At 41.1% G+C, this 144,179-nt stretch overlaps 2 protein-coding genes across 3 annotated transcripts; one reads left to right on the plus strand and one right to left on the minus strand.

The window, feature by feature from the left end:
• Window positions 1–15,474: 15,474 nt before the first annotated feature.
• LOC139578607 (BMP/retinoic acid-inducible neural-specific protein 3-like) lies at window positions 15,475–111,789 on the minus strand. Of its 2 annotated transcripts, none has more exons than XM_071406449.1 (8): window positions 111,162–111,789; window positions 110,402–110,733; window positions 63,854–64,044; window positions 63,470–63,654; window positions 51,774–51,879; window positions 51,196–51,432; window positions 44,590–44,812; window positions 15,475–17,350 (listed from the first exon to the last, which is right to left on the minus strand). In XM_071406449.1, exons 2-8 carry the CDS (start codon window positions 110,677–110,679, stop codon window positions 16,222–16,224), a joined length of 2,349 nt encoding a protein of 782 aa, XP_071262550.1. In that variant the 5' UTR covers window positions 110,680–110,733; window positions 111,162–111,789; the 3' UTR covers window positions 15,475–16,221. The 2 variants fall into 2 exon arrangements, with proteins under 2 accessions (XP_071262550.1, XP_071262551.1); XM_071406450.1 differs by having other exon boundaries at window positions 15,475–17,338; window positions 111,162–111,788.
• An 11,260-nt stretch (window positions 111,790–123,049) lies between these two features.
• Window positions 123,050–123,665, plus strand: LOC139579683 (ras-related protein Rab-34-like). The gene is made up of 2 exons (XM_071408525.1): window positions 123,050–123,225; window positions 123,410–123,665. Exons 1-2 carry the CDS (start codon window positions 123,050–123,052, stop codon window positions 123,663–123,665), a joined length of 432 nt encoding a protein of 143 aa, XP_071264626.1.
• The last annotated feature ends 20,514 nt before the right edge of the window (window positions 123,666–144,179 follow it).

Here is a 144,179-nt window from a genome sequence, read left to right on the forward strand (position 1 = left end):
GCGGGAGACCGGGGTTTAATTCCACGACGGGGAGGAAGGAGTAGGCTGTCCTTGTAAATAAGAATTTGTTCTTAACTGATTCCATATGTGTTACTTCATAGTTGTGATGTCTTCACTATCATTCTACAATGTAGAAAATCAAAAGTAATAGTCAGTATCTGGTGTGGCCACCAGCTGCACTAAGTACTGCAGTGCATCTCCTCCTCATGGACTGCACCAGATTTGCCCGTTCTTGCTGTGAGATGTTACCTCCCTCTTCCACCAAGGCACCTGCAAGTTCCCGGACATTTCTGTGGGGAATGGCCCTAGCCCTCAGCCTCCGATCCAACAGGTCCCAGACATGCTCAATGGGATTGAGATAAGGGCTCTTCGCTGGCCATGGCAGAACACTGACATTCCTGTCTTGCAGGAAATCACGCTCAAAACGAGCAGTATGGCTGCTGGCATTGTCATGCTGGAGGGTCATATCAGGATGAGCCTGCAGGAAGGGTACCACATGAGGGAGGAGGATGTCTTCCCTGTAATGCACAGCATTGAGATTGCCTGCAATGACAACAAGCTCAGTCCGATGATGCTGTGATACAACACCCCAGACCATGAAGGACCCTCCACCTCCAAATCGATCCCACTCCAGAGTACAGGCCTCGGTGTAACGCTCATTTCTTCGACGATAAACGCGAATCCGACCATCACCCCTGGTGAGACAAAACCGCGGCACTTCAGTGAATAGCACTTTTTGCCAGTCCTGTCTGGTCCAGCGACGGTGGGTTTCTGCCCATAGGCGACGTTGTTGCCGGTGATGTCTGCTGATGAACAGTCTTACAACAGGCCTACAAGTTCTCAGTCCAGCCTCTCTCAGCCTATTGCGGACAGTCTGAGTACTGATTGCGGGATTGTGCGTTCCTGGTGTAACTCAGGCAGTTGTTGTTGCCATCCTGTACCTGTCCCGCAGGTGTGATGTTCAGATGTACCGATCCTGTGCAGGTGTTGTTACACGTGGTCTGCCATTGCGAGGACAATCAGCTGTCCGTCCTGTCTCCCTGTAGCGCTGTCTTAGGCGTCTCACAGTACGGACATTGCCCTGGCCACATCTGCAGCCCTCATGCCTCCTTGCAGCATGCATAAGGCACGTTCATGCATATGAGCAGGGACCCTTGGGCATCTTTCTTTTGGTGTTTTTCAGAGTCAGTAGAAAGGCCTCTTTAGTGTCCTAAGTTTTCATAACTGTGACCTTAATTGATTACTGTCTGTAAGCTGCACCGTTCCACAGGTGCTTGTTCATTAATTGTTTATGGTTCATTGAACAAGCATGGGAAACAGTGTTTAAACCCTTTACAATGAAGATCTGTGAAGTTATTTGTATTTTTACAAATTCTCTTTGAAAGACAGGGTATTGAAAAAGAGACGTTTTTTTGCTGAGTTTATTATGGTGTTTCTATTCTAAAAAAAAACTAAAAACCGTCTGGGTAAATTCAGACTTCTTTGCTCTCGGAGCACACACTGGACATTCAGAGAAGTAGGGTTGATTTGAGCGTTCTGGCCTTACAACGGCAGTCAAGCACCCAAGCTAATGTTGGCTAGCTTGCTAGATACTTCCAGACACAAATGAGACCACTCTGACCATTTTACTTGCCCTAGCAAAGATGGTTAACCATAGCATTGGTGACTGTAACTGTGCTGCTGGAAACAATTAAATTACGCTTTTTTGCCTACGTTTACTGACACCGGCCATATTCAACGAGTGTTGAGCGCTTGTAAATTCATTATCCTGTGCTCTGGTTCACTCAGATGAGTGCTCTGAAATCGGAGTAGATAGCAAATTTACGAAAGCACCCAAATGTCCATTGAGAATGCACAACGACTATACCATTTGGCTAAGCTAAGAATGATGGGAATAATCAAGTCAATAAACGTTTGGTAGTTGGATAGCCTATAGTTAATATACTGGCAAGTTTGATGTATAACTATTAACGTTAGGTAGATAGCTAACATACCGGTACATACTGCTGTAATGATATGCTATGTAGTTTGTAAGGACAGCGTAGCTAACAAATTGTCAGCCAACATAACGTGTAAGGTAACTTATTTGAAAAGTCATTACTTTATTACATTGAGTAGCAAGCTACCGCGAGGACGTACTCTATCGACTCTGCGGCTTGAGCATGCTTTTGGTGCACAGTCGATAGCGCGCTGGACATCGGGCAAGCAGGTTAAGGGTTCGAAGCCTGCTCCCTGCTTGTTTCATTTGAAGTTGTGCACAATTATCAGTTTATTATTTGGTTTATATTGCCCTTTCATTGTCAGTTAGAGACACAGTAGTGCATTGGAACCCAAAAGCATAATCAGTGCTCTAACTCCCCCTTGGTCGTAAGGGCAAATCTGGTCTGTGATAGGACTGGGGTTTTTCTCACCTAGCTCGGCTATTAGACTATTCTTTAGTAAAGGTTGAATAGTCTATTGTTCAGCTATTAGCCCCTCTCCCAAACTTGCAACAAATGTATGTATTTTTGTCGAGAGCAAAACTTTTTTTTATTTTCAATCAAAATGAGGCTTCAAAGTAAAAAATAAAATAAAAAATGCAATCAAATATTTTGTAATAGAGTGCAAAACGTTATGCATTTTATTGCCAAAAAATATTTATGGAACAAGAAATCTATTTGAATACAAAACTCCAATTTGATTTCGCTATCAACCACTCTCCATTTTGGTCATTTTTTGAGTGTCAGTTTGGCAACAACCAATACTGTTCAGCCTTTCTTTCCGACACAAAGGAAGTCATAGCGGACACCTACGAATGAGTGTGATGATGGCATCTCAGGTAAGCAGCATTGGGTGTTCTTCCGTCCAACTTCAACATAGCTAGTAGTTAGCTCCTACGATTCAGTGTCGGTTCATAACATTCTACTATATTACACAGGTACATACAGTTGAAGTCAGCCAAATACATTTAAACTCAGTTTCACAATTCCTGACATTTAATCCTAATAAAAATTCTCTGTCTTAGGATCAACACTTTAAGAATGTGAAATGTCAGAATAATAGTAGAGAGAATAATTTATTTCAGCTTTTATTTCAGCTTTTATTTCTTTCATCACATTCCCAGTGGGTCAGAAATTTACACACACTCAATTAGTATTGGTAGCATTGCCTTTAAATTGTCAAATCAAAAATCAAACGTTTCGGGTAGCCTTCCACAAGCTTCCCACAATAAGTTGGGTGAATTATGGCTCATTCCTTCTGACAGAGCTGGTGTAACTGTGTCAGGTTTTGTAGGCCTCCTTGCTCGCACACACTTTTTCAGTTCTGCCCACACATTTTCTATAGGATTGAGGTCAGGGCTTTGTGATGACCAGTCCAATACCTTGACTTTGTTGTCCTTAAGCCATTTTGCCACAACTTTGGAAGTATGCTAGGGGTCATTGTCCATTTGGAAGACCCATTTGCGACCAAGCTTTAACTTCCTGACTTCAATATATCCACAATTTTCCTCTCTCATGATGCCATCTATTTTGTGAAGTGCACCAGTCCCTCCTGCAGCAAAGTACCTCCACAACATGATGCCACCACCCCCGTGCCTCACGGTTGGGATGGTGTTCTCCGGCGTGCAAGCATCCCCCTTTTTCCTCCAAACATAACAATGGTCATTATGGCCAAACAGTTCTATTTTTGTTCCATCAGACCAGAGGACATTTCTCCAAAAAGTATGATCTTTGTACCCATGTGCAGTTGCAAACTGTAGTCTGGCTATTTTATGGCGGTTTTGGAGCAGTGGCTTCTTCCTTGCTGAGCGGCCATTCAGGTTATGTCGGTTTTACTTGTCTGGAAAAATTACTTGTGTCATGCACAAAGTAGATGTCCTAACTGACTTGCCAAAACTATAGTTTGTTAACAAGAAATCTGTGGAGTGGTTTACAAACGAGTTTTAATGACTCCAACCTAAGTGTATGTAAACTTCCGACTTCAACTGTACATACCGTAGGATGATAAATCATGCAATTATTATTCTCAAGCTAACCAAGAACATTTAGTTACGAACGCCTTTTCTCGCCATTTTCAGTTGAATTCATCCAACTTTATTTCATGGCTACTCATAAGCAGGCCATGTCCTATTTGTTTCATAGTCGATATATAATCATATTTCATGACAGTGTAACGGTTTGCTTTTTTTTACGGAAGGATGAAAGAGCACAATATGTCTGTCAAGGAATGCTATGTTGATATGTCAGATGAAGAGTTAGATCAGAAAATCAGGGCCATTAAGGCAAGGATGCCCCATGCTGGCTTTGGAATGGTCAAAGGAAGTCTCAGAGCAATGGGCCATTGTGTACAATGGTGAAGAGTTAGAGTCTTTGCAGCGTGTAGATGGTGCAGGTATCATTGCCAGAATGATCCAGCTTCGTTGCATTGCTCGGCAAAAATAATCTCCATGCTCCCCTGTCTCTCGTCCACATTGATACAAATCATAAATTGACAAGGTACTAAGATGTATAATGTCTCCATCAAATCTAAGAAGTTATTTTAACTTTTTTAATCTTACTTATTTGTAGACAAATGTTCAATGATGTATGACATTGGAGTTGTTCTTCATCCACTGGTAATACATAAATAATGAAGCAGGTTAACAAACGTAAATCAATTGTAAATGTTTTGCTTGACTCGTTATGACGTTAGAACTACTATCATTTGCTTCCACCGTAATGTTTTGTCAGCCATCTCTGCTAACTTTTTTGGGATAGGGGGCAGCATTTTCACTTTTGGATGAATAGCGTGCCCAGAGTGAACTGCCTCCTACTCTGTCCCAGATGCTAATATATGCATATTTTTATTACTATGGGATAGAAAACACTCTGAAATTTCTAAAACTCTTTGAATGATGTCTGTGAGTATAACAGAACTCATATGGCAGGCAAAAACCTGAGAAAAATCCAACCAGGAAGTAGGATATCTGAGGTTTGTAGTTTTTCAAAGCTTGGCCTACCGAATACACAGTGTCTATGGAGTCAAGTTGCACTTCCTACGGCTTCCACTAGATGTCAACTGTCTTTAGAAACTGGTTTGAGGAATCTGATATAAAGGAGGGGCTCATGAGACCTGTTTGAGTCAGTGGTCTGGCAGAGTGTCTCAGGCTTGTGACGCTCCCGACAGAGTCAGCTCTCATTCCAGTGCTTTTCTTCAGACATAGGAATTCTCCAGTTGGAAGCTTATTGATGTTTTATGTTAAAAACATCCTAAAGATTGATTCCATACATCGTTTGACTTGTTTCTACGACCTGTAACGGAACTTTGAGTTTTTGTCTGGACGAAGTGCTCGCGCCTCATGAAGATGGATTACTGGGCTGAACACGCTAACAAGTGGCTATTTGGACATAAATGATGGACTTTATGGAACAAATCAGTCATTTATTGTCGAACTGGGATTCCTGGGAGTGCCTTCTGATAAAGATCATCAAAGGTAAGTGAATATTTATTGTGTTATTTCTAACTTCTGTTGACTCCAAAATGGCGGATATTTCTCTGGCTGGATTGGGCTCTGAGCGCCGTTCTCAGATTATGCTTTTTCCGTAAAGTTTTTAAAAAATCTGACACAGCGGTTGCGTTAAGGAGAAGTCTATCTTTAATTCTGTTAATAACACTTGTATCTTTTATCGATGTTTATTATGAGTATTTCTGCAAGATCACCGGATGTTTTGGAATCAAAACGTAACGCGCCAATGTAAACTGAGATTTTTGGATATAAATATGCACATTATCGAACAAAACATATATGTATTGTGTAACATGATGTCCTATGAGTGTCATCTGACGAAGATCATCAAAGGTTAGTGATTAATTTTATCTATATTTCTGCTTTTTGTGACTCCTATCTTTGGCAGGAAAAATGGCTGTGTTTTTTTTTACTTGGCGGTGATCTAACATAATCATATGTTGTTCTTTCGCTGTAAAGCATTTTTGAAATCGGACACGATGGGTAGATTAACAAGATGTTTATCTTTCATTTGCTGTATTGGACTTGTTAATGTGTGAAAGTTACATATTTAAAAAAAAAAATTATAATAATTTCCCGCGCCGCCTTTTCAGCGGAATGTTGTCGAAGGGATCCGCTAGCGGAACGCCTATCCTAGAAAGGCTAAAGAAAGTAACCAGGGACGCGTGGCTCGCATCAAATTTTTAATTGGAACCCCTCAATATGATTGGTCATATAAAAACCTTTGGACCCAAATGCATAATGAGTGCTCTAACTCCCCCTTGCGGTGGTCTGGAGCAATGAAGCCATGGAACCACATTATACAAGTCGCTCATTGTGTAAATTGTTCCAATAAAAGTTTTCTAGTTGAGAATGTCTTTAAGCAACTATTTACTTACATCTCTAAGTTGTTTGTGTTTGCTCTGCTCATTATATACATGCTAGAACTAAATCGATTGATTTGGTACATATTCCCATGAATGCGAATTGTATCAATACCCCATAATGACAAAGCAAAAAATATTGCAAATGTATTAAAAAAAACAAGACCTGAAATATCACATTTACATAAGTATTCAGACACTTTGGCATCGATAAGAGCCTCAAGTCTTTTTGGGTGTGACGCTACAACCTTGGCACACCCCTATTTGGGGAGTTTCTCCCATTCTTCTCTTCATATCCTCTCAAGCTCTGTCAGGTTGGATGGGAAGCGTTGCTGCACAGCTATTTTCAGGTCTCTCCAGAGATATTTGATCGAGGTCAACTCTGGGCTCTGGCTGGGCCACTCAAGGACATTCTGCGACTTTGCCCGAAGCCACTCCTGCGTTGTCTTGGCTGTGTGCTTCGGGTTGTTGTCCTTTTGGAAAGTGAACCTTCGCCCCAGTCTGAGGTTCTGGGGCACATTTTCATCAAGAATCTCTATGTACTTTCCTCTGTTCATCTTTCCCTCGATCCTGACTAGTTGCCCAGTCCCTGCCGCTGAAACCCATCCCCACAGCATGATGCTGCCACCACCATTCTTCACTGTAGGGGTGGTGCCAGGTTTCCTCCAGACGTGATACTTGGCATTCAGGCAATATAGTTCAATCTTGGTTTCATCAGACTAGATATTATTGTTTCTCATGGTCTGTGAGTCCTTTAGGTGTCTTTTGGCAAACTCCCAGCAGGCTGTCATGTGTCCACTCTACCATAAAGGCCTGATTGGTGAAGTGCTGCAGAGATGGTTGTCTTTCTGGAAGGTTTTCCCATCTCCACAGAGGAACTATGGATCTCTGTCAGAGTGACCATGGGGTTCTTGGTCAGCTTCCTGACAAAGGGCCTTCACCCTCAATTGCTCAATTTAGCCGGGCGGCCAGCTCTAGGAAGAATCATGGAGGTTCCAAACTTCTTCCATTTAAGAATAATGGAGGCCACTGTGTTCTTGGGGACCTTCAATTCTGCAGAAATGTTTTGGTACCCTTCTCCAGATCTGTGCCTCGACACAATCCTGTCTCGGTGCTCTACAGACAATTATTTTGATGTTTCTATTCCCCCCAAAAATGAAAAACCTGGGTTTCCGTTAGGATGGAACAGAAAATATGGCACTGTACAATGTGACGGTCTGGAGTACAGTACTAGGCTATTTAGCTACCTTAGCTACACCTACAGTAGACCTACCTATATCAAAAAATATGACGTGACTCTCCGCCAATAATTACATTTTGAGGATCGGAGGATTCTACATTAAAACCAAAAGCCACCTCATGGGTCTCCCGGTGGAGATAGAAATACAAAACTAGAGTACCCACCCGTGTCACACCCTGACCTAACCAAAATAGAGAATAAAAAGGCTCTCTAAGGTCAGGGCGTGACAGCAATGCAGTATCTTAGACCGTCCCCTGACCGGTCGGGAGTGGTCTACAGTAAGAGTAAAATAATCCTAACAAAATAAAATAAAAACCTTAGTGTAACAACCGTTTTAGTCAGTAATACTGAAGTCGTGCACAATTATCAGTTTCTATTTAGGTTTATGTCATCCATTCATTGTCAGTTAGAGACACAGTAGGACCCAAAAGCATTATCAGTGCTCTAACTCCCCCTTGCGCTGGACTGGAGCAAAGAAGTGGTAACGCAGGGTACCGTACTAAACCACAAATGACCTCTATGTCCCGCAGCATAATCACAAAACTTTTAGTGGAGCAACCACTGTAGCTAGCTAGCTAACGTTTGCTGGCTGGCTCGCTAGCTAACGTTACGTGTATGCTTTTACTATTCACAAGCTAGCCAATGTTAGCCAGTTAGTTTGGGTGATTGACTGCCGTTATGAGGTCGGAACGTTCGGATCAACCCTACTCATCTGCCAGTGTCCAGTGTGCGCTCTGAATGCTCTGAGAGCAAAATGCTCCGAATTTCCGAACGGACAATCTGACAGCACAGTTGCAGTCACCAACACTCTGGATAACATAACTCAAAAGTAAGTTTATCCACATTTAAAGCAGGATTAGTTCCTCAACTGTAGTGTATGATATACCATTTTGTAGCTCTGAGTCTCTACTTTGATCCAATGTAAAAAACACAATATCAAATTTTGCTATGTAAGACCGATTTGAGCTGGTCGGTCACAATTCGCAAGAGGCTGAATGTACGTATCTCACAGGAGAAAGTATCCGAGCGAGCAAAACCGTGCCTGTCTCTACATGTCTCTCTAGATGCAGCTCCTGCTTTCTTTGCAACTTGCGGTAAATCTTTGTGTTTCTAAATCAATAGTTGTTTAGTGGTCAGAAAATGTTGAAAACATTAACTTGCTTGACCATGCTGTAGGTCATGTAACAGTCTGTTACATGTAATATGCTTTGTGCACTAAACTGGACAGAGGTTGCTATCCGGTTTTAAAATAAAACAAAGATGTGGTTGAATTTATTCTGCCACTGTGTCTTATTGTCTAAGGCATATGAATTAACAGGTCACAAGGCATATGAATTAACAGGTTATAGAGCAATCTATGCAATTATCACAACACATAGGTTGTAATATGGCTCTTGGAGGGGGAGGGGGCTTGGCTTCCCAAGTGATTTTACCCACGTATCGCTACGGTCCTCCCTGTAAACCTGTGCTTCTTCTCATCCCCTTCTACCAACTCCTTCTCTCTAACTACCCCCTTACACTCCTTCTCCACTTCTTCACCTCTAACTACTTTCCTATTTCCTCCATCCTTCCCTTTAGCCCCCTTTTCTTATTACCTCCTCCACCCCTCTCTCCCTCTTCCAGCCTTGTTAAACAGAGAACCACATTAGTCTAACTGGGGCCCCCTCTGGGGATAGCAGTCCTGTCAGCCCCAAGGTTTAGTTAATCACTCAGCCAACCTCCACATCCTACGTACAGCTCGGCTCGCTGCTATGTCCCCCGTCGCTAATAGAGAGACAACAGTAGGGGAGGAGAGGGGGAGTCTTTGTTAGGAATGCAGGTATTTAATTAAATGGTCAATTTCAAATCAAAGGATAATTTGTCTCCGTCTTGAGGGCTGGGGTTCTGAGAGGATGGATAGGCCTAGGTTATTGGACTGCAGATGTGCAGTGGCTCAGCAATGCTAAAGGGTGGAATGTTGACTTTTAATTTGTGATGTGATAAATACTGTGTTTAGACAGCATATTTAGACACCAAAATAGGTTTGGGTTTAGTCATTTTGAAACGGATTTCGCTGACTCAATTACAGCTCAAATTTGATCTCCATTTGATGTCTGCTTCAAATCAGAGAGGGTTTGTTGTTTATGCTGTTAAGTTCCAGAGTTGATCAACACTTTTCAACATTGACCCCAAAAGCAACAAAACAACCTCCTTCCCTCAGTAAGAGCATTGAAGATGGGTCGTGGCTGGGTCTTCCAGCATGACAACGACCCGAAACACACAGCCAGGGCAACTAAGGAGTGGCTCCGTAAGAAGCATCTCAAGGTCCTGGACTGGCCTAGCCAGTCTCCAGACCTGAACCCAATAGAAAATCTTTGGAGGGAGCTGAAAGTCCGTATTGCCCAGCGACAGCCCCGAAACCTGAAGGATCTGGAGAAGGTCTGTATGGAGGAGTGGGCCAAAATCCCTGCTGCAGTGTGTGCAAACCTGGTCAAGAACTACAGGAAACGTATAATCTCTGTAATTGCAAACAAATGTTTCTGTACCAAATATTAAGTTCTGCTTTTCTGATGTATCAAATACTTATGTCATGCAATAAAATGCAAATGAATTACTTAAAAATCATACAATGTGATTTTCTGGATTTTTGTTTTAGATTCCGTCTCTCACAGTTGAAGTGTACCTATGATAAAAATTACAGACCTCTACATGCTTTGTAAGTAGGAAAACCTGCAAAATCGGCAGTGTGTCAAATACTTGTTCTCCCAACTGTATATATTTTTATGACTATACAGGTTTCCTAACTTGACATATTTTATTCTTCAGTACCTCTAATTAAGGCTCTACAGTACAAATGTGTTCTTTATCAATTAATAAAAACATGGGACAGGATCAACTCTACATAATGCCGTCTTTGTTGCCGTTCCCTCTGGCAGAAACCTCCATAGGTGTCTCCAGTTCTGACCGAGCCAACCTGTCCCCAGTGTTTATCCCACTGTATCATTAGGCAGCGACTCAGCTCCCTGTTCTAAAATGTCATATATCCACAGTAATGAACAGCTCGGGAGACTAGAGTACACACTATTCCCAAATTTCACTGCTGTACTACTCCCATTAATCTAAACGCTCAAACTTTGCTGCTCCAGTCCCTCTCCTCATTAGCCGTGGCAGGTATCAGGATGCACATAATGAGGATGTGCCCTAAATCAGGTGGTTGAGGGAGAGAAAGAAAGAAGGAAAGAGATCCATGAGTGAAAACTTATCCTAAATGAGGAAACACCCTGGAGAAAGAGGGCTAGGGGTCAGATACTACAGGGGTGCAAGTGACAAGCATCAAGATTTTTATTCTGTTTGGCAAACCGTAGCAACCCCTTCCAGCGCACCGTGCCAATCACACAGAAATACAGGAGTCTCTGAAAAAAATGACAATTTTGAGTGGGGACAAATGAGAGGGTGTTTGTGAATGCCAATAACTCTCAGAAGCTCTGCGAGGCACCCGCTGTACCCACTTCTCGAATGTTTACCTCGCTGAGAAGCATTGTTATACAAAATAAACAATTACTTTTCCTGTATGTTGAGCTTCCTTTCCAGTGCCTCAGTGAGGGAGAGTGAGGCTCTACTCTCAAACTATTATTCCACTGCTGCTCATTGCCTTGGATTAGAGTATGTCCTGTGGTTAATATTACAGAACTATAACAGAACACCTCTCCTCCCGGTCTTTGTCACGATTAAGACAATCTCATCCCAGCTCCTCATGTGTCTGAGCACTTCATACACTTCACAGCAAGGGATTTCTTGAGAGCCCGGCTTGCAGAAATGCTTTCACAAATAGATGCACAAACAAGTCATAACACTTATGGTAGCTCAGTCTCTACATGTTGCCACTGCATTAGTTTTCCATGTTAAGTTGAACTGGGGGGTCCGCCTTAATTGCATCTTGCCCTGAAGTGGCGTTGGAGACACCCGGTGTGGAGCGGTGAAGGGCGAGCAGTTATGGCTGGGAGAGAGGACTTTAATTGCCTGGGCAACATGGCCAAGCCCCCAGTGTTTGTGTGCTGCGACTCTGGAGAAGACGGTCAAAATGAGCCATCATAGATTGAGGTTGGCAACCTCGGAGCATGACTGGGCCTTTTTTTATGAGCTTTTATGGTCCCAGAAGCAAGACTGTGTTTTCCCTATCATGAGCAATTGGAATAGATACACTCGCGAATATACTTTTTCCAGCAGGCGTAAGTAGGTTAGGCAAGAGGGTCAACTGTGATGTTGAGAAAAAGGTGGACAAGGGAGAGGGAAAGAAAAGGAAGCACATGTCTGGAGAAATAACAGAGATAATGTTTTTGTCTCGCCCGTAGTTTTTCCTGGAGTAATGTAATGTTTTTTTTTCACCTTTATTTAACCAGGTAGGCAAGTTGAGAACAAGTTCTCATTTACAATTGCGACCTGGCCAAGATAAAGCAAAGCAGTTCGACACATACAACAACACAGAGTTACACATGGAGTAAAACAAACATCCAGTCAATAATACAGTAGAAAAATAAGTCTATATACAATGTGAGCAAGTGAGGTGAGATAAGGGAGGTGAAGGCAAAAAAAAGGCCACGTGGCGAAGTAAATACAATATAGCAAGTAAAAACACTGGAATGGTAGATTTGTAGTGGAAGAATGTGCAAAGTAGATATAGAAATAATGGGGTGCAAAGGAGCAAAATAAATAAATACAGTAGGGAAAGAGGTAGTTGTTTGGGCTAAATTATAGATGGGCTATGTACAGGTGCAGTAATCTGTGAGCTGCTCTGACAGCTGGTGCTTAAAGCTAGTGAGGGAGATAAGTGTTTCCAGTTTCAGAGATTTTTGTAGTTAGTTCCAGTCATTGGCAGCAGAGAACTGGAAGGAGAGGCGGCCAAAGGAAGAATTGGTTTTGGGGGTGACCAGAGAGATATACCTGCTGGAGCGCGTGCTACAGGTGGGTGCTGCTATGGTCACCAGCGAGCTGAGATAAGGGGGGACTTTACCTAGCAGGGTCTTGTAGATGACCTGGAGCCAGTGGGTTTGGCGACGAGTATGAAGCGATGGCCAGCCAACGAGAGCGTATAGGTCGCAGTGAACGTCAACAGTGAAGAGGTGACTCTGGGATGCTGGCCTTCTAGGCAGAGTTTCTCTGTCCAGTATCGGTGTTCTTTTGCCCATCTTAATATTTTATTTTTATTGGCCAGTCTGAGATATGACTTTCTCTGCCAGGAAGGCCAGAAACCCGGAGTCCCCACTTCACTGTTGACGTTGAGACTGGTGTTTTGCGGGTACTATGAACCCAGATGGAGAATAAGTAACATCTGGATATGGTAACGTAGCTAGCTAGCCAGCTAATTTAGCTAATGTAGCTAACGAGTGAAACAGTGTCCGACTAAACTAGCTAAGTTAACTAGCTACCGTTAGACACTGACATAGTTAACTAGCCAAATATCAACAAAAAACACACATTTAGTTAGTTATATTATATTACAACACTTCAGTAAGCTAGCGTCACGAGCATGGTCATGTATTTACTTACCTTCTCAATCTTGAAGACGATATACTCATTTATCACTCAGTGTTATGAGTGAGTGCACCACAAACATATTTCCTGGGTGTTGATGCATCATCCTCCCAATACAGCCTCTTCCAACATCACGGGTAGGGGAAGGGTAACGTTATCCACCTGCAAAAGGAAAGTTTTGCTCTGATGTCAAATCAACTCATATTGTTGCTAGCTACCTGCACCAACCTACCTTAGCTGTTGTGCTAACTAACATGCTACTGAACCGTGACGCTAGCATATTGGCATGAATATTGGTATTAAAAGACAGCAACATATTCACATAAAAAGTGTGTTTAGGCAAATCATTAGTTAGATAGCATAAATATGATAGCTAATGTTAGCTAACTAAGCACTAGCCAGTCAGTCAGTGGAGCTGACAGATTGAAACTGGTATCAACAAAATGTGTTTCACTCTATCCCATAAAACATTGCATTGCTAACTAGGCATCATTTAGCTAATACAATTTAAACGTTTATTTGGAAGTTTAATTCATAAATTAGACACTCACCGGACAACTTTGGTAGGTAGCTAGGTTTCCATTTCTGAACAGATGTTTCTAATCCCCTTGATTGATCATCAACGGTTACTGGTCTTAACTTGTTGCCACAGGTTTGCCACAAATTTAAATTGAATCATGGGAGAATTGTCTGCAAGAAAAAAACCTCTGGCAAACTGTTTTCCCACTAGTGTCAATACATATTATTGTTGCCAAATGTTTGCTGCAGATTCAACACTAGTGGCAAACTTTTGGTAATATTTTGTGGCAGCAACAAATTCATTTTTGTAAGGGGAGTCAGATTTGTTAAAGCAACACAGTAGCTCTTCGGCAGGAGGTTTGGCCACCCCTGTTTTCTATTTATTATTGTCCTCCTTCTTCCTTGCCTGTGTCTGAGCAAATGCTGTAGAATGTTTGTCTCATTGCCTACAGTTGTCATTCTGAGTGATGGAGCTAGAGCTCAGCTAGGGTTGGTAGATCTAAACCAGGATGTAAACACTTGACTCCCATCAGGCCCGCTGTTGGGACAACCAAAAGCTTTCTCTCGCTGAGGCCTCTCAGCTGAATACCTTTATTCCAGGACCCAGAGTAAAACATACAAGTCTACAGATTACAAGAGACTACCAGCTAGTGAGAAAAACACCGGAGATAATGAGCTTTGATACGCTGCCTGTCTCTCTTCCGCCAGCCGCCATCCATCAATGGAAATGGAAGAGACAGAGAGGGCCAAAGCTGGGTTATTCTCGGTTTGTCACTGGAAACTAGATTTCACAGACCTGGCTGACCTTTGGTGAAGCAATTTTCTGCGCAGTATAGCCTGCTGCTGCCCTGACAACTATGCAAACCACTAGAATGAGTGATGGGATTTAATTAGGGATGGCCATGTCTCACTAATAGCCAAACATAACATATACCTGGACCCACCCATGTAATTGAAACAAATACAAATAATAGTCCTACAACTCACATTTCAAGTGTATCCATGCCACTTTTGTTTCACTGTTATCTCATCAGACATTCCAATTAAGCTCAGTATTTTCTTTTTCTGAACTGGATTTGCACCTAATATTCCTTAGATTCATACCAAATGCTCCCCATCATTCTGAAAAGGTACTAAATAATGACAGCCAGAATGAAGAGAATAAAGTATATCAATAACTAATAAATGCCCCCACTCTGGCTATCATAAATTATAGAAAACTTACCAAGCTGCCTCTCTTAGTATTTTACACTTTTTTCCCACGTAATGCATTGGCTGGATTGTTTTCAAGGATATCCAAGGGATAAAGTCATTAGTCTAAGAACAAGTCACCTGGCATTTAATGGCAAACACTGGAGCAAGTGATGCTCTAGGGTTTGTTGTGACTTTAATGTATTATACTGTTGTCTGGCAATGTAGCTTTGTCTAAATCTTTTACAGATTAATTGCAAAGATTCACATAAGGCAACATTTCATGGAATATCTGTCTGTCCTGGTCCTAAAATATGGGATAAGAAATCCTCTCGATGCGCTAAATGAATGAATGAATGGAACATCTTAATTATATTTTATGTGGTTTGCGTGAAGCTTGTCGTCCTTAGAGAAGAGATTAAGATTTAACTATAATCTTAACTGACACACTTCCATTTAACACTGTCATTTAGTGATTTGGTACTAATTGACAGGATCTGGGAACAACTAACAGTACTAGTATGTCTAATTTTGTTCGATTTGCATCAAATATGATACCATCTAGATTAATGAACTAAAGATAAAATATACATTTGAGATGGATTTAAGTAATAGATTATTTCTGATAAAAATAGACACTAGATGGGATATCTACACTATTTACAGACAGGACATAAAAATGACTTTTATTTAGTGAATTAACAAATTCAGAATGTTATACAACATATCGACATTGCTTAGTGACTGTTCACAAACAACTGCATTATAAAAAATGTAATTACATGTAACATAACATACTAGCCATTGCATTTATGGTGTTTTATTTCTGTACGTCTGAAGTACTGTTGTAACTCCAATTTGTGGGAATTTAAATATATGAAAAAAATGTAAAACAAGGAACAGTTGATTTCCATAGTGACTCATGTAGCTCTGAACATGGGGTGGGGTAGGATTAAACTGAAGAGTGTGAGTATAAAAGCATGGTGTATGTTTAATAACAAAGTGAAGGACTTAAAGCCATGCTGGTGTCAAACCAAACACACTGTCGAGATAACACTTCATTATCAGCAAAAGCATCACATTGTAAGTGATTATTGAGATCTGTGCAATTTACGGATTTCAGCATATGGGCAACATATCAGTGATGATAAACCTTTTGATATTGATAATGGTCAGAAAGTCTCAGTTTTATTGTTATTATGTAAAAAGGCAAAGTGAACATGGTGAAGCCCCCTTATGTGTCTATGACACTACACATTTCCAGAAACTTATAATTTTACATTAACCCAAATGCATATCTCTTGAGATCATAACCAAAATGTCCATCAGTGCCTTCCAAAATTGCTCTTAACTGTAATCAGGTCAGTGTGATAGCAGCACAAGCATCTTTGTATCTGGACACTGGCACCTTATTAGCTACATAATTTGGTTGTTTCGTATTCCATGGAGTTCGGCTGTTTGGCAGAGAAAGCCTGCAACGCTGCCTGTATTCGGACAACATCTGTGGTGGATAATTTGAGGCGGTGGCGCAGGAGACAGGAGAACAGGTCCAGGAGCTGAGGTCCGGGAGGGGACAGTCTGTTGACCCGGTCCCTGATCTCCAGCAGCTGCAGCAGGGCTGAGTCCTGCGATCCCTGAGTGTACGGGTAGTCCAGCTGCAGAATCAGGTCCTGGATTGCTTCCGGGTCAAAATGCATACTATAGCCGAACACCTGGATGCTATTTATTTTCATGTAGCCCAGGTTCTTACCGGGCTCCAGGAACTCGAAAGGTTCGTAGTACACCGAGCCGTTCCCTTGGGGCAACGGAGCCCTGATCCTGCTCCGTAGGTAGAAGTGGACAGTCTCAAAAAAGGTTTTCCACTTGTTACCCAAAGTCAATGTCCAGTTGTAACAGTCCAGGGGAATGTTTAGTTTAGTCCTCTCCCAATCAGGATAGCTGTTCTGGTCTATGGGCATGCTCCAGCTCTCAGAGTGACTTCCCCCGAAGGGGTTGATGTAGACAGACAGCACTGGTTCCAGGGAACTGTTCCTAGTTAGGCAGATCTGCAGGGTCATCCCCAGTAGCATGTGGACGTGATTGGACTTGTACTTGTTGCTCTTCAGTGTCAACAGCATCCTCTTCCGCCACGACGGGTCAAACCAGTTGTTGAGTCGGACGTCGTTGCTGACGAAGATCCCATGAATGCTAATACGGCTGTCTTTCTTCTGCAGCAGGTATCTCAGCTCCAGGTCCTGCAGGTCCGTCTCGAAGCCGATGTAGTGGTCCGTGGAGTCTGGGACCTCATTGCGGCAGACCCCCTGGCTGAGCATGTACCCGGGGTTGCAGCTGGCACAGCGGGAGCGGTTGTCATAGGAGCAGGAGGCGCAGAAAGAGCCATCGCCCACAGTGCAGGGGATGACACCCTGGCAGGATGGATGGTCGTAGGGGCAAGAGCAGCTCCTTGTCTCCTCCAGGTAGGAACCTATGTAGTTGTTCTCACTGCAGTACATGATGGACAGGATGTAGTTCAGCCAGTAGCTGAAGGACCTGCAAAACACACTCAAGCACAAATACAGATCACCTTCCAGACAGTATATTATTATTTTATTTTTTGGGAAATGTACTTAGTATGGCCATACACTGAACACTTTGCAGTTCTGGGAATACTATCTGCACTATGATATCAGGTTCACTAGAATACCCACATATTCCCCAATAAATAGTTTCATCTCCCATAGGTTCATGTCATCCTATAGCTGTATTTTCCTGAAGAAATAACAATATATAAATTATCCCCCTGCAGTATTTATGTCTGGCCATGTCAGTGGGTTGTCAAAGAGTGTTAACTTCATATGTACGCAAGCAGGGTGTCACAGTATTTTCCCAACCCCACATGAGACATAAAACAATGATAAATGCAGTATATACGTAGGTACAGTACCAGTCAAAAGTTTGGACACACATACTCATTCAATGGTTTTTCTCTATTTTTACTATTTTCTACATTGTATACTGAGGAACTTTACTGAGTTTACTGAGGAACTTAGTAAAATCATAAGGAAATGAAATGCAATGTGGGCTAAAGCAAGAGGGTTTGGTTCAGCAGATGATTGGATGGCTTTTCAACGTCTTCGAAATATGGGTGTGGCTATGATCTGAAAATTGAAAGCAGACCTGAAATCTACTTTGGATAATTTCAATAATCCATCCACATTTTGGCAAGTAGTGAAAGGTTTGTAGTGCAAAAAGATACAAAGCTTCCCAAACAATTGTTGGTAGACACAGAGATTGTAACTGAGAGAACCTCCATTCTGAAAACCTTAAATCAGCATTTTCTAGATGCAGGCAGTTTATTTGAAAAGGTCAAAGGTATAACTGAGCCCCGTATGAATTTACCTGACACCCCTGTGCACTCCTTTGCTAAGGTTCTCCTTTTCATCCTTCTCTGTTTCAGAAGTGCGTAAAGGCCTGAAAGAAATTGATAGAAAAAAAATCCCCTGGCCCTGATGATCTAGACCCCCGTTTCCTACACCTAGCTGCAGACATCATTGCTCCCCCTTAATATGTATTTTTAACCTTACACATGATGTTAAGGAAATCCCCAAGTTTTGGCATCTGCTTTTGTACTGCCTCTCCTGAAAGGTGGAGATCCTTCGTAATTGACCCTTATCAAAATTGTTAGTACTGTCAAAGGTACTGGAGTCCTTAGTTAGTAGGCAGCTGAAAACAACATCTTAAATTGAATGCAATCAGGCTTTAGGTCTGTCCACAGCACTGTTTCAGCAACATTGAATGTTTTAAATGACATCCCCTGTGCTCTTGACAAGAAGTTACATTGTGTGTCTGTCTTTATTGATTGTCAAAGGCATTTGACACCGTGGACCATGCTGTGTTAGTGCAAATTATAAAATATTGTGGAATTACTGGTCATGTTCTAGATTGGTTTATAAATTACCTAACAAATCGTACACAATGTGTAATGGTGGATGGTTGTAAATCTGAGTACATAGAGGTGTGCTCAGGTGTTCCGCAAAGTTCTATTTTGGGCCCACTGTTATTAATTTTGTATATCAACAACATTGGAGATCATATTGAAACAGGGGATGTTCATTTTTATGCAGATTATATTGTTCTCTATTCAAGTGTTAGTAGTTTATCTTTAGCTTTTGAAAATGCCCAAAGAGCATTTAACATCATACAACAGAATCTGTATGATTTGAAGCTGGTTCTGAATTTGGGTAAAACAAAATGCATGGTATTTTCAAAAACCAGGCATGTTACTAATGTCATTGCTACATTGGCTGGACATATTTTAGAGCAAGTCAAAGTGTAAAAATAATTGGGTGTGTGGGTTGATGACAAGCTGAGCTTCATTGTTTATGTGGAGAACTTGATAAGGAAGCTCAAGCTGAGAATAAGTTTTTATTACCGGCATGAGGCTTGTTTTTCTTTGGAGGCCAGGAAGGAGCTGGTACGATGTACATTACTGGCGGTATCAGATTTTAGTGATGTTATATATACAGTTCAAGTCGGAAGTTTACATACACCTTAGCCAAATACATTTAAACTCAGTTTTCACAATTCCTGACATTTAATCCTAGTTAAAATTCCCTGTTTTAGGTCAGTTAGGATCACCACTTTATTTTAAGAATGTGAAATGTCAGAATAATAGTAGAGAGAATTCTTTATTTCAGTTTTTATTCCTTTCATCACATTCCCAGTGGGTCAAAAGTTTACATACACTCAATTAGTATTTGGTAGCATTGCCTTTAAATTGTTTAACTTGGGTCAAACGTTTCAGGTAGCCTTCCACAAGCTTCCCACAATAAGTTAGGAGGAATGGGTCAAAATTCACCTGACAGAGCTGGTGTAACTGAGTCAGGTTTGTAGGCCTCCTTGCTCGCACACGCTTTTTCAGTTCCGCCCACAAATTGTCTATAGGATTGAGGTCAGGGCTTTGTGATGGCCACTCCAATACCTTGACTTTGTTGTCCTAAAGCCATTTTGCCACAACTTTGGAAGTATGCTTTGGGTCATTGTCCATTTGGAAGACCCATTTGCGACCAAGCTTTAACTTCCTGACTGATGTCTTGAGATGTTGCTTCAATATATCCACATAATTTTCCTTTTCTCATGATGCCATCTATTTTGTGAAGTGCACCAGTCCCTCCCGCAGCAAAGCACCCCACAACATGATGCTGGCACCCCCTTTTTCACAGTTGGGATGGTGTTCTCCGGCTTGCAAGCCTCCCCCTTTTTCCTCCTAACATAACGATGTTCATTATGGCCAAACAGTTCTATTTTTGTTTCATCAGACCAGAGGACATTTCTCCAAAAAGTACGATCTTTGTCCCCATGTGCAGTTGCAAACCGTAGTCTGGCTTTTTTATGGTGGTTTTGGAGCAGTGGCTTCTTCCTTGCTGAGTGGCCTTTCAGCTTATGTCGATATAGGACTTGTTTTACTGTGGATATAGATACTTTTGTACCTGTTTCCTCCAGTATCTTCAGAAGGTCATTTGCTGTTGTTCTGGGATTAATTTGCACTTTTCGCACCAAAGTACGTTCATCTCTAGGAGACAGAACGCATCTCCTTCCTGAGCGGTTTGACAGCTGCGTGGTCCCATGGTGTTTATACTTGCGTACTATTGTTTGTACAGATGAACGTGGTACCTCCAGGCATTTGGAAATTGCTCCCAAGAATTAACCAGACTTGTGGAGGTCTACCATTTTCTTTCTGATATTGGCTGATATCTTTAGATTTTCTTATGATGTCAAGCAAAGAGGCACTGAGTTTGAAGGTAGGCCTTGAAATACATCCACAGGTACACCTCCAATTGACTCAAATTATGTCAAATAGCCTATCAGAAGCTCCTAAAGCCATGACATAATCTTCTGGAATTTTCCAAGCTGTTTAAAGGCACAGTCAACTTAGTGCATGTAAACTTCTGACCCACTGGAATTGTGATACAGTGAAATAATCGGTCTGTAAACAATTGTTGGAAATACTACTTGTGTCATGCACAAAGTAGATGTCCTAACCGACTTTTCAAAACTATAGTTTGTCAACAAGAAATTTGTGGAGTGGTTGAAAAATGAGTTTTAATGACTCCAACCTAAGTGTATGTAATCTTCTGACTTCAACTGTAATTGTTGTACTGTATTTGTCTGTAGTTTTGTTTAATGTTGTGTTAGTGTATGTAAGTTGTTTTGTCTGAAACGTTGTTCCCCCTGCTGCTACTGGACCAGGTCTCTCTTGAAAAATAGATATTCTCAATGACAAAAACCTGTATTAATAAAGGTTAAATAAACATATTTTAAAAATTGTGAAGAAATCTAAATGATGAAATAGCACATATGTACAGTGGCTTGTGAAAGTATTCACCTCCCTTGGCATTCTTTTCTAATTTGTTGTCATACAACCTGGAATTAAAATAGATTTTTGGGGCCACCTTTTGCAGCAATTACAGCTACAAGTCTCTTGGGGTATGTCTCTATAAGCTTGACACATCTAGCCACTGGGATTTTTGCCCATTCTTTAGGGCAAAACTGCTCCTGTTCCTTCAAGTTGGATGGGTTCCGCTGGTGTACAGCAATCTAAGTCATTCCACAGATTTTTAATTGGAATGAGGTATGGGCTTTGACTAGGCCATTCAATACATTTAAATGTTTTCCCTTAAACCACTTGAGTATGGCTTTAGCAGTATGCTTAGGGTCAGTGTCCTGCTGGAAGGTGAACCTTCGTCCCAGTCTCAAATCTCTGGAAGACTGAAACAGGTGTCCCTCAATAATTTTCCTGTATTTAGCACCATCCATCATTCCTTCAATTCTGACCATGAAAAACATCCCCATATCATGATGCTGCCACCACCATGCTTCACTGTGGGGATGGTGTTCATGGTGATGGGTTTGCGCCAGACATAGCATTTTCCTTGATGGCCAAAAAGCTCAATTTTAGTCTCATCTGACCAGAGTACCTTCTTCCATATGTTTGGGGAGTCTCCCAAATGCCTTTTTGCGAACACCAAACGTGTTTGCTTATTTTCTTCTTTAAGCAATGGCTTTTTTCTGGTCACTCTTCTGTAAAGCCCAGCTCTGTGGAGTGTACAGCTTAAAGTGGTCCTATGGACAGAGCTCCGCTGTGGAGCTTTGCAGCTCCATTAGGGTTATCTTTGTTGCCGCTCTGATAAATGACGTCCTTGCCTGGTCCATGAGTTTTGGTGGACGGCCCTCTCTTGGCAGGTTTGTTGTGGTGCCATATTCTTTCAAATTTTTAATATTGGATTTAATGGTGCTCCGTGGGATGTTCAAAGTTTTGGATATTTTTTTATAACCCAATCCTGATCTGTACTTCTACACAACTTTGTCTCTGAACTGTTTGGAGAGCTCCTTGGTCTTCATGGTGCCACTTGCTTGGTGATGCCCCTTGTTTAGTGGTGTTGCAGACTCTGGGGCCTTTCAGAACAGATATATATATACTGAGATCATGTGACAGATCATGTGACTTCTGAAGGTAATTGGTTGCACCAGATCTTATTTAGGGGCTTCATAGCAAAGGGGGTGAATACATATGCACACACCACTTTTCAGTTGTACTTTTTTTAGAATTTTTTGGAACAAGGTATTTTTTTTTATTTCACTTCACCAATTTTGACTTTTTTCGGTATGTCCATTACATTAAATAAAAATACATTTAAATCACAGGTTGTAATGCAACAAAATAGGAAAATGCCAAGGGGGATGAATACTTTTGCAAGGCACTGTAAATATGTAGTAACCAAAAAAGTGTTAAACAAATCAAAATATATTTTATATTTGAGATTCTTCAAAGTAGCCACCCTTCACCTTGATCACAGCTTTGCACACTTGGCATTCTTTCAACCAGCTTCATGAGGTAGTCTCCTGGAATGCATTTCAATTAACAGGTGTACCTTTGTTAAAAGTTAATTTGTGGAATTTCTGTGTTGTGACAAAGTAGGGGTGGTATACAGAAGCTAGCCCTATTTGGTAAAATACCAAGTCCATATTATGGCAAGAACAGCTCAAATAAGCAAAGAGAAACGACCGTCCGTCATTACTTTGAAACTTTGAAAGTTTTGATGTCTTCACTATTATTCGACAATGTAGAAAATAGTAAAAATAAAGAAAAACCTTTGAATGAGTAGGTGTGTCCAAACTTTTGACTGGTACTGCATATGTGCACACAGCAACAGAGTATGATGAATTGAGGACAACTCATGAAAATATATGAAAGTGGAAAAGTAGAAAATAAAAAAAATATTTTAAAGGTCAGTTTCATATATCCCCATTGAGACCGTGTTTGTGCCTCAACCTAGGTTGGGCAAAACTAAACATGGCGTTTTTCGCCTTAGCAATCTCACTAGAATAAAGACCTCCTCCACTCCTGCCATTATTGAAAGAGATCGTGATACCTCACATCTCAAAGTAGTGCTACTTAATGTTAGATCCCTCACTTCCAAGGCAGTTATAGTCAATGAACTAATCACTGATCATAATCTTGATGTGTTTGGCCTGACTGAAACATGGCTTAAGCCTGATGAATTTACTGTGTTAAATGAGGCCTCCCCTCCTGGTTACACTAATGACCATATCCCCCGCGCATCCCGCAAAGGTGGAGGTGTTGCTAACATTTACGATAACAAATTTCAATTTACAAAAAAAAAACGACGTTTTCGTCTTTTGAGGTTCTAGTCATGAAATCTATGCAGCCTACTCAATCACTTTTTATAGTTACTGTTTCCAGGCCTCCTGGGCCATATACAGCGTTCCTCACTGAGTTCCCTGAATTCCTATCGGACCTTGTAGTCATAGCAGATAATATTCACATTTTTGGTGACTTTAATTTTCACATGGAAAAGTCCACAGACCCACTCCAAAAGGCTTTCGGAGCCATCATCGACTCAGTGGGTTTTGTCCAACATGTCTCCGGACCTACTCACTGCCACAGTCATACTCTGGACCTAGTTTTGTCCCATGAAATAAATGTTGTGGATCTTAACTTCTCTAGGATAGGGGGCAGCATTTTCACATTTGGATGAAAAGCATACCCAAATTCAACTGCCAGCTACTCATCCCCAGAAGATAAGATATGCATAATGTTAGTAGATTTGGATAGAAAACACTCAGAAGTTTCTAAAACTGTTTGAATCATGTCTGTGAGTAGAACAGAACTTATTTAGCAGGCGAAACCCCGAGGACAAACCATTCAGATTTCTTTTTTTTGAGGTCACTCTCTTTTCAATGGATTTTCATTGGGAATACATATTTCTAATTGACCTTCTTGCAGTTCCTACCGCTTCCACTGGATGTCAACAGTCTTCAGAAATTAGTTGAGGGTTTTTCCTTTGTGTAATGAAGAAGTACGGCCATTTTGAATCAAAGTCACTTGAAGTGTCCTGTTAGATAGAGATGCATGACCAGAAAGCATGCTACAGATTGTTTTAATCCTGTATTGAACACAGATCATCCCGTCCTCAATTTTATCGATTATTAACATTAACAAATACCTAAAGTTGTATTACAAAAGTAGTTTGACATTTTTTGGCAAAGTTTACAGGTAACCTTTGAGATATTTTGTAGTCACGTTTGAGCAAGTTGGAACCGGTGTTTTTCTGGATCAAACGTGCCAAATAAATGGACATTTTGGATATATATTGACAGAATTAATCGAACAAAAGGACAATTTCTGATGTTTATGGGACATATTGGAGTGCCAACAACAGAAGCTCATCAAAGGTAAGGCATGAATTATATTTTTATTTCTGTGTTTTGTGTCGCGCCTGCAGGGTTGAAATATGCTTATCTCTCTTTGTTTACAATGGTGCTAACTCAGATAATAGCATTGTTTTAAAAGCCTATTTGAATTCTGACATGTTGGCTGGATTCACAACCAGTGTAGCTTTAATTTGGTATCTTTCATGTGTGATTTAATGAAAGTTTGATTTTTATAGTAATTCATTTGAATTTGGCGCCCTGCATTTTCTCTGGCTTTTTGCCAAGTGAGACAGTAGCGTACCGCCTAAACTCAGATTTTTGGATATAAATATGAACTTTACCGAACAAAACATACATGTATTGTGTAACATGAAGTCCTATGAGTGTCTTCTGATGAAGATCATCAAAGGATAGTGATTAATTTTATCTCTATTTCTGCTTTTTGTTACTCCTCTCTTTGGCTGGAAAAATGGCTGTGTTTTTCTGTGGTTATGCACTGACCTAACATAATCGTTTGGTGTGCTTTCGCCGTAAATCCTTTTTGAAATCAGACATGTTGGCTGGATTGTCGGACCATAATCCTGGACTGTCGGACCACCATTTTATTACGTTTGCAATCGCAACAAATAATCTGCTCAGACCCCAACCAAGGAGCATCAAAAGTTGCGCTATAAATTCTCAGACAACCCAATGATTCCGCAATGCCCTTCCAGACTCCCTCTGCCTACCCAAGGACGTCAGAGCACAAAAATCAGTTAACCACCTAACTGAGGAACTCAATTTAACCTTGCGCAATATCCTAGATGCAGTTGCACCCCAAAAACTAAAAACAGTTGTCATAAGAAACTAGCTCCCTGGTATACAGAAAATACCCGAGCTCTGAAGCAAGCTTCCAGAAAATTGGAACGGAAATAGCGCCACACCAAACTGGAAGTCTTCCGACTAGCTTGGAAAGACAGTACCGTGCAGTATCGAAGAGCCCTCACTGCTGCTCGATCATCCTATTTTTCCAACTTAATTGAGGAAAATAAGAACAATCCGACATTTATTTTTTATACTGTCGCAAAGCTAACTAAAAAGCAGCATTCCCCAAGAGAGGATGGCTTTCACTTCAGCAGTAATAAGTTCACGAACTTCTTTGAATAAAATATCATGATCATTAGAAAGCAATTTACGGACTCCTCTTTAAATCTGCATATTCCTGTAAAGCTCAGTTGTCCTGAGTCTGCACAACTCTGCCAGGACCTAGGATCAAGGGAGACACTCAAGTGTTTTAGTACTATATCTCTTGACACAATGATGAAAATAATCATGGCCTCTAAACCTTCAAGCTGAATACTGGACCCTATTCCAACTAAACTGCTGAAAGAGCTGCTTCCTGTGCTTGGCCCTCCTATGTTGAACATAATAAACAGATGTGTACCAAACTCATTAAAAGTGGCAGTAATAAAGCCTCTCTTGAAAAAGCCAAACCTTGACTCAGAAAATATAAAAAAACTATCGGCCTATATCGAATCTCCCATTCCTCTCAAAAAATGTTGACAAAGCTGTTGCGCAGCAACTCACTTCCTTCCTGAAGACAAACAATGTATACAAAAAACTTCAGTCTGCTTTTAGACCCCATCATAGCACTGAGACTGTACTTGTAAAGGTGGTAAATTACCTATTAATTGCGTCAAATCGAGGCTCTGCATCTGTCCTCGTGCTCCTAGACCTTAGTGCTGCTTTTGATACCATCGATCATCACATTCTTTTGGAGAGATTGGAAACCCAAATTGGTCTACACGGACAAGTTCTGGCCTGGTTTGATCTTATCTGTCGGAAAGATATCAGTTTGTCTCTGCGAATGGTTTGTCCTCTGACAAATCAACTGTAAATTTTTGTGTTCCTCAAGGTTCCGTTTTAGGACCACTATTGTTTTCACTATATATATTTTACCTCTTGTGGATATCATTCGAAAACATAATGTTAACTTTCACTGCTATGCAGATGACACACAGCTGTACATTTCAATGAAACATGGTTAAGCCCCAAAATTGCCCTCGCTGGAAGCCTGTGTTTCAGACATAACGAAGTGGATGGCTGCAAACGTTCTACTTTTAAACTCGGACAAAACAGAGATGCTTGTTCTAGGTCCCAAGAAACAAAGAGATCTTCTGTTGAATCTGACAATTAATCTTGATGGTTGTACAGTCGTCTCAAATAAAACTGAAGGACCTCGGCATTACTCTGGACCCTGATCTCTCTTTTGACAAACATATCAAGACTGTTTCAAGGACAGATTTTTTTCATTTACGTAACATTGCAAAAATCAAAAATCTTCTGTCCAAAAATGATGTAGAAAAAATGTATCCATGCTTTTGTTACTTCTTGGTTAGACTACTGCAATGCTCTACTTTCCGGCTACCCGGGTAAAGCACTAAATACATTTCAGTTAGTGCTAAATATGGCTGCTAGAATCCTGACTAGAACCAAACAATTTGATCATATTACTCCAGTGCTAGCCTCCCTACACTGGCATCCTGTTAAGGCAAGGGCTGATTTCAAGGTTTTACTGCTAACCTACAAAGCATTACATGGGATTGCTCCTACCTATCTTTCCGATTTGGTCCTGCCGTACATACCTACACGTACGCTACAGTCGCAGGCCTCCTAATTGTCCCTAGAATTTCTAAGCAAACAGCTGGAGGCAGGGCTTTCTCCTATAGAGCTCCATTTTTATGGAATGGTCTGCCTACCCATGTGAGAGACGCAGACTCGGTCTCAACCTTTAAGTCTTTATTGAAGACTCATCTCATCAGTAGGTCCTATGATTGAGTGTAGTCAGGCCCAGGAGTGTGAAGGTCAACAGAAAGGCACTGGAGCAACGAACCGCCCTTGCTGTCTCTGCCTGGCCGGTTCTCCTCTCTCCACTGGAATTCTCTGCCTCTAACCCTATTACAGGTGCTGAGTCACTGGCTTACTGGTGCTCTTCAATGCCGTCCCTAGGAGGGGTGCGTCACTTGAGTGGGTTGAGTCACTGACAAGGTCTTCCTGTCTGGGTTGGCGCCCCCCCCTTGGATTGTGCCGTGGCGGAGATCTTTGTGGGCTATACTCGGCCTTGTCTCAGGATGGTAAGTTGGTGGTTGGAGATATCCCTCTAGTGGTGTGGGGGCTGTGCTTTGTCAAAGTGGGTGGGGTTATATCCTGCCTGTTTGGCCCTGTCCGGGGGTATCATCGGATGGGGCCACAGTGTCTCCTGACCTCCTGTATCAGCCTCCGGTATTTATGCTGCAGTAGTTTATGTGTCGGGGGCAAGGGTCAGTCTGTTATATCGGGAGTATTTCTCCTGTATTATCCGGTGTCCTGTGTGAACTAAAGTATGCTCTCTCTAATTCTCTTTCTTTCTTTCTCTCGGAGGACCTGAGGCCTAGGACCATGCCTCATGACTACCTGGCATGATGACTCCTTGTTGTTCCCAGTCCACCTGGCCGTGCTGCTGCTCCATGTTCAACTGTTTTGCCTGCGGCTATAGAACCCTGACCTGTTCACTGTGATGACTATTATTTGACCATGCTGGACATTTATGAACATTTGAACAGCTTGGCCATGTTCTGTTATAATCTCCACCCGGCACAGCCAGAAGAGGACTGGCCACCCCTCATAGCCTGGTTCCTCTCTAGGTTTCTTCCTAGGTTTTGGCCTTTCTAGGGAGTTTTTCCTAGCCACCGTGCTTCTACACCTGCATTGCTTGCTGTTTGAGGTTTTAGGCTGGGTTTCTGTACAGCACTTTGATATATCAGCTGATGTAAGAAGGGCTATATAAATCAATTTGATTTGATATGAATACCCTATTATAGATGCCATAAGACATTTTGCCGTGTACGCTAATCAAATGAAATTATAGCTGCAGAAACATTTCTATCGAAGAAAAATGTTTTATTTTTATTCGATTCGGGGTTTTTTCTACTGGGCCTGGTGTTGTCACCCACATGGGTAGTGTTGCCAAGAGAGATGAGGTGAGAGAGGAGGTGGGTGGCAACTGAAGAGGTGTTACATGTAGCTGTCGGTCTGTTAGCGCTTTACACAAACACCTAATGCCCGAGACCGGGGATGTTACTTTGTCTCTGCTCTGTCACACAATTCTCTGTGACTAACTGGATTTACTTTAGAAATTGCCTCCATGAAACAATAGGGGGGAAACAACAATAGGTTGAGAAGAAAACCTAGAATGGAAATGGAAGGGGCAGGAAGCAGCTTGAATTGTTATACTGAAACCCATTCAGACAAATCTGTCAGACTTGAACAAGATCACTTCTGTGTTACAGCCCCAATAGCTGTAGTACTAGGAGACCTAGTTTTCTGTGGCAGTATTTGCACAGCTTATGAGAATCAAATGGCCATGCCACGACCCTTTTATTTATTTATAGAGTATCAATCTAACTACCGTTTTCTCTTCATGTATGAAGAAAATACATTCTCCATAAACTAGGACAAGTAAACAGGACACACCATTAAAATAAAGGCTTTCACAGTATATCTAATGTATGAAATAGTTTCCTATTTATTAATCAGTTCTCTATGATTGTTAACGAAGAAATACGTGCTGATTTTGCCAAGTGAAACCATTTCTAAAACACATTTAGAAGAAAATGAAGAGAAAAAAACACAAGCACAGCAGTTTTACCCGACAAAGCGGGTTGGTGAAATTGGAGCAGCTATCCAATGTTCTGATTGATTGCCTTTGAACTATTTTGAACATAAGAAACAGAAAACACCAGTGCAGAACTGTCAAAGCAATATGCAGAGTACTGTACATAATTTATCTCCCCTCACCTATTAACAGTGTGTACGTCTGAACATGAACATGGGGACATGAGGCAGCAATTTTCCGACTGGGACATTCACAATACACCAGAGTGTATTCAGGCACAAATGGGATACTCAAGTGGATTTCTTAGATAGCCTGGATGTTTTACTTTCACGTCACTTAGCATACAATCTTATCCAGACTTTCAGGAGCAATTAGACTTAAGTGCCTTGCTCAAGGGCACATCGACAGATTTTTCACGTATTGAACAATTGTCCTTTATTTTTTTGAATTACAAATAATACACACCTCTCCTACTCTGGAGGGTGGGATGACCTTAAATTAATCTTGGTCCTTTGTGATTTCATAATTTCCCCCCAGTTAAAATCCTTGTGTCATTGCACTTATTGTAAATATAGAAAATAATAAATTAATAAAAAACAGATACTAATACTAATAGTTAGTTTAGACTGATGGATTTAGAACCATAAAAGACCCCACTACAGGCAATACATAATATACAACTAGTCATACATATTATACATGATACAGTATATACACAATCATACTTTTTTGTTCACATCCTCAAGCTCACAAATAACTGTGTAGAGAGTTTATTTATGTTATTCACTCATAGTTTGTGTGTAGTCCTACACCTGTAGGTGCCTGACCGTGAATATCTACAGTCACTCAATAGCCAGAGATGTGGATCTCATTACTTGTGATGTGAAAGGCTGCCACACCTTTTACTTTTTTCAGTAGTGCCTTGGGTGGTGAACCTAATTTTCTCTAATTTAAGGAGAGATAAAACGTCTCTCACCTATCGTGAATGGGAGGTTGGGGAAGCAGATTTCTATTAAAAAAGGATGAGTCAGCGGGCTAACAGAGATGTGAATGTGAATACTATCGTGTCTGATAGATTATTTGTGACATTGTTCCCTGGGGTTATTCCAAATATGACGGTGTATGGGTTGTAGTCAATTGGTCGAACGCAGACGCTGCATAAAGTGTTGAAAATGGGGAACAAAAAAGGGGATAAAGATGGACAATCCCAAAACATATGATGTCATAGCGGGAGCCCAATAGCACCTAATAGATATAGGGTCCAATTCTGGGTTCATTTTTTACATCCTAAATCTTGAAATATTGCCACATGTCTTCTGGTATCTCTGCCCCAATACATTTTTTCCAGGATGTCTAAACATCTCAAATTTGGACTCATCAGACCAAAGGACAGATTTCCACCAGTCTAATGTCCATTGCTTGTGTTTCTTGGCCTAAACAAGTCTCTTCTTATTATTGGTGGTTTCTTTGCAGCAATTCGACTATGAAGGCCTGATTCACACAGTCTCCTCTGAACAGTTGATGTTAAGTGTATCTGTTACTTGAACTCTGTGAAGCATATATTTGGGCTGCAATTTCTGAGGCTGGTAACTTATCCTCTGCAGCAGTGCGCATCATTTTTCCAAATGCGCACCAATGAGTTGGTGTTGACAACTTCCCATAAGAACGTTGCTGGACATATGGGTGTGAGGAAAACCTACAATCGCATATTAAGACATTTCTTTTGGCCTAGGTTAAAGAGGGATGTTTCTGAGTTCATTAAAACTTGTCACACCTGTCAATTAACTGGTAAACCTAATCAAGCTATTAAGCCGGTACCACTGTTTCCTATTCCTGTACTCAGCCAACCTTTTGAGTATCTGATTATTGACTGTGTTGGTCCTCTGCCTCGTTCTAAAAAGGGTATTAGTTACCTGTTCACTGATGTCAGACCACTAGGTTTCTTGCTGCCTATCCTCTCCGGTCTATCACCACTAAGTCTGTGCTAAAAGCTTTGACTCAGTTGATCTCACTGTTTGGAGTCCCTAAGGTCATTCAGAGTGATCAAGGATCTAATTTCACCTCTAATCTGTTTGGTCAGGTTCTCCAACAGCTCCATATTAAACACAATTTGTCTAGCGATAAGGATTGGGAGGAGGGGTTGCCTTGGTTACTGTTAGCCGCTAGGGAGGTTTCACAGGAGAGCACGGGTTTCAGTCCAAATTACCTTGTGTTTGGACATAGGGTGTGTGGACTTCTATCTGTTCTCCAGGATGACTGGAAGTCTCCCGAGCCCCCTCAGTCCCTGTTATCTGATGTGTGTGATTTCTGGTGATGCCTGTACGCCACTGGGGAAATGGCTAAAGAGAAGCTATCTTCACAGGAAAGGATGAAGGGCATATTTGATCGGCGAACTGAGCCTCGTCACTTTAGTCCAGGTGACCAGGTTCTTGCTCTGCTGCCAATTGTTGGTTCTCCTTTTCAAGCCAAGTTTCAAGGTCCATATACGGTTGTGTGCCAGTGCACTAAGCAAAACTATCTAGTTGCCACTCCAGAACGGCAAAAAGCACACCAACTGTGCCATGTAAATCTGTTAAAACCCTATTATGCACGTTCCTCTGAGGTCGAACAAGGGGAGTCTACAGAGGACGGTAAACCTGTTCTTTTGGCCGATACCGTTATTTCGCAGGGACCTTGTCATGCTAGGTCCGTGCATGGAGAGGAATATGTTCCTGGTCCCGACGATTGCATACTGCAGGGTAGATTGAAAAATTCAGAGACACTGGATATTTCAGACAGCCTTCTCGCTCATCTACCTTTTGAGGGTCAGCCTGATTCTGAGATTTCCAAATGTGTTTGCCAATACACCTACATGTACAAACGTAATAGAACACGATATTGACGTTGGAGATGCTGACCCCATTCGTCAGCGGTTCTATATAGTTTCTTCAGAGAAACTGCGTTGTCTGTATGTTGAGGTCAGGTACATGCTGAAGAGTGATAGAGCAGAGCCTCCTTTCTCCAGTTGGGCTTCTCCATGTATCTTGGTCAGTAAACCGGATGGGACTAATAATGTTGTTGCTGACGCGCTCTCGTGCACCCTGTTCCTGAATGTTCACGTGACTGACCAGTTATTTTGTTTGGTATTGTCCTGTTCTATCGCTCCTGTCTTTTCCCTTCTGGTCTCGTTTTCTTCTTTCCTCTTAAAGGTTGCTTCCTGTGTGCAAAGGTTGCTGAGGTCTGGGGAGGATGAGGTTGGCTGGGGCAACTGGAAGTGTGAACACGTACCCCCCCTCATGGATTTGGGATGCAGGCTGGGTCATTTGAGATGCAGGGGGGGGGTCTTCTATTCGGATCCAGGGTAGTATTTTGTTTGTGTGACTGGTATGGTGTTCTGGGGTCCTTGTTGGTCCCCGGTTTTATGAGGGCGGGGTGGGGGTGACGACCCTCCCACTCTGTCTGCCAATTTTCTCTTTGCACTTGTTTTCCTTAATAGGATGTTGGTGGACGGAGCTGGGAGGGTCGTCGGCGAATTGGGACACACCTGGAGTCGGGTGTGTCCCGGGATAAATACACCTTTTCCCCATTCGGGAGACTCTCTCCATAAAGACACTGATAGATTTTGGTTGTGGCATTTTTGTGGCCGTTTTGGTTGTTTACTTTGGCACCTTTCAACACCCCTCATTATCACATTTATGCACGCAAACACTCACTTACACTACTAATTACTGACTACACACATCATTGTTAATTGTATTTTGTTTACTTAAGGAATAAAATATATTTTATTAACCTCTTGACGCTAGGGGTCAGGTTATATAAATATTTTTTTAAATAACGTTCCCAAGGTAAACAGATTATTTCTCAGGTCCAGATCGTAGAATATGCATATAATTTACAGATTAGGATAGAAAACACTCCAAAGTTTCCAGAACTGTCAAAATATTGTCTGTGTGTATAACAAAACTGATTCTGCAGGTGAAAACCTGAGAAAATCTAACCCGGAAGTGATATATATTTTTTAAAATCTGTGTTTCCTGGCCAGTCTTTCTTCCATTTAAAGGGGTATCAACCAGATTCATTTTCCAATGGCTTCCTCAGGCTGTGACCAGGCTTTAGACATAGTTTCAGGCTTTTATTTTTGAAAAATGAGCGAGATTTTTCAAAAGTAGTCAGGTGTCCTCTGAATAGTTCCTGCGTGCGAGAGGGGAGCTCTCCATTTTCTTTTTCTCTCTTATTGAATAGGTTACGGTCCGGTTGAAATATTATCGATAAAGTTTGTTAAAAACAACCTGAAGATTGATTATAAAAAAACATTTGACATGTTTCTACGACCATTACAGATACTTTTTGAAATTTTCGTCGAACGGAACGAGGCTTTGGTTTTCTGAACATAACGCGCAACCCAAATGGCGTTTTTTTTGTTATAAAAGTAATATTTAATGAACAAAAATAACATTTATTGTGTAACTGGGAGTCTCGTGAGTGCAAACATCCGAAGATTATCAAAGGTAAGCGATACATTTTTTTGCTTTTCTGACTTTCGTGACCATGCTAATTTGGGGCTAGCTGTTCTAGCATTGATTGATACACTCACAAAAGCTTGGATTTCTTTCTCTGTAAAGCATATTTTCAAAATCTGACACGATAGGTGGATTAACAACAAGCTAAGCTGTGTTTTGGTATATTTCACTTGTGATTGCATGATTATAAATATTTTTTGTAATATTTTGCGCCATGCAATTCAGCGGTTGTTTAGGAAAATGATCCCGTAAAAGGGATCCGTAGCGCAGAGAAGTTAACTAATCTCCACGTTGTCTCCCTTTTTGTTTACGAACTTCGAGCCGGTTCGTGACAAGAGTTAGTCACCAACAATAACATGAAAACAGCCTAACCAGTTCTGCTAGCACAAGTACAATGGTCAGAGTGGGGTGTTCTCTCATTATGTGTCTGGAAGTAGCTAGCCAACGTTAGCCAGTTAGCTTGGGTGCTTGACTGCCGTTGTGAGGTCAGAGAGTTCGGCTCAACCCTACTCATCTGCCAGAGCTTCCGGTGTGCGCTCTGAACACGAAATGCTCTGAATTTACGAACTGACAATCTGACAGCACAGTTGCAGTCACCAACGCTCTGGAAAACATAACAGCCTAACCAGCTCTGCTAGGGCGAGTAATGTTCATTAAGCTGTTCTCGCTCACTTGGATGTCTGGAAGTAGCTGGCAAGCTAGCTTGGGTGCTTGACTGCTATTGTTAGTACATTCAAAAGTGAGTTTATCAACTTTTAAAGCAAAATGTATGTCCCATTGTTTCATAAATTGCAGTGTATGATATACCATTGTGTAGCTCTGAGTCTCTACTTTTATCCAATGTAAAAAACAAAATTTCTAATTTTGCTACATAAGACCGATTTGAGCAGGTCGGTCAGATATGTATTATTTTGATGTCTTCACTATTATTCTACAATGTAGAAAATAGTAAAACAAAGAAAAACCCTTGAATTAGTTCATTGGTTCTTTATTTAAAACTTACGAGCTTATGCCGCGACCGTTAGTGGTAGATGGTGGCATTCTGTCTTTGCACCACACTACTCAAAGGGGGAGTTAGAACGCTGTTCTATCGGTATTCTAAACTGTGGCAATTAATGGAGACATTTTCAGTCCGTCTCTCCTCTGGCACTAGAGTCCTGCATCAGGCAACAACAAAAACTGTCGATGGTCATGGAGTTGAGAGAACTTGGGTAAATACAATGGGGGAATGTCACTTGACATGTGGACTGAATATTTTTGAAAAATAGGCACGGTGGGCTTTTGGCTTCTCCCTCTAAAAACAGAAATAAATAATTCTAAATAACAAAGTGCCTTTATTTAAAATGATTAAGAATGCCTCATCCCATGTTCAAGAATAGCCTTTTTCCCTTTATTCATATCATCTCCAGTATTGTTATTTTTTAAACAAGCCATAGAAAGTTGGTTTCAGTAAAAAATAATAATAATAATAATAAAAATAAGGAACTTGTCTGTCGGCCCTGCATTAAATACCAAAAGTTGTTAAGGAAAATTGTGATAAATAAAAATATATAGCAGTTTCATTTAAGAACCAAAACATTGACATCTGTGCCATATAGATTGCAAAATAGTTAAGAGATTTTCGATGTACCGATTCCATGGCACAGGCTTTATGAATTGACACGCAATTTTCCACTTATTATAACCTACTGCAGACTTAAAACCTATGGGTTTAACCCTTCTGTTGTGTTCGTTTCATGTTAATTCTGTGTTCCCAGTCCTAAATGTCCTAAATGACCGCTCCATTATAGCTGATTATAAATCCATAATAATACATATCACCTAATGTTTTAGATATTATCAACTTAAGTTCTTGTGAACATTACAAGTTTTGAACTTCTATTTGCTATTTATGGGCTGTAGGCCTCATTGACCTGAGCTCATACAACTCGTTTTGAGTAACAAAAGCACAATGTATGGACTATAACAAATACTCAGATGAAACATATTGTGCTATTTATCACAGACTACTTTGTGTCAAAGTTTAACAATGACTTTAAAAAATATATATTGACAAGATTTTGTGTCATCAACCCGGGATATGGTGTATCTCGTTGGCCCTGGGGTCACCCTGATCACATTTTCAGCCGACATCCGACCTCTTTTCTCAGGTGGGGATGAAGACCAGGACAAATTACCATTCTTTGACCGGAATGTAACAACAACCTCAGCAGGGCCCTCTTCCTCATCACTGGATTGTTCCACATCGGTTGTCTCTTGGTCTGGATCATATTCTGTGTTGTCTTCAACTTCTGACACTTCCTCCTCTAACGCATCTTCACTGTCAGGTTCCTGGCCTCTCTCACCACCAATGTCATGATCAAAGATATGATCAAGAGCCTCACATACAGTATATTGTTTGGTTATTGTGCTGCCATAGAATTAATTGTGAACAAGGCCTCAAAAAAGCTTTATATTCCAGAGCTGCGACAAAAGTTCTATATATTATTGAAACAATGTTACGATTGTTTGTGAGAATGCCAACAAGTGTGGTTCCCATGGGGGAAAGATTATATTGGGGAAAGGTTCCTGTGGGAGTTGCCATGGAAGCCAAGAAGGGGAGTGAGGTGTGTGTGTTTGTGCTCAAACACGCATGCATGTGAGGGTCTGGGAGGGGATGCCAACAGGTGTGGTTCCCGTGGGGAAGGATTATATTGGGGAAAGGTTCCCGTGGGGGAAGGATTCTATTGGGGAAAGGTTCCCGTGGGGGTTGCCATGAAGCCAAAAAGGGGAGTGAGTGTGCTCAAACATGCATGTGGGGGTCTGGGAGATCAAGTGTGTCCATCCGATGACTGGGCATGTAGCTGAACTCAATTTTATACACTAATTGTAGTCTCACCCATTAATTTCTAATGACAGGTCATTTTTGACTGGGAACACCACAAAAGTTAAATAAAACACCCACAATTTTATGAAAATCATCAAAATGTATTTTGTGTGTTCAGATGCCCTATGTGGACAAAGTCATGGAACATTATGACAATCCGATTAAATTAACTAAATTTTTCAGAGAGAACTTCTAAATCGGCCAATTCGACCAGAACACAGCAGGAGGGTTAACCTTCTGAATGAATTATTATATTGAAGATAGAAGCCGCCTCTTAATGAGTTCCGAGAGCCGATCTGTTATCCAACGATTATTATTATAATTAACCCTGCATTATTATATAAAAGCCCCTTAGATATTCTCACATACCAGATTTGCAGTAACGAAAAATGATCTGCTCATGTTGTGTGTTCAGTTATTTGCGACAATGAAGAAAGTAAACAAGCATTATGTGCATTTTTGTTTTAGATGCTGTGTTTTTATTTACAGTACTGATGGACAGCTGGAGGCATTTTGAAAACATGTTCACAAACACTTTTTTTTCACAAGTGTACTGTAGCAGGTGTAGCCCATCATGCAAACAATGTTTACAGGATGGGCTATTAGCAGGACAATAGACTCTTCATACATTGATTTATTTTCTAAATTATAATTCAATAGCCCGGCTACTGTAGGTGTGAAAATCCCCCAAACTTGCAATGTATTGTGTTTATTTCAACTACATTTTAGTTGCACTTCCCCCCAGCTCAATGACCACGGGTAAAACCTTGCGGAGATAATCAATATATTTGCATTATTGTATCGTCAATTTCTCAAGTAAAAACATCTTGATGGCCTTCACCAGTTCATCTTTGCTTGTAGGCTTGGCAGAGTTACAGATTAATGTTTTCAGTTGATGCCAAATAAGTTTGATCGGGTTTAAAATCAGGAGACCTATATGTAGAGATTAAAAAATAATTTTAGATATACTGTAGGTCTACCGTAGGCAACAAGAGTCTTACTAGTGTTGAGACTAGTCAGTTCACCCTAACATTTCCATTGCTCTTCTGACAACAGAACTTAATGAACTGCTCACCAGGCACAGCAAATGCTGTCTAGACCGTTAATGCTGTTCCAAGGATGTGTAAACAAAGAGAGATACAACGAGTGGACACTGAGGCAAATGTGGCTTACCAGTGAACCTCCGGGTGTTCATCATTAAAACTGTGTCTCAGAAGTTTCTGTCCATGACTGATGCAACCCGAAAAAGCATTAAAGACCGAGTTATTGAGGTCACCGAGAAAGTCTGGACATGGCCTGCTCTCCCTTAGGTAAAGAATTAGGCACTTTCCCATGTTCACTACAGTATGTACTGTAGGCTATGTGTACTTGTCAGACTGCACAGTAGCCTAATAAACATATACATTTTGATTATAATTTTTTTAACCATGGTACAGTGTTTTTGGTTGATGGCCAATATTAAAAACTGTCAAATGCTTTTGTGAATTCAATCGCTTTATTGTTTAATTATTTAAGGCTCCTTTCTCTTCTCTGTGCGGGAGTTCTTTTAAGAATAAAGTAGGCTAATGAAAGCAAAAAAGTGTTGCTTACTGGAACACCCAAAGTCATCCAATTGTTATAATAGGATTTGAAGCAATAGCCTACCCACGTGTGGTCAACTATTTCAGCACAGTTTCATGCTGCTTGTCAAGACTAAGGGGACTGGTCTTGATAAATCAATGTTAGGATTATTTTGCTCTTCACTCGCAGTCACTTAGTAGCCTACTCCCGACCGGTCACGTTGTACAGCACCAACTTTTGAAAGCCAGTCACCACTTCCCCCCACGTTAACAAAACTTGTCTCTTTCTTACGTCAACAGTGAAGAGGCGAATCCGGGATGCTGGCCTTCTAGGCAGAGTTACAAAGAAAAAGCCATCTCAGACTGGCCAATAAAAAGAAAAGATTTAGATGGGCCAAAGAACACAGACACTGGACAGAGGAACTCTGCTTAGAAGGCCGATATCCCGGAGTTGCCTCTTCACTGTTGACATTGAGACTGGTGTTTTGCGGAAACAATTTAATGAAGCTTCCAGATGAGGACTTGTGAGGCGTCTGTTTCTCAAACTAGACACAAATATACTTGTTTTCTTGATCAGTTGTGCACTGGGGCCTCCCACTCCTCTTTCTATTCTGGTTAGAGACAGTTTTGCACTGTTCTGTGAAGGGAGTAGTACACAGCGTTGTACGAGATCTTCAGTTTCTTGGCAATTTCTCGCATGGAATAGCCTTCATTTCTCAGAACAAGAATAGACTGACGAGTTTCAGAAGAAAGTTATGTTTCTGGCCATTTTGAGCCTGTAATCGAACACACAAATGCTGATGCACCAGATACTCAACTAGTCTAAAGGCCAGTTTTATTGCTTCTTTAAAATCAGGACAACAGTTTTCAGCTGTGCTAACATAAATTGCTAAAGTTTTTTTTAATGATCAATTAGCCTTTTAAAATGATAAACTTGGATTAGCTAACACAACGTGCCATTGTAACACAGGAGTGATGGTTGCTGAAAATGGGCCTCTGTATGCCTATGTAGATATTTCATTACAAATCTTACGTTTCCAGCTCCAATAGTCATTTACAACATTAACAATGTCTACACTGTATTTCTCATCAATTTGATGTTATTTTAATGGACCAAAAATGTGCTTTTCTTTCAAAAACAAGGACATTTCTAAGTGACCCCAAACTTTTGAATGGTAGTGTATACCAAATATTTATTTGAAAATACTGCCTTTAAAATATTTCCAACGATATGTATTTGAAGTAATTGTAAATACATGCCAATACTTTACAAATAGTTTTCTTTCAAATAAAGCTCATCTTAATACTTGTTTTCAAATGTATTGAAAAGTAATTGAAATACCTGAAATAGTATTTGAACCCAGGTCGTTGTGTGTGTATATGTATCTGTCAGCCACCTCACTGAGTGCTGGGGAAATGTGAAATCAGAGAGGAGGAACCAGCTACAGGGATCCTAGGACACTAACTCTCTCTCTCACACACACACACACACACACACACACACACACACACACACACACACACACACACACACACACACACACACACACACACAGTATAGCTTATACTGTACAATCTGTGCTCTTTTACAAGTTGAATATATTATTTTACAACTACTGTGCTCTGTGTTTAATCTAATTTGACACTGATCCTTTTGAATGTTGAACATGAACAATGTGGAATCAGCAACAGAAGAATAGTTTTCGATTTTCAGATCAGGAAGCAAGATCCTTTTGCTTGCAAAGACTTCAAAGGTTTGGACAAATACTCATTCAAGGGTTTTTCTTTACTTTACTATTTTCTACATTGTAGAATAATAGTGAAGACATCAAAACTATGAAATAACACATGGAATCATGTAGTAACCAAAAGTGTTTTTTCCTTGATGACAGCTTTGCACACTTGTTATTCTCTTAACCAGCTTCATCTGGAATGCTTTTCCAACAGTCTTGAAGGAGTTCTCACATGCTGGGCACTTGTTGGCTGCTTTTCCTTCACTCCGCAATCCAAGTCATCCCAAACCATCTCAATTGGGATGAGGTCGGGTGATTGTGGAGGCCAGGCCATCTGATGCAGCACTCCATTACTCTCCTTCTTGGTCAAATAGCCCTTACACAGCCTGGGGGGGTGTTGGGTCATTGTCCTGTTGAAAAACAAATGATAGTCCCACTAAGCTCAAACCAGATGGGATGGCGTATCGCTGCAGAATGCTGTGGTAGCCATTCTGGTTAACTGTAACTTGAATTCTAAATAAATCACCAACAGTGTCACCAGCAAAGCACCACCATATCATCACACCTCATCCTCCATGCATCACGGTGGGAACCACACATGCAGAAATAATTCGTTCAACTGCTCTGCGTCTCACAAAGACACGGCGGTTGGAACCAAAAATCTCACATTTGGACAGACCACAGGACAGATTTCAGTCTAAATCAAATCAAAAGTATCAAGAGCAGTGCGCGGTTCACTTTTTCCTTCATATTGTTCAACTGTTCCCATGCACCTGCAAAAAGGATTGCTCAGATGTGCGAGTGCCTTTTGAATTTTGAAGTCTAAATCAAATTGTATTAGTCACATGCGCCGAATACAACTGGTGTAGACCTTACAGTGAAATGCTTACTTACGAGCCCCTAACCAACAATGCAGTTTAAAAACCCCCAGCTAAGAATAAGAAATAAAAGTAACAAGTAATTAAAGAGCAGCATTAAAATAACAATAGCGAGACTATATACAGGGGGTACCGGTACAGAGTCAATGTGCGGGAGCACTGGCTAGTTAGGTAATATGTACATGTAGGTAAAGTTAAAGTGACTATGCATAGATGGTAACAGAGTAGCAGCGGCGTAAAAGAGGGGGGGGGGGGGGCAATGCAAATAGTCTGGGTAGCCATTTGATTAGATGTTCAGGAGTCTTTTGGCTTGGAGGTAGAAGCTGTTTAGAAGCCTCTTGGACCTAGATTTGGTGTTCCGGTACCGCTTGCAATTCGGTAGCAGAGACAACAGGGTGGCTGGAGTCTTTGACAACTTTTAGGGCCTTCCTCTGACACCCTGCCTGGTATAGAGGTCATGGATGGCAGGAAGCTTGGCCCCAATGATGTACTGGGCCTTTCGCACTAACCTCTGTAGTGTCTTGTGGTCGGAGGCCGAGCAGTTGCCATACCAGGCAGTAATGCAACCAGTCACGATGCTCTCAATGGTGCAGCTGGAGAAGCATTTGAGGATCTGAGGACCCATGCCAAAGCTCTTCAGTCTCCTGAGGGGCAATATGTTTTGTCGTGCCCTCTTCACAACTGTCTTGGTGTGCTTGGACCATGTTAGTTTGTTGGTGATGTTGACACCAAGAAACTTGAAGCTCTCAACCTGCTCCAATGCAGCCCCGTCGATGAGAATGGGGGTGTGCTCGGTTCTTTTTTTCCTGTACTCCACAATCATCTCCTTTGTCTTGATCACGTTGAGGGAGAGGTTGTTGTCCTGGCACCACACGGCCAGGTCTCTGACCTCCCTATAGGCTGTCTCGTTGTTGTCGGTGATCAGGCCTACCACTGTTGTGTCATCAGCAAACTTAATGGTGTTGGGAGTCGTGCCTGGCCGTGCAGTCAAGAGTGAACAGGGAGTACAGGAGGGGACTGAGCACACACCCCTGAGGGGCCACTGTGTTGAGGATCAGCGTGGCGGATGTGATGTTACCTACCCTTACCACCTGGGGGCGGCCCGTCAGGAAGTCCAGGATCCAGTTGCGGAGGAAGGTGTTTAGTCCCAGGGTCCTTAGCTTATTGATGAGCTTTGAGGGCACTATGGTGTTGAACGCTGAGTTGTAGTCAATTAATAGCATTCTCACATAGGTGTTCCTTTTGTCCAGGTGGGAAACGGTAGTGTTGAGTGCAATAGAGATTGTATCATCTGTGGATCTAATGTCCATTGCTCGTGTTTCTTGGCCCTAGCAAGTTCTTATTATTATTTGTGTCCTTTAGTAGTGGTTTCTTTGCAGCAATCGACCATGAATGCCTGATTCACGCAGTCTCCTCTGAACAGTTGATGTTGAGATGTGTCTGTTACTTGAACTCTGTGAAGCATTCATTTGGGCTGCAATCTGAGGTGCAGTTAACTCTAATGAACTTATCCTCTGCAGCAGAGGTAACTCTGCGTCTTCCTTTCCTGTGGTGGTCCTCATGAGAGCTAGTTTCATCATAATGTTTGATGGTTTTTGCGACTGCACTGTCAGAATAAATCAAATGTATTTATAAAGCCCTTTTAACTTGAGCTGATGTCACAAAGTGCTGTACAGAATCCCCGCTTAAAACCCCAAACAGCAAGCAATGCAGGTGTAGAACCTTTCAAAGTTCTTGAAATGTTCCGTATTGACTGACCATCATATCGTAAAGTAATGATGGACTGTCATTTCTCTTTGCTTATTTGAACTGTTCCTTCCATAATATGGACTTGGTATTTTACAAAATAAGGGTATCTTCTGTACACCAACCCTACCTTGTCAGAACACAACTGGCTCAAACGCATTAAGGAAAGAAATTTCACAAATTCACTTTTAACAAGGCACACCTGTTAATTTAAATGCATTCCAGGTGACCACCTCATGAAGCTGGTTGAGAGAACGCCAAGAGTGTGCAAAGCTGTCAAGGCAAAGGGTTGCTACTTTGAAGAAGCTCAAATATAAAATATATTTGGGTTTGTTTAACACTTTTTTGGTTACTACATGATAACAAATGTTTTATTTCATAGTTTTGATGTTTTCACAAAAAACCCTGGAGTGAGTAGGTGTCAACTTTTTGACTGGTACTGTATAATTTAGTTACTCTAGCTGCTACATTCATGACGAGAAAACTAACTAGCTAGCTAGCCAAGTTGCTAGTTAGCTAGCTAAGTTAGTTAGCTAGACAGCTTATATTAACCAGTAATACAAAATATGCCTAAACCTTTAAAAATGTAGCTGTCACCTTGAGGCTTGATAGGGGGTAAAAATAATCTGTAATTCTTTACTAGCTAGATGACCAATTAGCTTTTATTCCTCTATGAATCTAGCTAGCCCTACTGGCTGCCGGCTAAATTAACCAACGTTATTGATTCTAGTTACTAAGATAAATAAAACAACTCAAATTAGCTACTCAATTTAGCGTTAACTTCTTTGAAGTATTTTCTGAACAGCTTCTCAAGTCTTTGTTTCTCCAGTTGTCAACCATACACCATTTACACACTCATGTGGCACCCAGATTCAAAAATGACAGTTGAAACTCTGAAAACAAGTGATTCTTGTTGCTAGGCTACCAGTTACAGTGCTTTTTAGCTTGCGGATTGCAGGTGCCTTTAAAAGTATAGCTTGTGTCTGAAAGAATTAATATTTGTCAAATTATTGAGCATATCCTCAAAACTCAAATAAGCATCAGAAATTGTCCCTATTGAGCATATCAAAATTCATATCAAGATCCTGATATGGACCTCAGTCAAGAGCCTATGCATTGTATGTGCTGAGAAAATATACTATGTAGGCCTAAGGTCAGTATATACAGAAATCCAGAGGGAATCCAAAAGTGATTTGTGCATGAAAGAAAAATATGGGTTTAATATTTGTCAAATGATTGAGTATGTGGTGAAAACTCAGTAATGCCTCTGAAATCCTCTTTATTTTCAGCATATAAAAATTTGCATATGGACAGCCAAGAGAAGCATATCTGGAATCAATATAGTTTCATATCTTGAATGTGCTGAGAAAACACAGATATGCAATGTATACAGTCAGTATTTGTCAACATGAGAGAAAATAGGTTCAGGATATATGAGTCCATGTGTGATATTCAGAGTAATCCCAATAGCATACATGTCTAAAAGGCACATCTGGATTCTGAAATTCTCAGGACATAGTGCATATCCAAAAATATGCATTGGAAATGGTCTGTATTCTATAGAATATCAAAAATGTGTAATGTAAAGATATCCCCTGATTATGGACCCTTTCTGCCCAGTGCTTGTGTCTCCCCTGTTTGGTTTGCTCCATGTTTGTTTTTACACCCTACCGTAAGTTGGTGGGGGTTTTCTTTTCCTTTAATTTGTCTATTAAGGGAATCTAGTGGGCATCCATGGTGGGTGTTAAGACCCTACTCGATTTCGCTTGGCCAGCACCCCTATGATTGCCTTTCAGAACCCCTTTTAAAACCCACCTGTTTTCTTTTGGTTGTCAGTGGCTCATTTGTTAGTTCCATTTTTCTGTTGGGTGACTATTTTTGGTTTCTTATTGGGGAATGTAACACCCAGTACACCACCATTTTACTATTTCCTTTTGCAATACATCCTATTTTACTATGATGTCTTACGAGGGCCTTGAAACTCAATTTGTCACATTTCTACTGATTGCACTAAAAATAAATACTTTCCCAATGATCGATTGTAATTTTTTCAGATCTCCTTACAGTACTTTCTGTATGTCCATCTGAACAGACATTATGACTAAACATCCACTCCTCACAGGGACTGTTTATCATAACATGTTCTCACCTCTTTCTCAGCACAATGACTGTCAGCTGTGTCCGACACCTCTTGCTGAGGGTGAAGAGTTTGTCGACGATCCGTCTGGATTTGGCGATAAGCTGTCTGCTGCTGAGCTCTAGCTGTCTGTAGCGCTGATGGACGGCAGGCTCCATTTTCCAGAAGTACTGGATGGCAGATGTGTTGAGGGCGTAGAATGTCGGGAGTCTCCGTACAAAGTTCTGGAACTCCTCTGAAAGGCAGACAGGTGTGAAGAGGTTTAATGCTCCATCGCAGTTCTGCTCCGCTTAGTACTTTATATGATTCTGTTAATTCTGGCTCATAGTCAGACAGATCACTTTAGGGAGATGGCACATGGGAATTGGTTTGCTGGGCCACCGTGGGGGAAACTGGAAGTGATACTATGTGACGCATATGCTAATGGAGAGAGGCTGAACTAAATGTGGGTTTGTGTATGAAATGTCAGCTCCTAGCAGATCAAGCTCATCTCTGTGTGTGGAGGCCAAACAGAAACTGAAAATGTTACCTTGCGTCAGGGCATCCGGTTTAATGAGTGAATAGGGGCATAACAGGAATTAACCAAAATATTTTCAGAGCTATCAATAGCCATTCAATCAATCCAACCTAATCTAATAAGTGACTGTGATATTTACAATTAACAGTGGTGTTGATTTATATCTGATTACAATAGGCATTCGTTCTCAGATTAGCCATTTTATAATAATCTCCCGGGTGGCGCAGTGGTCTAGGGCACTGAATCTCCCAGGTGGCGCAGTGGTCTAGGGCACTGCATCGCAGTGCTAGCTGCGCCACCAGAGTCTCTGGGTTCGCGCCCAGGCTGGGCTGGGTTCGCGCCCAGGCTCTGTCGCAGCCGGCCGCAACCGGGAGATCCGTGGGGCGACGCACAATTGGCATAGCGTCGTCCGGGTTAGGGAGGGTTTGGCCGGTAGGGATATCCTTGTCTCAGTATATAAAAATGTATGCACTCTACTGTAAGTCGCTCTGGATAAGAGCGTCTGCTCTTGGCCGGTAGGGATATCCTTGTCTCAGTATGTTAAAAAAAAATGTAATAAAATGTATGCACTCTACTGTAAGTCGCTCTGGATAAGAGCATCTGCTAAATGACTAAAATGTAAATGTAAATGTAAATGTATAATACACTACATGACCAAAAGTATGTGGACACCTGCTTGTTGAACATCTCATTCCAAAATCATGGGCATTAATATGGAGTTGGTCCCCCTTTTGCTGCAGCCTCCACTCTTCAGGGAAGCCTTCCACTAGATATTGGAACATTGCTATGGGGACTTGCTTCCATTCAGCCACAAGAGCATTAGTGAGGTAGGGCACTGATGTTGGGTGATTAGGCCTGGCTCGTAGTCGGCATTCCAATTCATCCCAAAGGTGTTGGATGGGGTTAAGGTCAGGCCAGTCAAGTTCTTCCACACCGATATTGACAAACCATTTATGTAGGGACCTCGCTTTGTCCAGGAAACAGGAAAGGGCTTTACCCAAACTGTTGCGACAAAGTTGGAAGCACAGAATCATCTAGAATGTCATTGCATGCTGTAGAGTTAAGATTTCCTTTTACTAGAATTAAGAGGCACAGCCCTAACTGCTCAGCCATGGAAACCCCTTTCATGAAACTCCCGACAAACAGTTATTGTGCATATGATGCAAAACGCTTCATATGGGGATGGTTTCTGTATTTTGAAAGTTACATATCTTGAAAACTTGATTGCTGACAAGCGAAACCTTTCAGGACTATGTCAACAAATACAAAAATATTGTTTTGGGGTGGAATTTTCCTTTAAAGTTGTTGTACTAGTCCACTTGTAGTCCTGATTGTTGCAAAAGTCGTTCAAGATATGTGACTCGTTTCAGGAAACTAGGCTTATGTCGCACGTCACTACTTCACAGGAGAGGCATTTGAACGTAAACATATAATTTTTTCAAAATGCATTTTTGGGGTGAAATGCCTTCTGGAACACGTGAACATTCATGTGCCTTAACAATAAAATGGTTAAATTACAAGCCTAGTTGGTTTAACCACAGAAAAAGTTAAGAACCTTCCCGCTAGCCATGATTGGCTGAGATAATGGATGGGCTAGACATGCCAAGAGATGAGTTTGGATTGATCTGTCACGTAGCACGCTTCTGTCTAGAACATGAGCTGCTCAGTATGTGTAGGTAATCCTTTCTAACAACTATCTTTTGAAGGATATCACGAAGAACTACAAATGTGTTGCTAATGCTCTCCAATTTCTGGAAGACGATCATGCCATGCTTACTCTATCTGACTCTGAAAATGAGTCAGACATTGAGAAAATCCCTGATTTAAGTAAAAACATTTAATTGAACCAGACATTGTAGAGTTTTCTGGAACAGCGATGAACAATGTTGTTGTCACAGAAGAAGTGCACTGAGTTTTTAAATCGGTGGAAGCGGAGTATGATAACTAAGGAGATTAGGAAAATTCTGGAGATTTATTGCAAATATGCAGAGGGAGTTGAAGAGAGAACACACAGAAGGCTGATGTATAAAACACCTGTATCTGGATTACATCTTCAAACTAAGGGGGAGCATGACATCTGTGACAGAGACGTAGAAGTGGTCATCCATGTATACTGGTAAGAGTCTAGCGAGCAACATTTTCAGATATTATACATTTCTAATTCACGTTAAGACGTTGTCAGCTACAATATGGTCATTATTTGAGCTGGCTAGAACACTTAACATTAGTTAGCTATCCAACCAGCTACAAACAAACTAAGACATTATTTAGAAAGTTACTTTTAGTTGCCTGGATTCCTAGATTGACATACAGTTGAAGTCGGAAGTTCACACAAACTAGTTTTAATGACTCCAACCTAAGTGTTTCAACCACTCCACAAATTTCTTGTTAACAAACTATAGTTTTGTCAAGTCGGTTTGGACATCTACTTTGTGCATGACAAGTAATTTTTCCAACAATTGTTTACAGACAGATTATTTCACTGTATCACAATTCCAGTGGGTCAGAAGTTTACATACATTAAGTTGACTGTGCCTTTAAACAGCTTGGAAAATTCCAGAAAATGATGTCATGGCTTCAGAAGCTTCTGATGGAATTGACATAATTTGAGTCAATTGGAGGTGTACCTGTGGATCTATTTCAAGGCCTACCTTCAAACTCAGTGTCTCTATGCTTGACATCATGGGAAAATCAAAAGAAATCAGCTAAGACCTCAGAAAAAACATTGTAGCCTTACACAAGTCTGGTTCATCCTTGGGAGCAATTTCCAAACCCATGAAGGTACCACGTTCATCTGTACAAACAATAGAACGCAAGTATAAACACAATGGGACCACACAGCTGTCATACCGCTCAGGAAAGAGACGCGTTCTGTCTCCTAAAGATGAAAGTACTTTGGTGCGAAAGTGCAAATCAACCCCAGAACAACAGCAAAGGACCTCGTGAAGATGGAGGAAACGGGTACAAAAGTATCTATAGCCACATTAAAACGAGTCCTATATCGACGTAACCTGAAAGGCCACTCAGCAAGGAAGAAGCCACTGTTCCAAAACCGCCATAAAAAAGCCAGACTATGGTTTGCAACTGCACAAGGGGACAAAGATCGTACTTTTTGTAGAAATGTACTCTCGTCTGATGAAACAAAAAGCTGAAGAACAGCATCCCAACTGTGAAGCACGGGGGTGGCAGCATCATGTTGTGATCGTGCTTTGCTGCAGGAGGGACTGGTGCATTTCACAAAATAGATGGCATCATGAGAAAGGAAAATTATGTGGATATATTGAAGCAACATCAGTCAGGAAGTTAAAGCTTTGTCCATTTGGAAGACCCATTCGCGACCATGACCCCAAGCATACTTACAAAGTTGTGGCAAAATGGCTTAAGGAAAACAAAGTCAAGGTATTGGAGTGGCCATCACAAAGCCTTGACCTCAATTCTATAGAAAAATTGTGGTCAGAACTGAAAAAGCTTGTGCGAGCAAGGAGGCCTACAAACCTGACTCAGTTACACCAGCTCTGTCAGGAGGAATGGGCCAAAATTCCTCCTAACTTATTGTGGGAAGCTTGTGGATGACTCAAGTTAAACAATTTAAAGGCAATGCTACCAAATACGAATTGAGTGTATATAAACTTCTGACCCACAGGGAATGTGAAATAAATAAATAAAAGCTGAAATAAATCATTCTCTCTACTATTATTCTGACATTTCACATTCTTAAAATAAAGTGGTGATCCTAACTGACCTAAGACAGGGAATTTTTACTCTGATTAAATGTCAGGAATTGTGAAAAACTGAGTTTAAATGTATTTGGCTAAGGTGTATGTAAACTTCCGACTTCAACTGTATGTGACCCGTTTCAGGAAACTAGGTGTATGTCACTACTTCACAGGAGAGCCGTTTGAACGTGAACCATTTGCGTTTTTTGGGTTAACCCTAACTCAGAATGCGTTTTTTGCCAGAAATGCCTAATCGAACCTGTGAACTTCCATGTGCCTTAATAACAAACTTGTATGCCATCTGTAAATACGAATACAACTGTTAAAATACGAGCCTAGTTGGTTTAGCCACAGAAAAAGTGAGCAACCTTCCCACTAGCCATGATTGGCTGAGATAATGAGTAGGCTGGATATTCTGAGAGATTAGTTTGGATTGGGCTGCCATATAGCACACGTCTGTATATTTGAGCTGGTCAGTATGTCTAGGTAATCCTGTCTAACGCAGCTTTAAAAAAATTAAATGTTTTGCGTAGTAAAACTGCATAAATGTTGCTCTCCACTTTCTGGAGGACCGAGTTTTGAAATCAGTGGAATTCAAGTATGATAGCTAAGGAGATTGAGAAAAAAACTGTCTCCGGATTACATCTTCAAACTAAGGGCAACCATGACATCCAACAGGAAACGCGTCCATCAATAATGTATATGGGTAAGATAGTCTAGCTAGCTACATTTTGAGATATTACACGTTTCTAATTTTGACAAGTGGTTTCATTTAAAGTTCAAGTGTACTGTTAGCTAGCTAGCGTTAGCTGGCTGGCTCGCACGCAAGCAAATGTTACATGTATGATCTTATTATTCATATCTCAGAGCCATTTGCTTGGCTAGTTATGGCCTAATGTTAGCTAGCTAACATTGAACCTGGTTGGTTAGCTAACCACAAATTCATAGAGGGTGGTAACGTCATGGGATTATGGTTAATTGTTTATCTAGCTAGCTAGCTACATGTCTTAACAAAATACTTCACTATGCAAGTAACCATTTCGGGTGAGGTCGTAAATCGAGTCTGGCCATCTACTCCTGTTTCAGAGCACTCGTCTGTGTGTGCCAGAGCGCAGAATAACTGATTAATTTACGAACACCCGTTGAATATGGCCGGTGACAGTAAACGTAGACAAAAAAAGCCTAATACAACTGTTTCCAGCAGCACAGTTACAATCACCAATGCTCTGGATAACATGAACCGCCTAACCAGCTCTGCTAGGGTGACTAAAATAGTCAGTGGGGTGTTCTTTCATTTGTGTCTGGAAGTAGCAAGCAAGCTAGCCAATGTTAGCCAGTTACCTTGGGTGCTTGACTGCTTTTTTGAGATCAGAACGTTCGGATCAACCCTAATTATTCACCAGAGCGTCAAGTGCGCTCTTAACCCTCCGAGAAACGCTCAGAATTTACTGACGGACAATCTGACAGCACAGTTGCAGTCACCAACGCTCTGGATAACGTAACAGCCTAACCAGCTCTACTAGGGCGAGTAATGTTCAGTGAGCTGTTCCCTCATTTCTGTCTGGAAATAGCTAGCAAATTTGCTTGGGTGCTTGACTGCTGTTAGTACAGAACGCTCGGATCAACATGTAAAGAGATGGGTGGGGCTAAAGCTTAAGAGCGTGTGAATGATGCTGAATGGGTGTAGACAAAGGGTTCTCCAGTAGTAGTACCAAAACATTCATTCAAAGGCCATTTTCTCAAAACTGAGTTTACAAGTTTATCAACTTTCAAAGCAGAATTACTTACCCATTGTTCCTCATGTAGTGTATGATATACAATTTTGTAGCTCTGAGTCTACTTTTATCCAATGTAAAAAAAACTATTGAACATTTTGCAACATAAGACCGATTTGAGCCTGTCGGTCACATATACTAAATACATTTTTAAACGGATGGATTTATTGGTGTATAAATACACCAGTTATGCTATTTTGGACCACCAGACTGATGTCATGCTGCGTGTCATTTGTGTTTATACTTTTTCATAATGACGACAAGTCTGATGTCGGACGACAATAGAATGTTAATGATGTAACTGCAACAACTGTCTACAAACAAGTCGATAGACGTAGTATGAACCAGCCTTTAGTCTTGAAATTGAGGCTGTTCTGAGGGAAAAAGGGGGTGCAACTCAATATTAGGAAGGTGTTTCTATTATTTTGAACACTCAGTGTAGACATGAACCCATATCTCTTGTCAAAGGCAGACAGCAGATGTCACATTCATCTCTGTGTTGTGTAATGTTCTGTGGCCTACCTACAGCTCTTGGCTCTGTGTGCAAGTATCTTTAATGTTACAAACTCTTTCTATACTCTGAGTGTATCGTCAATCTCATGCTCCCTACCTGACTCCTCAAAGTCCTGGTTGGCCATGTTCCAGGTGTCCCTGATGTGCATTAGGCTGGCCTCCATGGCCCTCAGGTCCACGTCAGGGCAGTTACACTGGGGGAAGCCTGGGCTGCAGCGGCACCAACAGTCATTGTTCCGGCACACAAACTGACCCTCCTCATTACAGCCAATGTAGTTCAGAGCCGCCTGGACAAACCTAGCCCTCAGGTACTCTGGTAGGATGGTCTGGAGACCTGGCAGAGGAGAGGATATGGTAAACTACAAAACAAATTACTGTAATATTAACTAGACTCAAATACTGTAGTAACTATAGCATTTCTACAGTTTATATAGGACAGAAGGGGGTACTTTCTAGTCACTTTATAGATACATTTCCACTGGCTTGTTCATACATGTCTATAAATCCCTGTGATTCACTTTGGAATCCAGTGGTTCGGTTTCCAATGCCAGACTGAAACACAGATTGAAGCTAAATTCCTTCTGACACTGGTGCCTCGTCTAATGCTTGGCAGAAAATAGAAACTGTGACAATTCCATCAGAATGTCTGGGTGTGTTCAATTCTGGATGGCCGACCTTGCAGATTAATCTTGTTTTCAGGGCTCTGAACCAGAACAGAGCTGACTGAGTCCAGGTTGTCATAGTTACTGCATCCAAGAGGGCCTGTCCTTGTTTCGGTCACCTAAAGGGAAAGACAGAGGCACATGGCAATAATCCACTGCACTGTGAGAGAGCCACTAAAGTCATTAAAAATGCAGGCATGCAGAGTTGAATGTCATGTGGAATGAGATGAACAACTAATAGTACACTCACATTCTCCCATCTGCCCTTCCACAGGACTAAATATATTACCTTATTCAGACACATTTAAATGTTCACATCTACAAACATTACAAGTAGTCTAGATACAGTAGTTCAGTTATTTGATGTATGACGCAACACCAAGGTTGTGCGTTTTGACATTTAGTATAGTCTGTTATATGAAAACTCAGAGGCCACGTGAGATTATATCCAAAAAGTATGGTACACGAAGAAGCTTAAAAGGTGAAGAGTAGGTTTGTCTACTCAGAGAACGTGATGACATACAGTAGCAATGCAACCCAAAATCCCTGTCATCTGACACAGGGGAGATAATGTGGATTCTCCAACAACAAAAAACTACAAAAAACAAAACATTTTCGGAGACAAAGGGAAGAAAGAAAAGAAATCACGAGATTCACGCTGACAAACCTGGAAGACAGGATCTCTGTTCTCTGAGTGGGTGGTTAGATTGTGAACAATCACAGCTCAATCATCATTGACAAAAGGCTGATTTAAAGCTCCCATATATCAGGGTTCCTCTGCCATCCTCCCAAGACAACTGGCAGCCTGCAGGCTTATCCATCTCCCTCCCTGTCACTGAAAAGTTGTTCTCCCCTTCCACCACAGTGGCTCCTTAAAAGTAACTACATTGCCAGTGTAGATTAATGAGTACCTGTGATTATACTGTACATCCAGCAGAAAGAACACACTTTTCCTTTCCGTCTGTGGGCAGAACAGTCGGATTTCTTTGACACCTACTTTAAGGTCACTGGGAAAAAAACATAGGGAAGGGTGAGACACGAGAAAGAAAAATAAAATAAACTGAACTGTGTCAAAAGGTCTCTATCCTTCAAAGCATTAAGACACCAGAACCATGACCAACCTTATCCATGATATAAGTAGCAGATATTCATTATATGATAATCACAAGATGTTCATAAAAATTTTCACTCAACATTGAGGTTTGAGTTACTTTGAAACGGAGGAGCGGGGGAGAGAAAGAGTGAGTGTGTGAGAAAGAGAGAACGAGACAAAGCGAGGGTGGGAGAAAGAGGGGGAAAACTTTAGCAGGCCCATCGCCAGCATTTCCATTATTTTTTTATTGATGCTTCGACACAGTTTATTAAAATCCCAGATGTGTCTACAGGGATGGGCAGATTAATTTCTAACACAGACAGATGTCCAACTTAAAGGGAAAATTGACCGAATGCAAATCTAAAGCTGGGTTTTCAATGCATAGCAATGAGACCATCTGCAACAAGGACCCAGCGGAGCAGAGCATGTGCACACTTAGTCGTTTCTATAAGAAATTGATTTAGAAAAAAATAAATACTCTAAACAGTGATTTGTATATTTCAGTATGGACAGTAACTTACGGGGGCTTTGGGCGCTGTCATTAACTGGGAAATTGCCAGTTTAAATGAGATGGATTGGAGATGGGGAGAGTGGGTGGAGAGAGGGAGGATTGTATTAATATGCCATAATCAAGTGCAATTAAATCACGCTGACTATCAGAAATTCTAACAGCTACAATTAATGGGTCTGGTGATTGCTCTTAAAGGCTTTCCTGTAATAATTAGTTTGTGTTGCTTGGTTATGTGATTAGGAGGGGACAGGGCCGGCCCCAGGTATGAGCGACATAAGTGGTCATTAGGGTGCCGGCAAAAAAACTAAACTTAGTTGAGGTCTCTACTTACTGTTGAGAATTAGAATACACAAGGTACAATTTAAAAATGTGGTTGTGCATCAGCAGTTGTCAATTAGCCCATGTCCAAATATTTTTTTTAGATTGGTAAATTAATCTAGCCAGCTATCTGAACTTGTAGTAATCATGGCCGAATTACCAACCGGGCACGAAGGGCATGAACCCCGTGGAGGCCCCCATTGATTTTGTTAGTCATATCATATTAACATGGCATAAGTCATGGCAAAATGTGTAGAATTTCAAGAAATTAGCTGTAAAATTGCACATTTCTCTCCACCCCAAGGCAAAAGGAGTAGAATTATATGAAATTAGTTATAAAATTGCTAAACTTTCTCTCCACCCTATGAAAATAGTAAAATTGCAGAAAACTTGCTTTAAAATATTAAGTTATACAATATTATCTGTACGCCCCATGGAAAAAAATTGTCATATTGCAGCAAATTAACTTTTTCTTACTCTGGAGAGGGGAAAATAATCAAGAGTAGAGCCATTAAAATGTTTTGCCCATGAGCTGGAGGGGTCCCCAACCAAATCTCGCTTAGGGTCCTCAAAAGGCTAGGGCCGGCCCTGGGAGGGGATGTGTCTAGTATGCATCATCATACAGTACTATTAGTCAGCACCAGCATTCTGTCACTCACTCCTCATGAAGCATGCATTCTTCCTCTGATTCAGGCAAGGATGTCTTAAAGTGCCTCAGCCAAAGAATCTGCCACTGGGGACTTGTTTAAAAGTCTAACTAGCGGTTAGTGTTTGGGAATAGCTAATGGTTTTAAGGGAGAACGGCGAAAGTGCTCAAAAGTAATGCAGTAACAACCCTTTCATATTTTATTATGCATGGTGCATTGCCTCAAGTGTCTTGGAAGCTCAATTCTTTTCTAAATGCAAGCGTTAATATTATTATACTACCACTAAGGCAGAGGCATTGAAACTGAAAGAATCATGCCTTTTGTTAATTCAACCAATGGATAGTTCCACAAAAGCAGCATAAAATGCCAGTAAATGAACCAGAGATGTCATGTATTTGAATAACAATGGGTATTAAGAGGCCTGTACTCCAACCTGTTTAGAAAAATATGGAATGCCAGTAATGTTTCATAAGGAACGGCGATTCTTTGGAAATTGCTTCTTTCACAGCGCCAAAGAATCGGCCTGTTTTAAATCACTGGGGCATAGCCTTAGTCAATGCTGCATATCCCCATTTACATCCTAGATGTGTTTATGATTGTTGAGACATTCTTTGAGGATTCCGGCCAGATGTTTTAAAACCACTGTTTTCCTGGCTTACACTATCATCGCTAGCATAGCTGACGTTAGCTAGCTACCTTAACAAGCTATGGCTAGCCTACTTCAAAGCAACTTGGATTTGGCTTTGAAACATGATAACATTTCAAAAGGCAAATAATTAGTAGGAAAACATTTTGTCATGATTGTGATGTCGCCAGATTGACTTTACATGCAGTAAAAATTTAGCCAGCTAACCAAGATTGAGGGTACCACCGAATTTTTGTTAGCTAACATTAGCATTGCTAGCTATTTTTTATGAACTTTACTAGTAACAGTAATGGAGCGATTGAGCGGTGCTCTTCCCTTCTCTCAGAGCTTAATGATTCAGGTGCTCTGACCAGACAACGTTGCAGAGAGTAAACTGAGCTGGTTAAAGTTCAAGTTTACTCACAGCTTGCGATTGAGAAGGTTGACTGACAACCCAGAAAGGTTTAACGGTAAGCGAAGCTGGCTACAGCTCATACCTTTATCTAAATTTGTAAAGTTCCAAGATTCTATGACCTTGATAGAAAATAACAAAGTTACTCTTGTTTTTGCATCCAAGGGTACCTTTTTCTTGAGGGGGAGGACATCGAGACCTTGATACTATAAGGTTCTATGTGACATTTTTGTCAAAAATCAGTCAGTAACATATCTTCAGATGGTTCTTTATATGTCTGTGAAGTTAGATTTTTGAAAAAGTAAAGTGAAAAAAAGGAAAAACGAGTAAGTTTGATCAGCATAAACCCATTTGAACCCCTTGGCTCTATACGGTTCAATCTGAAATTGAATCACAAGCCTTAACAAATACAGACGGGCCAATCAGACCATCTCTTTGCCATCTGCCGCTAAGTATGGTCTAGGCCAGGTGTGGACAACTCCAGTCCCCGGAGTCCTGATTGGTGTCACTTTTGTCCCAGCACTAGCTTAGACACCTGACACCAATAATCAACTAATCATGATCTTCAGTTTAGAATGCAATTAGTTTAATCAGCTGTGTTTGCTAGGGATGGGAGGAAGTTACAATCTGTCCCCGAGGACTGTAGTTGCCCATCCCTGGTCTGGGCTAGTCTAGCCAACAAGCAAAATCTTAAAGTAAAATAAATCTTAAAGTAAATGATGTTGTTCCATCATTCAGTGATGACAGTAATTTGTCTGATGATCATAATACCTTTCTTTATGTATTTGATGATGTGTTCTGACTATCTTGGCAAACTAGTGTTATTCTATCATTTACATATTCAAATAGCTTTCCCATCAAATCTGCTGCTACTGTCATTTCTCACTAGATTTATCTTGCGTTCCAAAGCTCAGCCTAACAAATTCTGTTAATTCTCCTACAAATGAACCATAACAGGACATGAATGACTGAACACCACATCCTAGCAGACCAGAAGATTGGGTGAAAAACACTCCTCTGTCCTTTCTCACAGTGATGGCTAGTTGTTTTTCAGGCTAATTGTAATAAACCTCAGTAGAAATTGACCAGAGTTGTAAATCAAACTTAAACCACCTGATTTATGTCCACCTGGTGCTTTTAGTGTTTCCTGTTAGTGTTCCATGCTCACTGGTAGGTTAAAGCACCATTTATTACGGACAGCGTGAGACACATTAACTCATACCCAAAATGTCTGACAAATGGGGTGAGCTCTCGAAGAAATTATTGAAATGGAACCGATGATTCATCTCTCATGCGTAATTGTAGAGATACCACTTCCCCTCCTCTCTTCATCTATTTCATTTTCCCATTCCCTTTATTTTTTACCTGGTGTGTTACACTTCCAAAAAGTTTTGGGACACTGGAGAATAAGAGCACCTCCTCCCAGCTGCCCACTGCACTGAGGCAAGGAAACACTGGCACCACCGATAAATCTACGATAATTTCAGAAAGCATTTTTCTTATGGCTGGCCATGCTTTCTACCTGGCTACCCCTACCCTGGCCAACAGCTCCCCCCACAGAAACTTGCCCAAGCCCCCCCCCCCCCCCCCCGGTTATCCTTCACCCAAATCCAGACAGCTGATTTTCTGAAAGAGCTGCAAAATCTGTATCCCTACAAATCAGCTGGGCTAGACAATCTGGATCCTCTCCTTCTAATATTAACCATTGAAATACCTATTAGAGGGTCCAAGTATATATATTTTTTTAAATAAAAAAAATGTAAAAATACATATATATTTAAAAAGAAATACTAGCCTGTTCAACCTCTCTTTCGTATCATCTGAGATCCCCAAAGATTGGAAAGCTGCCGCGGTCATCCCCCTGTTCAAAGGGGAGAGACTCTAGACCCAAACTGTTATAGACCTCTATCCATCCTGCCCTACCTTTCTAAAATCTTAGAAAGCTAAGTTAACAAACAGATCACCGACCATTTCGAATCCCACCGTACCTTCTCCACTATGCAATCTGGTTTCCGAGCTGGTCATGTGTGCAACTCAGCCAAGCTCAAGGTCCTAAACGATATCATAACCGCCATCGATAAAAGACAGTACTGTGCAGCCGTCTTCATCGACCTGGCCAAGGCTTTCAACTCTGTCAATCACTGCATTCTTATCGGCAGACTCAATAGCCTTAGTTAATCAAATGACTGCCTCACCTGGTTCACCAACTACTTCTCAGATAGAGTTCAGTGTGTCAAATCGGAGGGCCTGTTGTCCGGACCTCTGGCAGTCTCTATGGGGGTGCCACAGGGTTCAATTCTTGGGCTGACTCTTTTCTCTGTATATATCAATGATGTCGCTCTTGCTGCTGGTGATTCTCTGATCCACCTCTACGCAGACGACACCATTCTGTATGCCCTTCTTTGGACACTGTGTTAACAAACCTACAAACGAGCTTCAATGCCATACAACACTCCTTCCGTGGCCTCCAACTGCTTTTAAATGCTAGTAAAACTAAATGCATGCTCTTCAACCGATTGCTGCCCGCAACCACCCGCCCGACTAGCATCACTACTCTGGACTAGAGGTCGACCGATTATGATTTTTCAACGCCGATACCGATTATTGGAGGACCAAAAAAAGCTGATACCGATTAATCGGCCGATTTAAAAACATTTTTTGTTGTTGTAATAATGACAATTACAACAATACTGAATGAACACTTATTTGACCTTAATAAAATACATCAATAAAATCAATTTAGCCTCAAAAAAATAATGAAACATGTTAAATTTGGTTCAAATAATGCAAAAACAAAGTGTTGGAGAAGAAAGTAAAAGTGCAATATGTGCCATGTAAGAAAGCTAACATTTAAGTTTCTTGCTCAGAACATGAGAACATATGTAAACTGGTGGTTCCTTTTAACATGAGTCTTCAATATTCCCAGGTAAGAAGTTTTAGGTTGTAGTTATTATAAGAATTATAGGACTATTTCTCTCTATACCATTTGTATTTCATATACCTTTGACTATTGGATGTTCTTATAGGCACTTTAGTATTGCCAGTGTAACAGTATAGCTTCCATCCCTCTCCTCGCCACTACCTGGGCTCAAACCAGGAACACATCGACAACAGCCACCCTCGAAGCAGCGTTACCCATGCAGAGCAAGGGGAACAACTACTCCAAGCCTCAGAGCGAGGGACGTTTGAAACGCTATTAGCGCGCACCCCGCTAACTAGCTAGCCATTTCACATCGGTTACACCAGCCTAATCTCGGGAGTTGATAGGCTTGAAGTCATAAACAGCGCAATGCTTGAAGCATTGCGAAGAGCTGCTGGCAAAACGCACGAAAGTGGTGCCTACCATCGCTCAGTCAGACTGCTCTATCAAATCAGACTTAATTATAACATAATAACACACAGAAATACGAGCCTTAGGTCATGGTTGACACAATTTCACCTGGTTAATATTGCCTGCTAACCTGGATTTCTTTTAGCTAAATATTCAGGGTTAAAAATATATACTTCTGTGTATTGATTTTAAGAAAGGCATTGATGTTTATGGTTAGGTACACGTTGGAGCAACGACAGTCCTTTTTCGCGAATGCGCACTGCATCGATTATATGCAACGCAGGACGAGCTAGATAAACTAGTAATATCATCAACCATGTGTAGTTATAACTAGTGATTATGATTGATTGATTGTTTTTTATAAGATAAATTTAATGCTAGCTAGCAACTTACCTTGGCTTCTTACTGCATTCGCGTAACAGGCGGGCTCCTCGTGAGGCAGGTGGTTAGAGCGTTGGACTAGTTAACCGTGAGGTTGCAAGATTGAATCCCTGAACTGACAAGGTAAAAATCTGTCATTCTGCCCCTGAACAAGGCAGTTAACCCACCGTTCCTAGGCCGTCATTGAAATAAGAATGTGTTCTTAACTGACTTGCCTAGTTAAATAAAGGTGTAAAAAAAATAAAAAATAAAAAAATATTGGCAAAATCGGGGTCCAAAATTACCAATTCCGATCGTTATGAAAACTTGAAATCAGCCCTAATTAATCAGCCATTCCGATTAATCGGTCGAACTCTACTCTGAACGGTTCTGACTTAGCATATGTGGACAAGTACACATACCTAGGTGTCTGGTTAGACTGTAAACTCTCCTTCCAGACTCACATTAGGCATCTCCAATCCAAAATTAAATCTAGAATCGGCTTCCTATTTCGCAACAAAGCCTCCTTCACTCATTCTGCCAAACGTACCCTCATAAAACTGACTATCCTACCGATCCTTGACTTCGGCGATGTCATTTACAAAACAGCCTCCAACACTCTACTCAGCAAATTGGATGTAGTCTATCACAGTGCCATCTGTTTAGTCACCAAAGCCCCATATACTACCCACCACTGCAACCTGTATGCTCTTGTTGGCTGGCCCTCACTACATATTCGTCGCCAAACCCACTGGCTCCAGGTCATCTAGGTAAAGCCCCGCCTTATCTCAGCTCACTGGTCACCATAGCAACACCCACACGTAGCACGCGCTCCAGCAGGTATATTTCACTGGTCAACCCCAAAGCCAACACACCATTTGGCCGCCTTTCCTTCCAGTTCTCTACTGCCAGTTCTCTACTTGACTGGAACGAATTGTAAAAATCACTGAAGTTGGAGACATATCTCCCTCTCTAACTTTAAGCATCAGCTGTCAGAGCAGCTTACCGGTCATTGTACCTATACACAGCCCATCTGTAAATAGCACACCCAACTACCTCATCCCCATATTGTTATTTTTTGTTGTTGTTCTTTTGCACCCCAGCATCTCTACTTGCACGTCACCATCTGCACATCTATCACTCCAGTGTTAATGCTAAATTGTAATTATTTCGGCTCTATGGCCTATTTATTGCCTTACCTCCCTAATCTTACTTTGTTTGCACACACTGTACATAGACTTTTCTATTGTGTTATTGACTGCACATTTGTTAATCCCATTTGGAACTCTGTGTTGTTGTTTTGTCGCACTGCTTTGCTTTATCTTGGCCAGGTCGCAGTTATAAATGAGAACTTGTTCTCAACTGGCCTACCTGGTTAAATAAAGGTGCAATAAAACTTCAAAAAATGAAATACAGTAGCTACAGCGTTTTCTCCTCTTGAAAATCTCTAAAAGCCATTGTCCGGTGCTCTCTCTGAGACGCTTTTGTCTTGCCATCCGTCTTCATCTTAGTGAGGTAGAAATCCATGGCCGGAATTAAAGCCTGCTGATGCTGTGAATATTTCACATCAGTCACCTGAAACTGCCTCCCAACAAATGCAACTCCGAGGACTTCTGCTCCATTCATCTTAATCAGAGGATTTTAGCAACACTTTGTCCACGAGGACACTTCCAACACAGCCATGATATGTCCTTTTGCCAATTCAATTGAATGACTATGTCTTATCTATCTGTGGTTGCCCATGATGGGATAGCACTGGGATGAGTCAATGATAAATGGAAGGACGCAAACATAAATGGAAGGACGTAAACCAGATGCGCTAACAAAAGAAGGTATTTGGACATAAATAACAGATTTTTTCGAACAAAACAAACATTTATTGTGGACCTGGGATTCCTGGTGTGCTTTCTGATCTACATCATCAAAGGTAATTGAATATTTATCATGTATTTTATTGTTTATAGTGACGCCATCTTTGCAGCTGTGGTATGCTACTATTGAGTGCCGTCTCAGATTATAGCGTGCAATTATTTTTCCGTAAAGTTTTTTTGAAATCTGACATAGCGGTTGCATTAAGGAGAGGTATATCTATAATTCAATGTGTATAACTTGTATTATCATCTATATTTATGATGAGTATTTATGTTGAAACGATGGGCTATGCAAAGTCACTTGATGTTTTTGCATTTAGTGAATCTTGTAGCCTCAATGTAAACTCAGATTTTTTTATATAAATATGAATTTAATCAAACAAAACATGCATGTATTGTGTAACATGAAGTCCTATGAGTGTCATCTGATGAAAATAATCGAAGGTTAGTGATTCATTTTATCTCTATTCTGGTTTTTGTGAAGCTATCTTTAGCTAGGAAAATGGCTGTGATTATTTTTGGTTTTGTGGTGACCTAACATAATCGTTTGTAGTACTTTCGCTGAAAAGCCTATTTGAAATCGGACACTTTGGTGGGATTAACAACAAGATTACCTTTAAAATGATATAAGACACATGAATGTCTGAGGAATTTTAATTATGAGATTTCTGTTTTTTGAATTTGGCGCCCTGTACTTGGACTGGCTGTTGTCATATCAGCCATAACACAATGTAACTCCAAGTCAATCACACTTCTGTGAAATCAAACTGTCCACTTAGGAAGCAACACTGATTGACAATAAATTTCACATACTGTTGTGCAAATGGAATAGACAACAGGTGGAAATTATAGGCAATTAGCAAGACACCCCCAATAAAGGAGTGGTTCTGCAGGTGGTGACCACAGACCACTTCTCAGTTCCTATGCTTCCTGGCTGATGTTTTGGTCACTTTTGAATGCTGGCGGTGCTTTCACTCTAGTGGTAGCATGAGATGGAGTCTACAACCCACACAAGTGTCTCAGGTAGTGCAGCTCATCCAGGATGGCACATCAATGCGAGCTGTGGCAAGAAGGTTTGCTGTGTCTGTCAGCGTAGTGTCCAGAGCATGGAGGCGCTACCAAGAGACAGGCCAGTACATCAGGAGACGTGGAGGAGGTCGTAGGAGGGCAACAACCCAGCAGCAGGACCGCTACCTCCGCCTTTGTGCAAGGAGGAGCAGGAGGAGCACTGCCAGAGCCCTGCAAAATGACCTCCAGCAGGCCACAAATGTGCATGTGTCTGCTCAAACGGTCAGAAACAGACTCCATGAGGGTGGTATGAGGGCCCGACGCCCACAGGTGGGGGTTGTGCTTACAGCCCAACACCGTGCAGGACGTTTGGCATTTGCCAGAGAACACCAAGATTGGCAAATTCGCCACTGGCGCCCTGTGCTCTTCACAGATGAAAGCAGGTTCACACTGAGCACATGAGCACATGTGACAGACGTGACAGTCTGGAGACGCCGTGGAGAACGTTCTGCTGCCTGCAACATCCTCCAGCATGACCGGTTTGGCGGTGGGTCAGTCATGGTGTGGGGTGGCATTTCTTTGGGGGGCCACACAGCCCTCCATGTGCTCGCCAGAGGTAGCCTGACTGCCATTAGGTACCGAGATGAGATCCTCAGACCCCTTGTGAGACCATATGCTGGTGCGGTTGGCCCTGGGTTCCTCCTAATGCAAGACAATGCTAGACCTCATGTGGCTGGAGTGTGTCAGCAGTTCCTGCAAGAGGAAGGCATTGATGCTATGGACCGCCCGTTCCCCAGACCTGATTCCAATTGAGCACATCTGGGACATCATGTCTCGCTCCATCCACCAACGCCACGTTGCACCACAGACTGTCCAGGAGTTGGCGGATGCTTTAGTCCAGGTCTGGGAGGAGATCCCTCAGGAGACCATCCGCCACCTCATCAGGAGCATGCCCAGGCGTTGTAGGGAGGTCATACAGGCACGTGGAGGCCACACACACTACTGAGCCTCATTTTGACTTGTTTTAAGGACATTACATCAAAGTTGGATCAGCCTGTAGTGTGGTTTTACACTTTAATTTTGAGTGTGACTCCAAATCCAGACCTCCATGGGTTGATAAATTTGATTTCCATTGATAATTTTTGTGTGATTTTGTTGTCAGCACATTCAACTATGTAAAGAAAAAAGTATTTAATAAGAATATTTCATTCATTCAGATCTAGGATGTGTTATTTTAGTGTTCCCTTTATTTTTTTGAGCAGTGTATATCACAGGCTCACATGGAAACTGCCAAACGTCCTGCTGTGCAAAGGGCAAACTCAGCCGATCAGACTCATTATTCAGAAATAATGATGATCCCAGCTAGAGGGCTCTGAATGAAAGACAAAATGGATTGATGATATTTAAACCAAACACACATCCTGCTATTTAGGAAACGTTCATCCTGGCGCCAACAGACACAACTACAGCACACATCACAGATGGAACTACAAAGCAAAACTGCTAGGTTTATTCTAACCATTGTATGGTTACCTTGATGGCTGTGGATGCTATTTGGATGTGGTGCAGCTTGCGCAAGGTGCCTTCCCTGTCGATGAAGTAGGATGCAGCCAGCTGGTGGAGTGCCTCCAGAGTTACGGCCGTACCGTTGGCCTCGCTTGCCTCCACTGTCCTACTCAACCTCCGCTTGTCCACAAAGATCATTAACGACTCCTCCCCTAAACACAAACAAGGGCACAGAAAGGCGCAGAATATGCACTGAGAACTGGGCAGGGAATAGTCCACATCCAACACAACACCTATACAGCACAGAGAGAATGTGTTTCTGAAGCTGAGAATCAGCAGCGTACAGATTGAGTGGAAAGAAATAGGCCTTCCAATCATTACACCAATAAATAAAAGGTTTATTATTCTTACCCCCCAGGGTGGCTGAGAGTAGGAAGTGTGTTCCGTACTTCCTGATGATGCTGTCTGTGATAGAGCTGAGGCTGGGCCGTCTGCCCAGGTGCCTTATGGTCTGAAGGAACTCGGGGTCCAGAGGCAGAGCCAGACCATTGTTATCCTGTCTCTCTAGAGCCAGGCTGTTCACCTTCCAGCGGCCAAACTCCCTGCAATGTCACACACAAACATTAGTACGCACACACACACACAAACAAACTCACAGGCAGGGATGCACACACACACACACACTGGCAGGGCACACTCCATTAGCAAACACCCTCTATCATAGTCATAGTGAAGAGAGAGAAAAAGGGCTCAAGAGCATGTTACAGCCAGACCCAGCCCACAACCCCAGTGCCCTCTGCCAAAATGAAGAGTGGACCTTCTAAAGGTCTGCAGAGGCCCTGGCCCCGCCCCAGGATGAGGCCAATGTCTATCTGTGCTCTGAGTATTGAAAGAAGAATACAACATAGGATTATACTGTTCCAATTGCAGAGTGGACAGAACGACACAGCTTGGGCTGCATTAGAAGACTCATATTCAGATTCAGGCCATGCTGGGTGGAAAATATCATGTCTGCACAGCAACTCCGGTGACATTTGGATCTTTATGTGCCATTTCCTAAAAGATTAATGGTGCCATGCTGTTTTCAATGTGTTTTGATAATTGCTCTGTGCCTATCGTGAAAACACTGACCTTCCCCAACACTTTTTACACAATGGTGTAATCTCGGTTGTGTAGAGTGACTTGTGATGCCCTGCGGCTGGACTGGTTTGTAATCACTGGGGAAGACATTATGCTCAAAGGGAGCGAGCAAGCACACACACACACACACACACACACACACACACACACACACACACACACACACACACACACACACACACACACACACACACACACACACACACACACACACACACACACACACACACACACACACACACACACACACACTGTGCTGATGAGCTGCTCTCAAGGGTCCTCTGTAGAGGCTAAGACCCTCTGATGAGGATAAAGGGTCTTGATATCCATGCTGGCAGAGCAGGGCTCCAACGGTCTTTATCTAGATTACCATGTGGCTCAAATAGACCATAATAACCAGGGTTTAGTGGTCAGGCCTGTTATGGAAAGAAAGGATAATTGTAAAGCTGTCAGAAATGAGTGCTGCTGAGGTGTATTATTCCATTATAAGCAGTCCATGTTGCGAGTGTTCCACCACAGCAAGGATACTATATCTATAACTCACATTTCTATGTGAATTTGGTCAGGTCGCCCAAAAAGTTACATATTGCAGCTTTAACACCAGTGGGATTGCAATTGACACCACATGTGGTGAATAAATGAAGTGTTAAATGAATCACTTCTGAATCAACACTGTGTGGTGTTGTTACTCAACTGTGTTGAGTTCATTTCCATTAACCCTGAGTAAAAAAGACTTGGAAGGGGCCTTGTTCACATTTTCCCAGAATGCTTTGTTGCAGGTTGATTTTTAGAAATGTATTTTAATATCTGTGTTTCTGCATAAACATTGATTGATTATTTGAACTAAACTAATCCAATCTGTAATTGCACCTGTTACTGAGATGGTTGTTACAATTTAGATGGTTTATGTAGTCTTTTTTGTCAAGTCCTTCACAATAGCAGTCATTTTGAATACAGGTTGTGGGTGATAAAATATTCAAATTGTTGGATATCCTTACTCTGGCTGGATTCCGATAGGAATTACTAATCACTTCACAAACCATCTTATTGTGACTTGGAGGTCTGATATGGCCCATGAGCCAAGAGTTTCAGACCACAATGTTGAGGATAACTAGGCCATAACTAAAGTCATTATGAAATGTACAGAGTATACAAAACATTAAGAACAGTTCCTTCCATGACATAGACTGACCAGGTGAATCCAGGTGAAAGTTATGATCTGATATTGATGTCACTTGTTAAATCCACTTCAATCAGAGTAGATGATGGGGAGGAGACAGGTTAAAGAAGAATTGAGACAATTGAGACATGGATTGTATATTGTCGTGGAAATTCTAATCAATAATGAGGAGAGACAAGGTCAATCACCAATCAGGATATTACTTTATTCAAACCTTATTAATAAGGGAGCATAGAGCAATTGCTTCCACAATATTGAGGCTGGTCGACTCAACACTCCGAAGTGTTGTGGCGAGCAGCTCTGATACAAACAAGAAAACATATATTTTATATCAAAGATACACCATCTTGGTCTACATGACAAACAACAGAATCATGGAATGGGTCACAAGGTGAGACTTGATATATGAGAAAGGAGTATCCCCCAGCCAGATAGCATTTGTTATGAAGCCTGTTCTTATTGTACAAAGTTTGGCCCCTAACACAAGGCTCTGATCTCATCACTTGTACTTCACAGTACAGAAACACCAACTCATTCTATGGCATAAATCAAATGTAAAGTCCTGATGGGACTGAGTCTCTGGGTCATACACTAGGTATAGGATGACGTACAATTGTAAATCAGAGATGACCTACAATTGTTCCAGACACTACCCCACACATCTTGTGTCAGGCCTTACCTTCCCCAAGGCCAAAGGAGGGAGTGACTGGCACACAAACATTGTGGACACAAGTAATTGGTTCCCCATTAATCACGCCATCCCTTCACATGGTTTAAAATAGGTAAAGACACATTCACATATGAAGACAATGTTCCCTCCTGTCCTCTTCTCTATCTGATATTCTGCATAGCACCAGGGACATGTGATAGACAAGTTTGACTTCTCCCCTCTCTGGACCCCAGGTGACTGAGACCCATATGAGGGAAGAAGTGCAACTCTACGGACAATTCCTTCAACCTCATGGCTTGGTTTTTGCTCTGACATGCACTGTCAACTGTAGAACTTTACATAGACAGGTGTGTGCCTTTCCATATCATGCCCAATCAATTGAATTTACCCCAGGTGGACTCCAATCAAGTTTTAGGAACATCTCAAGGATGATCAATGGAAACAGGTTGCACCTGAGCTCACTTTAGAGTCTCATAGCAAAGGGTCTGAATACTTATGTAAATAAGGTGATTCTGATTTTATTGGGAATACATTTTCAGAAATGTCTAAAATCCTGTTTATGCTTTCTCATTATGGGGTATTGTGTGTAGATTGATGAGGAAAACATTTTAATACATTTTAGAATAAGGCTATAATGTAACAAAATGTGGGAAAGGTGAAGGGGTCTGAATACTTTCAAAATATACTGTATAGTCATAAGGGTTTACTTTTAATTCAGACACATTCACTTAGGCAGTCACTTGGTAAAGGCTTCAGGAATAGAAAGTATTGAATGCAACAACCATGTCTCTGTCACTTACAAACGCAGTCATGGGTGGGTATCTCTCACATTCACTTGAAAGGCATGCTGGAAAATATGCAAATAAAGCTTTACAAACTACAATATTAAAACACTGTGAGTGTAAAAATTCTGATCTCATATGTGCTGTGTAGGCACGCATGCTGATGTGATGTTACACACTGCCATTACACTGGGTGTTCTGTCATGGAATTTACAACAAGCAGATATGCACGCATATATACACTTACGCACACACAGCAACACTCATGTATTTCTGGAGAGAACTATCCCCAGGAATCCGTGCTAACTGTCAATCAAAATCTCACCAATGAGAATTTCCCCAGAGGAAAAAACAAGTGAAAAAATAAAGTAGCCAACAGGAATCAGTTCATTAGGGCCTGTTTCATGACGGATTTCTCTATAACGAGGGGCCATTACTGGTACTCCTTCCACTAAGCTGAGGGGGAGAAAGGGAGGGAGGGAGAGGGAACAAGGGAATAAAGGAGCGAGGGAGTGGAGGAGAGCTTAACCGTAATTGACACAAAGCTTCTGGGGATTTCTGATGGACAGTTATGGATTCCGCTGCAGGTTAGCAAGGACACACACACACACATACAGGCGGGTTAGCTGGGCAATTCCACCACTGGCCCCTGGCAGTATGTGAGGGACAGGGGTTCCAACTAGTGTGTGTGTGTGTCAGACCTAGGTTCAAATACATGTGTATTTAGTATTAGTTATTTAAAATACATATTTGAGTATTTTCAAATACATAGCCCAAAACAATTTATTTTCTTTTAATATTTGAATGGTTATTTGTAAAAACCAAATAGTCTACCAAAAATACTTTCAAAGACTCTCCTGGGGAACTATTTGAAACCCTTTCAAACATAGTTTCCCAAAACATATTTCAAATACCCTCAAATACTCTGCTCTCAAAGTTGGACTAAAAATACAATATTTATTTAAAATTCTATAAGTACATGGTTGCTTCTTTTGCTAATTTTGAAGATGACACATCCTCAAAAAAAATAGGATACTGGTGATGAAGAGGAGGAAGGTCTGCAACCTGTAAGTTCCATTGACCTTGATGAAGTTCACTTTTCACAGCATGAACGTTGCTATACTCACACAATACTGCTCACCATTAAAGATTGCCTTCAATCTGCATATAACCTTATGAAAGCCATTTCCAAAAACGTTAACATTGTCTCCCACTAACGCAAGTCAACATTTGCACAGGATCTCCTTGAAGGGGAGAATTGTCTGCAACCAGCCACTGTCACAAGGTAGAATTATCAACTGAAAATGTTTGACACACTGCCTGTCACCAAGCTATCCATGCATGAGAAGTATATCATTGCTGATGCTGTGGACATCCTAACCCCTTTGATGTTGCCACAGATTGTGTGAGCAAGGATCCAACATCATCATAGCCAACATTATCATTCCTATGCAGAGGACTGACTAAACATCTCACCAATTGCTCTACCAGGTACAATGAAAAGCTTGTCAAAAGAAGCTGTTGATAAGCGCCTGACTGTTTATGAGCAGAAGAACCCATACCAGATTGCCTCAGTCTTGGATCCACAATCCACAACTGCAATGGTGCAATGCCACCGAGAAGGTTGCCCTTACTGCAGATATCATCGATCTTGCCACAAAGTTCACTAGCACAACACAGGATGATCCCCCACCAAAAGCAAAGTAAAAGTTGATTGGACACACTGTTTAGTTTTACGGAACAACTAAGCTTGGCTGCATGTACTCCAAACAACAAGGACATTGAGGAGAACCTCAGCTTCATTAAATAGTACACGCAAAACAACAGTCTCAACGTCAACAGTGAAGAGGCGACTCCGGGAAGCTGGCCTTCTAGGCAGAGTTGCAAAGAAAAAGCCATATCTCTGTCTAGTGTCTGTGTTCTTTTGCCCATCTTAATCTTTTCTTTTAATTGGCTTTTTCTTTGCAACTCTGCATCCTGGAGTCGCCTCTTCACTGTTGACGTTGAGACTGGTGTCTTGTGGGTACTATTTAATGAAGCTGCCAGTTGAGGACTTGTGAGGCGTCTGTTTCTCAAACTAGACACTCTAATGTACCTGTCCTCTTGCTCAGTTGTGCACCGGAGCCTCCCACTCCTCTTTCTATTCTGGTTAGAGCCAGTTTGCGCTGTTCTGTGAAGGGAGTAGTACACAGCGTTGTACGAGATCTTCAGTTTCTTGGCAATTTCTCTCATGGAATAGCCTTCATTTCTCAGAACAAGAATAGACTGACGAGTTTCAGAAGAAAGTGCTTTGTTTCTGGCCATTTTGTGCCTGTTATCGAACCCATAAATGCTGATGCTCCAGATACTCAACAAGTCTAAAGAAGGCCAGTTGTATTGCTTCTTTAATCAGGACAACAGTTTTCAGCTGTTCTAACATTGCAAAAGGGTTTTCTAATGATCAATTAGCCTTTTAAAATGATAAACTTGGATTAGCTAACACAACGTGCCATTGTAACAAAGGAGTGATGGTTGCTGAAAATGGGCCTCTGTACGCCTATGTAGATATTCCATTACAAATCAGAAGTTTCCAGCTCCAATAGTCATTTACAACATTAACAATGTCTACACTGTATTTCTCATCAATTTGATGTTATTTTAATGGACAAAAATGTGCTTTTCTTTCAAAAAGAAGAACATTTCTAAGTGACCCCAAACTTTTGAACGGTAGTGTATACCAAATATTTATTTGAAAATACTGTCTTTAAAATATTTCCAATGATATGTATTTGAAGTAATTGTAAATACATGCCAATACTTTACATATTGTATTTTGAAAAACATTCCAATATTCAACTACTTTTCTTTCAAATAAAGCTTATCTTAATACTTGCTTTCAAATGTATTGAAAAGTAATTGAAATACCTGAAATAGTTTTGAACCCAGGTCATTGTGTGTGTGTATATGTATCTGTCAGCCACCTCACTGAGTGCTGGGGAAATGTGAAATCAGATAGGAGGAACCAGCTACAGGGATCCTAGGACACTAACTCTCCCTCTCTCTCACACACACACACACACACACACAGTATAGCTTATACTGTACAATCTGTGCTCTTTTACAAGTTGAAGATATTATTTTACTACTACTGTGCTCTCTCTGTGTTTAATATAATTTGACACTGATCCCTCTGAATGTTCAACGTGCACAACGTTTAATCAGCAACAGAAGAATAGTTTTCCATTTTCAGATCAGGAAGAAAGATCCTTTTGCTTGCAAAGACTTCAAACTCGCCATACCTGAAGTCAAAGTAAAGAGCCAAAAGAGAGAAAGAGATGAGATGAAGAGATGAAAAAGAGAGAGAAAGAGAAAGAGAGATGAAAGGAGGGAGAGGTGAGAGAGAGCAATACGAAAGCAAGAGAGAGACAAAGAGAGAGAGAGAGGAAAGCAAGAGAGACGAAAGAGGGGGATGAGAGACACGGAAGAAAGAGACACTAAAGAGAAAAGAGAGAGAGATGAAAGAGAGTGACGAGAGAGAGAGGGAGAGAGGAAAGAGAGAAATGAAAGAGTAATGGAAACGAAAGAGCGAGGGAGATGAAAGAGAGAGAGACAAAGACAGACGAGGGATACAGAGATGAAAGACATACAGAGATGAAGGAGCTGGAGAGAGAGACGATAGAGAAATGGAGTATTGGAATGGTTAACAAAAGCAATGATCCCATGAGTGAACATGATACCAACAACATCAAAATAACTTACCCTTACCAAACACTTACCAAATAGAGATGAGAAAGGAAGAGACGAAATAGAGAGAGCGACAAAAGTGAGACTAGAGAGGCGAGAGAGAGACGGATGAGAAAGAGAGACAAAAGAGAGAGAGAGATGAAAGACATGAAAGTGAGCAAGAGAGAGTGGTTAACAGCTATGATCCCAATGGAATCAATGATCCCATGAGTGAACATGCCCCCAACAACATCAAAAGGACATCAAACACCAATTTGAAAATGATTTACTTCACTAAAAAAAGCACACGGTTTTCGGACATATATGTGGCTTCTACCTTGGGTTCAGATCCTCAGAGCTACCACCCTCATCAAACCATGAGGCTGTCTGAGACTCCGGCCCATTCATCATCCACAATGGATATTACAGCTGGCTCGGGTACATCTGGCCCCATCGCCTTTCGGTCCTCAAGGGGTGTGCGAAACCACTCAAGGCGAAAGAACGTCCAGACCTCCTCAGCCATTGCACCAGCTGTTATCATCGGCAGAAACATAATGGTTCCCAGTGCAAAAACCCTTTGCTATCCTCAAGCACGAGTACAGGAGATTACAAGGCTGTTTCCTACCGTTCTACGATAGTTGCCGGGAGCTGACGCTGTCGTAGTCCATGTGGAGTCAAACGCCATTTGGAGGACAGCTCGGGAACTTCTGAAAATGTATTTTAAAGAACGAATTCCAGCACTGAAAGATTCCAAAAAGCGGCTAATTATTTCAGGTCCGGTACCATCATTGGGCTGCGGGTGTGATAGATTCAGCAAGCTACTTGCAACATACACCCGGCTAAAACATTACTGTAGCTCTGTTGGAATTATTTTTACAGATCATTTTGACACCTTTTGTAAACAAAAGATGAATGACGAATTCCATCCAAATCATCTTGGCTCCTGGACTTCTGTCCACACACTTCAAGGCTACGTTGAGACATTGACTTATCAATGACCCAAGCGCAGCTCAGATAAGCCCTACCATTGTGTCTCTGCTGCTGAAAATGTACATTGCCCCAGGGGTGTTGGCAGACACAATGTAAATAACTTAATTTATGTCCCTCTAACTGCCCTGAATGCCTCTGTTGTTCCTACAGCTATTGTATGCAGTAATCATGTGCCTATGAACCATAGTTATACTGTTAGCACTGCGGCGGTGTGCCCTAGTAGGTAGTCCACTGTGTGCAGCTCACCCTGCAATATAAGCTCAAAGACAAATAACATTGGCATGTCTACTTCTGATAAGCTTCCCAGTAAAGTAAAACAACTATTAAGCATCCCAGAGAAGTGCAAAAAATAGCCCACATAAACAAATGTTGCCTAAGAAACAAGGTTCATGAAATAACTTCCTTGTAACAGATTTCATTCATATTCTGACTATCTCTGAAACTCACTTAGATAATACCTTTGATTATACAGTGGTAGCAAAACATGGTTATAACATCTACAGAAAATAAAGAAATGCTGATGGGGGCTGTGTTGCAGTCTATATTCAGAACCAGATTCCTGTAAAGCTTAGAGAAGATTTCATGTTAAATACTGTTGAAGTGATATGGCTACAGGTTAATCTGCCTCACCTAAAGCCCATTCTTATGGAAGCTCCTCTAGACCACCAAGTGCTAACAGTCAGCATCTAGGTAATATGTGTGAAATGCTTGATAAAGTATGTGGTATTAACAGAGAGGTATATTTTCTGGGTGATTTCAATATTGACTGGCTTTCATCAAGCTGTCCACTCAAGAAAAAGCTTCAAACTGTAACAAGTGCCTGCAACCTGGTTCAGGTTATCAGTCAACCTACCAGGGTAGTTACAAACAGCACAGGAATTAAATCATCATGTTGATAATATCTGTTGTGATGTTGGACTGATTAATGTGACGACTGCTGTTCATCGAATGATTAACTGTTGATAATTAAGTGATTAAATGAATCAGGTAATTATTAACTCAGTAACCTGGCGCACCATGGGAAAGTTTGGTTTTATTGAGTTTCTATTTCCCAAATGAACTCAAAGAATATCAGAATATCGATTTCACAACAGTCGCTAATTAATTAATTTCCTCTAGAGTCTCATCCTAAACGTTGCATAATCTGGGATTCTGCACAAAACCGAGTCCCACTAAATAAGTGTGTACCACACCAATTGAGTTCATTATTTATTTACTAACAAGCTAAAATTATAGTATAAGATACAAATACACAAACACACAGTCTAGGCTATTGATTAGAACTTAGTACAATGAAACAGCGGACCAACACAATATGACATGTGTTACACAAAATGGGTATTTCAAACGAGAAAGAAAGAGTGCACGATAGAAAAGCACACTTGGGTACATTTGTAAACTATGCTTAGTTTAACCCTAACCTTGCCCCGAACTGCCACTCTTATGGGTAAGAATATAATGATGTAATTAAGTGTCGAAGGTCTCCGATGTGGTATCAGCGGACCAAGTTCCCACTTCTCCTCTGATGGCAACACTTCTGTTGTTAACAGGTGTAACTCTCTGATTGTTCACACGATGTCGGTGTCCTTTCTCTTTGTGGTCTGTTTCCTCGCTCTTGTTCTGAAAGAGTGGTCTTCTGAGGATGGCTAATCAGCCATATAGGTGGTGCCAGCATAGGGAATGAAAGCACTGTAACCGTGTGTGTAACTGGGATTCCTTGGAGAGTGGTAACCGGGAGGTCCTGCTTCAATTAATAACCCTCTTAGACACAGCTACTCATCCATAGCATAGATTGTTAAAAGGTTCCTTTGTCTTCTTCAACCTCGTTTTGCGTTTTGGGTTTACAACTAATTGGACCTTGGCTGCAGCTCCTGGTCACCTAGTTATAATGTTAATTCTTAACTCACATGTTTTAGACGCTCGGGTCAGAAATGGGCGTTTCATCCTTTAGGGCAAGGTCTGGATTTTACTCAGATCCAATTTAGACAACTAATTTCACATTTCATCTTTATAAAAACATTATCTTTGATCTGGACATTTTCCACACAACGTACATTATGCAAACATCAGGTATATATTGTGAAAACTCGTCAAGTTACAATGTTTTTGTTATAATATCGTCATTTAACTTTTAATAACATAACAAAAACTACATTCATTTTCATATTCCATCTACCGTCATTACTACCATTTTGGCTGGCGAAACATATTGTCCCAAAGTCCATTTATTGTATGTTACTGTTCTGAGGTAGGTTCTCCATAGGCCCATTACATTCCATTCCTCCAAACTGAGAGGACAAAGGATTATGTCTGCTGCCTTGAGATTTACAATGGGCGTGAGGTGTCATAAAACCGCCCACCATACTTCTCGATCTCTCCCCCTCTGGTAGGTGTGAGATATGTCTCTTGTAGTGTGGTCCACGGTAACCTGACCCGAACAGGCCAGTCATGACATATCACTACTAATGCTACAGAAATATGCTTTATAGCAGTATCGAGATCCATTGGATATAGTGATCACAATATAAACTCAACAAAAAAAGAAACGTCCTCTCACTGTCAACTGCATTTATTTTCAGAAAACTTAACATGTGTAAATATTTGTATGAACATAACAAGATTCAACAACTGAGACATAAACTGAACAAGTTCCACAGACATGTGACTAACGGAAATGGAATAATGTGTTCCTGAACAAAGGGGGGGGGGGGGGATCAAAAGTAACTGTCCCTATCTGGTGTGGCCACCAGCTGCATTAAGTACTGGTGGCTGCATTAAGTACTGCAGTGCATCTCCTCAGTTCTTGCTGTGAGATGTTACCCCACTCTTCCACCAAGGCACCTGCAAGTTTCCGGACATTTCCGGGGGGAAGGGCCCTAGCCCTCACCCGCCGATCCGACAGGTCCCAGACGTGCTCAATGGGATTGGGATCCGGGCTATTTGCTGGCCATGGCAGAACACTGACATTCCTGTCTTGCAGGAAATCACGCACAGAACGAGCAGTATGGCTGGTGGCATTGTCATGCTGGAGGGTCATGTCAGGATGAGCCTGCAGGAAGAGTACCACATGAGGGAGGAGGATGTCTTCCTGTAACGCACAGCGTTGAGATTGCCTGCAATGACCACAAGCTCAGTCTGATGATGCTGTGACACACCGCCCCAGACCATGACGGACCCTCCACCTCCAAATCGATCAGGTCTCGGTGTAAGGCTCATTCCTTCGATGATAAACGCGAATCCGACCATCACCCCTGGTGAGATAAAACTGCGAATCGTCAGTGAAGAGCACTTTTTGCCAGTCCTGTCTTGTCCAGCGACAGTGGGTTTGTGCCCATAGGCGACGTTGTTGCCGGTGATGTCTGGTGAGGACCTGCCTTACAACAGGCCTACCATTCCTCAGTCCAGCCTCTCTCAGCCTATTGCAGACAGTCTGAGCACCGATGGAGGGATTGTGCGTTCCTGGTGTAACTTGGGCAGTTGTTGTTGTCATCCTGTACCTGTCCCGCAGGTGTAATGTTCCGATGTACCGATCCTGGGCAGGTGTTGTTACACGTGGTCTGCCACTGCGAGGATGATCAGCTGTCCGTCCTGTCTCCCTGTAGCGCTGTCTTAGGCGTCTCACAGTACGGACATTGCAATTTATTGCCCTGGCCACATCTGCAGTCCTCATGCCTCCTTGCAGCATGCCTAAGGCACGTTCACGCAAATGAGCAGGGACCCTGGGCATCTTTCTTTTGGTGTTTTTCAGAGTCAGTAGACAGGCCTCTTTAGTGTCCTAAGTTTTCAAAGTTTGGATTTTACGACTTATCTTTGAAAGACAGGGTCCTGAAAAAGGGACGTTTAGTAGCCATATCTAGGAAAACCAAAGTTCCAAAGGCTGGGCCTAATTAATATAGTGTATGAGCACATACAATGCGTTTTGTAGTGATTCCAATGTTGATGGTGTAAAGAATATTTGCTGGTCTGTGGTATGTAATGAGCAGTGGTATAAAAGTTGTTAAGTGAAAAGACTATTTAAGTATTTTTGGGGGGGGTATCTGTACTTTACTTTACTATTTATATTTTGGACTACTTTTATTTTTACTTCACTACATTCCTAAAGAAACTAATGTACTTTTTGCTCCATACATTTTCCCTGACACCCAAAAGTACGTTTTTAATTCTTGGCAGGACAGGAAAATGGTCCAATTCACTCCTTCCTACAATCTGGCAGACTCACAAACACAAATGTTTTGTTTGTAAGTTATGTCTGAGTGTTGGAGTGTGCCTCTGGCGATGCGTAAATTGAAAAAACACAAGAAAATGGTGCCGTCTGGTTTGCTTAATATAACGAATTTGAAATGATTTACACTTTTACTTTTGATATTTGAGCAATTACATGTACTTCTGATACTTAAGTATATTTAAAACCAAATACTTTTAGACTTCTACTCAAGTAGTACTTTACTGGGTTACTTTCACTTTAACTTGAGTCATTTTCTAATAAGGTATCTTTACTTTTACTGAAGTATGAAAACTCAGTACTTTTCTCACCACTGGTAATGAGGAGCAACCAGACACTGCACTTGACACATTCATGAGATTTCTTATTCCAGTTACTAATAAGCATGCACCCATTAAGAAAATGACTAAAAACTATTACATCCCCTTGGATTGATGAGGAATTGAACAAATGTATAGTTGAGAGGGATGAGGCAAAGGGAATGGAAAATACGTCTGGCTGTAGAACTTATTGGCAAACATACTGCAAATTGAGAAATCATGTGACTAAACTGAATAAAAAGAAGAATAAATTGTCATATGAAACAAAGATAAATGATATAAAGAATGTTAGCAAAAAGCTTTGGAGCACTTTAATGACATTTTTGAAAAAAAGGCAAACTCAGCTCCATCATTAATTGAATCAGATGGCTCTTTCATCACAAAACCCATTCATATTGCCAACTATGTAAAATAAAAAATAATTGGCAAGATTGGCAAATTTCAGGAAAACATGACAGCAACAAACGTCGACACATCCAACTATAACTGACCAAATTAGGAAAGAGAAGCATTGTCATTTTGAATTCCATAAAATGAGAGTGGAAAATGTGAAACAATTATTGTTGTCTATTAACAATGACAAGCCACCGGGTTCTGACAACTTGAAAGGAAAATGACTGAGGATAATAGAGGACTATATTGCCACTTCTATTTGCTATATCTTCAATCTAAGCCGACTAGAAGGAATGTGCCCTAAGGCCTGGAGGAAAGCAAAAGTCATTCCGCTACCAAAGAATTGTAAAGCCCCCTTTACTGGTTCAAATAGTTAACCATCCAGCCTGTTACCAACCCTTAGTACACTTTTAGAAAAAAATGTGTTTTACCAGATACAATGCTATTTTACAATAAACTAACTGAGAACACACTTTCAGCACGCTTATAGGGATGGACATTCAACAAGCACAGCACTTACAGAAATGACAGATGATAGGCTGCTAAAAAGATTGTGGAAGATGTCTTGTTAGACTTCAGTGTCGCTTCTGAAATTACACATCATAGTCTGCTAATGGAAAAACATACAGTGCATTCGTAAAGTATTCAGACCCCTTGACTATCCACATGTGTTCAGTTACAGTGGCTTGCGAAAGTATTCACCCCCCTCGGCATTGTTCCTATTGTTTTGCCTTACAACCTGGAATTAAAATAGATTTTTGTGGGGTTTGAATCATTTGATTTACACAACATGCATACAACTTTGAAGATGCAAAATATTTTTTATTGTGAAACAAGCAAGAAATAAGACTAAAAAGCTGGACATTTGAGAGTGCATTACTATTCACCCCCCCCCCCCCCCCCCATAGTCAATACTTTGTAGAGCCATCTTTTGCAGCAATAACAGATGCAAGTCTCTTGGGATAGGTCTCTATAAGCTTGGCACATCTAGCTACTGGGATATTTGCCCATTCTTCAAGGTAAAACTGCTCCAGCTCCTTCAAGTTGGATGTGTTCCGCTGGTGTACAGCAATCTTTAAGTTATACCACAGATTCTCAATTGGATTGAGGTCTGGGCTTTGACTAGGCCATTCAATACATTTAAATGTTTCCCCTTAACCCACTTGAGTATTGCTTTAGCAGTATGCTTAGGGTCATTGTCCTGCTGGAAGGTGAACCTCCGTCCCAGTCCCAAATCTCTGGAAGACTGAAACAGGTTTCCCTCACGAATTTCCCTGTATTTAGTGCCATCCATCATCCCTTAAATTCTGACCAGTTTCTCAGTCCCTGCCGATGAAAAACATCTCCACAGCATCATGCTGCCACCACCATGCTTCACTGTGGGAATGGCATTCTCGGGGTAATGAGAGGTGTTGGCTTTGCGCCAGACATAGCGTTTTCCTTGATGGCCAAAAAACTCTATTTTAGTCTCATCTGACCAGAGTACCTTCTTCCATATGTTTGGAGAGTCTCCCACATGCCTTTTGGCGAACACCAAACGTGTTTGCTTATTTCTTTCTTTAAGCAATGGCTTTTTTCTGGACACTCTTCCATAACGCCCAGCTCTGTGGAGTGCGCGGCTTAAAGTGGTCCTATGGACAGATACTCCAATCACCGCTGTGGAGCTTTGCAGCTCCTTCAGGGTTATCTTTGGTCTCTTTGTTGCCTCTCTGATTAATGCCCCTCTCTGATTAATACGGACTATGCCCTTGCCTAGTCCGTGATTTTTGGTGGGCGGGCCTCTCTTGGCAGGTTTGTTGTTGTGCCATATTCTTTAGATTTTTTAATAATGGATTTAATGGTGCTCCGTGGGATGTTCAAAGTTTCTGATATTTTTTTGTAACCCAACCCTGATCTGTACTTCTCCGCAACTTTGTCCTTGACCTGTTTGGAGAGCTCCTTGGTCTTCCTGGTGCCACTTGCTTGGTGGTGCTCCTTGCTTAGTGGTGTTGCAGACTCTGGGGCCTTTCAGAACTGGTGTATATATACTGAGATCATGTGACACTTAGATTGCACATGGGTGAACTTTATTTAACTAATTAAGGTAATTGGTCGCACCAGATCTTATTTAGGGGCTTCATATCAAAAGGGGTGAATACATAGGCACGCACCACTTTTACATTTTTTTTTTTTTTTAAACAAGTAATTATTTTCATTTTACTTCACCAATTTGGACTATTTGGTGTGTGTCCATTACATGAAATCCAAATAAAAATCCATTTAAATTACAGGTTGTAATGTAACATAATAGGAAAAACACCAAGGAGGGTGAATACTTTTGCAAGGCACTGTACAGCCTTATTCTAAAATAGATTATACATTTTGTTTTATCAATCTACACACAATACCCCATAATGACAATGCGAAAACAAGTTTTCAGAAAATTTTGCAAATGTATAAACAATGATAGACAAATACGTTATTTACATACAGTGCTTACGGAAAGTTTTCAGACGTTTTACTTTTTTCACACTTTGTTGCGATACAAAATTCTAAAACAGATTAAATAAAAAATAACTCAGAAATCTACACACAATAGCCTATAATGACAAAGCAAAAACAGGTTTTTAGAAATTGTTGCAAATAACTTATTTACATAACTATTCAGACCCATTCTATGAGCGCTCAGGTGCATCCTGTTTCCATTGATCTTCCTTGAGATGTTGCTACAGCTTGATTGGAGTACACCTGTGGCAAATTCAATTGATTGGACATGATTTGGAAAGGCACAGTTGACAGTGCACGTCATAGCAAAAACCAAGCCATGGGGTCGAAGGAATTGTCCGTAGACCTCCGAGTTAGGATTGTGTCGAGGCACAGATCTGGAAAAGGGTGCCAAACATTTCTGCAGCATTGAAGGTCCCCAAGATCATAGTGGCCTCCATCATAAATGGAAGAAGTTTGGAACCACCAAGACTCTTCCTAGAGCTGGCCACCCGGCCAAACTGAGCAATCGGGGGACAAGGGCCTTGGTCAAGGAGGTGACAAAGAACCCGATGGTTACTCTGACAGAGCTCTGGAGTTATTCTGTGGAGATGGGAGAACCTTCCAGAAGGACAACCATCTCTGCAGCACTCCACCAATCAGGTCTTTATGGTAGAGTGGCCAGACGGAAGCCACGCCTCAGTAAAAGGCACATGACAGCCCGCTTGGAGTTTGCCAAAAGGAACCTAAAGACTCTCAAACCATGAGATTCTCTGGTCTGATGAAACCAAGATTGAACTATTTGGCCTGAATGCCAAGCATCGCGTCTGGAGGAAACCTGGCACCATCCCTATGGTGAAGCATGATGGTGGCAGCATCACGCTGTGGGGATGCTTTTCAGCATCAGGGACTGGGAGACTAGTTAGGATTGAGAGAAAGATGAACGGAGCCAAGTACAGAGAGATCCTTGATCCCTGCTCCAGAGCGCTCAGGACCTGAGACTGGGGTGAAGGTTTAGTGTGTCTATGTATGCGGATGACTCAACACTATACACGTCAGCTACAACAGCGACTGAAATGACTGCAACACTTAACAATGTTCTGCAGTTAGTTTCAGAATGGGTGGCAAGGAATGAGTTAGTCCTAAATATTTAAAAAACTAAAAGCATGCATAGGGCACAAGTCATTCACTTAACCTTCAACCTCAATTAAATATTGTAATGAATAATGTGGAAATTGAGCAAGTTAAGGTGACTAAACTGCTTGGAGTAACCCTGGATTGTAAACTGTCATGGTCAAAACATGTTGATACAACAGTAGCTAAGATGTGGATAAGTCTGTTCATAATAGAGCACTGCTCTGCCTTCTTAAAAACACTATCAACAGGGCAGGTCCTACAGGCCCTAGTTTTGTCGCACCTGGACTACTATTCAGTCGTGTGGTCAGGTGCCACAATGAGGGACTTAGGAAAATGACAATTGATTCAGAACACGGCAGCTCGGCTAGCCCTTAAATGTACACAGAGAGCTAACATTAATAATATGCATGTCAATCTCTCATGGCTCAAAGTGGAAGAGAGATTTATTTCGTCAGTAGTGTTGACAAGCTGAATTCACCGAGCAGTCTGTTTAAACTAATAGCACACAGCTCGGACACCCAAGCGTACCCCACAAGACATGCAACCAGAGGTCTCTTCACTAGCTATGGGAGGCGCACAGTACTACATAGAGCCACGACTACATGGAACTCTATTCCACATCAGGTAACTGATGAAAACAGTAGAATCAGATAAAAAAACGATAAAAAATACACTTTATGGAACAGAGTGTAAAGCTAAAGAGACAAACACACACAGGTACAGACACACACATATGCTCATACGCTAGCAGACGCACTCTACACACACGTACATTGTAATATTGTTGTATCTTGGTATTATACATTTTGTATTGTAGATATTTAGTGGTGTAATAATGTTTTATGATGTACTGTTTTATTTTTTGTTTTATTTGTGATGTAAGTGCCTTAATGTGTTTGGACCCCAGGAAGTGTGTGATCCCTAATAAATACGAATACAAAATCATGTGGAAATTTTGCACACTGATAAATAAAATAATATTCACACACGTGTTTTGTGGACACTTGAAAAATGTCACATGGGAAAACACCTGGTTTTCAGATGTGGTTTTCAGACACGTGTGAACTTTCACATGGATTTATCACATTACATTTTTTACGTTACTGTAATTTCTTACATGACTGATATTATACATGTCACGTGTGCTTTTGTAACCGGCGGGATTAGAACCCAGGTCTCTAACTTGAGAAGCCAACGTCTTGACCATTTGACCTCATCACGTGACCTAGAGCAACTTTCACATGTGCGTTTTCACCTTTTGTCCCCCCTCTTCGGAGGAGAAAAGTTACTTTTCTGTTACATATACATTTTACACACATTTTACATAGAGGTACTCAGTGTATATTATAGTGTTTTCATGAATAACTATTACTGATCATGAGTTTATTAATCCCATTCAACCTATCTCCGAAGACCACCCTCTATATATTTTTCAACTGTCCTGTGATGTCTTTCAAGAATTTGGAACTTTTATAATTGCATAGTATCCACAGATTGTAAATTAAAGATTCATATTTTTCTTCTGAGTATTATTATATTGTTGACTAATTGACTATGCCTTTCCAAAATGCCCAATACTTCTATTTGTAGGGTTAATTTTAAATGAATGTTGTGGTTTTTACCCATTCCTGAACCTGTGACCAGAAACAAGCTACATGGGGGCAATACCAGAATAAATTATCGAATGATTGTCTCTTTGCAGCAGAATCTGCATAGCTGAGATTGTTGAATGCCACATATATATATATATATATATATATATATATATATATATATATATATATATATATATATAACATTCTTTTTAAATTGCAAAACTCGAAGCATTGAATAAAGCATTTTTTTGTGTATCAGTTCATACGCCATGTGCCATGGAATCGGTACATCGAAAATCTCTGTCGAGCTAGTTTGCAACCTGTCTTTCTGTAACCACATTTGCAAGGCTTGGTTAAGAAAGGGTCATACTTTGAACAAGGTTTAATTTTCAATTAACCGAAAATTAGAAATTGTCATCTGTATAAAGGCAAAGAGGCAATATTTGAACAAAGGATGAGCCTTTCCTAGTAATCTACTAGAGAAACAATTTAGGTTTAAGTATAATTTATGTATGTGTGAAGCTTTCCGTGAGAGGTTCAATGTTTTAATATTGAATCATTTCAATCCCCCAAACTCATATTCAATATTTAAATAGGCACGTTTAATTTTGTCTAGCTTAGCATTCCAAATTAAATTTTATATTTTTTGCTCATATGATTTAAGAAAAGAGTTGTCTGGAGTAAGCAGCGCCATAAGTAAAAAACTAAACTGTGATAGGACTAAAGAGTTAATCAGTGTGATTTTTTCATCAAAAGAAAGGCATCTACCGCACTATGGTTGCAGGATCTTGTAAATGTTTGCTAACTTTGTATTGAAATTTGTTGTGGTAAGATACTTTATATCTTTAGGGATATAAAAACCAAGTATGTCTACTTCACCATTAGCCAATTTTATTGGTAAACTACAGGGTATTGTAAAAGTTGTCTCATTTAACGATCCAATAGAGGCTGGAGAAGTGATCTAGATCTTCAATGAGACTGTGCAGGGATCCAGATTGCAGATTTAAGAGGAAATTTGAAAGTCTTCGGCATACATTGACACTTTTATTTGGAAGCCCTGGATTATTTTTATTTGGAAACCCTCCTTGACGTTCATGTTGGATCTGATTTTAATAGCTAGCATTTCAATGGCCATAAAAATGAGATATGGAGACCGCAGATAGCCAGCCTTGTTTTACTCCTCATGACAATCCAATAATTTACGACAAATAACCATTATTTACTATTTTACACCTAGGGATGAGGTAACATAACATATTACTGCATCCATGCTGTAAAGTTACAGCAGGGATGCTGTAATATGTTTTACAGTAAGGAAAATCATGCTGGAAACTATATTACAGCATCACTGCTGTAAAGCAAAATTACAGTATTAAACTGGCAACTGTGGTGCCAGTATAATGCTGTAAATTTACAGGGAAATACCTACAGTAATATACAATTATTTTACAGTACTAAGCAGCATTGCAGATTGCCTTTTAAGACAGCTCCCTGAAATGTAATATTGTAAAAAAAACACAAAAAAAACATGTACATATATATATTTATTCAAATTCATGACATGAATTGCACTTTAACCACAAAGAACAACATTTGAAAAGAGCAACATTACAACTCCAGATAGTAGGGGAGAGAGAGACAGAGAGAGATACAGTGATAAGAACATTGACAAATACTGGCCAATAATGTACTTCACCATACACAAACCAAGACATCAGAATAGGTCATTCTTGAAAATACAGGATTATGTAAGAAAAAAAAGATCTAAACAGATCAATGAAAAATAGGAAAACAGTTGAACAGGGAGAAATTTTTACAAAAAACTATAACAAGAACTGCTTGCCTGCCTGTCTTTGAGAGAGAAGGATGGATAGAGAGGAGCAAGCAGGGCTAGACTGGAGCCAGAGAAGCACGCTACCTACCGCAAGCCAACACATGCTCCGGGAGAGCGCAAGCAGATCATTTGCTGACCCAACCTGCATGGCAGGATTTCTGAGAGAATGAGAGATGCAAAAAAGTCTTGAATAAATCTTGTTGGCGTGCAGATTATCACCCTAATCTTTGAAACTCTGATCCTCCGTAGGTCTGATACATCAACTAGGATAAACATGGAAATATAAAGAATATAAAGAGAGAGATTGCTATTACTATCTCTACTACTACTATTGCTATCACTACTACTATCAATACTACTACTATTACTCGCTGGGTAAAAAGGCAGATGACAAATGACAAATAAAGTTTGTGTTCATCAGGTGTTTGTTTGTGTACTTACATGTTGGAGTTTTTCCACTCAAACTCCTTCAGGTCTGCGAGAAAGCGTGTAACATGTGGATCAATTGGCAATGGCTTCCTCTGAACAACCTTTCCGGTCTTGCGGCTCACTCCTGCTTTCGCCGTGCATTTGGTTCCTTCAGGGTTTATTCGAACCAGGAACCTGCACAACCCAACATAGAATATATTAAATCAGTTGAGGCATTGAAAAAATAACAATAAGATATATAATTGCAATGTAACTAATAAATGCTAAAAGTAAGTGCTGGATCAGTGAACGTTCAATTCTTACCTCTGTATCAGCTCCAAGGTTGCAGAGGCCGACTCCTGGTATTCTATGTTAAAAACATAGAAAGTGCTGAAGAGCACAGAGAGGGCAGCAGCAAAGTTGGACTCACTGTCCAAAACACAGACCACTCTCCCCTTGATCGACACCATCCATTTTGTGGAACCCAAATAGAGCATACCATAATTCACAAAAGTAAGGGTGTTAGTGTACACTTACTAGACATCTCTAGATAGGTACCACAATACTATAGATACTATATTCTGTTCCACCTTAAATCAAATAAATGTATTACCAAGCATGATCAGCCTTGTTGTGTCTGGCTAAGGAATTTGCGATTCGACATCAACCCGAGTCGCAGTGACCTAAAATCACAAAACATACATATAAAAAATATTCAAATAATGTGTAATAGTGCAGTATAAAAACCGTTAATCATATAAACTTTATAAGTATAAAAACACTTCCTTACATTTGCCAAGAGGAACAGAGATTCGTCCTTCTCGTTGAAGTGGGTCATCAACAAAAGAATGGCAGCAGTGGCTGCCTTTTATTTAACTGTCGATTTCATTCAGCAGGCACTGGATCGCTCTTCTCAACTTGGGCTTTTGGCTTTTAAAAAAGTTGACAATTCTCTTACCCTTGTTCAGGAGAGCTTGATTCAAGTGGCTGTCAATCAAGAGTATTGAAGTGGTCGCAGAGCAATAACTTGGTGAAAAGAATAAGTGTCCTATCCATTGTTACAGATCCTATCCATTCTTAATTTTCTTTAAAAAAATACAAAGAAATAAACTATGTTAGGCTATGAGCTGCACTCCATACCAGCACAAGAGGACAAACAATTTACAGAAACATTTGTATATTTTTGTACATTTATGTATTTTTGTAATTTCCATCCCTTTTATTGCATATGCCTCGCTACCTCATAGCATAAACCATTTATTTTCAGGGCAAACAAACTAACTATTTACAGAACATTTTTAACCTTGTGTGTGTGTGTGTACTCTCTTAGAAAAAAGGGTTCTTTGGCTGTCCCTATAGGAGAACCCTTTTTGGTTCCAAGCAGAACCCTTTGGGTTCCATGTAGAACCCTCTGTGGAAAGGGTTCTACCTGGAATCAAAAGGGTTATACATGTACCTGGAATCAAAAAGTGATCTTCAAAGGGTTCTCTTATGGGGACAGCCAAATAACCATTTTAGGTTCTAGATAACACCTTTTTTCATAACAATTACATAAATATGTTACATTTATCAATCAAGATCTCACCTCTTTGGTTGAAGGACTGAAGCAATTCCCGGCACTATATTGGCGTCAAATGGTATTTTATGTTCTCCGGCTGAACATATTCAAGGTCGTTAATATTCTCGACTCCAACACTTGCCCTCAGATGCTCTGACAAAGATCTCACCATCTCTGTCTCCAACTCGAGCAATTGGTGTTTAATTGCATCTTGAAGACCCTCCATGCCTACACTGGTTTAAGGAGAACACACTGAGTGACGCAGGGAAACAATAGAGAAACCTGACACTTTATAAACTGTTAGTGGTTAATAATTACTAAGACTATCTTTATTAACACACACATAATTAATCAGAGAATCTGGTATAAAATGAACCCCCAGATCGACCAGTGACACAGACTGATACACCCCAACAGTTAAAGGAACCTGTGATTCTGTGACCAGAATCATTGAGATCTTTCCAAATGTGTATCCGTCATCATTTTCTCCAATTACAACATGGCCTTCAGTGTATGTTTTTACTTTGTATACAATTTTAGACACCTCTGCAGTGCTTTGCTTTGTGAACCCTTCTGAATGTACAGCTCCCTGAATGGCGTTGTTATATAATTGCTCCTCAAATTAATTCATGACACCAACAACTTCAATGCTATGTGGAAACAATTGGCTGCTGCTTAAGTAAGATTGGAGTAACTGGTGGCTCTCAGACACGTTTTCTGGCACACTCCTTGAAGAAGGAGTGCTTGCTCTCAAACCTCAGTGTCCACAAACAAATGAGTCACCCAAATTGCAGAATGAGATCGGGGTGATTTAACAAGTAGTGATGCTTTGGTGCAAGGGCACTCTATCCCACAAGCAAAACAGTAGTTTGCCACATTTCTATGTATAATTGCATGAGTAAAAAATGCTTTAATATTTAGGAAACAGAAATTGCAGGATTTACACCTGTACATTCCCAATAAAGCTACAGCTGAAGTCGGAAGTTAACATACACTTAGGTTGGAGTCATTAAAACTTGTTTTTCAACGACTCCACAAATTGCTTGTTAACCAACTATAGTTTAGCCAAGTCGGTTAGGACATCTACTTTGAGCAAGTCATTTTTTCAAAAATTGTTTACAGACAGATTATTTCACTTATAATTCACTGTATCACAATACCAGTGGGTCAAAAGTTTACATACACTAAGTTGACTGTGCATTTAAACAGCTTGGAAAAATCCAGAAAATTATGTCATGGCTTTAGAAGCTTCTGATAGGCTAACTGACATCATTTGAGTCGATTGGAGGTGTACCTGTGGATGTATTTCAAGGCCTACCTTCAAACTCAGTGGCTCTTTGCTTGACATCATGGGAAAATCAAAAGAAATCCGACAAGACCTTCCAAGTCTGGTTCATCCTTGGGATCAATTTCCAAATGCCTGAAGGTACCACGTTCATCTGTACAAACAATAGTGCGCAAGCATAAACACCATGGGACCACGCAGCCGTCATACCGCTCAGGAAGGAGACGCGTTCTATCTCCTAGAGATAAACGTACTTTGGTGCGAAAAGTGCAAATAAATCCCAGAACAACAGCAAAGGACCTTGTGAAGATGCTGGTGGAAACAGGTACAAAAGTATCTATATCCACAGTAAAACGAGTCCTATATCGACATAAGCTGAAAGGCCGTTCAACAAGGAAGAAGCCACTGCTCCAAAACCGCCATAAAAAAGCCAGACTACGGTTTGCAACTGCACACGGGGACAAAGATCATACTTTTTGGAGAAATGTCCTCTGGTATATGAAACAAAAATAGAACTGTTTGGCCATAATGACCATTGTTATGTTTGGAGGAAAAAGGGGGAGGCTTAAAAGCTGAAGACCACCATCCCAACCGTGAAGGACGGGGGTGGCAGCATCATGTTGTGGGGATGCTTTGCTGCAGGAGGGACTGGTGCACTTCACAAAATAGATGGCATCATGAGAAAGGAAAAATTATGTGGATATATTGAAGCAACATCTCAAGACATCAGTCAGGAAGTTAAAGCTGGGTCGCAAATGGGTCTTCCAAATGGACAATGACCCCAAGCATACTGTAATGAAACAACAGGGAGCAGTTCTCGAACCCTTGACCTTCCAGCCCGAAGTCCAGCGCGCTATCGACTGTGCCGCAAAAGCATGCTCGTGCGGCAGAGTCGATTTCCGCGTTAGTAAACCCAGGGTCGTTACACTACTCCCTCCTTTCAAGGAGCGCGTCCTCGCGCTAGCTTGCGACTCTACGTCTTACAGGAACGCGCTCACCGGCCAAGCACACGCACTGTCGTGGATGCAAGGTCCGATCACTTCTGACACCAATGTAATGAAACAGCAGGTAGCAGGTCTCGAACCCTCGACCTTCCAGCCCGAAGTCCAGCGCGCTATCGACTGTGCCGCAAAAGCATGCTCGTGCGGCAGAGTCGATTTCCGCGTTAGTAAACCCAGGGTCGTTACACTACTCCCTCCTTTCAAGGAGCGCGTCCTCGCGCTAGCTTGCGACTCTACGTCTTACAGGAACGCGCTCACCGGCCAAGCACACGCACTGTCGTGGATGCAAGGTCCGATCACTTCTGACACCAATGTAATGAAACAGCAGGTAGCAGGTCTCGAACCCTCGACCTTCCAGTCCGAAGTCCAGCGCGCTCTCGACTGTGCCGCAAAAGCATGCTCGTGCAGCAGAGTCGATTTCCACGATTATAAACCCAGGGTTGTTACAATACTTACAAAGTGGCAAATGGCTTAAGGACATCAATGTCAAGGTATTGGAGTGGCCATCACAAAGCCCTGACCTTAATCCTCTAGAAAATTTGTGGGCAGAACTGAAAAAGCATGTGCGAGCAAGGAGGCCTACAAACCTGACTCAGTTACACCAGCTCTGTCAGGAGGAATGGGCCAAAATTCACCCAATTTATTGTGGGAAGCTTGTGGAAGGCTACCTGAAACGTTTGACTCAAGTTAAACAATTTAACAGCAATGCTAACAAATACTAATTGAGTATATGTAAACTTCTGACACACTGGGAATGTGATGAAAGAAATAAAAGCTGAAATAAATAATTGTCTCCTATTATTCTGACATTTCACATTCTTAAAATAAAGTGGTGATCCTAACTGACCTAAGACAGGGAATTTTTAAATGTCAGGAATTGAGAAAAACGGAGCTGAAATGTATTTGGCTAAGGTGTATGTAAACTTCCAACTTCAACTGTACTTCCAGCTACCAGCCAGCCTGCAATATGAAAATTACACTACCCCCAGCCACCAAATTGCATGCACACACCAAAAGAGCTATCAAGCTATACGTTACCATGCAACTCATGCCATCCACACAATCTAAAAATAATAATTATAGACTACAAGGCTAAATAAAATATCAGTCTGTGCCTGATGTTTCAGAAATCATTAATTTAACATTGCCTAATTTATTGTTGGATAAGGATCACTTCTGAAAGATTAGCAAAAGCATGAGGAAAATTCAACTCACGCGGGAAAATGCCACAACCATCGCTCTGAATAATGCTAGCAAGTTAACTACACAATCTGCAGAAAACGAAAATAAAAGTTAACTTTAATATCCTGCAGGGTAAAATATCAGTCTGTGCCTGTTGCTGCTGAAATAATTAATTTAATGGACTAATAAGGATAACAAAAGCATAAGGGGAATATTCCACTACACTTTTGCTAAATCACACAAACCCCTGAGACTGAATAGAGCTAATGTTATGCAGAGATATTTAGAGAAAGGTGTCCAATGGAGTTCGCCATCTCTGCGCTATAGCTAACGTTAGCAAGCACCATTCCCGTTTCATATGAGAGCTTCCATTCCTCTCATTCCAACTACAGAATCACCAAAAACTATACATCCCAAGGCAATATGTCAGTCCGTGCCTGCTGACAAACTAAAGGTGTATTCAACCTAGCTAAACTCTCGCTCCCTCCCTTGACGAACTGTATTTTTGTCCAGTGAAGCCTACAACCACTTTCCACTAATAGCCACTAATACCATGGCATGGCGTTAGCACCATGTCACAAATGTCATGCACCCACCGGTTAAGTAGCCTTTCCAAAGCAACACACATATGGATTTCTGCACGTTGTTAATACTAAAATGATTTGCTCTATAGCTACAATATCACTGATTATTTTACCAGCAAGAAAGATAAACGCAACAGACCAACATGTCAGCTTGGCTATACTGTTAGCTAACACAATCCAAACAAGCTAACGTTAGCTAGCTAGTTAGAAAACCGGTAGTAGGGATATAGAAGTGTATAGTATATAGAATTAGTACATACCTAGCAGCTGCTCAAAAATATTTAGGCAACTTTTCCACTAAAATACATGTCTGTTCTCAGGCAGTCCTGGTTGTAGATAGGTTCGAGTCGCGTCTGGGACATTGTTAGCATTTTAACTTTCCCAAACCTTTACCTAATTATCCTAACCTGCTGCGTTAATTCTCGTAACCTGATAAGAAAAGCAACCTCTGCTAGTCAAAACCAGCAGGGCCAGGTCGATTAGAACAATCTGTTTGCTGCACACTCAGTATGAATATACACATTAGATCAGGTTTTTGGTTACTGTGTGTAGAACATTGAAATGTATCTACATAAACCAACTCACAACTTTAAATGAACTTACTTCACAGAGAAACATACTAAATGTAGTAAATACACTAAGCAACATGTATTCAATGTCTTTAACAGATACAAATAAATCCAATATAATTTGAAATCATCAGCATTGTAATGAAGAAAATTGCAAAGATTGGATATTTCCCAACTAAATTGTTTAATATTTTAATGCAGCTACAACATTTACATGTGAGAAATGTGAACATTATGGGGATGTTGACCTTAGGATGTTTTGGACAACTACATCATTATTTACACGAGTCAAGTGATAACTGAGCAATAGATTTACCAATGGAAGTTTAAAAGATAATTAACACAATTGTAATAATTAAAACAAAAACTAAATCAAACCCAGTTCAGAACAATTCCGTTTTGATTGAACTTTGGAGAAGTCATTCTTCCAATGCTTGTTGAACGCATGCACTGAAACAATAAGAAAAACAAAAGAAAATTAGGATACTGAAAACAATTACTGATTTTGGCATCTTAAAAAAAGTAGAGATTGGAGTTACGCCTAATATGGCAATTCATATTATTTTTCCAAAATGAATTATTATTACTCAAATGCTGGGTTAAAAATAACCTAATTTGGGTAATTTCGACAACCCAGCGCTGTGTCAATATTGGACAAATGCAACATTGGGTTAATTCAACCGAGCGGGTTTGGGTTTTGCTTCTAACCCAGTGCCTTGGGTTGAGCACTTGGCCCAACTGCTGGGTAAATTGGACTATATTGCAACCCAGTGTATTGGGTTGTGACATAAACCCAGCACATTAGGTTGGGGGATTGCCCAGCAGCTGTGTAATTTATGTAAACCTTGGGTTATTTTCAGTGTCATTCTAATTTCAATTTTGATTTCATATTTGCCTATCTAACATCCCACCCCTCCCTTTCCTACACACACAATCAAAATAGAAATTAATTAATTGAAATTCAACATTGTATTGGCTGTATTTCAGAAATTACATGACGTCAGAAAATGTACAAGAATATATACACTTTTTAAATGGTACATTGAAACAAGGCCCTATTGTCTAAATATGTATTATTTCAAAAGATAGGATTGATTAAAATGTATTTATATTATTTAATGAAGCAAACAGTCTAAACATCAGACTAAACCTCCGTTGAACTTGATGTGCACACTCAGATTGCAATCTGAGAAAAACAAAGTGACACTGTCTGTTTTAAGTGGTATTAACACAGATCTGTCTCTCAGACAGTGCCAGAGCTAATCCATAGAGATTCACTGACACACTTCGGCAATTTTAGGTGACAGCACACACACCATGCTATTTTGCCATACAATAATGGTCTACATTTGAGTCGAGTTAAAACATTGTTACACAGAACAAGTGTCAAATATTACATATGAAGGTCACTCTAAGAACATGGACTAACAACTCATTATTTATCTGTATTTCATTCATAAAGCACTTTTCAAAATCCACAAAATGTAACATTTGTACGTACTTAAAACAAATTGTTGTGATAGAATGAAAGCGTACCAGAAAGCGTACCAGAACACGCTTCAGTAGTTGAATAAATGAGCCACATACAGTACTGTAGGCAAAAATCAGGCACAAATGCACTAAACAAACTAAAAGTCAATTTAACAGAGCTATAAATAGTGCCTTAAGAGCATATTAACATTGGAATGAGACATTCATGGCCCATCCATCGATCTATTAATTCACAGGAGCACATCAGCCAGAGGGCTGTGCTTCCTCCTGTCACTTCTCACACTATATACAAGAGCAGATACTTATCCATTATTGTTCAGTGGAAAAAAGACATTCTCCCTACAGTCTTACTGCAGGGGATTCTGTTCCTGGCAGCTGATACATCGTGGTCTGTAGGAATTCCCATAATAGGGCAGTGGCAAAGTTGATATCAATCACATAATAGGACTTGAAGCACACATCTAGTGCCCCAAGCAGTGTACAGTACCTTGCTCCAATGCCGGTTCACTAATGACTGTAAACACCTGTGAGCAGTCCCCAATAAACCAACACAAATGGTTAGGGTCTGGTCACCTCCACCTGGTGCAGGTACTCAACCATGTTGGTCTCAACCATGTTGGTTCCAACCTGTCAGAGAAATCAATTGATTTTAGAATTTGAGGACTTATGCAAAGCATGGAGGCACACTGACAATGCTATCACACATACACAATTTATTTTGTATATTTTATAGAGATTTACATCAATCAACACTCGATCCCTTTTTTATGCCTACATCTTCCATTAATTTGGGGCTGGGGCTAATAGGTTCATTTCACAACACTAACCACGTTTCCAGCCAATCATTTCATGAGGTAACTCGCGCAATAAAAAAATGTATGACCGGACTGATGGAAACATGAAATGCCAGTACAATTTTATAAATGCCTACAGACAATTTGTTCATTAGACATGGTGGATTCTTTTTTTTAAACTCCTTTATGCGCAAATATTAATATAATAACCATCATATCGAAATAAACTTGGAGTCAAGCAATGATATGTTGTGTGGTCCTCTCACTATGACTCGGGAAAGCATGCAGTTTATTAGGCTCGATTAAATAAATGATGATGAACTTCACAGGATGGTGATGTTCAAGTTGAATGTGCAAGGTGATTTCCAATAAATATTAAGGGTCTTATTCTGGTGATTTGATGATTGATGCTTGGATGCCGTTTGACAAATACAAATAATAATTAACTTTTATCCATAAGAATCTCATAATGTAGATAGACTACCCCCACTGTATGTGGGAGACGATGGCTAGAGCGCATGTGTTAAGACCAGCTTGTGACAAAACCATCAGTAGAGTTGAAAATGTGTTGGAAACCCATTTAACTTATTTGTTTTTGTATTCGGTTCATGGGAATTTAATGGCAAAAAGGCTCTTTGATGTTGTCGGCACACTGCGTTGATAATGAAGGGGGCTGTGCTTTTAATGGTTGGCTCTCCTCTGTGTCTTTCTCACTCAAACACCCACAGCCACACACAGCCCAAATCCAAACAAAGACAGGACTCAAACCAGAGAAAATAAAAAAACATTTGAGAGAACCAATAAAAACCATTTACAAATTATTATAAAATATTACATTAAAATAAAAGTATGTAATTGACAGGGATGCAAATGAATACAAATAGTAGAATTATTCCATACTTTTATTTTGAAGGCTAACCGCAACGTCCACTATTGTGGCTAATCCTTATTGTGGCTAGCTTCACAGATGGGTCCGACCACCATTAATCAAATAAGAACCGTCTTATAAATTAGGGTTATTTTAGATGATGACACCTAGCTATACAGTTAGCTAGCTAACTATAGCTACTGAAACAGATGTCGTTTTGCTATGTTTTTGGGGAAGGACATTGTTTGCATCCATGAGCTAGCTAGCTTTTTTTTTAATGACCAGCACTGTAGGTGCGCGAGACAACTTTACCAACATCACAGCATACTTATCAATGAATCGGTGTAACATATGAAATACGAGTGAAAGTGTAATCAATGTGTAATAACTATGTAAAAAATGTATGAACGCGTTAAATTATTATGTGATGTGCAGTCATAATCAGATCCTGATTGGTCTTCAAGCTTATTTGACACATATCTTTTTTGACACGCAAAGACCCAAAAGGCGTACCATAGAAATCCTGGTTGAGAATGAAATGACTGAAGAAATGAACAACGAAACAGCACAGCAAGTAAGTGAAAAATTGTTTTTGATTATGCTTTACTGGTAATGCGGACATACGTAAATGGCAACAAAATAATTTTTGGGTTAGTGTGGTGTGTGTGTGTGTGTGTGTAACCTTTATTTAACTAGGCAAGTCAGTTAAGAACAAATTCTTATTTACAATGACGGCCTGCCCAGGCCAAACCCAGACGACTCTGGGCCAATTGTGCCCTATGGGACTCCCAATCACGGCCGGATGTGATAGAGCTTGGATTCGAACCTGGGACTGTAGGGACACCTCTTGCACTGTTGATGCAGTGCCTTAGAACACTGCATCCATGTGTGTGTGTGTTAACTATTTAACTGTACTCAAATGCTTAAAAGGAGCCAAAAAAGTTAAATATCGGTTATTGGTATCGTTTTTTTGGCAAGGAAAATATTGGATAACGGTATTGGCCAGAAATGCCATATCGGTGCATCACTAGTCACAGCTCTCCCTGCGCTGTGAGTCACGTGGGTGGTGTCAGCCAGGCTAGTTAATCACAGCAAACAGATTAAGATTTAAATCTAATGTTTTTGTTAAAAAAAAGAACGCACCATGCCTGTAGTATCCAGCAGACGTGGATACTCCTGGACAATCTCGACTGTCTTGGCCCCATTCTGTCTTTTCCACTGAGCCCTCTGGATCGGAATCTCGTTCATGTACTCCGCAACCTGGTTTGCCAGCCAGATGTTGTTCAGCCACTTGGTCATCTGGGCTGCCATCTCTCACATTTGACTATTGTGAGCACAAATTATTCAATGAATTATAAATTCCTTCTAACAATCAGTTTTCAAAAAACACAGCAAATCTTTCAATATGTACCTGACAAGACCCGGCTACTGTTTAAGGCTTTTATGTTCTCCTTTACCTTCAGGCTATAGTTGAATCGTCCAAAAGCAAGAGCGTTTCCTGGTCCATCTCTTCTGCTGCAAAAGAATGGGTAAAAAGGGAAGGGGGTACCTAATCAGCTGCACAACTGAATGCATTAAACCGAAATGTGTCTGGCAGACCAATCAGAGGTGCATGGGGCTGCCTTAAATCGACATCCACATCTTCGGTGTCCAGGGAGCAGTTGTTGTTGGGGCTTAACTGCCTTTCTCAAGGGTAGAACGGCATATTTTTCCAACTTGCTGGCTCGGGATTCGAAACAACGAACTATCAGTTACCGGCCTAAAGCTCTTCAGCGCTAGACTTAACCGCTAGGGGGAGATTGTAATTGATAGTTTCACACACATTTCTAGATGAAATACTTTGAGGAAAGGGTTAATAAGCCAGGTCAATTGGTTGAACAAATGCAAGGGTTTGAGGAAGGAGCAAAATTAATAGCGCCAGCCAAAGCTTCAAGGTTAGAAAGGCAGTCCCCTTTTCAAACCCCTGAGCTGCCTGTGGGGAAATCTGCAGGGAGTGATCCGTCAGCCAGAGAGTTACCAACTACAATATCTCTACACTACCTACTGCTGTTGTTCCCTTGAGCAAGGCAGTTTACCCCTAAGTGCTTATGAGCTGCTCCCAGCCTGTGATATGTGTGTTGCGTGTCAGGTTGGTCACTGTGAAAGAATATTTGTGCAAATGACCAATAAAGCAAGTATGGTAAAATGGCCAGACTATCTTGGGTAGCTGTGCATGTAATGTATCTAGTCCCAAAGTGGCTGCAAGGTTCTGACATGCTGACCAGACGTGCGCGAGCATCGCAAAATAAATGTAGAAATCCATGTTATTCAATTATTGCACCCACACTGCTCGCACGCCAACGAGCGTCTGCGACACCAAGGGCTAAAATAGAACTCATTCCTATTTCTGACGCAGATAGCGCTGCAAATCCTGCCTCTCCCATCTCCTCATTGGTTTATAGAAGCAGGTACCCACGTGCCATCTCCACATTGGTTATACCCACGTGGGTGATTGAAAGACGAACTGTTTTGCCAGTAGTCGTGGTAATACAATGAAAGTTTAGATGCGATCACCATATAAATTAAACAATGAAAAAGCCTGGAAGGAGGAGAGATGACTAGAAACGATTCGGTTGGCCGTTTTATGTGTGGATTAATTGTCGGAGTAGAGGTCCTTGTGCATTTCAGGTAAAATAACAACTCAGTGTTTATATCCCAGGACAAATTAGCTAGCAACAGCAAGCTAGCCAAATAGGACAAATTAACGTTAGCTAGCAAGTGCAAGCTAACTAGCTAAATTGCCATACATGTTTAATGCTTTTCGACCTGTCCCCAAATTAATGTCATTGGTTCAGAGTTTGTTTTTATATTTTAACCTGCGTGTCGTGATCGCGTTTGGTGTGGGGGGGGCAAAATAAATGTATGCACGATAGCGCACACGCGCAACCGGTTTGGGTTCCGTGCAAGAGGCTCTGTTGAAGTTAAGTCTTTTAAGTTTCCATTAAGGTTGTACTATTGGTTATCGATGACAATGTGGAAGATGTAGATGCCGTTTTACACAGGGTCAATGAAAATCTGTTTCCCCCTTCTGTCTCCACTCTCTAAAATGATTTTTTCAGTTTTACTTACCCTCAAACTTTGGAAACAAAGAGACCAGGTTCGACTCATTCAGTGTATCTTTGAAAAGCTGTCCATTCATTGGCCTTGACCTCTGCATTTAAGTACAGAAATAAATGAATGTTAGAAACATAGTTAGCTAAACTAACTTGGCTACATCAAATTTAAGGTAAACTAGCATTAGCTAGCTAACAGAATTTGCATCCATCCTCCTCAACTTCACAGCTGCCACTGTCAGAAAACCAGTACAGTAACTCTAACTAACTCAATCAATCACCATGCAAGCATGATATAGGCCTGCCAAATAGCTTGGTTAAATTAACCCATATGGAGAATAAGTCAACTCTAGCTAGGTAACATAGCTAGCCAGCTAGCTTAGCTAGGTAACATAGCTATCGAGTGAACACTGACATAGTTAGCTAGCTAGCCAAATGTCGTCAAAAACCGTGCATTTGTTATATTCTGCCACAACACTTCAGTAAACGTGCGACATGAGCATGGTCTTGAGGCTAACCTTAGCTAGCTAGCTAACGTTAACACAGCTAGAGACATTAGCATAGAAAATGTCTCATTAGTTAACTATCTAACTCTCAAGCTAACGTAAGCTAGCAACCTAATTACCTAATAATTAAGACAACCTATTTAACCCGAATAAAATTCATAATTAGTAAAGTTTTTTATTTACCGTTTTCAGTCAGCCAAAACACCATTTGTCTGTCGAAATAACGTTAGCCGCTTTCCACTCCTCAGTCACACTAACTAGAACTAGAATAGCATTCTGGTGGACTTCACACACTGGTGGCGGGAGAATTAACCCACTGGCTGGGTCAAATATCCATAGCCCAACCTTGCTGTATTTACAGAAAATAACCCAACTTTTGACCCAATGCCTGTAACTCAGCAAGTGGGTCATCCAAACAACCTAAAACATTTTTTTGTGTAACTTACATCTCACAGCCATGTATGCAAAAAGCCTTGACCAGTCTGGTGCACACATATTTCTCTGTCCTCAGTTTGATTGAAGGCCTCAATCTGTATTTTTGCCATGTAACTAGAAAGAGAGAAGGCTAGGGCTGATGTCAAGGTTTTACTGCTAACCTACAAAGCATTACATGGGCATGCTCCTACCTATTTCTCCGATTTGGTCCTGCCGTACATACAGGGCCGGTGTAGTGCTGAAAATCTCCCCCCTGCCAGAACCCCCCCCCATTTTTATTTGTGTCCTTCAAGGCAGCTGTCAATGATCACGTTAGGCTGCGTTTCATTTTTTTTTATGGCGGTTTGATCGCGGGGGAGGCACTAGTAATGTCTGCAGTTTTCGGTTTGGCTATTTGTTTCAAGTGTATAAATAAATGTCTCTGCCAAAATTTGTCATCTCTCCCATGTCTTATTCAACTAGAAGTTGTTCTGAAATGTTTATTGCTTGCCTACATTTTACTCCCTCCTCTATGTTTAATATAACACACATACATTAATTCTTAATTTTGGTTGCCTATCCTGACGTGAAGTTTGTTCTATAGAAAGTATTTGACTCTGATGTGTGCCACAGAAAGTATTTGACTCTTGTGACAAAATTAAGGAAATTAGAAGGGTCTGGAGGATTTCGCCGGCACTGTTTGAAGGTGTGGCTAGGCCTGGTGCAACCACCTGTTCTTGTCCAGCCAGAGAGCTGTCATCATCGGTGGAAGTGCATGGCTCGGAGTCCTCCGGTTTGCCCTCTTCGCTGCTAGAATCAGCGAACAGGGGCTTGTCGTTCTTGGCAAATGAATGGCCTGTCCTAGAAGGCTTGTCATTCTCCAGACAGGCTGATGGACATTGCTGCACACTGATACATTTCACCAGCGAATTTCTTGGGTTTAGAGCCTCTTTACTCATAGTTTTTTAAACTATTCGCTTCCTGATCATTTTTGTCTCTTAGACATGGTAGCAAATTATTTCAAATCTCCATAGATTACCTTTAGCTCAAATTTTATCGACTAGTAGTAGACAGCTAACGTTAACAGGCTAGGTTAGGCTACTGCCTTAATCACTAATCGTCTTTGTCACACACAAAAAAATATATATTTTTTATAAGATTCATTTTTATTAATGTTTCACAATTGGATAATCCCATATAAGCACACACATCACCATAGCTACCAAGGATAGTGGAGTGAACTTCGGGAGAAGCGGAAATGGAGTGGGGGGGGGGGGGGGGGACTGCAGCAACGCTATGAGCTGGTGACTGGGGTGCCGCGGGTGGTGTAGTAGCCGATCAGGGGCGCCGGAGGGGGCAGCCAATTGTCAAAATTCCACCTCAAATTCAAGTGCCTCCATTCAAGTGCCCAGCGTACATACCTTATGCTACAGACACAAGACGCAGGCCTCCTAATTGTCCCTTTAATTTCTAAGCAAAAAGCTGGAGGCAGGGCTTTCTCCTATAGAGCAACATTTTTATGGAATGGTCTGCCTATCCATGTGAGAAACGTAGACTCGGTCTCAACCTTTAAATCTTTATTGAAGACTCATCTCTTCAGTAGGTCCTATGATTGAGTGTAGTCTGGCCCAGGGATGTGAAGATGAACGGAAAGGCACTGGAGCGACGAACCACCCTTGCTGTCTCTAACTGGCCGGTTCCCCTCTCTGCACCGGGATTCTCTGCCTCTAATCCTATTACGCGGGCTGAGTCACTGGCTTACTGGCGCTCTTCCAACCCGTCCCAAGGAGTGTGCGTCACTTGAGTGGGTCGAGTCACTGACATGATCTTCCTGTCCGGGTTTGGCGCCCGCCTCGGGTTCGTGCCGTGGGGAAGGTCTTTGTTGCCTATACTCAGCCTTGTCTCAGGGTAGTAAGTTGGTGGTTGAAGATATCTCTCTAGTGGTATGGTGGCTGTGGTTGGCAAAGTAGGTGGGGTTATATCCTGCCTGGTTGGCCCTGTCCGGTGGTATCGTCGGACGGGGCAACAATGTCCCCCGACCCCTCCTGTCTCAGCCTTCAGTATTTATGCTGTAATAGTTTATGTGTCGGGAGGCTAGAGTCAGTCTGTTTTATCTGGAGTATTTCTCCTGTCTTATCTGGTGTCCTGTGTGAATTTAAGTATGCTCCATCTAATTCTCTCTCCCTTTTCCTCCCCTCCCAGAGGACCATCACCCAGGACTACCTGGCCTGATGACTCCTTGCTGTCCCCAGACCACCTGGTCGTGCTGCTGCTCCAGTTTCAACTGTTCTGCCTGCGGCTATGGAACCCTGACCTGTTCACCAGATGTGCTACCTTGCCCCGGACCTGCTGTTTTTGACTCTCTCTCTCCACCGCACCTGTTGTCTAACTCTGAATGCTCAGCTATGAAAAGGCAACTGACATTTACTCCTGAGGTGCTGACCTGTTGCACCCTCTACAACCACTGCGATTATTATTATTATTTGACCATGCTGGTCATCTATGAACATTTGAACATCTTGGCCATGTACTGTTATAATCTCAACCCGGCACAGCCAGAAGAGGACTGGCCACCACTCAGAGTCTGGTTCCTCTTTAGGTATCTTCCTAGGTTCCTACCTTTCTAGGACATTTTTCCGAGCCATCGTGCTTCTACATCTGCATTGCTTGCTGTTTGGGGTTTTAGGCTGGGTTTCTGTATAGCACTTTGTGACATCGGCTGATATAAAAATGGCTTTATAAATACGTTTGATTGATTGATTGAAAAGGAACAACACATGATCAAGATGAACTAGGTACTAGTTTAAAGCAATGAAAGACCTAATTGTTACAAAGAATGAATGTATGGTATGGGCTACATTTCTGGATCAGTGTGCCATCAACACTCCTCACTCAGCTGTCCCTGAGAATGAAAGCTCTGTCACCACCGACACAAAGCACAGGCTCTGGAATAAACGCTACCACGGACCTCTGCTCCACAAACAAACACACACACAGGCAATGGCTGTGGACATGGCAGCGGAGACACCACCACGGACCTCTGCCCCATATAACTTCCGCCATCACGCACTTGTCAGAAACAATAAGCCCTGTGCTCTATGAGCTCCTTGTCACGACTCCCCGAGCTACAGGGACACGCTACTGTGACTGTCCTGAGGCAGAGAAGAGGTCATGCTCTCACATGTACATCATGAGTCTACATATTAACCATTTAAAGCAGTAAATGTTATGTGACTGGAAACTGGATGTGTGACTGGAAACTGGATGTGTGACGATGTTTTGTGATTTTAAGGAGTCTGTGAAAATGATGTCCCTCTTGAAAGACAATATAGTATTATATTATATAGGCAATGAGGAGTGGCTGTTGCCGTAGAAGGACATCCCTAATAAAAAAACAAAAGTTGTTTTCACATGTCGAGCTTAAATTTAAAACAGTGAAAAAAGAGTTCACCTGTTAGCACCACCTTTTCACAGGCGAGGAGAATAACATGTTTTCCCCTCATTTGAATTGCAGTTTCACATGTGAAAATCACATTTGCCATTTTACATGTCAAAAAACTGTGGAATTGCAGATATACATTTCCACATGTGATTTTCACATATGAATGTGAAATAATGTTATTCTCCTCACATGTGAAAAGATGGTGTTAATATTTTGCAGAAACAATGTTTCCACTGGTAGAATTAGGGTGACCACATCTAAAATGTCCAAATGCGAGACAAGGGAACAATTTTGCGGGACATTCACAGAACAGTGCAATGAATACATTTTGTGGGTCAGGTTAATGGATCAGATTCAAATGGAGACATACACTACATGGCCAAAATGTGGACACCCCTTCAAATTAGTGGATTCGGCTACTTTAGCCACCCCATTGCTGACAGGTGTATGAAATCAAGCACACAGCCATGCAACCTCCATAGACAAACATTGTAAGTAGAATGGCCCATACTGACGCAGTGACTTTCACCGTGGCACCATCATAGGATGCCAACTTTCCAACAAGTCAGTTCGTCAAATTTCTGCCCGGCTAGAGATGCCCTGGTCAACGATAAGTGTTGTTATTGTGAAGTGGAAAAGTATTGGAGCAACAACGGCTCAGAAGAGAAATGGTAGGCTACACAAGCTCACAGCACGAGACCATCGAGTGCTGAAGCGCCTAGCGCATAAAAATGATCTGTCCTCGGTTGCAACACTCACTACCGAGATCCAAACTGCCTCTGGAAGCAATATCAGTGATCAACCTCACTAATGCTTGAGTGGCTGAATGGAAGCAAGTCCCCACAGCAATGTTCCAACATCTAGTGGAAAGCCTTCCCAAAAGACTGGGCTGTTATAGCCACCAATTCCATATAAATGCCCATGATTTTGGAATGAGCTGTTCGACGAGCAGGTGTCCACATACTTTTGTAGTGTAGTTCTGCTATATGAAGGTCACTGCCTGTTAAAGGGGCAATACTTAGTTTCTACATAATCTTTTTTTAAACGTATACATTTTGTATTTGTATTTATTATGGATCCCCATTAGCCAAGGCAGCAGCTACTCTTACGGGGGTCCAGCAAAATTACGGCAGTTTATACAATTTTAAAAACATTACAATACATTCAGACTGTGTGCCCTCAGGCCCCTACTCCACCACTACCACATATATACAGTACAAAATCCACGTGCATGTGTGTATAGTGTGTATGCTATCATGTGTTTGTGTGTGTGTATGCACCTATGTGTGTGTTGCTTTACAGTCTCCGCTGTTCCATAAGATGTTTTTTTAATCTGTTTTTGAAATCTTATTTTTACTGCTTGCATGAGTTACTTGATGTGGAATAGAGTTCCATGTAGTTCTGGCTCTATTTAGTACTGTGCGCCTTCCATAGTCTGTTCAGGACTTGGGGACTGCAAAGAGACCTCTTGTGGCATGTCTTGTAAGTAGTATGCATGGGTGTCCGAGCTGTATGCCAGTAGTTCAGACAGTTCGAGGCATTCAACATGTCAACACTTCTCATGAATACAAGTAGTGATGAAGTCAATCTCTCCTCCACTTTCAGCCCAGAGATTGACATGCATATTATTAATATTAGCTCTATGTGTACATCCAAGGGCCAGCCGTGCTGCCCTGATCGGAACCAATTGCAATTTTCCAAAGTCCTTTTTTGTGGCACCTGACCACACGACTGAACAGTAGTCCAGGTGCAACAAAACTAGGGCCTGTAGGACCTGCCTTATTGACAGTGCTGTCAAGAAGGTAGAGCAGTGCATTATCATAGACATACTTCTCCCCATCTTAGCTAATGTAGTAGTATCAATATGTTTTGACCATGACAGTTTGCAATCCAGGGTAACTCCAAGCAGTTTAGTCACCTCAACTTGCTCAATTTCCACATTATTTATGACAATATTTAATTGAGGTTTAGGGTTTAGTGAATAATTTGCCCAAATACAATGATTTTAGTTTTAGAAATAATTAGGACTAACTTATTCCTTGCCACACACTCTGAAACTAACTGCAACTCTTTGTTAAGTGTTGCAGTCATTTCAGTCACTGTAGTAGCTGACGTGTATAGTGTTGAGTCATCCGCATACATAGACACTCTGGCTTTCCTCAAAGCCAGTGGCAATTCGTTAGTAAAGATTGAAAAAAAGTAATGGGCCTAGATAGCTGCCTTGGAGAATTCCTGATTCTACCTGGATTATGTTGGAGAGGCTTCCATTAAAGAACACCCTCTGTGTTCTGTTAGACAGGTAACTCTTTATCCACAATATAGCAGGGGGTGTAAAGCCATAACACATACGTTTTGCCAGCAGCAGATTATGATCGATAATGTCAAAGGCCATACTGAAGGCTAACAAAACAGCCCCCACAATATTTTTATCATCAATTTCAATCAGCCAATCATCAGTCATTTGTGTAAGTGCTGTGCTTGTTGAATGTCCTTCTCTATAAGCATGCTGAAAGTTTGTTGTCAATTTGTTTACTGTAAAATAGCTTTGTATCTGGTCAAACACTATTTTTTCCAAAAGTTTACTAAGGGTTGGTAACAGGCTGATTGGTCGGCTATTTGAGCCAGTAAAGAGGGCTTTACTATTCTTAGGTAGCAGAATGACTTTTGCTTCCCTCCAAGCCTGAGGGCACACACAACTTCTAGTAGGCTTAAATTGAAGATGTGGCAAATAGGAGTGGCAATATCGTCCTCTATTATCCTTAGTCATTTTCCATCCAAGTTGTCAGACCCCGGTGGCTTGTCATTGTTGATTGACAACAATCATTTATCACCTCTTCCACACTAACATTACAGAATTTAAAATTACAATGCTTGTCTATCATACTTTGGTCAGATATACCTGGATGTGTAGTGTCAGAATTTGTTGCTGGCATGTTATGCCTAAATTTGCTAATCCTGCCAATGAAAAAAATCATTAAAGTAGTTGGCAATATCAGTTGGTTTTGTGATGAATGAGCCATCTGTTTCAATGAATGATGGAGCTGAGTTAGCCTTTTAACCCGGAATTTCAATGAAGGTCCTCCAAAGCTTTATACAATTATTCTTCATTTCATTTATCTTGGTTTCATAGTTTAATTTCTTCTTCTTTTTATTCAGTTTAATCACATGATTTCTCAATTTGCAATAAGTTTGCCAATCGGTTATGCAGCCAGACTTATATGCCATTCCTTTTGCCTCATCTCTCTCAAACATACAATTTTTCAATTCCTCATCAATCCATGGGGATTTAAAAGTTTTACAGTCATTTTCTAAATGGTTGCATGCTTACAGTGGCTTGCGAAAGTATTCACCCACCTTGGGATTTTTACTATTTTGTTGCCTTACAACTGGGAATTAAAATAGATTTTTGGGGAGTTTGTATCATTTGTACACAACATGCCTTCCACTTTGAAGATTAAAAATATTTTTTATTGTGCAACAAACAAGATATAAGACAAAAAAAAAAAAAAACTTGAGTGTGCATAACGTTTCATTTACATTTACATTTAAGTCATTTAGCAGACGCTCTTATCCAGAGCGACTTACAAATTGGAAAGTTCATACATATTCATCCTGGTCCCCCCGTGGGGAATGAACCCACAACCCTGGCGTTGCAAGTGCCATGCTCTACCAACTGAGCCACACAGGACCACAAAGTTTCACCCCCCAAAGTCAATACTTTGTAGAGCTACCTTTTGCAGCAATTACAGCTGCAAGTCTCTTGAGGTGTGTCTCTATAAACTTGGCATATCTAGCCACTGGGATTTTTGCCCATTCTTCAAAACTGCTCCAGCTCCTTCAAGTTGGATGGGATCCACTGGTGTACAGCAATCTTTAAGTCATACTACAGATTCTCAATTGGATTGAGGTCTGGGCTTTGACTAGACCATTCCAAGACATTTAAATGTTTCCCCTTAAACCACTTGAGTGTTGCTTTAGTAGTATGCTTAGGGTCATTGTTCTGCTGGAAGGTGAACCTCCATCCCAGTCTAAAATCTTTGCAAGACTGAAACAGGTTTCCCTCAAGAATGTCTCTGTATTTAGTGCCATCCATCATTCCTTCAATTCTGACCATGAAAAACATCCCCACAGCATGATGCTGCCACCACCATGCTTCATTGTGGGGATGGTGTTCTCGGGGTGATGAGAGTTGTTGCGTTTGCGCCAGACATAGCCAAAAAGCTCAGAGTACCTTCTTCTATATGTTTGGGGAGTCTCCCACATGCCCACATCTCCCACAAACACCAAATGTGTTTGCTTATTTCTTTCTTAAACAATGTCTTTTTTTCTGGCCACTCTTCCGTAAAGCCCAGCTCTGTGGAGTGTACGGTTTAAAGTTGTCTTATGGACAGATACTCCCATCTCTGCTGTGGAGCTTTGCAGCTCCTTCGGGGTTATTGTCGGTGTCTTTGTTGCCTCTCTGATTAATACCCTCCTTGCCTGGTCTGTGACTTTTGTTGGGCAGTCCTGTCTTGGCAGGTTTGTTGTGGTGCCATATTCTTTCCATTTTTTAATAATGGATTTAATCATGCTCTGTGGGATGCTCAAAGTTTCTGATATTTTTTTTAACCCAACCCTGATCTGTAATTCTCCACAACTATGTCCCCGACCTGTTTGGAGAGCTCCTTGGTCTTCATGGTGCCACTTGCTTGGTGGTGCTCCTTGCTTAGTGGTGTTGCAGACACTGGGTGTCACGATCGCTGTCTTCAAACTCCCTGTCATAGATGAGTCAAGGCGCAGCATGCATGTAATTCCACATCTTTTATTGAAGTGAAACCTTCACAAAAAACAGGTAAACAGAAACCGAACATGACGCAACCGTGGCGCACACAAACAGACACAGAAAATAAATAATTACCCACAACATTAGGTGGGAAAAAAGGCTGCCTAAGTATGATTCCCAATCAGAGACAACGATAGACAGCTGCCTCTGATTGGGAACCACACCCACCCAAATCACACCCTGACCTAACCAGATAGAGAAATAAAACGTCTCACTAAGGTCATGGCGTGACACTGGGGCCTTTCAGAACAGGTGTATATATACACTGAGATCATGTGACAGATCATGGTTAAATACAGTCCACCTGTGTACAATCGAACTAATTATGTGACTTTTGAAGGCAATTGGTTGCACCAAATCTTATTTAGGAGCTTCATTGCAAAGTGGGTGAATACATATGCACGCACCACTTTTCCGTTTGTTATTTTTTAGAATGTTTTGAAACAAGTAGTTTTTTTTCATTTCACTTGACCAATTTGGACTTTTTTGTGTATGTCCATTACATGAAATCCAAATTAAAATCCATTTAAATTACAGGTTGTAATGCAACAAAATAGGAAAAACGCCAAGGGGGTTGAATACTTTTGCAAGGCACTGTATTAGCAACTGGAATAAGCAATTTCATAAATGTGTCAAGTGCAGTGCCTGTTTGCTCATCTTTACTCACCACGGACCAACATATATTCTTTAGTAACATAGGAATGCCTACAAAACTGTATGACCTCTTATTTACTATATTAGGCCCAGCCTTTGAAACTTTGGTTTTCCTAGATATGGTTACTATATTGTGATCACTACATCCGATGGATCTGGATACTGCTTTCAAGCAAATTTCTGCAGCATTAGTAAAGATGCGATCAATACATGTTGATGATTTCATTCCTGTGCTGTTTGTAACTACCCTGGTAGGTTGACTGAACCAGGTTGCAGGCAGGTTGAACCAGGTTCAGGTTGAACCAGGTTGCAGGCACTAATTACAGTTTGAAGCTTTTTCTTGAGTGGGCAGCTTGATGAAAGCCAATCAATATTTAACTCACCCAGAAAATATACCTCTCTGTTGATATCACACACATTATCAAGCATTTCACACATATTACATAGATGCTGACTGTTAACACATGTTGGTCTATAGCAGCTTCCCACCCGAATGGGCTTTAGGTGAGGCAGATTAACCTGTAGCCATATTACTTCAACAGTATTTGACATGAGATCCTCTCTAATCTTTACAGGAATGTGGTTCTGAATATAAAACAGCAACACCTCCACCATTGGCATATATATATATATTCTATAAATGTCGTAACCTTGTATTGCCACCACTATATTGTCAGTAGGTATTATCTAAGTGAGTTTCAGAGATAGTCAGAATATGAATGTCATCTGTTACTAGCAAATTATTGATTTCATGAACCTTGTTTTTTAAGCTACATATATTAATGTGAGCTATTTTGAGCACTTTTCTTCTGGGATGCTTACTTGCTTTCATTGCTTTACTTGGAAGCTCAGCAGCAGTAGATGTGCTCATGTTTTTTATGTTAGTGCAGGGTGAGCTGTTCACAGTGGACTTCCTCCTAGGGCACACCGGCTTAGTGCTAACAGTATACATCTACGCACATGATTACTGCATACAATAGCTGTAGGATCAGTAAAAGCATTCAGGGCAGTTAAAGGGACATATATTAGGTTACTTAAATTGTGCCTACTGACGCCCCGGTGTAATGTACAATTGCTGAAGCATTATGACAACTCTGCATCACAATGGTAGGCATTAGCTGATAATAATATCAACCCATTGCTTCTTAAAGAAAAAATGTATAAATGCCTCATGAGTTTAGTTCAACTTTCATACCCCATCAGAACCCCAAATATAAGCTTGTTTTACTTCAATGTTTGCAAACAAAGTAAATGTAAACAACCAGCCTACAAACATGGTTAAAACTAAAATGTTTATATCATGGATGGTCAGTCCTTGCATCCAATAGCGTAGTCTATGGATTTGAGAGTGGTTGCATTTCTCCAGCCACATATCTTAGCTCTTTACTGAAACTGTGGTAGGAGTAATAGTTGAATAGAGAAACTGTGTTATTATATGGTGCAATCCTCTAGTGAGTGAGTTATGTTTGTGCCATTAATATCAAGCAAGATTTCTGAAGTCGATGACAACATTTTTGTATTTCAAACAAAATTAATGATGTTGAAAGCAAAACATAAACCCCAAAGTACTGATAGTGAAACAAAATAGTTCAAGGAAATAATAGCATTTTTTTTCTTCTCATAACTGGATACAAATTTTATTTTTATTTTATGTTTTATGATAATGCGATAAGAAAAATGCCACCCTCTTTCCTGCAATTTTCCCTATCTTTGGTTATGTTACCCTGGTTTTGCTTTCACTGCCTTTTTCCTTTTGCAAGTTTTGGCACGTTAATTCCAGCAACACGTTAATTCCCTGCATCCCACTGCTGGTTTTCCTCTGAAGTAAGCAGGGATGGTCCTTGGATGGAAGACTAGATGTAGCGGGAAGTGTTAAAAACAGAGAAAAAAATTCACTGTGGGATTTTTTTTATGAGTCAAAAACATGAAAAACAAATATATGAAAATTCACTTATGTCCGAAAACCACATGTCTGACTGGGAAAATGACACAAGAACATAGTATATTATCACGTGTCCTAGAACCAGCAGAGGCACCAATGTTCTCTGCGCTAAGAGTCTCCTAGAACCACATTTTCATTCACGTTACTTTTTTCATGTGTTTTTTTTGTAAAGGCGGTAGCATGCAGAGTTACATTTACCATTCATATCCCCATTAAATACTATTTAGTGTATGATTCAATCTTGTAGGGGTTTATCAAGGCTGTGTGCCTCTTCCTAACAAACATGGTTGTGTATCTAATTAAACAGCAATTACTCCCCAATTACACACAATCCCTTCTTAGATAAACCAGAGTCAAGGTCATTTTCCGCTGAGAGGATGGTCAGAATTAAAGTGTGGTGATTTGTACACAAATAAAAGGAAATTAAATACAGTACCTCTTGGTTAATTCTACCAATGTTGTACATTTGTATGGTATAGGAGTTGGCATGTTTTGGCCGACAGTCACAAAGCTAATCTGTCACAGCACCAAAGTAATCCCTGCTCTCGACAAATACTCACAGCTACTACACTATCCCTGGACTGGGTGAGGAATGTCATCAATAATATTCCATTCAAAGCTTTAGTCGATTCAGGGTGTCTTCATCTCACATTATATAGGCTCAACCACAAACATAACAACACAACAATGTGGATACAAAAGACAGATAATATAATATGTAAAAGCACATATTACATAGTAATATTCAACTCCTATGGTTAATTCAGAGTCTGTACTACTTCTTATCTTAAAATAACTATGTTTATGACATGAGAAGGGAGAGTTTATCCCCGATAAGGGATGAGAATCACTGAGGTGTTGCAATGCTAAGACACTATTCCTCCATCACTTCCAGAGTCGGCAGAGGCACCAATGTTCTCTGCGCTAAGAGTCACCAGCAGGGGGGAGTAAGGCACTGAGACAGAGCGAGAGGGAGAGTTAACACTATCACACTCCTCTTGACTCCCTTTCCCTGGTCCCACCTTAAAAAGGTCACTGGAACACTGGAGAATATTCACGAGAGTGTGAGAGTGTAAGACAGAGAGTGTGTGTTGGGGAAGGTACACAGAGCCAGAGAACAGGGAGGGAGACAGAAAGACAGACGGATAAATATACTGATCAGATAGACAGAGAGATCAGAGTAACCAGCGCAGTGTTACATTTACATCATTTACATTTAAGTCATTTAGCAGAAGCTCTTATCCAGAGCGACTTACAAGTTGTTACATTCCCCATCTGTGCCTGGCCGTGTCACCTTAGCCGGCTGCCAAACACCAGTGTGTGTCAATTAGGACCCTTCAGCTGGTATCATCCACTATGCTGTTCCAGCTATGCCATGCACAACAACATCACACTCAACACTATTCATAAAACCTGGCACACGCACACACAATCGCACCTGGGACACATCACACAAACACCCATGAACACGCCCTGCACCTGAATGGAAAAAAACAACTACAAACTATGGGTATGGACAGGAGACAAAGCGTACAGCACTCACTACATCAAACAACCCCAGTATTCAACCCCTGACCTTGTCAGTAGTCAGAGCAGTACATGTTATTGATAAAGACCACTGGTTGTGAGCTACGATATATGAGGCTACTCTGTTAGACTTTGCAAACTGCCTCGCCCTTCCCATTATTTTGAAACTAGAGGTACATGCCAGTTTAGGTAGGTGAAAGGCTAAACCAATTTGTTTTGTAATACAAACATGCTGGCAATCTCACATGCAGCAATCTCACCTTTACAGGTATCTCTAAAGCATAGTGTCAATTTTACACTGAACCTTGCTGCTCAACAAACTCTCGATGATCTCACACATATATCACTTAACCTTGCAGCCATCTTTAATTAATCCCCTCAGCCAGACTCACCTGTATATCGTGTATTTGGTGGTGAATCCTTGCTGGTAGCGCTCCGTAAAGTCAGAAAACTCTTGGGAGTGATGAAAGGGCCCTTTGTCAGACAGGAGCCAGGCAAAGGGCCCCGTTGCATTGCTGGAGCCCCCTGCATCTGCAGCGGCCCCAACCCCAGTACGGCTGGCCCCCGCGGCCGCCGCCACTACTACCCAGCACTGGAGGAGGCTTAGAGTTGTACACTCCCATAGAACCATCAGAGCCGCCCGTCTAACAGTGATACACCGGCCACTCATGCTTCCCCCGCACCCGACGACTCTTCATTCTCCCCAAACTTCTCTCCCAGTGTCCTGGAGGAAAGAATGGAGACAGAAAGGATGGTTAGATGTTAGAGAGAGGGATGAGTGTGTGTTGGAATGAGAATAATAAACAGAGGCTAACACGTTGTCACTGCGTGTGTGTTTGTGTGTGATCTTAGTGAAATACTGTAGGTTCAGGAGCTTGTTATTTCTTGACCTTCTGCTTTACTGTAGTCTTCCTGACATTTTTCAATAATCAAGTAGGCTTTTAAAAGTATCTCCTTTTAAGATGATCTCCTGAATTACCACGATGCAATTTAAGTACTATAGTATAATGTGTACTGTAAATGTTCAATGTTTTCCCATCAATACACAGCCTACTTCATATAATTAGGAAAATAGCCTTTTCTACACAGGTGTCAAATTGACTGCATTTAATAGGCTATTGTATTTTCACACATTAGTAAATAATGTTTTACCTGATTCTGCAAGCTGTGTTGTACTAAGCTGATCACTGAAGTTGTTACAATGTCTCCCTGGTAGACCAGACGGTGAAGTTGTTATCAGCACAATGCACAGGAGAACGCGCATGAGATGGAGACCAAACGAGAAAAATCTATTTTCACTGGGTCAGATGCGCATACGCTATAAGGCCACGGAAAGTTGATGAATGAGCAAAGTGAGCGACATCTACCTGAATGGCTGGATACCCCCTCTCACCGCATCATACCTCCAGTGGGTACCCTCGATGATGTAAAATCCAAAGGAAGGAGAAGGCAACACAGCGCACCAGACAGTCGAACAAGCGCGCGTCGCTCGTTCCACCGAAGGAAAACAAATGTCACCTTCTGCAGGTGAATCTTGTGTTTTTCCAGGGATAAAATAAGTTATTTATGATGTTCCATAGAATTAACAACGCATGCATGCACTAATACCTGGTTGCTTTCTCCTCCTCGTCAAAAAAAAGCCAAATGGTCCTCTTTTCTAATTGATTTTTACATTTGATTGGAGAGACTCACTTGGAGCACTGTGCACTCGAGTCAGTGCAATGCTTTCTTATACTCCCGTCAGTGTAGTGGCATGCATCTGAGTGATATTCGCTTGCTTGCTCTCTAGCACTATTAAAATGTGAAAGTTATTCCTAAACCGAGCCTCCTCCACTCCCCATTGGCTGAAGCAAGATAAGAGAGGCATGGTTTAGGTCTGGCTGTATAACAGAACGGATGGTCAATGTACTTACCCAGACAAAAAATGTGAGTACCCAGAGAAGATTTGTATGTACATATATGCGGGGGAATTAAAAATATATTTACATATATGTCCAGAATATATTGATTAAATGTATAACTTGAGCACATCACTGTATGTAAAAATGTAAATTAAATATATTTTTGCACCACATGTATCATGCTGAATTGTAATGTTGAGTCTATTGACATCTGGTACCTTGGCATTAGGTTCCCAAAGTGGGATTTGCTTGCAAAAGTAAAACATTATTATACAGCTATTGAGGCCACTTATGAAACATAGTAGCTATGTTTATTTCGAAAAGAGAAAAATGAACCAAGAACAAATTTCTCCCGAACTGTCAATCACAATTTGAAATGTTCCTTAGCCAAGCCCCCAGCCACCTCAAACTGACAGAGCAGTCATTGCAATTTTGAATATTCTGCAGATGTCAGCGCCAAACATATTTCTCATGGATAATGGCCTTTTATGTGATTATATAATCAGAAGATATTTTCTTCAACTGCCTGCAAACAAGCGTTTTTACCGAGCTATAGTAGGTAAAACAGCTAGTAAGCTAGCTACTCCTTTAGTATGACAACACAACATGCAGTGTGACTGACCAAGATAAGAATTGTTTTGGATATTAAAGCTCGGAGTTAATGACATGTAGCTATGTGTTAGATATCATGTAATTGCCAAAGCTAGCTAGTTAATGGTAAATGTTGCTTGCCAAGTGTCACGTGTGCTCCCTCTCCGGCCTCTAGGTCACCAGGCTGCTTGTTGTGGTGCACACCTGTCACCAACGTTGCGCATCATCCGACTTACCTGGACTCCATCACCTCCTTGATTACCTGCCCTATATGTGTCACTCCCTTTGGTTCCTTCCCCAGGCGTCATTGTTTCTGTTCCTGTGTCATGTCTATGCGTTGTTCATGTTTCTTATTTTGTATTATGTTGTCTTTATTTATTAAAACACTCACTCCCTGAACTTGTTTCACAACTCTCAGTGCACATCGTTACAGAATGACGCCTCAACAAAGGGTGTGTTTTATTTTTTTGTGTTGGAGGTGATGTCGGGTCCGGGTGTCCGAACCGACAGGTTTCCATACCTCAGCTGGTGAACAGGTTCCGTGCCTCGACCGAGGCAACTGGGGAGGTCTCAGCCGGCTCATCAGGCTCTCAGGCCTCAGCCGGTTTGTCAGGTTTACTTATTTATTTTTATTTCACCTTTATTTAACCAGGTAATCTAGTTGAGAAGAAGTTCTCATTTACAACCTGGCCAAGATAAAGCAAAGCAGTGCGACACAAACAACAACACAGAGCTACACATGGACTAAACAAGCGTACAGTCAATAACACAATATAAAAAAGAAAGTCTATATACAGTGTGTTCAAATGGCGTGAGGAGGTAGGCAATAAATAGGCCATAGTAGCAAAATAATTACTATTTAGCAGATTAACACTGGAGTGATAAATGAGCAGATGATGATGTGCAAGTAGAGATACTGGTGTGCAAAAGAGCAGAAAAGTTTTTTTAAAAACAGTATGGGGATGAGGTAGGAAGATTGGGTGGGCTATTTACAGATGGACAGTGTACATCAGCAGCGATCAGTTAGCTGCTCAGATAGCTGATGTTTAAAGTTTGTGAGGGAAATATAAGTCTTCAGCTTCAGCAATTTTTGCAATTCATTCCAGTCACTGGCAGCCGAAAACTAGAAGGAAAGGCGGCCAAAGGAGGTGTTTGCTTTGGGGATGACCAGTGAGATATACCTGCTGGAGCGTGTGCTACGGGTGGGTGCTGTTATCATGACCAGTGAGCTGAGATAAGGAGGAGCTTTACTTAGCATAGACTTATAGATGACCTGGAGCCAGGGGGTCTGGCGACGAATATGTAGCGAGGGCCAGCCGACTAGAGCATACAGGTCGAAGTGGTGGGTGGTATAAGGGGCTTTGGTAACAAAACGGATGGCACTGTGATAGACTGCATCCAGTTTGCTGAGTAGAGTATTGGAAGCTATTTCGTAGATGACATCACCAAAGTCGAGGATCGGTAGGATAGTCAGTTTTACTAGGGTCAGTTTGGCGGCGTGAGTGAAGGAGGCTTTGTTGCGGAATAGAAAGCCCATTCTAGATTTGATTTTGGATTGGAGATGTTTGATATGAGTCTGGAAGGAGAGTTTACAGTCTAGCCAGACACCTAGGTATGTGTAGTTGTCCACATATTCTAGGTCAGAACGTCCAGGGTAGTGATGCTAGTTGGGCAGGCGGGTGCGGGCAGCGAACGGTTGAAAAGCATGCATTTGGTTTTACTAGCGTTTAAGAGCAATTGGAGGCCACGGAAGGAGTGTTGTATGGCATTGAAGCTCGTTTGGAGGTTAGTTAACACAGTGTCCAAAGAAGGGCCAGATGTATACAGAATGGTGTCATCTGCGTAGAGGTGGATCAGGGAATCACCCGCAGCAAGAGCGACATCATTGATATATACAGAGAAAAGAGTCGGCCTGAGAACTGAACCCTGTGGTACCCTCATATAGAGAATGCCAGAGGTCCGGATAACAGGCCCTCTGATTTGACACACTGAACTCTGTCTGCGAAGTAGTTGGTGAACCAGGCGAGGCAGTCATTTGAGAAACCAAGGCTATTGAGTCTGCCGATAAGAATACTGTGATTGACAGAGTTGAAAGCCTTGGCCAGGTCGATGAAGACAGCTGCACAGTACTGTCTATTATCAATGGCGGTTATGTTATCGTTTAGTACCTTGAGCGTGGCTGAGGTGCACCCGTGACCAGCTCAGAAATCGGATTGCACAGCGGAGAAGGTACGGTGGGATTCGAAATGGTCAGTGATCTGTTTGTTAACTTGGCTTTCGAAGACTTTAGAGAGGCAGGGCAGGATAGATATAGGTCTATAACAGTTTGGGTCTAGAGTGTCACCCCCTTTGAACAGGGGGATGACCGCGGCAGCTTTCCAATCTTTAGGGATCTCGGACGGATACGAAAGATAGGTTGAACAGACTGGTAATAGGGGTTGCAACAATGGCGGCGGATAGTTTTAGAAATAGAGGGTCCAGATTGTCTAGCCCAGCTGATTTGTACGGGTCCAGGTTTTGCAGCTCTTTCATAACATCTTCAATCTGGATTTGGCTGTAGTAGAAGCTGGGGAGGCTCGGGCAAGTAGCTGCGGAGGGGGGGGGGGGGGGGGGGGCTGAGCAGTTAGCCGGGGCTGGGGTAGCCAGGAGGAAAGCATGGCCAGCCGTAGAGAAATGCTTATTGAAATTTTCGATAATCATGGATTTATCGGTGGTGACTGTGTTACCTAGCCTCAGAGCAGTGGGCAGCTGGTAAGAGGTGCTCTTGTTCTCCATGGACTTTACAGTGTCCCAGAACTTTCTGGAGTTAGAGCTACAGGATGCAAGTTTCTGTTTGAAAAAGCTAACCTTTTCTTTCCTGACTGACTGTGTGTATTGGTTCCTGACTTCCCTGAACAGTTGCGTATCGCAGGGACTATTCGATGCTATTGCAGTCCGCCACAGGATGTTTTTGTGCTGGTCAAGGACAGTCAGGTCTGGAGTGAACCAAGGGCTATATCTGTTCTTAGTTCTACATTTTTTGAAAGGGGCATGCTTATTTAAGATGGTAAGGAAATTACTTTTAAAGAACGACCAGGCATCCTCGACTGACGGGATGAGGTCAATATCCTTCCAGGAAACCCGGGCCAGGTCAATTAGAAAGGCCTGCTCGCAGAAGTGTTTAGGGAGCGTTTGACAGTGATGAGGGGTGGTCGTCTGACCGCGGACCCATAGCGGATGCAAGCAATGAGGCAGTGATCGCTGAGATCCTGATTCAAAACAGCAGAGGTGTATTTGGAGGGCAAGTTGGTCAGGATAATATCTATGAGGGTACCCATGTTTACGGATTTAGGGTTGTACCTGGTGGGTTCCTTGATGATTAGTGTGAGATTGAGGGCATCTAGCTTAGCTTGTAGGACTGCCGGGGTGTTAAGCATATCCCAGTTTAGGTCACCTAACAGAACGAACTCTGAAGATAGATGAGGGGCAATCAATTCACATATGGTGTCCAGGGCACAGCTGGGAGTCGAGGGGGGTCTATAACAGGCGGCAACGGTGAGAGACTTATTTTTGGAGAGATTCATTTTTAAAATTAGAAGCTCCAACTGTTTGGGCATAGACCTGGAAAGTATGACAGAACTTTGCAAGCTATCTCTGCAGTAGATTGCAACTCCTCCCCCTTTGGCAGTTCAATCGTGACGGAAAATGTTTTAGTTGGGTATGGAAATCTCAGAATTTTTGGTGGCCTCCTAAGCCAGGATTCAGACACGGCAAGGACATTGGGGTTAGCAGAGTGTGCTAAAGCAGTGAGTAAAACAAACTTAGGGAGGAGGCTTCTGATGTTAACATGCATGAAACCAAGGCTTTTTCTATTACAGAAGTCAACAAATGAGAGTGCCTAGGCAAAACACTCACTCCCTAAACTTGCTTCCTGATTTCCTTACACCAAGCAATGTGTTGCTTGCTAGCTATCTAGCTTTGTAGCGAGGGCTGGGTTTCTCTGACGACAATATATGTCACGATTCTCTAAAGTAGAACCCAGAAGCATACCAGGACAAGGAGAGTAAGACGAAGGTGAGTATTTATTTACAAGTGTAAATGTAGTGATAGAAAAATCCAAGTAGCGGAGCGGGCAGCGGAGGTGAGTTGATGGAATTGAGTAAGCAGATCCAAGGAAGTAACTGAAGTCACCGACGACCAGGTAGGGATGGGATGAGTGTTCCGGGTGAATGACTGTAGACAGAAAAAACGGAGGTAAGTTCAAGGCAAGCAAGACGTACAAAACAACAAAACAAACTCTATCAAACTGGAGGCTGATACGCTGGCACAACATACTGTTCATGACTAACGATCCGGCAGGGAATGGATGTCAGGTCAGAGCTTATAAAGTGGAGGGGTGATGATCAGGACCAGGTGTGCAGATAGCTGATGGGATACAGGTGCAGGTAATCAGAGATCAACTAGCTACGTCGCCCGGCAACCAGACAGGGTGCGTTCCAGGACACCGGAAAAACACTCCAGGACAGAACACAGGCAAAAACAGACTCAGGAAGCGGGATTCGTGACAATATAGCTAGAACTGGCTACTGTTGACTAAACCCCATTCCGTACAAAGTTGCGCAACCGGGGCATTCAAATGAGGCTGCATTGAAAACTAATGGGACTGTAGTGACTTTGTTGGCATCAAAATCCGGGGTGTGAACTTTTTTTCTATTCTAGCGTTGATTGACATGGTAATGGCCTGATAGTATTGAAGAAAATGGACCCCTCTGAAGCTGTACGTAAAATTGTGACGTGACATACCATACAGCACGCATAATGCAACTCATTCTGTGTCATACAGTTTCTCTCCATCAGGTGTAGCACTTCTTTCGCCGATTAAAAACAAGATAGGGACAGGGTATGGGGGGGATACCTGGTCAATTGTACAACTGAATGCATTGATTTTCTGAGTCATCACTGCAAGCCATCATAACTCTCAAAAGCCACGACAGTCGCTGTTTATGTCTGAAGATACAGTTGAAGTATGAAGTTTACATACACCTTGATCAAATACATTTAAACTCAGTTTTTCACAATTCCATACATTTAATTCTAGTAAAAATTCCCTGTCTTAGGTCAGATAGGATCACCACTTTATTTTAAGAATGTGAAATTTCAGAATAATAGCAGAGATAATGATTTATTTCAGCTTTTATTTATTTCATCACATTCCCAGTACGTCAGAAGTTTACATACACTCAGTTAGTATTTGGTAGCATTGCCTTTAAATTGTTTAACTTGGGTCAAACGTTTCGGTAGTCTTCCACAAGCTTCCCGCAATAATTTGGGTGATTTTTGGCCCATTCCTCCTGACAGAGCTGGTGTAACTGAGTCAGGTTTGTAACCTATTCAATAAAAGAAAGAAAGAAAATGGAGAGCAACCCCTCTCGCGCGCAGGAACTAATCAGAGGACACCTGACTAGTTTTGAAAAATCGCGCTCATTTTTCAAAATAAAAGCCTGAAACTATGTCTAAAGCCTGGTCACTGCCTGAGGAAGCCATTGGAAAAGGAATCTGGTTGATACCCCTTTAAATGTAAGAAAGACGGGCCAGGAAACACAGATAAAAAAAATAAAAAATAATCACTTCCGGGTTAGATTTCCTCAGGTTTTCGCCTGCAGAATCAGTTTTGTTATACTCACAGACAATATTTTGACAGTTTTGGAAACGTTGAAGTGTTTTCTATCCTAATCTGTAAATTATATGCATATTCTACGATCTGGACCTGAGAAATAGTCAGTTTACCTTGGGAACGTTATTTTAAAAAATAATAATAATCTGACCCCTAGCGTCAAGAGGTTTAAGGAACTAGCTAGCTAAATTATACAAAATACTAACTTACATTGGCTGGGGGCATGTCCATAGGCAATTTAGGATCTACTGCAGGGAAAAATATTGCAGTAGATCCTTCTGTTCTGGAGCCTAAATTGCCTATGGACATACCCCCAGCCAATGTAAGTTAGTCTTTTTGTATTTCATAGTTTTGATGTCTTCACTCTTATTCTACAATGTAGAAAAAGTAAAAATAAAGAAAAACCCTTGAATGAGTGGGTGTGTTCAAACTTTTGACTGGTACTGTAGATATAGAAAGATTTTTGCAAATGTATTAAAAATAAAGAACATAAATACCTCCCTAATATGACACTAAGCACACAGCAAAGACAACGTAGGAGTGGGTTCGGTACAAGTCTGAATGTCCTTGTGTGGCCATGCCAGAGCCCGGACTGATCAAACATCTCTGGAGACACCTGAAAATAGCTGTACAGCGACGCTCTCAATCCAACCTAACAGAGCTTGTGAGGGGATCTGCAGAGAAGAATGGGATAAACTCCCCAACCCAAGAAGCCTCAGCTGTAATCACTGTCAAAGGTATTTCAACAAAGTACTTAGTAAAGGGTCTGTATACTTATGTAAATGTGATATATATATATTTTTTAACATTTCTAAAAAGCTGATTTTACTTTGTCATTAGGGGGGTAAAAACAATTTAATCCATTTTAGAATAAGGTTGTAACGTAGTAAAATGTGGAAAAAGTCAAGGGTTCTGAATACTTTCCGAATGCAGTGAACAAAAATGTAAACACAACATGTAAAGTGTTGGTCCCATGTTTCATAAGCTGAGAGATAATACATCCCAAGGAGCTGCATCTAAGATATGTAATAGTCAATGGAGGTTATCTGATAAACTCTTTTTAACAAACCTGCTTTGGTCCATTTGGACCAATTTGGATAAGTAAATCTCGAGATGGGACGACAATATTTTGGAAAACAGTTTAATATCTGTGTTTATCAAAGATAGTGGGAAGACTTGTTGGCAACCTTTTTTAATAAATGCAAAATCAGTGCAGTATTCACATTTCTCCCAAATTAACCTTTGTGAATGGCTAAGCAATAGTGGACCTAATTGATTCCACAATGTTAAATAGACCTCAGGGGGAATACCATCCCATCCAGGTGATTCTCCTTTATTCATGCTATTCAATTTCCTTTTGAGTTCATTGAGACGAGATTTGGGCTCCCAGCGAGTTGGCTTCCTCTGTTGAGAGAAGAGGAGTTTTTAATTATTTTAGAAAGGACTTAGTCTGGCTTGGTGTGGATTTACAATCAGAGATGTACAGTTCCTTGTAGAAGCGGCAGAATCTTTGATTCATTTGGGGTCTGATAGTAATTTCCTTGTTTCAGATTCAATAGTTGCTAATTGATCATTACTGCTTAGCTTGTTGGCCAGTAAACGACTGAGATGATTACCATGGAAGTAATGGTTGAGTCTAACTCGATGGATGTCAAAATCTGCTCCCTCTCTCAATCAATAAATTATATTCTGTATTGACTTTCGAAAGTGTAGTAAGAACCTGGTCTGAAAAGAGTGTTTGTTGAGAATGCTTTAACACAGTTAACACAATTTCCAAACCTGATATCTTCTTTAATTGTGATTTTATTAAATGCAGATGCAAATGCTGTTGTATTCTTTTTTTATAAAAACTTTGTTGACATCCCATCGAATCCCAGGGTCATCGACTGAATTTTTATTGATCATTATGAATTAATTTAGTTCAATTTCAAATAGATTTTGTTGTACTGAAATGCTGAAATGCCATCTTGTGGCTATTTTAGGAGATTCAGAAATTATAAGTTGGCAGTAGTAAGCGTGGTGGTCAGACAAGCTCATATGTCGAATTTCTATTTTCTTGATTAAAGAAAATAGAGGTAGATAATAGTAAGAAATCAGTCAAAGTAGGTTATAATGATTATAATGAAAATAAAATTCCACAACATGTCCAACCTGTTCTGAAATGAGAATTGTTAGTTGGCGCTAAAACGTGCTCACAGAGTTTCTAAAACCAGAGGCCCAACATCGCTAGACTTCCGGGAAGTCTTTGTAAAGCAGACACAGCAGACAATACCGGGGTTTGGGGTTTGAGAAGTCAAAGTGACAAATTCTTCTTTTGTTGTTAATTTTTTCAAAATCTAAAAGCACAACTTAGATTCGAGCCAATGTCTTAAGTAGTTGAACATGTTATTACTCCAAACTTGTGAACGCGAAAAAACAACTCTATATCGAAGGAGTGCCTTTCTTTTGACGACCTGCACATGCACAGTTGGGCGCAAGACGACCTTCAGACCCAATGGTGTGTTTCTGCGCATGATTTTAGCTATCCAGCGTTGCCATGACATCGCCTGCAAGTGTGATCAGGGATTTCTATTGGAGAAGCAGTTTCTTCATAGCTTCATACTAAACCATCTTTGACACGTATGTCCAATCAGGAAGTGGTAAACCTGGGTTGGGAGATTCCAAGGATAGTAGTAGAGGGGTTCCTGGGTTCAAACCAAGCATGTCAGGCTATTGGTTTGAGCCCCGGGAACTCTTCTACTAATATCCTTGGATCTCCCAATTTAGGCTTGCCACTTCCTGTTTGGATGAAGACTACATTTTGGCGGCTAAAAAATGTAATATTAAAATAACGACTATATGATTTCCAAATATGAAATTATTATAGTTGATATGAACACATGTAATGAATATGCAATAGTAAGATAACATTGAGATGTGCTAGGACCCAATGTCAAAATGAAGCTGCCGGTAGGCCTTTCCCGACTAGCCAAAAAACAAATGCTATGAAAAATACTGTGGAATAAAGTGCATGGGTGGATGGATTATGTGAGCAGCACATACATGAACAAATGTTCAGGCCTAGCTAGTTGTGTGTGTAGAAACGTATATGCTTCCTATATTCTGTAGGCCACAGCTTAGCCCTATGATGATGACAATGGTGAGCAGAGAGGGGGATTGCTTATGACTATGGTTAATATCATCATCACACCACTTTGGTGTATCTACAGGCCTATGTTATTCAGAGCTAATTTGAAAGCTAATCCAGGTCTCAAACATTAGCCTACTTTTGCTATTCCTCTGAATTGATGCGATTGACACTGAGCATGCCACACCGAGATAGGGAAGAGGAAATGATGCTTTCCTGTAGACGTTCAAGAGAGGTAATATTGAATCTTGATTCTGTGCTGTTCAAAGAAGAGCTGAAATCCCATAGCACAGTCTCTTCACAGGCTGAAGTGGAAGACTGAGTTGATTCTCAAACTTGTCAGCAGCTCTCAGAAAGTTGAGCTCATAGAAATAGAATTCTCTTAAAGTTGTGCCTTCTCTCCAATCTTCTGAAATGACACCAATTACTTCCTCATCGATATTAAACTACCATAGGGAATGTGTCAACTGACACCATAATCCCCATACGCCTAGTACACCAGTTTTCACCAAAGCCCTGTTTGTGTGCAGACTATGACAAAGGAACACAGCCAACTCTGTAGCACTGGGTGTCACGCACTGACCTTAGAGAGCCTTTTTATGTCTCTATTTGGTTTGGTCAGGGTGTGATTTGGGGTGGGCATTCTATGTTTTGTTTTCTATGTTCTTTATTTCTATGTTTTGGCCGGGTATGGTTCTCAATCAGGGACAGCTGTCTATCGTTGTCTCTGATTGGGATCCATACTTAGGTAGCCCTTTTTCCCTCCTTTCGTTATGGGTAGTTAACTTTGTTTGTGGCACTAATGCCTTGTAAGCTTCACGGTTGTTTTTCGTTTGCTGTTTTGTTGGCGACATTTTGAAATAAAAAGGAAAATGTACGCTCACCACGCTGCACCTTGGTCTTCTTCCAGCAACGGCCGTGACAGAACTACCCACCACAAACGGACCAAGCAGCGTGGTCAGGAGGAGAGGACAGGACGGAAACCCGAGAGGCAGCCCCCAATTTTTGGGGGCGGGGGACAGATGACGTGCTGAGGGGTGAGTCCAAGACCGAGGAGGAATTCATGGACCGTTCGAGCGAGGAGTGGTTGGCAGTGGAGAGGGACGAAAGAGTTTGGAGGGGTTGGAGTCTGGAGGAAGATAGTTGCTTTGAGGAGCGTGATACTGGTCAGGCACCGTGTTATGCGGTGAAGTGCACGGTGTCTCCAGTGCGCGTCCATAGCCCAGTACATCCTGTGCCAGCACCCCACAGTTGCCGTGCTAGGGTGAGCATCCAGCCAGGACGGGTTGTGCCAGCCCTGCTCTCCAGACCTCCAGTGCGCCTTCTCAGACCAGTATATCCTGCGCCGGCTCTACGCACAGTGTCTCCGGTGCGTCTGCACAGCCCAGTGTGTCCTGTGCCAGCGCCCCGCATGTGCAGGGCGAAGATAACCATCCAGCCAGGACGGGTTGTGCAGGCTCTACGCTCGAGACCTCCAGTGCGCCTCCACGGACCAGTGTATCCGGTGCCTCCGCCAAGAACCAAGCCTCCAGTATGTCTCCCCAGCCTGGTGAGTCCTGTGCCTGCTGTCAGAACCAGGCATCCTGTATGTCTCCCCAGCCTGGTGACCCCTGTGGCAGCTCCACGTACCAGACTGCCCATACGTCTCCTCACTCCAGTGATGATCCATGGCAAAAAGCCTCCAGTGATGATCCATTGCACAAAGCCTCCAGTGATGATCCATGGTAAGAAGCCTTCAGTGATGATCCATGGCAAGAAGCCTCGAGTGATGATCCATGGCACGAAGCCTCCAGTGATCCATGGCACGAAGCCTCCAGTGATGATCCATGGCATGATGCCTCCATTGATGATCCATGGCACGAAGCCTCCAGTGATAATCCATGGTACGAAGCCTCCAGTGATGATCCATGGCACGAAGCCTACAGTGAAGAGTCATGGCAATTTGTAAGTCGCTCTGGATAAGAGCGTCTGCTAAATGACTTAAATGTAATGGCACGAAGCCTCCAGCGACGGTCTCCAGTCCGGAGCCTCCAGCGACAGTCTCCAGTCCGGAGCCTCCAGCGACGGTCTCCAGTGCGGAGCCTCCAGCGACGGTTCACAGTCCGGAGCCTCCTGCGACGGTCTCCAGTCCGGAGCCTCCAGCGACGTTCTCCAGTCCGGAGCCTCCAGCGACGGTCCCCAGTCCGGGGCCTCCAACGAGGGTGCTCAGTCCAGGGCCCGCAACGAGGGTGCCCAGTCCGGGGGCCGCAGCTAGGGTGCCCAGTCCGGGGCCCACAACGAGGGTGCCATCCGGGGCCCGCAACAAGGGTGCCCAGTCCGGGGCCCGCAGCGAGGGTGCCCAGTCCGGGGCCCGTAACGAGGGTGCCCAGTCCGGGGCCAGCTAAGAGGGTCCCCGGTCCGGGGCCCGCAAAGAGGGTCCCTAGTCCGGGGTCGGCGACGAGGGTCCCCGCACCAGAGGTGCCACCAAAGTGGGGTGAGCCAGAGGTGGAACGGGGTCTGTGTCCCGCACCTGAGCCGACACCACGGATAGATGCCCACCCAGACCCTCCCCTATAGGTTCAGGTTTTGCGGAGTGCGCACCTTTGGGGGGGTACTGTCACGCCCTGACCTTAGAGAGCCTTTTTATGTCTCTATTTGGTTTGGTCAGGGTGTGATTTGGGGTGGGTATTCTATGTTTTGTTTTCTATGTTCTACGCTCACCACGCTGCACCTTGGTCTTCTTCCAGCAACGGCCGTGACACTGGGTCCTTTGATAATAAGACAGATGTTGGACCCTTCACTATGATTCTTCACTTTCTTTGGATAAGACCCAGAAGTCTGGTTCCGCTCTGGTCATGGCCGGTCCACCTGCTTCTATTTGGTGCATGAAAAGGTGACATGTACTGTTTAGTTTCTACATGACATAACTATGCAATGGTGGAGAGAACGGTCCCGTGTGGCTCAGTTGGTAGAGCATGGCGCTTGCAACGCCAGGGTTGTGGGTTCATTCCCCACGGGGGGACCAGGATGAATATGTATGAACTTTCCAATTTGTAAGTCGCTCTGGATAAGAGCGTCTGCTAAATGACTTAAATGTAATGTAAAATGAGAACCTTCAAGGTATTTTTTTTCATAGGTCAAAAGCGATTTGCAATTGATTGCTAATAGATTGTATCTTATTGACCATGGAAAGAACAGTTGGAAATAGAGCAATCTCAGAGGAAAATCAAAGTGTGTCAAAGTAGAGTCATTATACGGACAGAAAGCATAGGTTTTCTTTCCAGGTCGCCGTGGCTCAACAAAATAACAAGGACTTGCCTGGATAGGTTTGGGTTGCAGAAGTTGCTGTTTGCAGAAAACATTTCCCTGAGCAACTGCAAGTGAGGTGAGGATAACATTGATATGAAAGTTGGCTTGTTAAAAACGGTTGGTATATCAATGTCAGTTTCCATTTATTTGATAATAATGGCAAATAAATAACATAATAATCTTGATAAACAGCTTATAAGCACACCCTCCAATAAAGTGTCACTATTTCCTCTACGCACGCTCTGCCAAGCAGTCATTTGAAGAGGTGAATATTCACTTTAGACTGAGACTGTTCAATAACACCACTGAAGTGTCTCTGTGACAAGCAATCAGGGAAGAGATACCAAAGAGGATATTTTAATTAGCCAGATTCTTGACAGCTTTTGTCAGTACTTATTCAGATCAGTACCATGTGTTTTATCTTTTGTTCAGTGAAGCCAGAATGTTGGGTGGTTACAGTACAGACGCTTGAAAGGAATATACATCCCAAAATAGGCCTTTGAAGTCATGCTGCTGCACAGACATACAGTCAGGTCCAAAATTATTGTCACACTTTATAAAGAAGAGCAAAAAAAGACTGTATAAAATAAGTAATACAAATACAGAGCTATATTGTATGGTCAAACAAATTGGAAAATTACATTATTTTATGCCAATAGAATTGCCCCGAGATAGAGATTTTGTTTATCAAGTAATTTTTTTTTTTTTTTTGATAGGGGTCAATTTTATTGCCACCCCTGTTTTCAATATCTTTCAATACCTGAGGATGAGGATGAGGATAATGACACTGAGCCTTTTTCTAACATTTTATGAGATTGGAGAACACATTGGGGGGGGGTCTTAGACCCTTCCTCCATGCAGAATCTTTCCAGATCTTTGGTATCCTTTGTCTGGGCTTATGGACTGCCCTCTTCAATTTAAACCGTAGGTTTTCAATGTGGTCCAGAAACTGATGTTGATTTTGTGGTCAATTAACCCTTTTTTGTAGATTTTGATGTGTGCTTGGGGTTCTTTATTTGCTGGAAGATCCACTTGAGGCCAAGTTTCAGCTTCCTGGCAGAGGCAATCAGGTTTTGGCCAAAAATGTCCTGGTACTGGGTAAAGTTCATGATGCCGTTGACCTTAACAAGGGTCCCAGGACCAGTGGAAGCAAAACAGCCCCACTATATTTTACTATTATTTTCTGCTCATGCATCGTCTTTTCTACATGAAACATACCACTGAGCTCTATTTTCATTTCATCCAACAAATGGAAACATCTGGAGTTTGCGAAATGGCATTGACACTTGAACTAGAACCGGTGCTTCAATCTGGTCTCAGAACATTTCATATCATTCTGTACACAATTCCAAGACACTCCATTTAGTATATGTTACGTTTAGTATTATATGTGTTCATTTGTGGATGTCCGTCATCTATTTGGTATGATATGTTACATTTAGCTAAATGTATAATATGTTACGAATTCTAGCTAGGTGGCTAAAGTTATCTAGCTCGCTAACTTTAGCTAGACTAGGGGTTATGGTTAAGGTTAGGGTTAAGTTTAAGAGTAAGGTGAAAGGGTTACGGTTAAGGGAAGGGTTAGCTAACATGCTAAGACGTTGCAAAGTAGCCAAAGAGTAGGAAGTAGTTGAAACTTTGTTAATTTGTCAATAGGGGGTGTGCTATTTGCACTTTGTAAAAAATTCGTTCCCAAATTAAACTGCCTCGTACTCAATTCTTGCTCGTACAATATGCATATTATTATTACTATTGGATAGAAAACACTCTCTAGTTTCTAAAACCGTTTGAATTATATCTGTGAGTTAAACAGAACTCGAGTTGGAGCAATTTTCCTGTGAGGAAGTGAGAAGTCTGAAATCGTGCAGGCTGTTCTGAGGTCGGTTTATTAATTTGCCTGTCTTCTATTGGTTGAGATGCACTGCATACGCCTTCCCCTGGATGTCAGCAAATAGTGAGAATTGGAATGGCAGATCTGAGGCCTTATAAATAGGCTCGGAACGTGAGGTCCGCTCTTTCCTTCGTTCGCCATGACGCAAGGCAGACCTCAGGATGGCGTTCTAGAAAGCTCCCGTTATAGCCCTTAGATATATCCGGCTCTGATTTTATTCGATATAGGTGTTAGAAACATCATAACGTAGTTATTTTAAACCGAGTTATTTCAGTTTATGTGAGTATATTGCGATTTTCTAAATTTTCTTTGTGCTGCGCAATAGTGAGTTGGGCACGTCTTCGCCACATGGCTAATGTTTACAGCTAATTCCAAAGTTGAAGGCGACAATCTACAACCGAGCAACGATTCTTTTGGACAAAGGACAACTTGCCCAAGATTCTGATGGAAGCTCATCAAAAAGTAAGAACTATTTATGATGTTAATTCGTTGTTCTGTTGAAAAATGTAAAACTCCTATTCCGCCATTGATTTCGATGCGGTCTGGCTTTAACGCACGCTGTATGTCGTAGTAACGTTAATTTTAAAAATCTAACACAGCGGTTGTATTAAGAACTAATGTATCTTTCATTTGCTGTCCAACCTTTATTTTTTAGTCAAGTTTATGATTAGTTACTGATTAGATTAGGTGCCTCTCCCAAGATTTCTTCTGACATATTGTTGGCAGCTTGGCTACTTTTCTCATTGTATAACCACGATTTGTGCCGCTAAATATGCACATTTTCGAACAAACTCTATATGTATTGTGTAATATGATGTTATAGGACTGTCATCTGAAGAAGTTTGAGAAGGTTAGTGAAAAAATTAATATATTTTGCTGGTTTATTCGTTATCGCTATTGTTGGCTTGAATCAATGCTGTTGTGTGGTTCGCTATTGTAGTAAGCTAATATAATGCTATATTGTGTTTTCGCTGTAAAACACTTAAAAAATCTGAAATATTGGCTGGATTCACAAGATCTTTGTCTTTCATTTGCTGTACGCTGTGTATTTTTCATAAATGTTTTATGATGAGTATTTAGGTAATTCACGTTGGTCTCTGTAGTTATTCTAGTTGCTTTGGTGAGAGTTGTGATGGTGGCTGCAATGGTAAACTATGATTTATACCTGAAATATGCAAATTTTTCGAACAAAACATATGCTATACAATAAATATGTTATCAGACTGTCATCTGATGAAGTTGTTTCTTGGTTAGTGGCTATTTATATCTTTATTTGGTCGAAATTGTGATAGCTACCTATGCAGGAAAAAAATGGTGGGAAAAAAAAGTTGTGTCTCTTGCTATCGTGGTTAGCTAATAGATTTACATATTGTGTCTTCCCTGTAAAACATTTTAAAAATCAGAAATGATGGCTGGATTCACAAGATGTGTATCTTTCATCTGGTGTCTTGGACTTGTGATTTAATGATATTTAGATGCTAGTATTTACTTGTGACGCTATGCTAGGCTATGCTAGTCAGCTTTTTTACTGATGGGGGTGCTCCCGGATCCGGGATTGTGTGCAACTAGAAGTTAATTAGCTAAAGTTGTCCATGATGAAATTCAAACTCGCAACCTTTGGGTTGTAGACGTTTGCGTTATACGCCCACCCAACCAACCAACCAACCCCACCTTCCATTCCATTTTTACCTTAAGTAACCATCTGTTTGTCATATCAAACGTAACATATCATACTAAATGGACTGTCTCGGATTTACATACATAATAATATGAAATGCTATGAGACCAGGTTGGGTGAATGAAGGAAAAGCACCCTGTGTGAAAAATCCTTTGTTTTCCTATGTTTTTTAAAATTAGTTTTCCTGTAGATTTTTCAGATTTTCACTCTCAAAATCACATTTTTTAAATAGAAAAAAATAAATGTGATGGTCTAAGTTCACAACAATGCTTAAACCACATCAGTCTGATTGGGTGGGCCTGTCAGGGCCTGGCTCCCCAGTTGGTGGGCCTCTACACAGGCCTCTCCATGCCTACGCCCTGATGCAAACATGCATATGATGACAATAGCACATCACAAATAGCCTACTAACCAACACTAACCAAGTTTTCAATACCTGGTTTACATACCCATTGTTGTTAGCATTTACTGGTAGATATCATTAAGTTCAATCGTCTTTCCTACACTACAGGCTACCGATGTCATTCTTCTGTGAGCTGCTTCCTGCCTAAACCAGTTGAGAGCTGCACACCGTTGCTGACTGCAGATTATATTCCATTGAAACTAGGCTGTGTGTGGCGCACATGTGAATATATTGCATGTGCTTTGTGATTGTGTAGGCTACTTTGTGCATGATTTGTCTATTGGACTACATAATTGATCAATTGTAAACGTCCACTACACTACATTGATATGCATCAGTAGGGATTAAGAAGTGAGTATACGCAATGCCCACTGAAAAAAGGTGGGTACACGTTTATACCTGCGTATTGCCTCAACTACACAACTGGCCCTTTGTGTTGTTGTGTTTTACAAAAAGTGCACTCCGCTACATGAGTGTGCTGATATTACAGTTGCTGTCCTTTTCAGGCCTATTGGCTCGCCATTGCGCAAACATGTCTATAATAGATATACGGTGCATTTGAAACATTTTCAGACCCCTTGACTTTTTCCACATTTTGTTACGTTACAGCCTTATTCTAAAATGTATTAAATAAATACAAATCCACACACAATACCCCATGATGACAAAGCAAAAACTGGTTTTTAGAAATGTTTGCAAATTTATTACAAATAAAAAACAAAAATACCTTATTTTTCATAAGTATTCAGACCCTTTGCTATGAGACTCGAAATTGAGATTGATTGATCATCCTTGAGATGTTTCTACAACTTGATTGGAGTCCACTTGTGGTAAATTAAATTGATTGGACATGATTTGAAAAGGCACACTGGTCTATATAAGGTCCCACAGTTGACAGTGCATGTCAGAGCAAAAACCAAGCCAAGAGGTCGAAGGAATTGTCCGTAGAGCTCAGAGACAGGATTGTGTCGAGGCACAGATCTGGGGAAAGGTACCAAAACATTTCTGCAGCATTGAAGGTCCCCAAGAACGCAGTGGCCCCCATAATTCTTACATGGAAGAAGTTTAGAACCACCAAGACTCTTCCTAGAGCTGGCTGCCTGGCAAAAATGAGCAATAAGGGGGGAAGGGCCTTGGTCAGGGAGGTGACCCATAACCCAATGGCCACTCTGACAGAGCTCCAGAGTTCCTCTGGGGAGATGGGAAAACATTCCAGAAGGACAACCATCTCTGCAGCACTCCACCAATCAAGCCTTTATGGTAAAGTGGCCAGACGGAAGCCACTCTACAATAAAAGGCACATGACAGCCCGCTTGGAGTTTGCCAAAGGGCACCTAAAGACTCTTAGACCATGAGAAATACAATTCTCTGGTCTGAATGCCAAGTGTCATGTCTGGAGGAAACCTGGCACAATCCCTACGGTGAAGCATGGTGGTGGCAGCATCATGCTGTGGGGATGTTTTTCAGCGGCAGGGACTGCGAGACTAGTCAAGATCGAGGCAAAGATGAACGGAGAAAAGTGCAAAGAGATCCTTGTTGAAAACCTGCTCCAGAGCGCTCAGGACCTTAGACTGGGACTTGAACCCGATCGAACATCTCTGGAGAGACCTGAATATAGCTGTGCAGCAACGCTCCCCATCCAATCCGACAGAGCTTGAGAGGATCTGCAGAGAAGAATTTGCGAAACTCCCCAAATACAGGTATCAAATCAAATCAAATTGTATTCGTCACGTACACGTGATTAGCAGATGCTATTGTGGGTGTAGCGAAATGCTTGTGCTTCTGGCTCCGTCAGTGCAGTAATATCAAACAAGTAATATCTAACAAATTTCACAACATATACCCAATACACAAATCTAAGTAGGAATGAATTAAGACTATATACATATGGACGAGCAATGTCAGAGCGGAACGGACTAAGAGACAGTGGAAAAGTATAGAAAAACAGTATATACATATGAGATGAGTATGCAAGATATGTAAACATTAGTAAGTGACTAAGATACCGTAGAATAGCATAGAATATAGTATATACATATGAAATGAGTAATGCAAACATTATTAAAGTGACTAGTGTTCCATTCCTTAAAGTGGCCAGTGATTCCTAGTCTATGCCTATAGGCAGCAGCCTCTAATGTGCTAGTGATGGCTGTTTAATCTTAAGACTAGGGGGCGACATTTTTGTTTTTGGCTAAAAAACGTACCCATTTGAAACTGCCTATTTCTCAGCCCCCGAAACTAGAATATGCATATAAGTGTCAGATTAGGATAGAAAACACTCTGGAGTTTCCAAAACTGTAAAAATTGTGTCTGTGAGTTAAACAGAACTGATATTGCAGGCTAAAACCTGGGGAAAATCCAATCAGGAAGTGACCCTGTTTTTGAAACCTCTCTGTTCCTAAGCCTCCCTATTGCCCATTGAAAGGGATATCAACCAGACTTCTTTCTCTATGGCTTCCCTAGGGTGTCAACAGCCTTTAGACATAGTTTCAGGCTTTTATTTTGAAGAATGAGCGTGAAAGGGCACATTGCGTAAGTGGATAGGTGGGGGCTCTCAGAGTGAGTTTTGCGTAACAGAGAAAGGCGGCCATTGTTCCTCCCTGTCCTAGTGAAAAGCCAACTGTCCCAGTTGATATATTATCGAATAGATATTTGAAAAACACCCTGAAGATGGATTATAAAAAACGTTTGACATGTTTCTGTGGACATTATGGATATAATTTGGGATTTTTGTCGGCGTTGTCGCGAGCGCTCTTTCTGGTGGATTCCTGGGCATAACGCATCAAACTAATGGAGGTATTTGTTTATCTTTATTTATTTATCTTTATGGAACAAAAGGAACATTTTCAATTCACCAGATTCCTTTTCCAATGGCTTCCTCAGGCTGTGACCAGGGTTTAGACATAGTTTCAGGCTTTTATTTTGAAAAATGAACGAGATTTTTCAAAAGTAGTCAGGTGTCCTCTGAATAGTTCCTGCGCGCGAGAGGGGAGCTCTCCATTTTCCTTTTCTCTCTTATTGAATAGGTTACGGTCCGGTTGAAATATTATCGATTATGTTTGTTAAAAACAACCTGAGGATTGATTATAAAAAACATTTGACATGTTTCTACGAACATTACGGATACTTTTTGGAATTTTTGTCAAACGGAACGAGGCTGTAGTTTTCTCAACATAACGCGCACCCAAATGGCGTTTTTTTGTTATAAAAGTAATATTTATTGAACAAAAATAACATTTGTTGTGTAACTGGGAGTCTCGTGAGTGCAAACATCCGAAGATTATCAAAGGTAAGCGATTAATTTTATTGCTTTTCTGACTTTCGTGACCAAGCTAACCAAGCTAATATAAGGCTAACTGTTCTAGCATTGATTGATACACTCACAAAAGCTTAGATTACTTTCGTTGCAAAGCTTATTTTCAAAATCTGACACGATAGGTGGATTAACAACAAGCTAAGCTGTGTTTTGGTATATTTCACTTGTGATTGCATGATTATAAATATTTTTTGTAATATTTTTGTATCTGATACGTTTGGGAATTTTCTTCTGCCTTTCAGCACCGGAACGAGGCTGTAGTTCTCAACATAACGCACAACCCAAATGGTGTTTTTTTGTTATAAAAGTAATATTTATCGAACAAAAATAACATTTATTGTGTAACTGGGAGTCTCGTGAGTGCAACCATCCGAAGATTATCAAAGGTAAGCGATTAATTGTATTGCTTTTCTGACTTTCGTGACCATGCTAATTTGGGGCTAGCTTGATTGATACACTCACAAAAGCTTGGATTTCTTTCTCTGTAAAGCATATTTTCAAAATCTGACACGATAGGTGGATTAACAACAAGCTAAGCTGTGTTTGGTATATTTCACTTGTGATTCCATCATTATAAATATTTTTTTGTAATATTTTTGAATTTGGTGCCCTGCAATTCAGCGGTTGTTTAGGGAAATGATCCCGTAATCGGGATCTGTGCGCAGAAAGGTTAACATATTAATTTATATTAATTCATTATATTAATTTATTAGATAAATACTACACTACTGATTGGAAAAATATTGTTATCTGTTGTTCCCTTTCTAGTAATCAAATACCTTTTTGTGCTTTTTATGCTAATCAAAAACCACTGTGCTTCATTGTGCAGAATGTAGCTTTGTTTGAAGTGAAATCATTGTATTGTGCACATGTACTCTAGTTCACCCTAGTTCCCTGCTGAAGGCTTCAAGACTGTTTGAACCCTCACAGTATCTTCAGCACTCTGAGACAGGAAAGTGAGGTACTGTAGATTCATTCACTCAACTTTCCTTTTGAAGACAGTTAATACTGGAAGGCATACATGGACTTGAAAGTTAGGCTGTACCGAGTCAGCCCAACACTGCTGATTTTGACTCACCAGTAAAAATATGTTATGTGGAACACAGAGACTTCTCTAGTCAATTAAGCAGAACATTTAACTGAATTACAATATGTAGGTGATTACTGGTTTGGAAAATAGAAAACAATGTTGATGATATGCTGAACCTAACAATCCAAATGGCTTCTTTCTCCTTGTTAAATGTAAATCGAGAGTACAGTAGGCATTGGCGCAATTAGTAACATCAAGGGCTTGACCCTTACAGAAACACACATTAATGTCACATGTGAACATATGTTATTCTTCCCTGGAATTGCATTCCCATGCAAAACTAGACAGATAGCTAACAACTGAGTCTTCAATAAAACTCCCAAGGCGTGACTTTTATGAAACTGCAAAATACAGAAAATAATATACTTTAGTTTTCAATTCACACTGATATACTGTAGCTGTACATTATACATTTCAAGTTGAAGTTGCATAAATACAAAGCACATGCCAAGGTACCATGTATTTGGCATGATGCCAAATCAGATAGATGATTACCATATGAGTAGCAACTAGCCAACTCCTTTCATTACTCTAATAATGTGCAAACACCTCTGTACAATAACAAAGCATATTACACTAGAAACATTAACAAAACTGTAGTATAATATGTTTTACAATTCGCTTACATGATGCACAAGCAAACTAATACAGCTGACGGCAATACATGAAAGGGAAGGCAATTTGCGTGAGTAAATGTAACCAACTAACATTGATAAGTAATCAATTCTGTCAATAACAATATTATTATCACTAGCAATATGCTTGAATTGAACTTACAAACAAATAACTGCACTGTAGCGTTGTTTTTAGCTGCTTGTCTGTGTGTAGAATAACTACTCTACTTCCTGTTTTCGTGCAGTCTTTCTAAGTACCAGAAGCTCCACTAGGGGCCATAAACACCATGGAACACAATGAAAGTCAATCTTAACCACTATAATGAAATAATCTGTTTACCTTCCAACGGGATGGCAGCACACATGTAAACACGTGATCTCATGTGACTTTATGTGACATTAATGTGATAACGTGACAACATGGGACGCAATATATGATACCATAAAAATACACGTGACAACATTTGAGCACATTAAATAAATGTGACAACATGGGGATGCAAAATGTTTACATGTGATACCATGAAACTACATGTGACAAAATGTGAAAACGCATGTGTCAAATGTAATTGAGAATATTTTACTTTAAAATGCATAATTTACATTAATTCAATTTAAACAGTCATGGTCCACTGCAGGTTTTGTCTAATCCCCGGATTGTTCCAGGGATGTCCCCAATAACCTTTTTTTGGGCATTGTTAGATGTTTGTGTCATGGTCCCCTGGAGGATTATATCTAGTTACAGTGAAAATACTGTAAATCTTCAACAAGTAACTGTATTTTTACAGCTAAATTAAGGTGTTAATGGACAGTATGCTGCTGTATGTTCATCACTTGGGACTCAACCTCACTTGGGATTTGAACTCTCAACCTCTTGTTTGATTGCTACCTGAAGTTCCTGCAGTGTCACCAGATCAGGCCACATAAAGGCGATTGTCTTTACGTATATTATTCTCCAGCCCCAACCCTCAGCTTTTCACCGTGCCAGGGGCAGGAAGCCTCATTGTTATTGTTTCTATTGCTGATTGCCGCTTTAAAGGGATACTTACAGATTTTGGCAATGAGGCCCTTTATCTACTTTACCAACTCATGGATACCATTTTTATATCTGCGTGCAGATTGAAGGAAGTTGCTAACTAGCGCTAGCACAATTGCCATCTAGCATTAGCATTGGCTCACAAAACTACCTCTAACTTCCTTCATACTGGACACAGAGACATACAATTGTATTCACAAGTTCATCTGTCTCGGTTGAAGTAGTTAACTTCTTATGGCTGGGGGGGCTATTTTCACGTTCGGATGAAACGCGTGCCTAGAGTAAACTGCCTGCTACTCAGGCCCAGAAGCTAAGATATGCATATTATTAGTAGATTTGGATAGAAAACACTCTGAATGATGTCTGTGAGTATAACAGAACTCATATGGCGGGCAAAAACCTGAGAAAAAATCCAACCAGGAAGTGGGAAATCTGAGGTTTGTAGGTTTTCAAGTCTTTGCCTATCCAAGATACAGTGTAAATTTGGTCCGATTGCACTTCCTAAGGATTCCATTAGATGTCAACAGTCTTTAGAACCTTGTTTCAGGCTTCTACTGTGAAGGGGGAGCGAATAAGAGCTGTTTGACTAAGGGGTCTGGCAGAATGCCATGAGCTAAGTCAGGTGCGCGGCCGTGAGAGCGAGCTCTGTTCCTTTTCATTTCTAAAGACAAAGGAATATTCCGGTTGAAACATTATTGAAGATTTATGATTAAAAACATCCTAAAGATTGATTCTATACATCGTTTGACATGTTTCTACGAACTGTAATAGAACATTTTTGACTTTTCGTCTGGACTTAGGGCTCGCGCGTTGTGCATTTGGATTACTGAACTAAACGCGCAAACAAAAAGGAGGAATTTGGACATAAATGATGGACTTTATCGAACAAAACAAACATTTATTGTCAGACTGGGATTCCTGGGAGTGCATTCCGATGAAGATCATCAAAGGTAAGTGAATATTTATAATGCTATTTCTGACTTTTGTTGACTCCACAACATGGCGGGTATCTGTATGGCTTGTTTTGGTCCCTGAGCGCTGTACTCAGATTATTACATTGTGTGCTTTTGCCATAAAGCTTTTTTGAAATCTGTCACAGCGGTTGCATGTTATTAGAGGGGGCAGCATTCGAAATTTTGGATGAAAAGCGTGCCCAAAGTAAACTGCCTGCTACTCAGGCCCAGAAACAAGGATATGCATAATAATAATAATGATAATAATGATAGAAAACACTCTAAAGTTTCCAAAACTGTTAAAATAATGTCTGTGAGTATAACAGAACTGATATGGCAGGCGAAAACCTGAGTACTATTATTTTGAAAGTCTGTTTTTCCATTGAAAAGCCTATCCACCATACAAAGACTTAGGACCCAGTTCACGATCTCTATGGCTTCCTCTACATGTGGCCAGTCTTTAACCTTTCACGAGCCTCTACCCCGGGTCCGGGATCACCCCCCACCCCCCCCACACACTGATTAGCATAGCTAGCATAGCTTCACAAGTAGATAGTAGCATCTAAATATCATTAAATCACAAGTCCAAGACACCAGATGAAAGATACAGATCTTGTGAATAAAGCCACCATTTCAGATTTTTCAAATGTTTTACAGGGAAGACACAATATGTAAATCTATTAGCTAAACACGTTAGCAAAATACACCACTTTTCTAACTCCATCAGTTTCTTACTCCTTCAGGTGCTATCACCAATTCGGCTAAACTAAGATATTGATAGCCAATAACCTATAAAAAACCTCTTCAGATGACAGTCTGATAACATATTTATGGTATAGGATAGGTGTTGTTAGAAAAAAGTGCATATTTCAGGTAGAAATCACAGTTTACAATTGCACCGACCATCACAAATCGACTAGAATTACTAGATAGAGCAACGTGTATGACCAATTTACTCATCATAAAACATTTCATAAAAATAGACAAAGCATAGCAATGGAAAGACCCAGTTCTTGTGATTTCAGACCATATTTCAGATTTTCTAAGCGTTTTTCAGCGAAAACACAATAAATCGATAAGTTAGCATACCACATGTGCAAACGTTACCAGAGCATCGATTCCAGCCAAAGAGCGCTATAACGTAATCACCGCCAAAATATATAAATTTTTTCACTAACCTTCTCAGAATTCTTCCGATGACACTCCTGTAACATCATTTTACAACATACATATACAGTTTGTTCGAAAAGGTGCATATTTAGCCATACAAAACCGTGGTTATACAATGGAAATAGTCACAACTCAAGCCTCAAAATGAGGAACGTCAGCTTTCAGAGTGATCTAGTTTAATCGAAAGCTAATCATATACTTGACTAAAAAATACAGGGTTGACAGGAATCGAAAGACAAATTAGTTCTTAATGCAACCGCTGATTTACATTTTTAAAATTATCCTTACTTTTCAATACAGGGTTCGCCAAGTGAAGCTATACCAAACAAAATGGCGAAATATGCGTTTAAAATATTTCGACAGAACAACGATTTATCATATTAAATATTGGTTACTTTGAGCTGTTCTTCCATCAGATTCTTGGGCAATGTATCCTTTCTATGTTATAAACGTCTTTTGGTCGATAGATGTCCTCTGTCCTTCGAAATGTCCACCACCAACGACCGACACCCCGAAACGTTTCCAAAGCTAAAAAGGGCACGACAAAGAAATTCCTCAAAATCGCACTAAACGGATATAAATTGCTATAAAACGGTTCAAATTAACTACATTATGATGTTTTTAACAACTATAACGACTGAAAACATGACCGGAGAAATCTAACTAGTTAAACAACGATTTGGAATGAGGCAGGTCCGATGTCCATCTTGCTTGTGGCGCGCGGAGAGAGAGAAAGGTCTTCCCACGTTTTGTGGTTTTATATGGGCTGGGATTGTGCAATAGACTCCATTCAAAACGTGATGACGTACAGACACCCAGAGGAAGACGTAGGCAGTGTCGGTTTCTTCATAGCATTCACTGTCGCCTTAAAAACAGACTCCAGATCAGGGGTAAAAATTTCTGAAATCTGACCCCTGTCATGAAAAGTGCTGTAGATATTGTTCTGTACCACTCAGAGACAAAATTCCAACTTCTATAGAAACTAGAAGGTGTTTTCTATCCAATAATAACAATAATATGCATATTGTACGATCAAGAATTTAGCACGAGGCAGTTTAATTTGGAGACCCAAATATGCTAATGCGGAACAGCACCCCCTATAGTTGCAAGAAGTTAAGCATTGTTTCAGGCTTTTACTCTGAAAAATAAAGGAGATACAGCACTTTCAATGAGAGGACAGTGAAAATTTCCAGACATGAGTCCAGCGCACGATCGGGAGCGCGCCATTCTTGTTTCTCCTTTTCTATTGACAAAGCTTTTGTCCGGTTGAAATATTATTGAATATTTATGACAAAAACAACCTGAGGATTGATTTTATACATCGTTTAACATGTTTCTATGACTTTTATGGTACTTTTTTAATTGTTTGTCTGTCTGTTGTGACCGCGCTTTTTTCCAATGGATTGCTGAACAAAACGCACCAACAAAACTGAGGTTTTTGGCCATAAAGAGTGGCATTATAGAACAAAACAAACATTTATTGTGTAACATGGAGTCTTCGGAGTGCAACCATATGAAGATCATCAAAGGTAAGTGATACATTTTATCGCTATTTCTGACTTTTGTTACTCCTCTTCTTGGCTGCTAACTGTTTGTAATGATTTGTCTGCTGGGCGCTGTTCTCAGATAATCGCATGGTTTGCTTTCGCCGTAAAGCCTTTTGAAATCTGACACAGCGGTTGGATTAACTTCTTCGGGATAGGGGGCAGCATTTTCACTTTTGGATAAATAGCGTGCATATTATTAGTAGATTTGAATAGAAAACACTCTGAAGTTTCTAAAACTGTTCATGTCTGTGAGTATAACAGAACTTATGTAGCAGGCAAAACCCCGAGGACTAACCATTCAGATTTTTTTTTTTGAGGTCACTGTCTGTTCAATGTGTTTTCATTGGGATACTAGATTTCTAATGGACTTGTTTGCAGTTCCTACCGCTTCCACTGGATGTCACCAGTCTTTGGAAATTGGTTGAGGTTATTCCTTTGTGCAATGAAGAAGTACGGCCATCTTGAATCAGAGTAACGTTATGTCTACTGTTTGAGAGTTGCGCAAGACTAGAAAAGTAGAGTTAGTTTGTTGTCCTCCTGTATTGAAAACAGATAGACCCGTCTTCAATTTTATTGATTATTAACGTTTAAAAATACCTAAAGTTGTATTACAAAAGTAGTTTGAAATGTTTTGGCAAAGTTTACGGTTAACTTTTGAGATATTTTGTAGTGACGTTGCGCAAATTGGAAATGTTTTTTTTCTGGATCAAACGCGCCAAATAAATGGACATTTTGGATATATATGGACGGAATTAATCGAACAAAAGGACCATTTGTGATGTTTATGGGACATATTGGAGTGCCAACAAAAGAATCTCGTCAAAGGTAAGGCATGATTTATATATTTTTTGTGCGTTTTGTGTTGCGCCTGCAGGGTTGAAATATGCTACACTCTCTTTGTTTACTGTTGTGCTATCATCAGATAATAGCATCTTATGCTTTCCCCGTAAATCCTTTTTGAAATCAGACACGTTGGCTGGATTCACAACATGTGTAGCTTAATTTGGTGTCTTTCATGTGTGATTTGATGAAAGATAGATTTTTATAGTAATATATTTGAATTTGGCACGCTACATTTTATCTGGTTTTTGGCCAAGTGGGACGCTACCGACGCTACCAAAATGCAGCAAACCTCCTGACAGGAAGTGAAAAATCTGAAATCGAGGCTCTGTTCCAGGGCCTTCCTATTCATTTGCTTGAAATCTATGGATATACATGCACCTCATACGCCTTCCACTAGATGTCAACAGGCAGTGGGAGGTGGAATGGGGTGTCTAGGTTGATCTGAGGCCGAACAAGAGCTCTTGGAATGACGTGACCACTATTTCCTTTGTCTAGCAAGGTGCGGGAAGGACATTAGCATTGGCTTCTGAAAAGCGTTCGGTATAGATGGCTAATATCTCCGGCTTTGATTTTATTTGATACATGTGATAATTGTCAGGTTTTGGCCAAGACTGTTCGGGTTTTGGTCACTAGATGTCCCCATTGCACCTTTTTTGTACCTTTTGTTTTTCTTGCTCTAATTATTGTTTGCACCTGTAGGTTATTCCCTTGTTAGTATTTAAACCCTGTGTGTTCCTCAGTTCCTTGCTCAGTGTTTGTAAGTTAGCACCCAGCCCCAGCCCAAGCCTTGTTTTATACAGATTTTCTCTTGTTGGATTTTCCAGAGGTTCTCTGGTTTCGTTCTTGTGTATTATTTGAGTAGTCTTTTGAGGTTTGTTTTTCCCTGCTGTTTTTTACCACTTTGTGGAGTTTCTTTTGTATTTTGGAGGATTTCCATTTTGTGCCTCTTGGCTTTATTTTTGGACATTGTGGATTTAGTTTCTTTGCCTGAAGATTTTGTTCTTTAATTAAACCACCATCTCTAGTACTGCTGTGTCTACCTCATCTTCTGGGTTCTGACGATTATTAGTGACTGTTTCTCGCACCGGGTCCTGACAATAATATCATCATAAAGTATGTTTTTTCAATATAGTTTTATCAGATTATTCAACGTTTATCAGGAGTTTTGGAGTTTTCCGTTCTCTGCGTTAGGTGAAGATGGACATCTTCGCGCCACTTGGCTAGCTAAGGTTGCTAATTCGACAGGAGAAGAGGACATTCTAAAACCAAACAACGATTTATTCTGGACAAAGGACTCCTTGTACAAGATTCTGATGGAAGCTCAGCAAAAGTAAGAACCATTTCTGATGTTATTTCGTATTTCTGTGGAAAATGTTTAGTCGTATTTTCCTTCCTTTTTGCGGGCGCTGTCTCGCTATAACGTAAGCTGTTTGTTATGGTAAAGTTATTTTTAAAAATCTAACACGGCGATTGCATTAAGAACTAGTGTATCTTTCATTTGCTGTCCAACATGTATCTTTTAGTAAAGTTTATGATGAGTTATTTGGTCAGATTAGGTGAGTGTCAGAAATATATCCGGAGATTCTGGGAAAAAGTTGCTACATTTTCACAATGTATAACCACGGTTTTACATTGTGAAACTTAGGACACTAAAGAGGGCTGTCTACTGACTCTGAAAAACACCAAAAGAAAGATGCCCAGGGTCCCTGCTTATCCGAGTGAACATGCCTTAGGCATGCTGCAAGGACGCATGAGGACTGCAGATGTGGCGAGGGCAATAAATTGCAACGTCCGTACTGTGAGACGCCTAAGACAGCGCTACAGGGAGACAGGACGGACAGCTGATCTTCCTCGCAGTGGCAGACCACGTGAAACAACACCTGCACAGGATCGGTACATCCGAACATCACATCTGCAGGACAGGTACAGGATGGCAACAAAAACTGCCCGAGTTACACTTTGAACGCACAATCCCTCTATCAGTGCTCAGACTGTCCGCAATAATCCGAGAGAGGCTGGACTGAGGGCTTGTAGGCCTGTTGTAAGGCAGGTCCTCACCAGACATCACCGGCAACAACGTTGCCTATGGGCACAAACCCACCGTCACTGGGCCAGACAAGACTGGCAAAAACTGCTCTTCACTGACGAGACGCGGTTTTGTCTCACCAGGGTTGATGGTCGGATTTGTGTTTATCGTTGAAAAAATTTGCATTACACCGAGCCCTGTACTCTGGAGCGGAATCGATTTGGAGGTGGAGGGTCCATCATGGTCTGGGGGTCATTGCAGGCAATCTCAATGCTGTGCGTTACAGGGAAGACATCCTCCTCCCTCATGTGGTACCCTTCCCTCAGGCTCATCCTGACATGACCCTCCAGCATGACAATGCCACCAGCCATACTGCTCATTCTGTGCTTGATTTCCTGCAAGACAGGAATGTCAGTGTTCTGCCATGGCCAGCGAAGAGCCCGGATCTCAATCCCATTGAGCACGTCTGGGACCTGTTGGATCGGAGGGTGAGGGCTAGGACCATTCCCCACAGAAATGTCCGGGAACTTGCAGGTGCCTTGGTGGAAGAGTGGGGTGACATCTCACAGCAAGAACTGGCAAATCTGGTGCAGTCCATGAGGAGGAGATGCACTGCAGTACTTAATGCAGCTGGTGGCAACACTAGATCCTGACTGTTACTTTTGATTTTGACCCCCCCCTTTGTTCAGGGACACATTTTTCCATTTCTGTTAGTCACATGTCTGTGGAACTTGTTCAGTTTAGGTCTCAGTTGTTGAATCTTGTCATGTTCATACAAATATTTACACATATTAAGTTTGCTGAAAATAAATGCAGTTGACAGAGGACGTTTATTTTTTTGCTGAGTTTGTGTGTGTGTGTGTGTGTGTGTGTGTGTGTATGTATATATATATATATATATATATATATGGGAAGCAGACAAATGCCTTTCACTGAGCTGTGTAAAGAAAGACTGACAGTTAATTCTAATTTATCTTATTTTATTGTTGTTTGCAGGTGCAATATACTTCTGACCCTACTGTATGCAGCCAGGTCCCATCTACTTTTTAATTCCTCGCAAGTGTGGCTTGTTGGTGTCTGCTGTGAAGGAAAACCACAACAAGTCATCTGCTTGATTGAAGGCATTTCATCCAGCATAGGCAGCAGCGCAATCATCAACTACATGCACCATTTCTTCACCAACTACAGAGTTGGGGAAACATGTGTGGACCTGAAATGTGATAACTGCAGTGGCCAAAACAAGAACAAGTTTTTGCTCTGGTATTGTGTCTGGCGGACCATGCACAAGCCCCACCACAGTCTGGACCTTCACTTCACAGGCCACACAAAGTTTGCCTCCGACTGGTGCTTCGGCCTCATCAAGCAGCGCTGCAGAAAGACTTCCGGTATTGTGAAGGAAAGCACTATGACAGGGGTCAACATCTGGTGGAAAGCTATAGGTGGCAACAACACCTGACTCCGTACTTCATGCCACTGCCACAGATCCAGCATTACCTTTTGATGTGGAAATGCTCAAATCAATTTCATAGATTTTTACTGGGTTACCTTCAGACGAGTCCCCTGAGGCTTGTGGGCGTAATAAAGCAACCAACATGTCCATGTTCATGAGAGTCTCAGATTTCAATAGTGGGGTCCATATAGTTTCTACCTCAAACCCTTCGGACTAGATAAACGATTTCCTGAAAAGTAACTTTTCTGCATTTTATATCTGACAAACATGAGTGGCTTAAACAGAAAGTCTCTAGTGTCAACACCTCGGGATTATTTCAATAAAATGTGATGACCTCACAGATTGCCGCACCAGTGTGTCCATCGACCTCTAGGGGTGACCGTTTTTGGAGACAATCAGCTTTGAAATCAGCATACTTTGCATTATGGTTTGCATAGTATCACAAATATAGTTCTAGGGTAGTTATCTAACTTTAGCTTCAGCTGTAAGATAGCTAGCAAAGTTAGCTTTCTATGACTGAATGTAACTTATTTTGCAAGCTACCTGGTTGGCTAGCTAGCTAGCAAGCTACCGGTATCTTATTTTGTAAAGTGCCTGTTATCAACATTGTTTTGCCAAACAGTGAATTAATGAACACTTTCAATATGTTTACATGCCGTGTCGTATTATGCAAGCGTGCTAGGTAAATGATATGCTGCATTAGTGGGTAACCAGATGCAGTTCAACGGATTTAACTGAATTTAGTTTAATGGATAATCCTGAATGAATTGTGAATAATGATAAATGAGAAAGTGAGGGCCAAAGATCATCCTCTCACCATTAACAATAACAGGGGAGATTAGCATGATCTTTGACCCTTTGAGAAAGTTACAGACATCATTATTTACAATTCATTCAGGATTATCTGTTATCATGGTAGGATTCACATTAATGTAGAAGTGTTCAGAAATATACTATAATCTTATTGACGATAAAAGTGGCTCCAAAATGACACAATACATTATGCACCATCTGTTTCTATTAGGCTTAAAATGATCTGGAACACAACCAAAATAAACTGCAACGAGTCACAAGCTTGATGTAGGCATTGTGTGCTAGGAATATCAGACCAAATACTAAACTTTTGATTACTTGATTCATAGGAATCGTTACGAGTGTTAATAATTTTGACCCCAACTTAGAAATATTAGAAAATATTATTTAACCTTTTGTCAATAGGGGGAGCTGTTAGCATTATTTATTTTTTTACATTTCCAAATTAAACTGCCTCGTACTCAATTCTTGCTCGTACAATATGCATATTATTATTACTATTGGATAGAAAACAATCTCTAGTTTCTAAAACCGTTTGAATTATGTCTGTGGGTGAACCAGAACTCCTTCTACAGCGAAACTCATGACAGGACATGCGAAGCTCTGAAAAATAGTCTCTGATCTCGGATCAGTTGAAAACTCTGTGTGTGCCCTATGGCTTGACATGAACTGCACCCGCCTTCCCCTGGATGTCAGTAACCAATGAGAAGTGGAATGGTGTCTCTAGGTGTTTCTCAGAGTTTATAAAAGGGAATGGAGTGAGATGTCCCTTCTTTTCGA

The sequence above is a fragment of the Salvelinus alpinus genome, chromosome 6 (genome assembly GCF_045679555.1).
Source record: "Salvelinus alpinus chromosome 6, SLU_Salpinus.1, whole genome shotgun sequence".
NCBI lineage: Eukaryota > Metazoa > Chordata > Actinopteri > Salmoniformes > Salmonidae > Salvelinus > Salvelinus alpinus.

Coding starts and splice junctions, on each gene's coding strand:
- LOC139578607 (XM_071406449.1), bottom strand. CDS start 110,679: ATGAGTGGCCGGTGTATCACTGTTAGACGGGCGGCTCTGATGGTTCTA. Junction 63,655..63,853: donor ACTCTCAGCCACCCTGGGGG/GTAAGAATAATA, acceptor GTTTGTGTTTAG/GGGAGGAGTCGTTAATGATC. Junction 17,351..44,589: donor GTCATTGTGCTGAGAAAGAG/GTGAGAACATGT, acceptor TTTGTGCTTGAG/TGTGTTTTGCAGGTCCTTCA.
- LOC139579683 (XM_071408525.1), top strand. CDS start 123,050: ATGATCCATGGCACGAAGCCTCCAGTGATCCATGGCACGAAGCCTCCA. Junction 123,226..123,409: donor GTGAAGAGTCATGGCAATTT/GTAAGTCGCTCT, acceptor GACGGTCTCCAG/TCCGGAGCCTCCAGCGACGT.